Source organism: Hibiscus syriacus, unplaced genomic scaffold, assembly GCF_006381635.1.
Source record: "Hibiscus syriacus cultivar Baekdansim isolate YM2019G1 unplaced genomic scaffold, ASM638163v2 tig00117027_pilon, whole genome shotgun sequence".
Taxonomy (NCBI): domain Eukaryota; kingdom Viridiplantae; phylum Streptophyta; class Magnoliopsida; order Malvales; family Malvaceae; genus Hibiscus; species Hibiscus syriacus.
Genome location: NW_024063530.1, coordinates 228,118 through 338,858, shown reverse-complemented (window position 1 = coordinate 338,858; position 110,741 = coordinate 228,118). Strand labels below are relative to the sequence as shown.

The 110,741-nt window shown below is 33.9% G+C and overlaps 10 protein-coding genes and 4 pseudogenes across 12 annotated transcripts in view; 5 read left to right on the top strand and 9 right to left on the bottom strand.

Moving 5' to 3' along the window:
* The first annotated feature begins 17,458 nt into the window (after nt 1-17,458).
* LOC120196146 (chlorophyll a-b binding protein CP29.3, chloroplastic-like) lies at nt 17,459-18,948 on the top strand. Its single transcript, XM_039198024.1, has 2 exons — nt 17,459-17,991; nt 18,616-18,948. Exons 1-2 carry the CDS (start codon nt 17,473-17,475, stop codon nt 18,931-18,933), a joined length of 837 nt encoding a protein of 278 aa, XP_039053955.1. The 5' UTR covers nt 17,459-17,472; the 3' UTR covers nt 18,934-18,948.
* Nucleotides 18,949-19,820: 872 nt separating this feature from the next.
* Nucleotides 19,821-21,008, bottom strand: LOC120196178. The gene is made up of 2 exons (XM_039198048.1): nt 20,909-21,008; nt 19,821-20,084 (listed from the first exon to the last, which is right to left on the bottom strand). Exons 1-2 carry the CDS (start codon nt 20,992-20,994, stop codon nt 19,850-19,852), a joined length of 321 nt encoding a protein of 106 aa, XP_039053979.1. The 5' UTR covers nt 20,995-21,008; the 3' UTR covers nt 19,821-19,849.
* A 14,382-nt stretch (nt 21,009-35,390) lies between these two features.
* LOC120196170 (LIM domain-containing protein WLIM2b-like) lies at nt 35,391-38,455 on the top strand. 3 transcript variants are annotated; one of them, XM_039198039.1, is made up of 6 exons: nt 35,391-35,603; nt 36,093-36,315; nt 36,994-37,093; nt 37,191-37,225; nt 37,363-37,452; nt 38,004-38,455. In XM_039198039.1, exons 2-6 carry the CDS (start codon nt 36,181-36,183, stop codon nt 38,211-38,213), a joined length of 570 nt encoding a protein of 189 aa, XP_039053970.1. In that variant the 5' UTR covers nt 35,391-35,603; nt 36,093-36,180; the 3' UTR covers nt 38,214-38,455. The 3 variants fall into 3 exon arrangements, with proteins under 3 accessions (XP_039053970.1, XP_039053971.1, XP_039053972.1); XM_039198040.1 differs by having other exon boundaries at nt 36,090-36,315; XM_039198041.1 differs by lacking the exon at nt 35,391-35,603 and having other exon boundaries at nt 35,991-36,315; nt 37,194-37,225.
* A 3,100-nt stretch (nt 38,456-41,555) lies between these two features.
* LOC120196168 (uncharacterized protein At2g39910-like) lies at nt 41,556-45,093 on the top strand. The gene is made up of 8 exons (XM_039198037.1): nt 41,556-41,644; nt 41,756-42,194; nt 42,292-42,378; nt 42,472-42,662; nt 43,697-43,892; nt 43,994-44,058; nt 44,495-44,596; nt 44,683-45,093. Exons 1-8 carry the CDS (start codon nt 41,604-41,606, stop codon nt 44,885-44,887), a joined length of 1,326 nt encoding a protein of 441 aa, XP_039053968.1. The 5' UTR covers nt 41,556-41,603; the 3' UTR covers nt 44,888-45,093.
* A 425-nt stretch (nt 45,094-45,518) lies between these two features.
* On the bottom strand, nt 45,519-48,186 carry LOC120196169 (probable sugar phosphate/phosphate translocator At3g11320). The gene is made up of 4 exons (XM_039198038.1): nt 47,460-48,186; nt 46,501-46,604; nt 46,159-46,387; nt 45,519-45,864 (listed from the first exon to the last, which is right to left on the bottom strand). The coding sequence occupies exons 1-4, from the start codon at nt 47,898-47,900 to the stop codon at nt 45,718-45,720; spliced, it is 921 nt and encodes a 306-aa protein (XP_039053969.1). The 5' UTR covers nt 47,901-48,186; the 3' UTR covers nt 45,519-45,717.
* Nucleotides 48,187-52,582: 4,396 nt separating this feature from the next.
* LOC120196172 (60S ribosomal protein L35a-1-like) lies at nt 52,583-54,858 on the bottom strand. Its single transcript, XM_039198042.1, has 5 exons — nt 54,736-54,858; nt 54,583-54,618; nt 53,434-53,662; nt 53,303-53,345; nt 52,583-52,776 (listed from the first exon to the last, which is right to left on the bottom strand). Exons 1-4 carry the CDS (start codon nt 54,765-54,767, stop codon nt 53,304-53,306), a joined length of 339 nt encoding a protein of 112 aa, XP_039053973.1. The 5' UTR covers nt 54,768-54,858; the 3' UTR covers nt 52,583-52,776; nt 53,303.
* A 515-nt stretch (nt 54,859-55,373) lies between these two features.
* Nucleotides 55,374-58,259, bottom strand: LOC120196147 (proline transporter 1-like). Its single transcript, XM_039198025.1, has 7 exons — nt 58,147-58,259; nt 57,078-57,302; nt 56,904-56,998; nt 56,506-56,695; nt 56,213-56,337; nt 55,851-56,066; nt 55,374-55,751 (listed from the first exon to the last, which is right to left on the bottom strand). Exons 1-7 carry the CDS (start codon nt 58,232-58,234, stop codon nt 55,374-55,376), a joined length of 1,317 nt encoding a protein of 438 aa, XP_039053956.1. The 5' UTR covers nt 58,235-58,259.
* A 656-nt stretch (nt 58,260-58,915) lies between these two features.
* LOC120196142 (cucumisin-like) lies at nt 58,916-69,039 on the bottom strand. Its single transcript, XM_039198019.1, has 12 exons — nt 68,948-69,039; nt 68,765-68,853; nt 68,306-68,394; nt 67,792-68,041; nt 66,732-67,245; nt 66,562-66,665; nt 66,242-66,460; nt 66,052-66,163; nt 65,744-65,957; nt 65,132-65,660; nt 61,113-61,117; nt 58,916-58,926 (listed from the first exon to the last, which is right to left on the bottom strand). The coding sequence occupies exons 1-10, from the start codon at nt 69,026-69,028 to the stop codon at nt 65,137-65,139; spliced, it is 2,196 nt and encodes a 731-aa protein (XP_039053950.1). The 5' UTR covers nt 69,029-69,039; the 3' UTR covers nt 58,916-58,926; nt 61,113-61,117; nt 65,132-65,136.
* Nucleotides 63,236-64,049, top strand: LOC120196153 (annotated as a pseudogene).
* A 1,933-nt stretch (nt 69,040-70,972) lies between the features above and the next one.
* On the bottom strand, nt 70,973-85,130 carry LOC120196151 (annotated as a pseudogene).
* A 1,754-nt stretch (nt 85,131-86,884) lies between these two features.
* LOC120196166 (ras-related protein Rab2BV-like) lies at nt 86,885-87,691 on the top strand. The gene is made up of 2 exons (XM_039198036.1): nt 86,885-87,049; nt 87,126-87,691. Exons 1-2 carry the CDS (start codon nt 86,885-86,887, stop codon nt 87,609-87,611), a joined length of 651 nt encoding a protein of 216 aa, XP_039053967.1. The 3' UTR covers nt 87,612-87,691.
* An 87-nt stretch (nt 87,692-87,778) lies between these two features.
* Nucleotides 87,779-93,683, bottom strand: LOC120196173 (annotated as a pseudogene).
* Nucleotides 93,684-101,218: 7,535 nt separating this feature from the next.
* Nucleotides 101,219-105,237, bottom strand: LOC120196150 (annotated as a pseudogene).
* Nucleotides 105,238-109,788: 4,551 nt separating this feature from the next.
* The window catches only part of LOC120196181 (protein INVOLVED IN DE NOVO 2-like), a 3,554-nt gene continuing 2,601 nt past the window's right edge, over nt 109,789-110,741 (bottom strand). Inside the window, exons 5-6 of the mRNA XM_039198049.1 lie at nt 110,362-110,577; nt 109,789-110,199 (exon numbers count right to left, since the gene is read on the bottom strand). Of these exons, the coding sequence (XP_039053980.1) occupies nt 109,969-110,199; nt 110,362-110,577 (447 nt within the window). The 3' untranslated portion in view covers nt 109,789-109,968. The remainder of the gene's footprint in view (nt 110,200-110,361; nt 110,578-110,741) is intronic.

Sequence of the window (110,741 nt, the reverse complement as noted above, 5' to 3'; positions counted from 1 at the left end):
CAAACTGAATTCCCCCCTCTTTTTTACATGTTGTTTGTAGGTTTTATAATCCGAGTAAAAAAAAAAAAAGCCTCCTCTACATGATTTCTTGCCAGAATTTTATTTTTCCTATGTTACAAATCTTTCCTTAAAAAATGAAAGAGAAGAAAAAAAAGTGCTTTTACATCTCATCAATTTTTCTTGCTTTTTTTCGCATGGATCTGACGAGGAGCGAATTTAGTGCTGATGGGGACGAATTTGGTGCTGTTGGTGGTACGATGCCGCTCACGTGGAGGCCTGGCTCTTGGAAGATGAGGAGTGACCGCGTTGGGGGCACGCGTGGATGTTTCTAGAATGCCTCAGCGGCGACGGTTGATGCATGAATGCTTGATATAGTTAGGGTTTATCAAACCCTAAACTTTCTGGGTTATTATTAGTTATGGCCTTCTTCTCTGGGCTATTACATCTCGATTTTGGGTCTGTTGGGTGTATTTGGGCCTACTTCAGTTATAGTTTGGTTGGACATGGAATTCTGACATGTGAAAATAAATAATAATAATAATAATAATAATATAATTATATCAATAATATTAATAAATAATAATAATAAAATAAAAAGGGTCTTCGGACGAAAACGGGTGCGATAGTTCTATTTCTTGTAAAATTCAATCTAAGCATGTTACATTTTACACTTAAAACTATTTATTTAGTGATTCAAAGAAATATCTAGTTAAGTTGTCTAAAATGTTTATTTGTTCTTAAAATATGTGACTTGCAACAGTTGAAATTGTTTGATATTTGTTCAAAAATTAAGTGATGAAAGTAATGAATGGGTTTTATACAGGTGATCTTGATACATCTGGAACGGAAGTTTTTGTAATTCCATTCATGTTGCATTGCTGCCGTTATTATAGACGTGCATCGTGTCTTTGACAAAATTCTTCTTTATCGAGTCTGATATTATTGAGAAGATTTTGTATATTTTATTCTTTAGGGTGCAGGTGATGATGAGAAAATTACAACAATTCATCCAACTCGTGACATTAGGTCCGAAGTGGAAACACCTGATCATAAGATAATAGCGACCCCTGGCTTCAATGATACCAAAGTTAAGGAGCTTAATTCTTTGAGTTTTGAATGTCAACAGTGGCGGAAGTCAAGAGCAACCTTAGCCCGCCAATTATTTTTTAAGTATTAATTAATATTAAAAATATATATTTTTTAAAAAATAAATAAAGAAAAACTTACCATGTATCCTCAATTAAAAATATGTATCTATGAAAAATATTTTAACCCCACTATAATAAATTTCTAGTTCTGTCTCTGAATATTCTTTGATACTTGTTGCGAGATATAATTTATTATTGTTATCCAAGTAATGAATCCAGCCTCAATGATTTTATTGCTATGTTGCTTCTCTATTTAGCATGTTTGTTTGAGTTGTATTTTGAGTGCATATATGAATACGATCAATGTTCTCCAACACTTTAAAAAAGATGATAAGCTCTGGAATGCATTTTTAGGACATTTTTTAAGATTATATAATTTTTCATATATATATATATATATATATATATATAGATGTTAGGCTCATCACAACAGGCTTTAACAGGGTATGAAAGACGATTTATGAGGATTGATTCCGCTGTACATAACACTTGATGGATGAGAAGGTGGGAGGTTGAAGTTATAGGTAGCATATTGTTGTAATGTGATGTAGTATTAGTTATATACTTAGACAACACTATTGTTTTAATGTGATGTAGTATTGTTTATGTATTAATTAATATAGTGTTATATAAATATTTATTCTAGTCATCGAAGAATCATATATTTACAATCACGTTTTAAGGTGGGCAACAATAGTATTGTTTCAATGTGATGTAGTATTATTTATATATTAATTAATATAGTACTATATCAATATTTGTTCTTGTCATCGAAGAATCATATATTTACAATCAGATTTTAGTGCCTACCCTGAAACGAGAAGAAAAATATATTTTTAAGAGAAAATAACCTCAGTGACCGAAAATACCTTATAATATACGATTTTAACCAATTTTTTTAGGATTTGCGAAAATGACCAACAAATTCGCAACGCGAACTCCAATTTCGCAACCCAGTTTCCAAATTCGCAACGCGAATACCAGAATCGCATTGCGATTTTCTAAATTTGCGTTGCGATTTTCCAAATTCACAACGCGAATATGTTAATCGCAACGCGAATTTGGAAAATCGCAACTCGAATTTAGAAAATCGCAACAAGAAGTCAAATTCGCAACACATAAGTCAAATTCGCAACACTAAATTTCAAATTCGCAACTGAATTTCAAATTCGCAACTCGATTTTCGAATTCGCAACATGAATTTAATTTCGCAACAGGTTTTAGTTTCACAACACAAATCTTTTGGGTATATAACTACGCAGCAGCAACAACTCATAATCTAAATCCCTAAATCGTAACTCATTCCATCTCCATCTATCACTCTCTCCGGCGACATCCGTTCCTATATCCAACGACATCCTTCCCCATCTCTAATTTTTTTTACATAATTTTATTTCTATATAATTTTTCAATGATTTCTCTCCCAAATTATCAACTATCAACTTAATAAAGGTATGCTTTTCTCTAAGTTAGTGATGATATCTAGTTTATAGCTCGTTTGTTTAGTAAATTAATTTACAATTTGTAGAATGAAATCATCTAATGTTGATCATGTTTGGATAGATTTGTATTTTGGAGGGTCATGGGAGAATGGTCATGGTGTTTTACAATATGTGCCTTTACCCATGAATCTTCAACTAAAACTATTATTAAAAAAGTTAACTTATGAAACTCTAATGTTACGTGTTGCAAAGAAATTGAATTTAGAGCCTCTAAGTGGATTTAGGCTATCTTATTAGAGAAGAGGTAAATTTTATTTGTTAACCGACAATGAAGATGTTGAACGATTCATTGCTTACATTAGTGTTTCGCAAGAAGATGATGTTACATTGTATGTTGTTGAACCTAGAAGTAGTGAAGTTGGGTCAGTAGCGGGTAGTAATCAACTAAGTTCTTCAACCCCAGTTTATGGTGCTCACAATGTACAACATTGTTATCAACCTCAAAATTTAATGGTTCCACTACAATTTCACCAAGAAAATTTTGTTTCACCATATTTCCAATATCAAACACAATCTCAAAACCCACAACATTTTCCTAATCCAAATCCCAATCAACTTTCAGCACCAAATTCCGGTTTTTGTATTGACCAGTTAGACGATTATGAGCCAACAGAAAAAATTGTGAGTACTAGTCAGTATTCGGAATTTGATCTTGGTCAATACCCGGACTTGGATCTTGGTAAATACTCGGATTTTGATGATGTTTTAGAAGAAGAAACAGACCCTGCGTGTAATGATTTTGATATTGGTTAATACCCAAATTTTGATGATGAAACAGCCGCTACCGAGGAAGATGTTGATGATAATGAGAAGGAAGTTACGACTGTGAATGAACATGTTGAACATCTATTCTGTAATTCATATAACCCTGAAGAAGAAAAAGAAAAAGAAGAAGTCCACGAAGAAAAGAAAAAGAAGAAAATGTCACGCGAGTATAACTGGAATATGCCAGAATTACTTCAGATACCGGAAGAAGAGTTGGTAAAGATAGCAGTTGATTGTTACACAAAAGTTATTCGTATCAAGAAATATGATTGTTTTGATACAAAGGAAGACTTGAAGATAACTTTGTATACGAAATGTGTGGAAGATGACTATCAACTAAAAATTAACAAATCAAGCAAAGATCGTTTCGAAACAAAGTGTATGATTGACAAAAGCTGTACGTGGCATATGATTGCAAAGAGGATAAAAGATTGCGAAATATTTCAAGTTAGGACTTTTATTGATAAACATACATGTTCAAGAACCCAAGTTTTTCCTCATGATAGACAGACAAACAAAAAGGTGTTGGGTGGTTTTCTGGCTGAGTTAATGTTTTTGAATGACAGAGTATATCGGAGACATGAAATTATGACTGACATGAATGCTCGGTTCAAGATTAGTATCTCATATTCTCAAGCTTGGAGAGCCAAATGTTATGCCTTTGAATTGTTGAGGGGGTCTCCAGAAGCATCGTTTGCCTAACTACCGGCTTATTGTCACAATTTAAAGCTGAAAAATCTTGGGTCGGTAACTCATATCAAAACAGATAGAGATGGACGCTTTGAGTTACTGTTTATCGCCATTGGTGCTGCGGTTAGTAAATCAATATAATTTTGTTGACTTATTTTTGTTAGTTACATGCATTCCACATTTAAATGATTATATGTCTTGTGTATATTATTTTGTAGATTCGTTTGTTTATTACTTGCATGAGCCCAGTTATTATAGTTGACGGAGCATATTTGAAAGGTCGATACCTTGGAGTAAACTTATTAGCAGTAGCCATAGATGCTAACAATGGGATACTTCTAATAGCTTACGAGGTTGGAAAATTTGAAACTTCTGATTCATGGACATGGTTTATGGGGCATCTTAGGGATTGCATAGGTCCTATTAGCAATCTGACAATCATATCCGATAGGGAAAACTCAATTGACAACGCTATTAGAAGGTGTTTCCCATATGCTTTTCATGGACTTTGTGGTGTTCATTTGTACAGAAATCTAAAATCAAAGTCTACTGGTATAAAAAATCACAAATGAACATACTGTAAGGCTGTAAAAGCTTATCGGGAAGTGGATTTTAATAAGCATATAAATTGTTTAAGATGTGTTTTGCCTCAATGTGCTCGAACACTAAAAGATGACGGGTTTGAAAGATGGTCAAGAGTACATCAACTTGGAGCAAGATATGGTTTCATGACGTCTAATAGTGCAGAATCAATCAACGCTCTAAGTCGTCATTCCCGAAAATTACCCATTACTATGTTAATAGAGTTTTTTCGAGCCTCTATTCAACAGTGGTACTACAAGAAAAGAAACCATGCAGGTATTATTTCTTTAAATTCGTAACTTATCATATACTTTACTAAGTATTATTTATTTAAATTTACAGGAACATTGGAACGTCGTGTTACACCATGGACTGAAAAAAAGATAACGAAACGTGTTGTGAAGTCAACGTCATGGAGAGTTGAACCATGTTCAAACACTTTGTTTGAAGTATTGGATAATAACTTAAATGGGCTTGTCGATCTAAATGCAAAGTCGTGTAGTTGTATGAAATGGAAAACATTTAGTTATCCGTGTGGTCATGTTATAAAAGTTGCTCTTCATCTAAACCAAGATAATTCAAGCGCATACGCTATGGATTGCTACACTACAGAAGTATATCGACATACTTATGTCGAGATTGTCTACCCTATTCCACATTCTTCTGAGTGGGACATACCAGATAATTTACAAACAATTTTGCCACCAGTCATGGACAGTAGGCTACCTGGCCGACCAAAAAAGCACGATCGTATACCGTCTAAGGGTGAAGAGAAGAGGATATCGACATGTAGTCGGTGCAAGGAAAGTGGTCATACAAGGTTGACCTGTGGATCACCAGTGCCATCACAATCATCTTTTCCTCTACCAAAATATGGTTCCTCATCAAAATCAAAAGCTCATATGGTCCTAAGAAAAAGGAAATCAAAATCGCAATCAAAATCAAAATCCCAATCACAACCGGCTTCACCTTTTGAGACTTATTAACTTAGGTGATTTTTAAATACAAACGTTGTATTATGTGTATTTTATGTGTGAATGCATACATTTTCAGTTAGACATTCATTAGTAACTTATGTTTGAACATTGCTATGATCTGTTCAGTTGTTATCACTTATCAGATTGTTGTCCGTTATCCTTTTGAAGGTGTTTTCCTTGAATTCGCAACGCGATTATCGCGTTGCGATTGTTACAAAAGTCAAATTCGAAACGCGAAATCGTAAATCGAAAATCGCAACGTGAATTTGACTTTCGCGTTGCGAATTTGACTATCACAACGAAAAAATCGCAATGCAAATTTGACTTTCGCGTTGTGAATTTGACTTTAACGTTGCGCATTTGACTTTAACGTTGCGAATTTGACTATCACATTGCGAATTTGACTATCACAACGAAAAAATCGCAACGCGAATTTAACTTTCGCGTTGCGAAAGTGTACATTCAACAGGTCTTTTTTGCCTTCAACATAATGCAGATTAAATAAACAACAAATCAACTTTTACAAATCAATTAAACAAGCAAAAAATAATTCTTATTTATGCATCAATTAAACAAATCAACTTTTACAAATCAATTAAACAAGCAAAAAATAATTCTAATTTCCTCATCAATTAAACAAATCAACTTTTACAAATCAATGTAAAATTCAATTAAACAAGTAAAAAAATTGTACCCCAGATAATTGTTTATGCACAAATACATCAATTTCACGCAGCTCACTTCAGGATTAACTTGCAGAAACCAAACATTTGCTCAAACAACATTTTCTACACATCTAAAACCAACAAAAAACAAATTATTTAATTCTAGGTACTTAACCAAACATTTTCAAACTAACAAAGAGTATATATGTTAACAACACTTGCTCAAACTTACCAATTGTTTATGCACACTTTCAGTACGTGGATACAGGTAGGCAGCGTCTCGCATATATCGCTCTAGCCATAAAATGCTGAAACCACAAGCCTATTGCACCTCTATCTCTATCTGTGGGAGGTAGAAACTGTTTACTTTCTGTCGTCAAACGTTCCAAGCACATACATACGAGAGGGCCACAATCTCCTCTGGCTCCATCCGTTTGTTGTGGCGCGGTATCGTCTCTGATCATTGTAACTTTGAACTTTTTTGGCTTCTTGTTTCCAAAATTAGTCCAATAATCAATTGCATTCAAGTATTTTGCTAAATGAGCGCTCCATCCCTTACAAATAATATCTCTCAAATCAGACAATGGTATGTAATTTAACATGCTGTCATATACTATTGTCTTCAAGGATGATAGCTGAATCTCGAGGAGAAGCCAATGACGATATTCCAAAACAGGGATAAACACCTGTAATATGCCATCATAAATAATTGCGCTCATCAAATAAAAGACGTTCCAAAACAGGGATAAACACCTTTAAAATATTCAAAAAATAAATACTAACCTTATCGATCTCCCACCACGAAGGATAAAGTTTAGGTTTTCCATTACCCAACATATATGAAGCATCTCTCGGATCCTTTAAGTGAGCTACGTGAAAAGACGTCGGCATAATAGTCCATCGAGTATTTTTTTATTTTATTCAATTTCCTTATTATTAGAAGACGTGACACCCATGCATCAATATGTTGTTTTATAAAAAAATACATATATTAGTGAATTTATTAATAAATTTAAAAAAAAATAATCAAAATGCAATATAAGAAGAATATAAGACTTATCACCCCTTCGAGATAGCCATTATCTTCAACCCCTAATAAAATACCCCACAAAGACTGATCAAGAAACAAATGAATAACAGCGTCGAGTTTGTATATGTCAGAATAACACCTCTTGCTCTGCTCATGTAAATAAAAATCAACTGCGGTCTTAGCCCAAAGGGTATTATCCGTACTTGTGTCCGGTAGTGTTTCCCTCTCCTGCTGAGGAATGGTACTGGCCAGTAACACATACGAAAGCCAACTCGTATCCATCATATTGAGCACGAGAGAGGGTTTATCAATATGTCGATATATGACTCCATGTGAATCGGGCTCTTGAACGGTGGGAGGGACCTCTTGAACGATGACAAGGGCCTCTTGAACGGTGGGATGGGCCTTTTGAACGATGAGAGGGGCCTCTTGAACGATAGGATGCGCCTCTTGAACGATGACAGGTGCATCGGGCTTCTTCTTACGGAGTCTTGGCACTAGTATGGTGAAAGGAGACGTAATGGCACGTGCACGACGTCTGATGCGTGAACTCCGTCGTGCAAGAAAAACCCGACGTAAAGCATATACTTTATTGGATCGCTGAAAATAAATTAATACATAAATAAGTAAATAAATAAATAAATAATGCCAAAAAAAGGTTATTTGCATTTTTAGTATAGTATTAAATTTGATTTACCTCATTGCGTAGAGTATGAACCTCATTCTGCAACGATGAAACAATCTCACGTAGAGCGGCTACCTCATCACATAAAGTAGATACCTCACCACATAGCGCACTATTGTCATCACGAAAAATATCCACCTCACCACGTAAAGACCGTACCTCATCACGTAGCGCATCATTATCTTCACGTAATGTACCGTCCTCATCACGTAACTCCCCTAATTCATCCCGTGGAGGTGGAGAACAGGGAGATAAATGTCGTGGCCTCTTTGTCGGTCGCCTATCATGAGGTGATGGTGGAGAAGAGGCTCGATGATGTGATGGAATAAGTGATGGTGGAGGTGGAGAAGTGGCTCGATCATGTGATGGCTCCGGGTGTCGAGCTGTAGAATCGGCCCGATCAGGTGATGGCTCTCGAAGTAGGGGGTGCTCATCATCCATCCCATCAAAAAACCGCTTTCTAGCTTGCCACCAATCAGTGGCAAGCTTAGCCTCTGTGGGTGTTAGCCTATTTAATGGATAATTGGCCTCCTAACAATATAAAAGTTCAAACAAAGTTAAACGTGTACTAGTAATTACTTGTTTATATATGGTAGTATTTGTGTGTTAACTTACATCATTCATCGTCGTATATGGGAGTAACTCTTTCCAATCCAACAGGCGGATCCTCCTCCAGGTAATAGCCCTGGGAATATCATTTGAATTTTTTATCGCATATGTCCGCATGCTGGGGAAAGCCTCAAATATCCAAATCTACAAACAATATAATACACAAACATCAGTAATTGTTAAATAATTAATTATAAATTTGGAAACATTATATAGAAATTCTTACCTTAAAAGCCCAAATAAAGCCACCAAAGTGTATTTAGAACCGTCGCCCCGCAAACTTTTTCGGTCCTCAAAGGCAGACGACAACTTCTTCCAGGTAATTTTCCATAGATATGAACCTCACGAAAACAAGTTCCATGCATTTAGGTCCTCTACCAATAATATTAGGTCCTCAGAAATAGGTTGTCTGCCCTCTTTACCTAAAAAGTCGGCATGCAAAAGTAATAAATGGCATACTCAGACAACATCAAGATCATCCATCCGAGTAAAACCATCTTTAACAAATAATCTCTTCAAGTCGTCGACGTGTAAACTCGGCTTCAAATTTGCTAGCTCAGGAAAAGCCCGAGATAACCATGATGGGCGGGAGATATGACTAGTGTACCGGGTTACTTCATCGTGTCCGAAGCGTAGACCAGTGATTAAGCAAAACTCCTCCCGCTCAAAACAAGTATACGCCGGAGGAAAATGAAACCATATCTCTTCATCACCACGTTGTATCCTCTCGGGTAGATCGTTAGTCATGGTCTGAAGAAACAAATGTGTCAACATAGCATCTCCACCCGGATGTTGTACTTTCATCCATGGCCCGAAGCAAGTATCATCAAACAATTTTCTTTGTAGAGGTGTAAGCGTCGACGCAATTTTAGTGGCTAGGCATAATTTATTCCTTAAGGTCAATTGAGAATAAATTTTTTTCTACAAAATCAATAAACACACCAAGTTAGATATACCAAAAACTATAAATTATACACTATAAACAAACATGATATTAAACAGTGAAAACAAAGCCAAATATAATTCAAACTAGCACGATATTCACCCAAGTCATTATTCCATCATAGTTCACAAAATGCATCAGATAACATTCCAGAAGTAAACACTTATAAAACATTTAAAAGGACAACATATAGGTTTAGTGCAGGTTCAAGGACAACATAAAGAGTAGTAGTTTATTCTTGAAGCTTAAATTCGCAACATTGTGAAGTTAGTATTTGTCTTTGTTTTTTGGTTGAAGTAATGCAATTCATTCAAGTTTCAATTTGCATAATAAGAGTAGTTTATGGAACTTAAATTCGCAATGCGAAATGAAAATCGCAACGCGAAAATGAAAATCGCAATGCGAAAATGAAAATCGCAACTCGAAAATCGCAACGTGAAACTAAATTTACGTTGCGATTTTCGTGTTGCGCTTTTCATTTTCGTGTTGCGAATTTAAGTTTCAAAAACTATTCTTCTGCAAATTGAAACTTGAATGAATTGCATTACTTCAACCAAAAGACAAATACTAACTTCACCGGGTTAAAGACTAAACAGTTTAGCAGTATTGACAGCAACCGAATGAATTTACTAAGCAATCTAAGTGAAATGGTTTATCTATATATTGAAATTACCAGTTAATTATCATCAATATAAGAAAAATCTAATAATAATACAAAAATTTCAAAATAAAAAAAAGAGATTAATAAAACTAACCCTCGGTGGTAGATTTTTCATTTCTGACCGTGAATGGTTGTGAGGGTTGCTATGAGAGATGGAGATAGACGGATTTCGTCAGAGATGGGGACGGATTTCTTCGTAGAGAGTGAGAGATGGAGATGAGACTGAGTTGTGATTTAGGGTTTTAGGTTATGATTTGCGATAATACTGTTTACATATGTGTTGCGAAATTAATATTGCGAAAATAAACGCGCTTTGACTTCTGTGTTGCGAATTTAACTTTTGTGTTGCGAATTTGATATTCAGTTGCGAATTTGACTTCTTTGTTGCGATTCACGTATTCGCGTTGCGAATTTGGAAACTGGGTTGCGAAATTGGAGTTCACGTTGCGAATTTGAGATCGCGTTGCGAATTTGTTGATCATTTTCGCAAATCCAAAAAAAGTTGGTTAAAATCGTATAGTATAAGGTATTTTCGGTCACTGAGGTTATTTTCTCTATTTTTAATAAATAACTAAGACTATATCATTTGAATCTACCTATAATATTAATTATAAGTTAAAATATAATTTTGAAAATACTAATAAAAAATTATAATGAAAAATTTAAACGTAAAATAATGTATTTACAATCAACATAAATTATTTATATTATCAATAAATTTAATTTGACATGCTTAATTGAAATAAAATATTGTACGTTATATTTAAATTGTTGTAAATATAACTTAATAAAAGTAAAAGATAAAAAATCAAGAAAATGCATGAACTATGTACGTGTTTACTGAAAATTCTGGAAGTTGTTTTTTTTTTTCTTTCTTAAAGTTGTCCGAACAATAATAAATATTTTATACAGTAACATTTAAACAACGAAAAATGTTTTTTAAAATTATTTCTCAAAAATATAATTTATTTTTCAAAAGTTATTTCCTTGAGACAATCATACCTTTATTTGTTTTGTTTCTGAAATTTCAAATTTGAACCAATCAAATGTTATTGCTTAACCTTTTTTCTGAATGCTTCATTGATGATAACGATGATGACCATGATATGATGTTGGTGGCAGTTTGTATTCCACGTTAGCCACTATCTTTCCACCACGTGGCCATCAACCTTTGCTTTCCGACAACATTTTCCGACATCAACACGTATGGAAATCATGGTTGGTCTCTCCCTCACTAATTATAACTTTTAAAAAGTAATATCAAATTAACCTTTAGTCTTTAGTTATCTCGTCTATTTTTTGTACTTGTTTCATTTTAACCCAAATATCGTTCGCCACATATGCTTGTAGTGATTGATAGAAGGGTGATCGGGATCTGTCGTCCTTTTAATAAATTATTATATACTTCAAATATTTTATATTTTCTATTAATAATTTATTTTTATATTTTATATTTTATATTTTAAAAATTTAAAATTTTATTTTATTTTAAAATATTATAAATTTATCTCTTAATATAAAATATTATGTAAATTTTTGTATTTATTTTCCACTGACGCTAGAGTTTATTTAATAGTTGGAGGAACTTGATTTGGAGGCAAATTCTTGATTAGGATTTAGACCAAATAAGCAAATTCTTTATTTATGTTATTGTGAATAATATATATATATAAGTTCAGTTTGCTATAGATTTTGAAAAATGACATTTAAAAGTATAGTAGAAATGAATTTTAAAAGTGTTAAATAAAAGTGTAATTTAAAATTTAATTGTCTGTAATTACTGTTAAAAAGTGAGTTTTAAAAGATAAAATATACATTATACACATTATGTTGTAAAATAAAAAATAACATTTAAATTATATTTACACTTATATATAATAAAATGAAACACATCAATTTAAACTATAACAAAAATATAAAAAATACAAATAAAAATATAATTACAATTATCATAAAAATATATTTTATATAACTCACTATTAATATTTTAATATATAAATAATAAATTTTATTTATTTTTAAATTATTAAAATAAATTATTAAAAGTAATAATTTTTTAAAGGATGTTAGTGTTAAATTATTGGAATAAAAATGTAAATACATAACTGAGTGGAGTCATGCATTAATAAGAGTAAAATTATGATTTGCTTCCAAATGTAAATTCAAAAAAAATATACATAATACCTTTCGCGATTAGTTTGAAACTCATGGTCATATCTGGGCGTGGGCAAGAGGGACAACTACCCAAGGCCTATAATTTTTATTATATATTATACTTGAGAAAAATAATTTTATATTAGTTATAGGGCCCGATTATTTTTAATATTTGTTATTAAAAGTTTAAATTTTTTTAATATTTATTATTGTAGGTTCAATTTTTTTCTAATATTTATTAGGGTAGACTATATTAGTGACAATATAACTATAATCCCTTTTCATTTTGATCACCATTTTTGAATTTTTGTCAATCATATCACCTAACTATTTAAATGCATTCAATTAGGTCACTTGCCAATAACATTTAACCGAAGTGCTGACGCGACAGTTAATAAAATTGGTATAATTACACATTTGGTCATTGTTTCTTATATATTCTATCAATTTGGTCATAAGTTTAATAAATTAAAATAAATTTAATATTCGAATCATATCATGCCACATGTTACTAACGCTAAATATCATGACAATTGTTGCCACCAGATTAGATGATTTAATTTATTTTAATTCAATATATTATGTTTCCACCAATCAAAGGGTGACACGTGTCACACTCGGATGGAAAGAAAATTAAGAATTGTAAAAATGGAGACATGGGATTCAAACTAGCAACAAACATGGGAGAAAGGAGAAGCCCAACCACTGAGCCAAGTTCATATTTTTTGTTTGAATTAGACTCCATATTGTATATATCTTTTTTCTTAGTATAATCTTAAATTCTTAATATTATATTTTTTTATCTTAACTTAAATATTTAAATTTTATTATTATAATATTTTAAAATTAAGATAAAAATATTTTTTATAGTTAAGATAAAAATAAAATATATTTCCCAACTTAAAATAAGAATAAAATATACATTTTTAAACTAAACTAAAAATATATATTTTTAAGTTAAGATAAAAATAAATAATATTTAATAATTTAAGGTAAGAATATAATATATTTAATAATTTAAGTTAAGAATATAATATATGTAACAAGTTAAGATAAAAATAAATATATTTTTAAGTTAAGGTAAGAACAAAATACATTTTATAAGTTAAGATAAGATTAAAATAGTTAACATTCAGAATTTAAGATTATAAGATTAAAATAGTTAACATTCAGAATTTAAGATTATACTAAGAAACAAGATATATACAATATGTAGTCTACTTTAAACAAAAAATGAACTTCACCTAGTGACACATGTCACCCTCTGATTGGTGGAAATTAAATATATTAAATTAAAATAAATTAAATCATCCAATTAGGCACTGACATGTGTCATGATATTTGACATTAGTGACACGTGGCATGATCTGATTCGAAGATTAAATTTATTTTAATTTATTAAAATTAGAACCAATTTGATATAATATATAAGTAACAATAACCAAATGTGTAATTATATCAATTTTATTAACTGTCATATCAGCACTTCCGTTAAATGTTAACGAAAAGTGGCTTGATTGAATGCATTTAAATAGTTGGGTGACCTGATTGACAAGTATTAAAAAATAGTGGTCAAAATGAAAAAAATGCTATAGTTAGATGGTCACTGGTATAATATACCCTATTTATTATTAGGGGCCAACTCTTATAATTTATTTTTTTCTAAAATTTGAACAAGTGTCCAATTTTTTGTCAATATTTTTTTTCTAATATTTGTTATTAAAGGCTCAATTTTTTTAATAATTATTATTATGGGCTAAATTTTTTTCAATATTTGTTATTACAAACATGCTTTTAATATTTAATTTCTTTTCTAATATTTATTTCTTTTTAATATTTTTTATTATGGATTTTTTAAAACTTGTATTATGGAGTTTCCCTTAAATTTTATTTTTTAACACTTATTATTAGAAACAATTACTTAAATAACGGTCTATAACCACAACGTTGATCATTATGTAATGATAACATTATCGTCTTAAACCGCGATATCCACAATCATTATTCACGTTAGCATATGTTATTAAAAATTCATAATCACGATACTTGTAATACTACAATATCAACCGTTATGTTCGTAATAGCGATAAACGCAACGTGATCGATGACATAAATATAAATTGTAACTTAAAATCCTGATCAGAAGCCTAATTTTTTTTGGTTCGCCTGAAGTCCATCAAAATCTCATGAACGAGCTTATTAAAACTATCATTTCTGCCATAATTTTTGATAAAAACAATTTTTTTAACTAAAAATACTTTTAAAAATCTATACAAACGGACTCATAATACACTAATGTTCGTTCATTTGTAGCTTATAGGTCAAATGCACTAAATAGCCGTATTCTAGATGAACTAATGTTCCGACAACTTATTTTAGTTTGGGGGTAAACTTCATCATTATCACTAAACTTTAGATTGTATTTCAATTTTAGTATTTATTTGTAAAACATTTTAATTTTAACATTGAATTTTAATTTACATTTTAATTTCGTTAATTTTCTAAATAAAATTGTCAACTCCTCGATCCCGTTGTCAATCTATCTTCGCCCATCATCGGTTGTCATTTATGACAAAATTGATACCAAAACATTCACATTTTACTCTCATTTCATCTCGTTGGTTTAATTTTTTCATGAATTCCATTCAAAATTGACAAAAAAATTAAATGGTTGACGTTTTATATACTCCGACATCCTTCAACAATTGTCTGATGAGGCTGGTTTCTAATTATGTTGATCGCTTTCTTGAAAGAATACTTCTCACTATTTAGATTTTGAAACAAACGTCTCAACCCCTCAAATCTCATAAAGTTCCCAAGCCCACCAAAATGATATATATATATATATATATATATATATATATATATATTTGTTTAGTTTCATGAGTTTTAAAGAGGTTTTAGAAAAATCAAAACTGATAAAGTAATAGAGGGCGATGAGATGAATTCACTAGTGTTCAGGATAGTCACAAAAGATGTCAAAGAAAGACGATTTATGGCGACAATAAAATGGGTGAAAATTTTTAATTTTGATGAAAATAATGAGATGACATAGAAATTAATTTTATCTTTCACATTCACAAATATCAATTTCACGTCAATACTAATTATCATGTCATATGATTGTTAGTAGTTTAACGATACAAATATTATGACTTAAAGATACCAAATTTATCATCTGACTTTTAATTTCACGTCAATACCAAATTCCCACGTAAAGTTTGAGTTAATTTAAGTCTATAATTTTTACATATAATTAGTTTTTCAGAAAATATTTTACAATCATTTTAGCATTTGATTAGATTAAAATGATTTGATCAACATAAATGATCATACTATCAACCTAGAAGAAGATTTATTTTCTCATAGAATGACTTACATGTATATCAATTTGACTTGTTTGAACTAACTTGATTAAGGTTAGATTAAATATTTTTATTTGATATGTTATATACATAAAATTTTATATTACAAAGAATAAAGATTTAAAATTTTAAGAGATATAAATTTATAAAAATCATAAAAGATACGAAAATAAATTATTAATAATAAATAAGGAAAAATAAAATATGCCATGGTTTGAAAAATCCAAGGGGACGGCCCCTTCGTTCCATCCCAGTATACATATAATTTAATATTGAACACAAAAAGGGGTTTCCCATTACAAAACAATCTAAATTGTTTGGTTGGAATCATTGTTTTGAAAATCGGACCGGATCGGTCGGTTCAACCGAGAATCGTTACCTAGTCCGATTTAATATACACCGGTTGAACCGTTACTGGTGAACCGGCTAGAACCGCTGAACCGTTCGAATCAGACCGGCTGAAAATCGGAAATTTTGTTTTTTTTAAAAATTAAACCAAGTGACGTCGTTTGTTAAACGAGCCAAGTCGAACTCGAGTATTGCTAAGCTCGACTCGAACTTGAAAACTTTAAAAGTAAGCTCAACTCGACTCAAACTCACGAGCTAAAAATTATCAAGTTCAACTCAAACTCGAAAATATAATATTGAAACTTGAACTCAAAAAGGCTTGAACTCAAAAAAAATTTAGAAGCTCGATTGAAGCCTAAAATTCGAGCTTGATTGAAGTGAAAGAATAATTTACTCTTTAGACTTTTGGGATGCTCACCAAAAGGCTCCATGATTTTGAATGTCAAATTACCTCTATTATTTATAGAAGTTAGTTGTTAGTTGTTAGTTGTGATGTTCTTCTATGTTTCTTAGCCATGTGAGATTGTTTTGTTCTCATATTTTTACTCTTTAGACTTTTGGGATGCTCTTCTATGTTTCTTAGTCATATGAGATTGTTTTTTAAAAAAAATTAAACCAAACAAATATCATTTTGTTATGATTTTTTTAGCCTCAATTTTTTTTAATTATAGTTATATAATTATATTTATTATTTAATATGTTTTACCTTAAATATTATGTTGTAGTTAATTTGAATTATTTTGTTTTACTTGATTTTATGATTTTTAATTTATATATGTTATGACTTGCTTTGAATATGACTTGTGATAAAAAAAATATTTTTTATTAAATATTTTTGATATTTTTATTTAATTTTTTAAATAATTATAACGTCGTCTGGTTCTTCCGACCGATCAAACCAGTTCGATCGATTTAACCAATAAACCGATAACATGACAGGTTTGTTAATCGATCCGGTTCTAAAAACCATGGTCGGAATGAATCCTCAAATTTATGACTTGAAAATGACATGGCAGTCCCGAAATACCCCACAAAATAATAAGGCCACCAACCATCCCACCTCACCCACTAAAGGATAAGCACAGATAAGGCCCCTACATCCCCATTGCCATCCATCAATTCGAAAAAAAAATACAACAAAAATTTGAGATTTTTTTAAATAATTAATCGAACAATATATTTTATTTTTTAAAATAAAATTAGTATTTTAATCTTTATTTTCTTTCTTTGGAATCTAAAAACTTGTTTATAATGATCATTTCATAATGTATAATTGCCTACAAGTTATATATATATATACCAATTACACTTTAACTACACCAGGAGCATCACCACCAAGTATTCATCCATGGCCATCACCGTCGCGGCAGCCGCCGTTACATCACACATTTTCGGAACCCGTATCTACAACCCTAATATAATAAGTTCCAGTCAAATCCAAGCTAGGTTTGGGCTTAGCTTTGGCACCAAGAAGGCACCACCACCGCCCAAAAAAGCAGCCCCAAAATCACCGGCCGACCGCCTAGTTTGGTTCCCCAATGCAAACCCACCGGAATGGCTAGACGGGACAATGATCGGAGACAGAGGGTTCGACCCTTTCGGCTTTGCTAAACCGGCCGAATACTTGCAATTCGATTTGGACTCATTGGACCAGAACTTGGCCAAAAATGAGGCCGGTGAGATTATCGGGGTGATTAACGAGGCGGCAGAGCTGAAGCCGACACCGTTTCAGCCGTACACGGAGGTGTTCGGGTTGCAAAGGTTTAGAGAATGTGAGCTGATTCATGGGAGATGGGCAATGTTGGGAACTCTTGGTGCCATTGCTGTTGAGGCAGTCACTGGAGTTGCATGGCAAGACGCAGGGAAGGTATGTCATACAATGTATTTTGTTGCATGAAATAATAATAATAATAATAATAATAATAATTTATATAGTTTTATGAACTCTTAAAAGTGTAGATTTTTAAGCATCCACGCCTCGTAATTTTTGAAAATATAATGTACCATTTTTTAATTTTTAAAGTCGAATAATTTATCTTAAGATTTATATTCGATGCACTAGTAATTAATTATATGATTAATTTTTTAAAATAAATTTAATTGTTATAATATATAAAAATCTGTCACAGATAGATGTTGATGTAATTCTTATATTTAGCTTGATGATTTTTCTTTTAAATTTAAAAAAATTGATTTTGACCTAAATAGTAATTGTTAAATTTAGTTTATATTAAAATTTATTGAGTGATTTCAGTGATGAAAGAGTATGTTGTTTTCTTTATAAATTCTAATTCGAGCAGATGTGTTTGTAGGGTGTGTACCCATAATCAATTAACTAATAAAATTCTGAATAAATAATACTTTATAATTATTCCATACATCATATTATTCAAAAAGTAATTTATATTATTTGATTTAATATTTGATTACTTTTGGATAGGTTCAATTGACATTTTTCTTCAATTTTTCTATTATTATTAATTTTTTGTAGGTTGAATTAGTGGAAGGATCATCTTACTTGGGGCAACCACTTCCATTTTCCTTGACCACATTGATTTGGATAGAGGTATTGGTAATTGGTTACATCGAGTTCCAAAGAAATGGAGTGCTTGACCCTGAGAAAAGACTTTACCCTGGTGGCTATTTTGATCCACTTGGGTTAGCCTCTGACCCTGACAAACTTGATAACCTCAAATTGGCTGAAATCAAGCATTCCAGGCTTGCCATGGTTGCTTTCCTTATTTTTGGTCTCCAAGCTGCGATCACTGGTAAAGGTCCCATCAGCTTCATTGCCAGCTTCAACGCTTGATGGATTTAGACCTCAAAGTTTGAGCATCTCCTTTCTCGATCCATGCATTCTGTGTTTGTTGTTTACAATACTGTGTTATGCAAAGGTGATAGTCGACTGGCCATATTACTCTTCTTCTGCAAAGCTGAATGTTTTTATTATTTTACTAGCATATAATGTCAAATAATTCTCAAAACATCTTATCTAATAGTCATTTTACCTTTTTTTATAATATTTTAATCTTTAACATTTTATTTTTGGGGCAAAAATGAAATTTTATTAGACAGTAACAATTAGTTGACTAACGATCAACTTTTGTTGCAGACATGACAAGTTCTATATGTCCAAATTACTGACATGACGCATACAACATATCTAAAGTGGTGATGTGACAATTATTACATGTTTAAAGTGGTGATGTGACATAATTCATATATCTAAGAAATGACACGACACATGTCCAAAATGATAATGTGATCTATGTTATGTGTAAAAAATGATGGCGTGATGCATACCATATGTCTAAAGTGATGATGTGACATATGTCATATATTCAAGGTGATGATGTTGCATTACCACATATTCATCACATTTTTCACATGATATGTATCATGTCTTCACTTTAAACATATAATATGTTTCATGTCATCATTTGAATATATAAGATTTATCATGTCAGTGACAATCATTGATCGTTAGTCAATTAATAATTTGCTTCCAGTAAATTAATTACATAGGATATATACAATGATGTCAAAATTTCCATGACATCATTGTATAGCCCATTACATATAGAAATATGGTCAGCTAATTTTTTTTATATACAATGATGTCCTTGAAGAGCAACATTGCGGATGAATCGAAACTAGTTTACATAAATGTAGAGTATACATCAATAGGGCCATATGTCCTTTGGTATAGGCCTGATTTAGTAGTACTATTTGGGTGCATCAAATACAAGACAAGTGCCTTCGCCACCAGTGTTCCATAAGAAGTTTGCATATTTGGATGCACGGAAAGGGTTCTTCTCATCAACTTCCAAGACTTGTAAGTATATCTCTTCGGCTTCCCAATGATCATTTCTCACTTGCCATAAGAAATCAGCAAACAGTCCCAATGCCTCCGAATCTTGTGGATCGGCTTCAATAGCACGTTTGTAGTACTCCTCCGCCCTGATATATATATATATATATATATATATATATATATATATATATATATATATATATATATATATATATATAGTTTTCGAATATATTATTGAATCAAAGTAAAAGTTTACTGTACAACTTACTTGGTGAAACAATAAAATTAAAAATAAGAATATGTGATATATGTAAACTCTTGAATCTTGTCACACATTCAATAAGTAGAGACGGAAACACGTTATAGGTGGGAGGGACAATGCCTTCAAACTTTGATGGTCTAATTACATTTAGATCACTGACAATTTTGAAACCATTACAATTAAGCTCTTTCTCCTCTCAACATTTTTGGTCTAATTGTATTTTAGAATAATGTTTGTTTTGAAACTAATGGAATTAAGCTTAAACTCCGAATTTGTCTAATTTAATTATTTTTTAAGATTTTATTTATTTCAAAGTTAAGTAATTTATCCTCATCATAGTTCAATATTGACTTCATTCGTACGCACAAGACTATACTTCTTTTATTAGTGTTTGACTAGAAATAAGAATTTTGTATCAAATAAACTTTTTATAATATGATTTTTCTTTTCCACCGAGTAATTAAATCTCATTAACAGTTTTTTTATAATATGAGTTTTTTCCTTTTTATTTTTAACATAAATTTTGATATATATTTTTTATCTTATTTGTTTTAATTCACATTATCTTATGCTCGTAGTTTTTTCTTTTTTCTTTTTAACATAATTTTTTATATTTTTATCTTATTTGTTTTAATTCACATCCTAGTGGATAAAGAGTGGGAAACCACAAATAAAGCTAAAAAAGAAAGGCATAAACTTAGATTTTACCTGTCGTAGTCTTTGACAACAAGATGAAGGAACCGAGCATAATTAGCGAGCAAAAGTGCATTATCAGGCTCTTCAGCAACACACATTTGATAAACAAGATCTGTCCTGAAATGAACATCATACTTATCTGCTTCAAGCTCCACATGCAATGGATACACCATTTGTTGCCTCATTTGATAATCAAGTGCTCTATAAAACAATTCCCCTTTCATCTTCGTAGGTCGAACGGTCTCGATTTCGGTTATAACATTTACCGGTCCTTGGATTGCATCAAAGGGAGCCTTGTCCGCCATTGATTGAACAGAAAAGTTAGCCAAGAGAAGCATAACGTAAACCATGAGCGTGGGTGTTTTGGAGAACACATGTTGGAACAACCAGACAAATGCCAACGTCATGTCTTGTTGGATTTTGGACATGGCCGCCATCGAATCGTCAGATGAAAGGCCTTCCTTTATCATCAAAGTGAAGCTTTGGATCTCTCTCATGATTAAAACCAATGAAGAAATCGCGTTTTTAACAGAAGAATACGCCAATTCGCTCGCGTGATCAAATAAACTGTTTAATTTCGAGCTTTGTTTTCGTTTTATGAACCTCAACGAATGTGGTATCCCGACGTTGTTCACTTTTTGTTCGATGGGGAGCCGAAGAATCTCTTCTCGTTCCGGCCAATCCGACGGCTCGGGACAGATCCCGAGCGACGTCGGATCGAGGAGTTTGACCTTCAATTTCAAAGGTAAACGATGGTTCGAAGGGTTCGTGTGAGCAGTGTTTTCACGTGGGAAGCCATTGGAGCTGCTGCTTGAGAAACAATGAACCCTAAATTTTGTTGAAATAAAACGAGATGAACGACGAAGCGAACAATAGGCCAATGATCGAGTTCCATTGCGCAATGTTGAAAACGTTTCCATTGTGCAATCTGTTGAAAAAAAAAACTAATCTTCATCAATGCAACGAAGGAAACGATCAAAATTCAAAAACCTCAATATTCTAAGGGATGAAATTAAATAAAAATTTAAAAGAATGATAGAAATTTACCCAGAAAACGAATGATTGCAGAAGAAGTACAATAACTAAATCTGGGTTTTCAAATCAGACAAGCTTATTGTAATGTTTTTTTTTTTCTTGGAGAGCTTTGAAAATGTTAAGAGATATTAAAAAAACATTTTCAGTGGTTATTCATTGAATTGGTTTGTTGAAAGGCCACAATTTCAATGGTTAAAATTAAGCCATGTTTATTTTTTTTAGTAAATATGTTTCTTAGTTTACTGACTTTAGGTAAAAGATGATAAATCATTGTTTAAAAGATAAATTTAGATATTAAATACAGAAAAAAAAACAGCTGCATGAGATGTTTGAATTGAAAATATAGAAAATTTCCATTAAAAAAACTAACATAAATTGTTAACAACATATTGTTGTTTCAACTATACGAGTATTTATAAATAATATAAAAATATTTTTTCTCAACAATGTAAATTTATTAATATAACTCAAATTAAGAGCCTCCTTAAAAACCTCCTGAGTCTAAATACAAGAAAATAATAGTTTAACAAGAAAAGAATACACCATGAATATAAAAAATAATTTTAAAATCGAATTTGATACAGAATTGCATCATGAATATAAAAAATAATTTTAAAAAGAGTCTATAGTGCACGCCGCACTGCAACATACTACTAAGACGATACACCAAAACTTATATAAATCTAGTGTCCATCCCAATCAACCAACAACAACCATTACCCACCGCCGCTGGTCACCGTTTCTCGTAGAAAAATTATTTTCTACAACATTCACGCTGCTGGAGAGTCATATTAAGAGGAAACCGACGGAAACTAATGACTTTACCATTTCATTTATTTACCTCCAATTGACAACACATGATCTTTGTGGTTTAAAGAGACTGTACGAATGAACATTCGATGATAACGAGTTGGATGAACCTTTACCCGCATGTTTGAGTGACTTCTTTTCGAGAAATCTCCTTATCTTACATCAAGTTTCATTCTGCAATACCATCAAGTTTTTGGAGCTTGAGAGATATCTTGGAAGTAGTCTTTTCATCCAACAACTTCAACGGTTCACTACCGTCCGACATCAAAAATTTGAAGGTTGTTAATCGCTTGAATTTGCCGGAAACAGTTTCTCGAGTGATATAGCACCTACTATCGGAAATCTTCATAATGTACAAGCTCCAGTTCTTTCTCATAACAGATTGCATGGTTCTATTCCAGACTAGTTAGACGGCTTGCTGAGTTTGAAACTTTTGGATTTATCCGACAACGATCTCTCCAAAATCATTTTCGAATCTCTCGAAAAAATTTGTGACCTCGAATAGTTTAATGTGTCTGTAAATAGATTGGAAGGTGAGATACCGAGTGAAAGGCCATTTTCATAGTTCACGAAAAACGATGCACAACGTGGTTCACCTAGATTTTAAGTCTCCTTATTTCCATCTACATCTGAGAAAGACTCTTACAAGTTTTGAGATATATTTTGCCAACATTTCCCTCAGTCATCGTACTTGTTGCCTTCATAGTTGTTTGCATACAATTAAACAAGAATAATAGTACGTATTTGGTAATTAGAGAAGATGCAACACCCTAATCTGATACGATCTGTAGATCGATGGAGATGGTGTGTTTTCACGGGACCATCGAGATGACTAATTCAAAATTTTTCTTTAAAACATTTGTAAAACAATAAATGAAAACCATCCATCAAAGTTGTGAAATAAAGACATAATATCCAAGTTTACAAATATGGGTAGCTCCCAAAATACATCTCAAAAGTTACGAACAAAGTATTGCATAATAGAATTATGACTGAATACAAAATGATCTAAGAATAGTACAAGCCCTCTAAAATATGACTCAAGACGTACTTTGAAGTCTTGACGAGTCTAGAATCACTAATGATGATAATACTCCTCGAAGGGTCTCCTAAGAACCAATGCACGGTAGCAAATTCCGAACGATGAGCTTATGATCTCAGTGCCACACTAATAACTGTATTATACTACGTGCATTCACTGCATGAGCATGCTAAGAGGCATAAGTACGAGCATATAAGAATGCTAACAAGCAAAGCTGAGGTAGGCATCATGGTGTGGTCTAAGGGTTTTGCACCTTGAGACGCACACCCCTCTAGCCTGCCTAAGATCCCTTGGATATCTAGGGTGGGATCCAAAACTACATAAAAAACGTACACCCGATTAGCTCACTTATGATAGTCTTGGTTCTTTCTTGAGCATCACATAATGGCTAGTTTTATGTTATCTTAACTGGAATCGTTTCTAGCTATAGTTGTATTCATTATTGTTCTCACTTATAGCCTTATTTAGTGATGCTCTGGATTTTGCCTCTTATCTCTAACCCTTTGATCAGTTGGGTTCCTTGCCCAAATAAGTATGCTGGTATGCTGGTGTTGATATCCAAGGAAATGCACGTTTTAATCACATTGAGAATCACTCTCAAAGTTTCACCATTAGAGGAGTGGAAGAGAGTAGAGAAGAAATTAGTAGCCACTTCAAAAATATCATCAATGTGTTCGACCCAAGCCCCTTCCCTATTCTCAATTCTTTCAATCCAGTTCTTTTTCTACCACTCGCTCGAGCGTGAAAAAACTTAGAATTTTGATCCACATACTTAATCCATGACACCCTCGAACGTTGCATCCAGAAGATATCTTTTTGTTTTGCTTTCAGGGATTATCGGCCATCCTTCTTGCTGAACAACGAAATGGAAATATCAAGGGGATCCGAGCAAGCAGGAACAGTCCAAGAATTAATCACCTTTTTTATGTCGACGACAGTTTACTTTTCATAAAGAATTCATACCACAAAGCAAAACGGCTTAATGAAATGCTCGACATTTATGAAACATCATTTGGCCAAAAAATCAATTACGATAAATCAATGGTGTATTTCAGCACCAATACGAGATAAGAAAACCGTAGACGACTTGTGGCGATGTTAGGCGTGCAAGAAAAAAAGGAACCCGATCATTACCTTGGACTTCCTCTCAGTGGGGAAGAGTAAAATGAGTGCATTCGGTTTCCTTCGTGACAAGATGGTAACAAGGATTAACGGATGGACCAAAAATTTACTCTCCTTTGGAGGAAAAGAAGTTTTCTTGAAAGTCGTCGTCCAAGTTCTTCCTACGTACACAATGTTATGTTATTAGCTTCCGGATAGTGTTATCGAAGCAATCACGTCAAGGATGCGAGTTTTCTAGTGGCCTGGGAAACATGATGCTAGAGGATGGGCTCATATTGCATGAGATAAAGTATGTCGCGTGAAAGTGACGGTGGTATCGGGTTTAGAGACCTCAAGCTTTTCAACTTCGCACTTCTTGGGAAGCAAGTGTGGAGGCTACTTCAAAGTCCCAACTCATTGTTTTTTAGAGTTTTTGCTGCAAAATACTTAGCCAACTCTTCTTTCTTCGAAGCTAAGCTCGGTAGCAGACCTTCATTTGCTTGGAGGTGTATTATCGTTGCTAGAGAATCTCTTAAATTGGAGGTGTATTATTGTTGCTAGAGAATCTCTTAAATTGGAGGTGTATTATCGATGCTAGAGAATCTCTTAAAGATGGTTTCTTCTGCAGAGTTGGTGTGGATAGTACAACCTACATGTTGAAAAAACAAATGCACCGAAAGTGCATTAGATTATTAGGCACTGAAAGTGGTGCAGTTTTTGTTGATTTTTAAGTATGGGTAAAACCTCAAATTTAGTCATTGTAATTTAGGGTATTTACAAATTAGTCCTTAAGCTTCAACTATAAATACCCTAACTCATTTAGCTTCAAAAATCATCCCAAAGCATTCTAGTTTTCTTCCAATACTAGAGAGATTTTAGAGAGTTTCTTGAGAGTTGTTTTCTCCTTTTTATCTAGAGAGAATTATCATTGTTTTCTCCTTGGTAGATCGAGAGAGGTTGTAATTCCTATTTTCTCATAGTGAAATTCTTCTACCGTTGCCCGTGGTTTTTACCCTATATTATTTAGGGGTTTTCCACGTAAAATTTGTGTCTCTTTTATCTTCATTTTTATTTTCTCAAATTATCAGTTGCAATTTTGCTCTATCCGATAGCCGTCTTCCGCAACACTACATGCATGCTTGTCGATAGGGAGGCACAACCCCGGTGGATCTCTGCAACAACTACTTGGACAACTTGGAGCATCCGATTCAATTCAAGGAATTTATGTTACATGGAACCCCAAAGTGGGACGAGTACGTACAAAGTTTTTCAAGTGTTCCCTGAGCATGACACAACAGATTTTAGGCACACTGATCACGCCTCATGTTGGAGATCAACTGATTTGGGAACATCACAGTACATATATTTATTCCTCAAAGTCTGGATACAACTGATTGTTGAATAAAGAGGGGACTGAGAGAGATCCTTCCCCAATCTGGAAAATGATCACGAAGTTCCCTATCTTACCTAAGATCAAAATATTTGCTTGGCGTGTTTGTCATGGAGCTTTACCTACGGGGAATAAACTTGCTGCATCGACGATAGGTACAGGAATCTACTCGTTGTGCAACATCGACGTTGAAACTGCTATCCATGTTGAAATGTGCAGAAAATTGGTTCAAGTTAGGTACCTAATATTGCAATGTCAAAATTAGGTGCAACAATGTCAAAATTAGGTGCAATAATGTTTGAAAATTAATTGGGAAAATTATAAACTTTAGTCACTAAACTTTAGGGTATTTATAAGATTAGTCCTTAAGTTTCAACTACAAATACCCTAGCTCATTTAGCTTCAAAACCATCCCAAAGCATTCTAGCTTTCTTCCAATACTAGAGAGAATTTAGAGAGTTTCTTGAGAGTTGTTTTCTCATTTTTTATCAAGAGAGAATTATCATTATTTTCTCCTTGGTAGATCGAGAGAAGTTGTAATTCCTATTTTCTCATAGTGAAATCCTTCTACCGTTGCCCGTGGTTTTTACCCTATATTATTCAGGGGTTTTCCTCGTAAATTTTGTGTCTCTTTTATCTTCATTTTTATTTTCTCAAATTATCAGTTGCGATTTTGCTCTATCCGATAGCTGTTTTCCGCAACAATTGGTATCAGAGCTAGATTAGAGTGTGTAATATCTGCTTATTGTCTTTGTGGTTGCCACCAAAAGGTGGATCCTCCAAACATAAGAAAATAAAAAGTTATTACTCATTCTTTGAAGGTTCCAGAGAACTATTCACGATAGTGAAATCGTGGGAGCTATCCATAAAAGAAGCTATGGCAACGAAATTTGATATTGAAAAATTTAATGGGAGAAATTTCTCATTGTGGAAATTGAAGATGAAGGTCATCCTAAGGAAAGACGGGTGTCTAGCGGCTATCAATGAAAGGCCGATGGATTTCGTAGATGACATCAAATGGAACGAGATGGACGGGAATGCTATAGCAAACTTTCATCTAGCATTAGCAGATGAAGTATTGTCAAGCATCGAGGAGAAAAAGACAGCTAAGGAGATATGGGATCATCTCATCAAATTGTACGAGGCCACATCGCTGCACAATAAAATTTTCCTTAAGAGAAATTTGTACACTCTCTGTATTCCAGAATCTACTTCAGTGACGGAGCACTTAAATACACTGAACACCTTATTTTCTCAGCTTATATCCTTAAGCTGTAAAATAGGAGAACAAGAACGTGCTGAACTTATACTTCAAAGTCTACCGGATTCGAACTCATCATCAACTTAACAAACAGTAATGTCACAAGTCTAGTCTTCGATGACGTTGCAACTGCTGTTCTACAAGAAGAAAATCGGCGCAAGAACAAGGAAGACAGACAAGTAAATCTGCAACAAGCAGAAGCGTTGACAACGATGAGAGGGAGATCAACAGAACGTGGCCAAAGTAGCAGTCATAAACATGGTAGATCGAAGTTGAGGAGCAAGAAGAATTTAAAGTGTTACCACTGTGGAAAGAAGGGTCACTTGAAGAAGAATTGTTGGAGTCTAAATAAAAACTCCAATCCACAAGGCAATACCGCAAACACTTCAGATGATGGAGATGCTCTATGCTGTGAAGCGTCAACCACCGTGGAAGGCAGAAAAAGATTTGCAGATATATGGCTCATTGATCCGGGAGCGACATATCACATGACCTCAAGAAGAGAATGGTTCCATCATTATGAACCTGTCTCAGGAGGATCTGTGTATAGTTGCAATGATCATGCCTTAGAGATCGTTAGTGTGGGAACCATCAAATTGAAGATGTATTATGGAACAATTAAAGTTGTTCGAGATGTGCGGCACGTGAAAGGTCTGAAGAAAAATTTATTATCCTACGGATTGTTGGATAATAATGCTAGCAAGATTGAAACACGAAAAGGAATCATGAAGGTGTTCCGTGGAGCGCTTGTGGTGCTGAAAGGTGAAAAGATAGCTGCAAACTTTTACATGCTGAAGGGAGAGACATTGCTAGAAGCAGAAGCCTCTGTTGCCTCATGTAGTTCAGATTCTGCAATGCTATGGCATAAGAAACTTAGACACATGTCAGAACAAGGAATGAAAGTCCTTGTGGAGCAAAAGCTACTTTCAGGCTTAACAAAGGTATCACTTACTTTATGTGAGCATTGCATAACAAGTAAGCAACACCGGTTGAAATTCAACACATCAAATTCTAGAGGCAAAAGTGTTCTAGAACTGGTTCACTCTGACGTATGGAAAGCACCAGTTACATCCCTAGGCGGAGTAAAATATTTTGTCTCATTTATTGATGACTACTCCAGGAGATGTTGGGTGTACCCTATTAAGAAGAAGTCCGATGTGTTTTCAACTTTCAAAAACTTCAAAGCGCGGGTGGAACTTGATTCTGGAAATAAAATCAAGTGTTTCAGAACAGATAATGGAGGAGAATACACAAGTGAAGAATTTGATGACTTTTGCAGGAAAGAAGGCATCAAAAGACAGTTTACAATGGCGAACACTCCTCAACAAAATGGAGTGGCAGAGCGGATGAACAGAACCTTGTTAGAAAGAACAAGAGCAATGTTGAGGGATGCAGGCCTAGAAAAATCATTCTGGGCAGAAGCAGTCAATACCGCCTGTTATTTGGTGAATCGAGCTCCATCAACTGCAATAGAGCTGAAGACACCAATGGAGATGTGGACTGGAAAACCAGCTGATTATTCAAACCTCCATATATTTGGAAGTATAGTGTATGTGATGTACAACTCCCAAGAAATTTCAAAGCTGGATCCAAAATCCAGGAAATGCAAATTCTTGGGGTATGCTGATGGAGTAAAGGGGTATCGCTTGTGGGATCCCACTGCCCGCAAAGTGATCATTAGTAGAGATGTTATCTTTGTAGAAGATAAACTATAAAGAAAAGAAGACGATGATAGCGCTGAAAAGTCAGAGACTACTTAGATACATGTGAAAAAGAGTTTGAAGAAGGATATTCTTTTGAAGCAGAACCAACACATGATGAACAAGAACCAGAGAGTTCTGAAGCTCCAACAACACGTCAATCAGATCGTGTGAGAAGACGTCCCAATTGGCACTCAGATTATGTTATAGAAGGTAATATTGCATACTGCCTTTTAACAGAGTACGGTGAGCCATCAACATACCAGGAGGCAATAAACAGCTCAGATGCTTCACTGTGGATGATGGCGATGCAAGAAGAAATCGAAGCCCTTCATAAAAATAATACATGGGACCTTGTGCCACTACTACAAGGAAGGAAGCCAATTGGTAACAAATGGGTCTTCAAAATCAAGCGAAATGGTGACGATCAAGTTGAGAGGTATCGTGCAAGACTGGTGGTCAAAGGATATGCTCAAAAGGAATGTATTGATTTCAATGAAATATTTTCTCCTGTGGTTCGACTAACAACAGTTCGAGTAGTTTTGGCAATGTGTGCTACATTGAACTTACATCTAGAGCAACTAGATGTTAAAACAGCTTTTCTTCATGGAAATCTTGAAGAAGAGATTTATATGCTCCAGCCTGAAGGTTTTAAAGAAGATGAAAAGAAGAACTTGGTTTGCAGGTTGAACAAATCTCTGTACGGTCTAAAGCAGGCGCCGAGGTGTTGGTATAAGAGATTTGATTCCTTCATTATGTGCCTTGGATACAACAGACTTAATGCAGACCCTTGTGCTTATTTCAAGAGGTCTGGTGATAACGATTTTGTTATATTGCTGTTGTATGTGGATGACATGTTGGTTGCAGGACCCAACAAAGATCATATTGAAGAATTGAAGGCACAACTGGCTAGGGAATTTGAAATGAAGGACTTGGGATCAGCAAACAAGATTCTAGGGATGCAAATTCACCGAGACAGAAGTAATAGGAAGATTTGGCTTTCACAAAAGAATTACTTGAAGAAAATTTTGTCACGATTTAGCATGCAAGATTGTAAGCCAATTTCTACCCCTCTTTCTATTAACTTCAAATTATCCTCCAGTATGAGTCCTAGCAGTGAAGAAGAGAGGATGGAGATGTCTCGAGTACCGTATGCATCAGCAGTGGGAAGTTTGATGTTCGCTATGATATGCACAAGACCAGACATTGCACAAGCAGTGGGAGTGGTTAGTCGGTACATGGCGAATCCAGGAAAAGAGCATTGGAATACAGTAAAGAGGATCCTGAGATACATCAAAGGGACCTCAAATGTTGCATTATGTTACGGAGGATCAAACTTACTAATCAATGGGTATGTAGATTCTGACTATGCAGGGGATTTGGATAAAAGCAAATCTACTACAGGATATGTGTTCAAAGTTGCTGGTGGAGCTGTAAGCTGGGTTTCAAAATTGCAGTCAGCTGTGGCTACGTCAACAACAGAATCAGAATATGTAGCAGCTACACAAGCCAATAAAGAAGCAATTTGGTTGAAGATGCTATTGGAAGAGCTTGGGCACAATCAAGAGTATGTCTCTCTATTTTGTGATAGTCAAAGCGCCTTGCATCTAGCAAGGAATCCAGCATTTCATTCAAGGACAAAACACATACGAGTTCAGTATCATTTCATTCGTGAAAAGGTGGAAGAAGGGACAGTAGATATGCAGAAGATCCATATCAAAGACAACATAGCAGATTTCATGACAAAGGCGATCAACGCTGATAAATTTACCTGGTGTCGATCCTCTTGTGGTATGTCAGAGACGTAAGCAACATGATGGTACAAGGTAGAAAGAATGGTGTGAAGATATGATTGTTCCAATCAAATCTTCAAGCAGGAGATTGTTAAAATGTGCAAAAAATTGGTTCAAGTTAGGCACCTAATATTGCAATGTCAAAATTAGGTGCAACAATGTCAAAATTAGGTGCAATAATGTTTGAAAATTAAATGGGTAAATTATAAACTTTAGTCACTAAACTTTAGGGTATTTATAAGATTAGTCCTTAAGTTTCAACTATAAATACCTTAGCTCATTTAGCTTCAAAGTCATCTCAAAGCATTCTAGCTTTCTTCCAATACTAGAGAGAATTTAGAGAGTTTCTTGAGAGTTGTTTTTTCCTTTTTATCAAGAGAGAATTATCATTATTTTCTCCTTGGTAGATCGAGAGAAGTTGTAATTCCTATTTTCTCATAGTGAAATTCTTCTACCGTTGCCCGTGGTTTTTACCCTATATTATTCAGGGGTTTTCCTCGTAAATTTTGTGTCTCTTTTATCTTCATTTTTATTTTCTCAAATTATCAGTTGCGATTTTGCTCTATCCGATAGCCGTCTTCCGCAACAATCCACGCCCTTAAGGATTTCCCAAAAACAAGAAATTTTTTTTTGCTATCATGCTTTAACAGTTTGCGCATCGATGATCAGTTCCTAAACTGCAAACAATGGCTGGTAGCGACTGCTGTCTCTCTTGATCGGGTAAGTCTCTCAAAACTTTTTACTCTTCTTTGTAATACATGGAGTCGACTCAACAGCTGGGTGCATAATGGGGAGATGCAGAAGCCAATTGAGGAAATCAGTTCATCATGGCTTCTGGTGGCTGATTTCATGAAAGCTAATGGGTTGCCACGTGTTGATCAAATGAGAACACAGTGCACATGGGTAAACAGTGGAGAAATCCTTCGCCTGGGAGTATTAAAATTAACGTGGATGGGGCGTTTAACCCCACCACCGGCGCTGCTGCTTTTGGGCTCGTTGCTCGCAACCATCATGGTATGGTTGTAAGGGGTTCTGCTCGAAGGCTGGAAGAGACTCGCCCATCCGAATTGGTCGAGGCTTGTAGTTTTACGGTAAGACTCCAAATGGCCATTGAGAATATGGTTGGGACAAGTCGAGGGGATGCCATGTTTATTGTTAACCGTTTTAATAGCTCGTACGAAGATATCTCGGTGATTGGATTAATGCGGCTTGTACGATGTTGATTAATAACCCGAATCTTAAGTTTATCTATATCAATCGAGAGGCGAATTATGTTGCTCATTCTCTTGCTCAATGGACGTTGTCGACAATCAATTCATTTTATTTCATCTTTGATATTCCTGATTGTATTACTAACGATGTGATTCTCAATACTATTGGTATTTAATCTTATATTTACATTTCTTTAAAAAATGTTTATTTATTAAATTAATTAAATAAATAAATATGAATAAAATTTTTATATTTATTTATTAAATATATGAATATGAATAAATGTGTTTTGATTTATTTATGTTCACAACCAGATTCATATAATTTGTTTATAAACTTATTTATTATATTCTTTCTTTTTTATTTTTATAAAATAATTAGTGAAGATAGATATTAAATTAAATATACATTGAATTTTAGAGTTCATAATGTAATTCTTAAGGAACTTAAAGCCTAATAATATAATTTTATCATTTTTCTTTAACTTATAAATAAAAGAATAAAAAGAGTGTGTTGATTGTAGAGGGGATTTGAAACATATAAACAAGCATATTCATGAGAATTAGATGAATATGTTGATGAACGCTAAAATGATATATTGGTAAATATTAAAACAAATATGTTTATGAACACTAAATAAATATATTCAAAGATATTAAACAAATCGAACATATATTATTTTAAAGATAAATAAACAAATATAATTATAACATTATTTGTTCAAATTCAATTTATTTATATCCCTATTTTTTTGGTTGCCCTCTAGTTCTAAGACTTCACCCTGACTAATCTGGATTGACCCGAGTCGCGTACTTGATTTTGGTGGGTGAGTCTCCTAACGATGATTTTCTGCATACACAAATATTTATTTATATCCCTATTTTTAATAACGTGTTTTTATTGTTTTAATATTTCCACCCACCATTCAAAAATAGAATTATTCATTTCATTTATACAAATAGACAATTAAATAAAAGCTGCTATTTGCAAAATAAAAGGGTTAACTATACGGGTGATTATTTAACTATAGTCTCTTTTCATTTTGACCACAATTTTTGAATTTTTGTCAATTGAGTCACCAAACTATTTAAATGCATTCAATCAAGTCACGTGCTGTTAAAAAACTAACGACGTGTCTAACGTGTATTTTTCATGAATTTTTTCCATGTTGGATATCATAATGCCACCTCACAATGTCACGTAAAAAAGTTTGGGCAAGGTCTCTTATTTAAAGGAACCCTAACTCACATATTCTTACATTTTTCCTTTCTAAACCCTAAAGAAACTGCTGGAAAAGAAAAGAACAGTGAAGGAGCTCGTTCAACAACGTGGATGCAGAAAACGCAAATTGGGTTTGCTTTTGTGGTGCTCGTTCAACAATAACCATCGGATGGACTGACGATATGTTTCGTCTCATTTACAACCTTAATAATAGATTCAGCCCTTATATTTTTCATTCCCTTTATAGTGTTTTAAATTAGCTTTATGTTCCCTCTATTATTTGTATACCTTTAATAGTTAAGGGATCATTTTGTAACTTTTATAGTAGAAGGACTCAATAAAATAATATTCTATAATCAAGGGATCATTTATATACTTTACCCTAATATTAAATATATGTATATACTCGTCCTTAAAAATATTATAATAAGAGTAAATTATAAATTTATTCACTAAATCTAACTCTCTTTTAACAATGTTATGACTTAGTGGAGTTATAAAATATTAGTCATTAAAAGAACCCCACACAGCCGGTAAAAAGCACCCCAAAATCCTGCTTTGACCCTCATTTTACTCTCCTTTGACATATTCATTGCGCAAGTTTGACATCTTGAGAAGAGCCTTGCAAGTATATGCATGTCAACGCAACAAATAAGATCGATATTCAGAATGGAACACTTGAGGAGGAAAAAAAAAAACTTTGAAACTGAACCTATATGCTTCAGTGACCCTATATGCTTTAAGTAAAAGATAACAAGGCTGCACGTTAAACAAGTGGACGGAAAAAAAACGATGAAAGAAACTTCCTCATTGTGTCAACAACATATCAAATCATACATAAATCACAGTGCATTTAATCAATGACATAACATGTAATGTTCAATCTGAGATTTGAGCAACAAACCATAAATCACGGGTTCCAGGTGTTCACAACCTAAGTTCTGCACAATGTAACAAAACCTGCAATGTTTGTACCTGTTTCTTACAAGGATACAGGTTGATTGTTATCCTACTGACAACCAAATCTAGCACAAACATCATTACTGTCACAGACAGATTACATATGCAAATTCAACTAGAATATTGGTTTATTTTGCTGCTCACAGCCGCAGCAGCTCCTCTAGGTTGCATGGTATTAACTTGCCCACTTTCTTTAACCTTACCATTTTCGTTTATCTCTGCATCTACTGTCTTGTCTTTGTCCTCTACATTTAAGCCTTATTGTTTCTCTTTGGCTTCTCCCTCGGATATAGAGATTGATCCATTTGGATTCTCTTTTTCTACTCCCCCCCCCCCGGTTAGCTCCTAGCGTCAGTTTCCTTGTTTTTGGTTGTCTCTCACATGTGCCATTCTCTTTCTTCACCTGAGTTGGTGGCACCTTTCCTTTGGGGGCTTCCTCTTTTTCCATTTCAGTTTGAATCCCATCTTTTATAGGTTTCTCTTGAACCTACATTGGAATATGGGTTTCTTCATCTTCTTTTTGTGTACAGTAGACTGGTGCAACCTTTGCACCAAGGGCTTCAACTGCTACTAAAAATCATGTTGTTCCCGAAATTGCCTTGTACACTGTTTTAAAGTTCAAGGCTAAGTCTCGTTGCTCTTGGGTGGAACCTTATCTTTCAATCTCATATTTCCACCTAACGCGGCGAGCCTCCTCGACTTGTGTTGTTTAATTAGAAGCGGGTCAAAGGAAAAAAAAGAGAGAGAATTAAAAGTGGTTAGTTTTAATATTAAATTAAGCCACGTTATTTGTGAGAAAACGGTCAAGTCCAAAAAATCCAACGTATAAAGTTGGGTAATTAAATTGAAAAGATTGAAAGTATAGTGAGTGAAATGGGGGAGAGACTAAAGTTTAATGAGTAAATCTGTAATTTTCCCTAACAACGAATACCTTACTAATGAAGCACCAAAAAAAATCGATACAATCTCCTCCCTGATTCTCTCTCTTCCTTAATCATTAATATCATCATCCACGTTTTACTCCATCTATTCGCTGCAAAAATCCCAAATCTCCCACTTCTTTTGTATTTCTCTTTCACATCCGGAAGCCCATAAGACCTCTTTTACTCCCTTTCTGTAACTCTCATTTGATTTTGATCTCTTCTTTCCTTCATAGATCCAGCCCTTCTTCTTCTATCAAAGGTACAGTTTTTTCCTTTTTCAAGTTTCAATTTCAAACCATTTTTGCCTTGCTTTATCTCACCATCTTTTCATCATTTTTTGGTTTTTTAGTTTATTTCAAATAAGATCAGCTTACTGGGTTTTGCATTGGATTTTTGTTTTTCCCAGATCGGGGTTTTTTTAGAATGAACCAAAGTTTATTAAGTGTCTGAGACTATGTTTTCTTTATTTTTGCTTTTACTGCTAAAAAAAGAATGTAAAAGGCTTACTTTTGTGGATTCGCACGTATTCATTTGTGTTTCGAATTAATTTTTCATCTATTTAAATACCCATAGATGTGTTGAACACGAGTTCTATAAGCAATGAAGAGTTTAGCTGGGCAATAGTTGCTCTACGTGTTGCCATCAATGAAAAATAAACTTATTCAAAGTTCTAAAATTTGTAGCAAATGTTGAATTTGACATGATCTGATTCTGAAATGTGTGTTTTGCTTCTTCTTTTTTAAAGCAGTTAATATAGCCACATATAAGAGAGGAAATCGAATTAAAGCTGATCCTTGGAATCCGATAAAGAGCAGTACGATTAGATCTAAAGAGCCATGTCGTTTACCGGTACCCAACAGAAATGCAAGGCTTGTGAAAAGACTGTTTATCCGGTGGAACTTTTGTCTGCAGATGGAGTTCCTTACCATAAATCTTGCTTCAAGTGCAGTCATTGCAAAGGGACTCTAAAGGTTTGCTTTTTATTTATCGCCGTCGATAGTTTTCTGATCATTCGTTGATATCGATTAAAAATGAGTTGGCATTGCTTGTTTTGTACACATTGCCAGTTATTACATTTAGTAGCTTTTACTTATGTTACTCGGATTTGGGTGTCATTATGTGGTTTTGCAATTTAGTACCTTTTAATTTTACTTATGTTACTCGGATTTGGGTGTGAGTTTATGGTTCTACAATGCTTTTTGATCATTCGTAGGGTAGATGAAAATACTAGTTGACATGCTTGTTTTGTACGTTGACCTGGTTTAAAGCAAATGAGACACTGTGTATCTGTTTTGCCATTCATTGCATTTAGTAGTAGCTTCTGATTATGTTACCTCGGACTCTAGTGTGAGTATTCGACATAGGTATTTTTTAAGTATGGGTATGTTTTCCTATATATTTGGAGGGGCATAGCTCTATAATAATTGTTCAAATGTGTTGCATATGGTTACTTCAATTAGACATTACTGCTTTCATAACACGGTCCATATGATGGAATTTTCTATCTTAATACATATTAGAGAGAATGTGTTGTTCGAGGCTTGGTGAACGTGGGTTGTTGACATGATAGTTTATGTATCGACTGACTTTATTGATTGGATTGTAATGAAGTTTCTGCTTCTAATTTGGCATATTGTATGCATCTCCAGTTGGCTAATTACTCCTCAATGGAAGGTGTTCTTTATTGCAAGCCTCATTTCGAGCAACTCTTCAAGGAGACGGGTAACTTCAACAAGAATTTCCAGTCACGTATGTAACTTCGATCTTGCCAAATAAAATCATTTGTCTGGTTCCTTAAGAATTTCATTATGTTGGTTTAATATGCCATTAATCTTATTGTCAACAGCTGCAAAGACAGCTGAGAAGTTAACTCCTGACCTGGTAAGTTTCTAATGCAAAAATAGTAAGTTTCTAATGCAAAAATACACATGCTTTTGGTGATTCGATTAGCAAAATTATAGGGTTTGATAGGTTGTTTGATGTTCTTCCTATTTCCTAATAGCTTGTTTTGACTGCAGACGAGATCACCGAGCAAAGCTGCCAGGATGTTTTCTGGGACGGTCGAAAAATGTGCTACTTGTAGCAAAACCGCATATCCACTTGAGAAGGTAGAGTTCCGAGATCATGTGAGAAATGCATCTCTTCTGCAGTTGTGAGACTTGAATTTCTGGCTATTTGTCCTATGTTATTCAAACTTAGGTGTAAGTGCCGGATATGATTATATGTCCGATAATACTGCATTCAATTTTTTCATGCATTTGGAGGGTCATCTCTTCTGAATAAGAGGGTATAATTATATTTCGTGTTGTCCTGGTTCCATATGGTGTAATCAACTTCTCCGATAAGATTAGTAATGTCGTCACGCTCTAAGTGATTCTTTGTTTCTTTACAAATCCGACTAACCTAGTTCTTATCGGCAATTTGATTGGTTTATATCCGTGTCTATGAACACTTGAGCATCACAAAAGTTGAAGGAAGGTGTTATGAAGACGTCACATTGTTGATATTTTCTTAAAACTACTGTCTCATGCATTTTGATCTTTACATCTGTAACTTCATCTGACTCTTGACATAATCGAAATGCGTATTGATGTGCTCGATTCGTCTGTACAACGATCTTCACTTCTGTAACTTTATCTTTGTCCCAATTTTCCGACAGGTAACCGTGGAAGGACAGTCTTACCACAAATCATGTTTCAAGTGCTCTCATGGTGGCTGCTCTTTAAGTCCATCAAATTATGCAGCACTTGAAGGCATCCTGTATTGCAAACATCACTTTTCCCAGCTCTTCAAGGAGAAAGGAAGCTACAACCATCTTATCAAATCCGCATCAATTAAGCGCGCGGCCGCATCCGTTCCCGAGGCTTGAATACCTTCGAATGTTCTCCTTTTTTTCCCGTATTTGCTCGTGTGATTTCTTATTGATCTCTCAGATTTTATGGTCGGGATGGAACCAGGAAAAAAAGAACTCCGGTTCGTCTCCGTTCGCTTACGGACATTAATCTGCATTTAAGCATGGTGTTTGTATGATCTATGTAGAAGTGAATATTGTAAAACAACTCTTTCAAGGTTTTATCAAATTCAGATTGTCTCAGTGCAAATTACTATTTATGTATATATTTTATTTAATTTAAATTATAAAAAATATTTTTTAATGATGAAATGGTCATTCGAGCAGTTTGTATAAATAAATTGAATTCGACAATTTATATAGAATAAATTTTTTTATCAATGATCTATATTTAAGTATTTTAATAGGAGCTATTATATATACATTAAATCTCCCTCGTTTCAATAATTTTAAGTATTTATATACGAAATAGAAGATTTTGAAACATACTCCTCATTTTATGTCAAGATACTATAATCATCAAATCAATAGATCGTTTCTTATAAATTTATCAAATCAACTTTTTTCTTAGATTTTCTTTAACCGATGACGACATTAACTTTGATGTTGGTTGTCGACCGTTGGTTCTCTTTTTCTTTGATTTTCTTTTATTTTTTTTAATAAGAATAATTATGTCTGTGTTGCATGTTTATATATGTTTTTGTGACATGTTTATCTCTGTCTTTATGATATGTTTTTCGCTTTTTTTTTCTCGATTGTTTGTTCGTTCTTTTATTTATATTTGTTTTTCTTTCGATTGAATTTTTAACCTGCCACGAATAATCAAGATGACGCTTATTCGAAATCTTGATGATATTCCCTGTTGTAGACCTTCGGATTGAATTTAGATGCGTGATTTTGCGTTTGTGAATAATTTTTCATGACGCTAAGCTCTGATCTGCAGTTCTTGGTGATCTTTCAATAGCTTAATTCGTTCGTTTACTGATGCAATAAGATTTATTCGTAGTTATTTTTGTTCAAGTCTCTTGGGTGAGTTTTTAACCTTTTACATGTATGGTTCTTATATGATCTAAAGTGACTAGTTTCATTGTTATAGAAAAAGTCCAAATTATTTATTTAGTTTACGATGATAGTTGTAAACTCTTATTATAATTTCGGATATTTTTAATTTTTTAATAATACTAGTTGCTTCTATTAAAAAAATAATAATAAAATAAAGGGTTAATTGTGGTTTTAGTACCTCTAAGATGTGAAAAATTGAGATGTAATCTTTTACATTAATTCCATATTAGTTTGGTCCCTTGAATTATAATTTTATAAGTAGTGAGGTATCTTTTTGATTGTGTAGTTGAAATAAATTTTAGATAAAATTTTTGAAATGTTTTTTTTTATATAAAATGAACATTAAATTTACTTTAAGAGAGAAACTATCTGGATGGAAAGCGCGACACCATTCTTTGGCGGGTTGCCTAACGCTTGTGAAATTAGTGTTATCGGCTATCCCTTCTTATGTGATGCAATCTTGCTATCTTCCACGAGACACCTGTGATGAGATTGAGAAATTAATATGTGGTTTTGTGTAGGGAAGATCTGATCAGAAGAGAGATACACCTTGTGAATTGGGGATGAGGTTTGCACCGATGTGAAACAAGGTGGAATTGGCGTGCGGCGGTTGAAGTACCAAAACGAAGCCCTTATTATGAAATCGGCTTCAGACTTGTTTCTGAACGGGACAGACTATGGGTTCGTATGTTGCGGTCTAAATACAAAGTGTTGGATGTATGTCCAATTTCAATATCCAAATCTGGATGTTCTCGCATTTGGAGGATCCTGGGCTCACTCTGGGAAGATATCCGGGATGGGATACTGTGGAACCTCGGAGATGGCTTAACTGTGGATTTTTGGCGAGACAATTGGTTACTAGGATTGGGTCCGTTAGGCAATATTCTCTTGCCAAATGGACATGTGGCTCCTACTCAATCAAAGATGATCGAATGGGCGATTGGGACTGGACGGCTCTGGAAGTGTTACTACCATCCACGGTGCTGCCTTTTATTGCAGCAGTACCCCCCTTTTTTCGAATGGTGGCATGGATAAGCCTATTTGGAAATGGGAACATAATCGTCGTTTTACGACGAAAAGTGCTTACCAACGGCGTGGTAGCATTTCTTCGGAGCAAGACACGGCTTCGTGGGATTTTATATATAAGCATAAGGGACTCCCTTGGATTAGAATGTTATTACTAATTTGTAAAGGACGGTTGCTTTCGAATGAAGAACGGGTTCGGAGACATCTTACTTCGATGGCTAGTTGCGCGATATGTGGGGCAGTTATTGAGTCGGCATCTCATGTATTAAGAGAGTGTCCTACAGCGAAGTCGACTTGGCAAGCTGTTGTGAGATTGGAGCGATATAGGGCATTTATGAACATGGATTTATTTTCATGGATCAAACGCAATATTACCCAACCCGGTTATTTTCCTTGTAGCGATGAGCATTGGTAGTTGCGGTTCGGCGCCATTGTCTGGAGTCTATGGAAAAGGAGAAACAGTCTGGTTTTCGATGAGGAGTTTGTTGCAGGTGGAAGCATTTTAGAACGTAGTAATCGGCTGGTTAACGAAATGGTGGTTTCTCCTACCTACTTGTGTCCAAGCAGCTGCAGTGTGTTTCGAGTAATCGAAAAGATGGAGCGTGGCAAGTTCCTTCTAGAGGGTGGGTTAAATTAAATTCTGATGGAGCAAGAAACACCAGCTTAGAGACAGCGTCGTGTGGGGGAGCACTTCGAGATGAAGACGGTAAATGGGTCTTGGGTTACGCTAAATTTATTGGAGCTTGTTTGGTGTTAGATGTCGAATTATGGTGTATATTAGAAGGTCTCAAATTGGCCTGGGATATGCAACTTGCAGCTGTTATCGTCGAAACGGATAGTCGCGAAGCGCTTGCGGTATTGGAAGAGAATGGGGATCAATGGGGTGGCTCATTTTTGGTGCCTCACATTTTAGATTTGATAAGGCGGAATTGGAGGGTAACATTCAGGTTTATAAATAGAAGATGCAACACAATCGCAACGGAATGGCTAAGATAGTTCGCTCGACAGATTTCGATGTTCAACTTTTCCAGCAGCCATCAATGGAGGTTTTAAGTTTTTACGGCTTACTACTAGTAGTCCACTGGTTCCTGACAACAATCTGAGTAGTTTAGAATAGCTTAGCTTCTTTTTCATAAAAAAAAATGTTATAAACTAATAATATAAATGATTAATTCTTTTTAAAAAATTAATGATTAAAAGTGAAGACTTGATTTTTAATTTTTTAAATATTAAACATTTAAACCAGAGAACGAAATAAATGATGGTAATACCGCCGAGAGTTGGTACCGATATTGTGCGTGTTTCGCACCGAGTCGAAAAATGACGAACCCACTCCCCGATCTCCATAGCCATCTCTCTCAGTAAGCTTTTTTCCTTCTCTTTTTGCTCTCTCTTTTCATTTAATTTCAATATTTTCATTATTATATATATATATATATATATATATATATATATATATATATATGTTGCAGATTAACGAAGCAAATCCTCAACTTGCTCTTGAAAACGCCATATACTCCTCATGAAACCTCCAGAATCTCAACAAAATCAACGCTCGAATCTCTTCTCTCAACAGAATTATCACTCAAAGACTTCGCTTTAGGTTGCTCATTGCTCTCCGCTTCTCGCTCCTCCACTCACGAGCTTCTCACATGGATCCCAGACCACCTTTCGACCGTCGCAGAGACCGCCTTTTCCGATCTCTCAAAAGCTTACAACGTTCCGGGCGGCGAGAAGCGAAATTTGGCGGCGGAATTAATGCTTGAAATCGTGCCAGTTTTGAAGGACAAGATTAAGGAGAGCTCCATTGACGAGAGTGATGAAGCGGATGAATTTTCCGCCGCGTCGGCTAGGGCTCCCGTAGATTTCGCCATTTTGGCTGCTTATCAATTTAGATGGTTTGTTTCTAAGGTACTTTATAAATTATAAGTTTATTTTCTCAGAAATTATATTTGCTTTTATTTTATTTAAAAAGAAAATAAACATCTATAATCATCTTTTTTTGTAGATTGAGTATCTGGATTTAGATAAAATGGTAAATTTGGTCATTCCTTGTGCACTAACTTGTCTTGATCACTGGTCGCCGGAGGTGAAAGTAAGCAACTTTGTAATTTTAATGTTTAAGTGATTATAGTATTCTTGAGATATAGAATTATGTTCCTTTTTTATTGGCATTGATTATGTTTAGGGGCAGGGGATGATTAGCTTTATACATGTAGCAAAAAATGTGAAAGCAGGGGTTCTTGATTGGTATGGAGACGTGATTCTTGATGCTTGCTGCCAGAACATTGCTTCTGCTGATGAGATATGGCTATACGTTGTAGAGATGTCGGTTTTACTTGTTACTTGCATTGAAAGAGATGATCCCCGTAGTCTGTGGTATACTTGCTTTCTAATTCTCTTTAATGTCTTGATCGTATTTATTAAGTTTAGGATGCTCTTATTAAGCAAGACAATCTTTATCATCCCTTTACTTCGCAGTATTGTCATTTTCTTTGTCCTTTTAGTATCTTGATTGTGTTTATTAACTAAGTTTGGCATGCTCTTATGATGCACGATACATGTAGATCGTGGTATGGTTGTTTCCTTTGTCTCTTAAGTTACTTGATTGTTTTTGTTAAAATAAGTTCAGCATTCTCTCATGATTCATGATAATCCCCATAGGTTGTGATAATACTTGCTTTTTCATCTCTTTAGCAATAATCCCTGTAGCTAATGGTATACTTGTTTTCTTCTTCTCTTAAGCTTCTTGAATGTGATTGATACCTAAATTTAGTATGCTTCGATGATGCATGATAACCCCTGTAGCTTGTAGTATAATTGTTTCTTCATCTCTTTAGCATATGGATTGTGTTTGTTAACTAAATTTAGTATGGTATACCTGTTATTTTCTTCATCTCTTAAGGATTGTGTTTGTTGATTAAGTATGGTATGGTCTTATGATGCAAGATATTCCCCTTATCTCATAGTATACTTGCCTTTGTCTCCTCAACATCTTGATTATGTTCATTGGATAAGTTTAGCAAGTTCTTATTATGTCGTGGTAGGGAAAACTTTGTGCACTATTATGGTGAAGTGAATAAATGTGGACTCAAACGTCTTAATATGGGCATTATGGAGAAAACTTTATGGAGTTTTATCAATTGGCCAATTGGATTGCAAGAAGTGACTTTCAGATTCGGGCATGAGGCTATATGCTTGGTCTTAGTTATGAAGTTTTTCATTTCAGAAGATTAGTTGCTTCTTTTGATCAATTTCTGACTTTTTTCTTAGTCTACTTGTTTTTAATGGTTGTTTCTTTATACTTGTAGCTGGTTTTATTCATATCTCAGGTGTGTACTTCATAGTTTTGTTGTGGTGGAAGTGGACATACTGCTGGCTAGTTCTTTATTTTTCAATTTCCTTTTATCTAGGTTTGAGAAGATCCTGACCGAGATGTTGAGCCATTTGGAGCGACAACCACGGAATAGAGAACGACGTATTGTGTGGCTTAAGTTTATTGAGCCAATCTTCAACTCTATGGGCCTCTTGTTATTAGTCCATATTGGGCGTATTTTCCTACTGCTCTTCCAGTGGCTGCATGTTGATGATGATGAAACAGTTCTACTGGTAAGATTATTGTATCTTCTTGCTCATCAAATTTCAGTTTAATTCCGGGTTCAAAAGTTTAGGAGAACAAATCTTCCCATTAAAGTCTCATTGTTCTGTAGGTTCTCAAACAAATTCATACAATTGTCCGGTTAACATGGATACGGAAGTCACCATACTTTGAAAGGTAAACTAAATACATATACTCTGGGTTTGCATTTGATTTATAGTTAGGTGGTCGACTTGTTCAATGGAAAGGAATTTTGGTTTGTTTAATCATTTTTAATGGCATTTTAAACGGTTTGTAATAACAAAATGCCTAGTGATGATTCAAATGATCATAGAGAAAATGAAATAGAATGTAGATTTTCTTAATTGTGCCTTGTTTTAGGAATTTCAATCATTTGAAGTCTTTCTGTGAATGATAAAAAGTCCTGTAAACCTGCTCTGATTCTTCATCTGAAGTTGTTTCTATCAAAACTTGTTACTGTCATCTTCCTTCTACTCACTGTTCATTGTGAACACCATTTCGAGGATTCTATAAATTAAGCACTCAATCATTGTGAATTGTTCAATAGACTTTACTTTCATGGTTTTCAATTTTTTCATATCCCTTTTTCCAGATTGGTAGATGAGCTTGTTGTATTATACAAAGAAGCGGCACTGAGAAAGGCACGCGAAGACATTCGAACTGGTATTCTTAATCTACTAATCATGCTTCAGCAGTAAGTAACCGTCGAAATCTGAATAATTTTCTAAAATCTTTTTTCCCCATGACCCTAATCCTTTTCTTTATTATCTGTAAGCACAGATGCAAAAGTCTACAGTTTGAAACAGCTTGGAACAAGCACCGCAATGATCCAAACTTGACTGCCCTCGATAGTAATCTATTAGTGAGCAGAGACAGTATCAAGCCTAAAGAGCGGAGTGAACAAAAGGTAGAGACAGAACCGACGCCGGAGAAAATCGAATTGATGATTAACCGAGCCAAAGTCGGAGATGAAGCCAGAGCCTAGCCAAAAGAGGTATAATAGAAATCGACGAAACAAAGCTTCATATTAACTAAGACGTAGACTTGTACATAAACACACTTGTGTAAGCCTCTGGTCAGTGTTTAAGATTTTAGGATGTGAAGATTTTATAGTAAACGGTAGGTTTAATGATGCCATGCTTAATGATATAACATGTTGAGATGAGCAAATACCTACAATGGTTTTTTTTATAGTTTCTGAACGCATGAATGGGAGGGGTATGGAAATTATGAGTTCTTATCATTTTCAAATTGCATTTTCATCATGATGGCATGACCATCACATGTTTAATGATGTCATGCTTAGTGTCAACATGGATACATGCAACCAAACAATAGTTTTTCACGCTTTGTATGTAAAGAATGGTGCAAATCATTGATTCTTATCATCCTCACATTGCATGACCATAATGATGACCATGATCATCATATATGCATAATTCCATGCATACAAAGACTAATTACACACTAGAAAATAGAAGCGTAACTTTGAGTTTTCTTTGCCATTAATTAATAAAATATTTGAAAAGTAAGCAATAGATCAAGTGTATACAGATCAATTCTACAACTTTTTTCCTGAGAATGAAGAACATAAATGGCAATTCCTCTATTTTTTAACTAAAATCCCAAACCTCTTGCCAATACAAAAAAAAAAAAACACTTTCCCAGACTTCCAAGGGAAAAAGAATACCTATGAGGCGGAACTGCAGTGTCATATGCCCTACCATATGACTGAAACTTGGCCTCTAAAAAATTATAGATGTCCTCGCACTGAAGGAAACCACATATATGACAATCTTACACGTAAAAGGTGTCTCATTTGCTTCGTTTCTTGGCTTCGCTGTAGAGTATAACCCCAAAAACTGTGAGTGTATAACCGAGCATTCCGGTAACAGAGACCGGGTTTCTGAAAATTAAAATTGAAACCACCACAGCTACAGCTCCTTTTGCATTTCCTAGAACCTGCAAGAACAAACGTCTCAGTACCGGTACCGTACATCAGTTGTGTTCCTATGATAACTCCATAAAGAAGCAACAAGCATAGGAACTACTTTGGTTAAATAAACAACTTAAAGATGGGTACTATTTGTGATTTTACGAATCCGACGTAATCAAAACCTTCACAATTACTTTCTTGTTTGAATGATTGAACAAAATGCACCTCTGTCCATGTAATTCCATATCGTATAAAAGATTTATAGAAACCACCTTCAAATTTCAAAGAAAAGGTGCATAAAAAGGTGATGCACGACGTACCTGCAAAGTTAGGGCGCTGGTGTGTTTCGTGACCAAGAAGTTGGTCAAATTCACAAAATATGCTAGTGTTGAATTGAATAGTAGATACCAAATGATCTTTACATCATCGCGGGCAAGAGCAAGGGTGATACCGACCACATTCTCCTCCATAATGAGTGTCGCTGGAAGTAGAAAAACGACAGCTATAGGGGCCATGTAGAGGAGGAGGTTCATGGAATTCAGCTTCTCTCTAATATAAAATTACAATAATTTTTCAGGTCCAGTTTCTAGTCTTCGATCTAAAGCAAATATATATTTATATATACCATAGAAGTAGAAGCAAAAAGCATAAAATCTCCTCACCCTTCGGATGAAAGCAAAATTCCTTGTAAAACTGACTTGAGCGCTCGTGCAGCTGTAGCTGAAATGCAGATGATAAACCCAAACATATGGAAACTCGGTTCACCCTATAGCCATTGTACAAATAATGTAAAATAAGAACCGGAAACCGGATTAAGAAAATGAAATGGAACAATGTGAATAATGCATAAGATGATTGAAAATTATAAAAGATAAAGAGGAGCATTGAAGGTTTTCAAATCAAATAAACGGGTAAAATGCAGCTATATTGCGCCGATTCTTCATTTTATAGAAGCACCAATGTCCAACACTCGATCCGCCCAAATACAAGAAAACCATTAAAAAAATGAAAATCCCCTTGTCGTACACAGATGTGTCCAACACATAGACTTGAGACCGAGTACCATCGAATTTCAGACTACACACGTCTTAATGCTATACTCAAAACATATGATATGTGAAATGCATGAGCAAATGAGGAACTAGTAAATACAAAGAACCATTGATGAACCATAAACAAGGTTTCCTAACAGACTTAAAGACTTAATCATCAACAAATCAAGACCATTATGGAAAACATCCAAATTAAGCAAACAAATTAGTCCTTTCACTCTATGTTACTTGGACTCGGGTGTGAGCGGATATAGGAATGTATCCGAACATGGTATGGTTAGCTTTTTTCTAGTTTTTTCATGTATTCGGAACATTGTGGGAGGTCATAGCCACATGTTCATAGAAAAAGTAACCCAGTGTTGAACAAATAAAGCAAAGCCAAATTCCAACCAGATCTTCAAGAAATCCCCTAAAAAAGCTATCATTTACAACAAAAGCATACAAAGCAACAGAAATTCCAACAAAACGAAGCGAAACCAATTCCCAAACTGATTAAATAAAGCTAACCCATTTCAAAAAAGAAAGCAAAAATAATCGATTAAGTGAAAAAATAGAAAAAAAATGCATACCCCACTGGCAATGATAACCCCAGTAACAACAGGAACAAGAGTAATATAAGTAAGCCAAGCTTCCCTCTTCAATGTCATCAGGTAAGCGAAGACCGCCGTGAAAAACGGCGTCGTAGCACCGACGGCCTGATTAAAACTAACTGGCAAGTACCTCAAAGAAATGTTTCCAAACACCACCGACACACAGAACACTGAACTCAAAGCCGAGATCTTAAAGAACTGAGCCCTAGATCGAATCGTTTGCATTGGAACCATCTTCATCCACGCAATCGCTACGTAGCTCAACAAAGAACAAGCAGTCATGTGACACATGGTTAAGAAGATTGGGTATTTGAACCCGTAATTGCTTAGTAAATACTTGTTTAACAACAGTACACCTATGTTTGATGTGTACCAGGCTGATACTAGCCCGATCGTGAACAATTTCGATTGGTTTTTCATGGTTTTTTGTGGGGTTTTGAGAATCTGGGTATCTTAATTTGGGTGTAAAAAGAACTGGGTTTTGAGAGAAACTGGAATCTGGGGGTTATAAAAAGGTGGATCTGAGTGGAGTTTGGGGGATTACGGGTGTTTTTGGAGTGGGAAATTGGGTTTTTAGAGATGATTTGATGGAATTAGCTTCCATGGATCTGATTCAAGTTTCTCATCACAATAGCTATGAATTCCAAAGAGAAGGAAAAATGAGAAGAAAAAATAAATAAATGAAAGGAAGTAAAGCTACAATGCTATGTAAAATGGAAACAACTACGGCTGCCTCTCTGCAAATTTCACTGAGAAAACGATGAGATGCTAATTTTAAAATTGATCAAGTAAAGGCGTTTGGATTATTCACTTCTTTATTTTATTGTTCGTTGATTAGTTAATTTAAATATTTATTTTTATTCCTTATACTATTACTATATTTAATGTCAAATTCATCATTCTACCTTCAACTCTACATATATTGTACATTTAATTTAATCTATGTATTCTAATTTGAACGATTTCAATTCCTATATTTTTAAATTTTAGTTCTTACTTAAACAATGCATGGATTATATGAGTAAATTACAATAACTTAAAATGATTAAATATAAATATATGAACTAAACATACGATTTACGTGTAATACAAAGATCAATCACAATTTTATTTTAATAAATTACATAACTATTGTTTGAGTCAGAATTAAAATTTTAAAATTTAAAATAAAAATATTAAAAATGATCAAATTAGATAATATGGATTAAGTCCACAATTTATGCATTGTATAAAGACTAGTACAAAAATTTGATCTGTATTTAATTCCTATCCTTCGATATAATTATCTTGAATCAAGTGTAATCTAGTCGTATTGTTTCTATGTTATTCGGTTTAGAATTAAGAGCACAAAGACTAAAATTTATCGAATTGAATTTTAGAGACTAAATCTAAATTTTTACAAAATATAAGAACTATGATATAATTTGACCTCTTATTTATTTGGCTCTTGATTAATTAAGGGAGATTAATTTATTCTAGCATTTTATTTTATTTTTTGTTTGGGTTCGATTTACAAGTCACTGTTAATAGTGGGAAATGTATGGTACAAGGGAAGAAGAGTTTGAATTCCCTTCAAAAGTCGGTTCTTTTTTCAATTTTTATGCACTTATTATATTAAATAAATCATAAAATAATATTCCATACGTTGACAATAAAATAACTTTAATTTACAACAATCTACCTTCATACATCTCAATTACTCCTTCATTAAAATAAAATTTTGGCAATGAGTTAAACAGTATTTATTAAAAAAATACGATGTTACTGTTTATATTAATAATTAATTGATATATTTCGTTTGATGATTTTAATGCCTTAGATACAATTTTTTTTGAACAACGATAATTGAGTTTTTCATTAACAAAAACGACGAAATCAAAATTACAATGTATATAAAGAGAAAATTGGAGGTAGTAGTTAAAAAAATTAATATATAAAATTAAAATATTAAACTTAAAGATACGAAGAGAATAAACTTTTCAAACATTAAAATAATCTAATAACATTCATAAAACTCATTGTTTGTGTCGAACAATACGTTTTACGACGTGATAAAGGAGTAGTGAGCCAATCAAATAATTTGGCAGACCGTTTTGCTACACAAACGATCATTTACAAAAGATGAGATATAATAATACGTGACCACCGACAAACCAATCAAAAAATAAATGTCGTGAGGTTCTTTGTTGAAACACTAACACGACCGCATAAGTATGCAAAAAACTTACCAAAAACCATAAGAACAAGCCACAAGAGTAAAAAAAAATATGTCATAAGAACAAAGAAAAACATGTCACAAAGATAGATTCTTATTCAAAAATAAAATAAAATCAAGAAAAAAAAAAGACATAATATAAAAAAATTAAAAAAATAATAATAATCATCAACAGTCAACAACTAATAATAAAATTATTGTCACCGTCAACTAACAAAAACTAAAGGAAGAAAATAAAATGATACAAGAATATTAAAAAGTTAGGTTAAAAAAAGAGATCCTTTACGGATAAATCATAAATAACACATATAACTGATACCTAAATTATGAGAATTGGAGGTGTTGGCCATTAGGGGTGTGCATTATCGGATATCAGATATTATTCGATTCGAATTTTCGGATATTCAAAAATTTCAGATACCTAAAATAATGATCCGTATCCGATTCGAAAAAATCGGATATCCAAAATTTCGGATCAGATATCCAAATATCCTGATCCGAATCCGATTTTATTTTACAAAATAAATCAATAAAAAAATTAACTGCGTGGTTCCATTCTTGTCAATGTTTTTTTGGTTCGATGTCCATTTTGGGAGAAATATTGATTCAGGAGTGGCAGCTTGCTTTGATATGCCCTTTTTCAATAACCTCTCTGATTCTCTCTCATATTTGTTATTTGCTTGCAAATAATTTTTTAAGGTGTTTATTTTTCCGTTTGTTGCCAGATATGTACCATCTGCAAAGGAATGTCCTCTTATTCTCCAGCTAACAAATGGAGAGATTTCTAAGACAAATGGCTTTATATCTCCAGTTAGTTATCTAAACTTCATTATATTCATGCTTTCACTACTAATTATTCTGTGAGGCTGCATTACCTTATTACTTCTCATGAAACCTTTTAGATGTGAGGAGGTGTTATTGTTTGGAATCCCCAAGGCTGTTTAAATGATTCAGAATTTGAGCCCAGTGCCAAGAACATAATTCCAATACAGGTTAGATGATGCACGACTAATTCAACAAAAAATTGTTGCCCTCTCTTCTCTTCTCTTCTGATCTGTCTCTCTCTATCTCTTCCATACACATGGTTCCATTAGTTTTCTCTACTTTGATGCATGAACGTTCTTAAACAGGATCTTGAGAACATGTTTGAAGTATTCATTGGGCAGTTCCGGCAATTCACCTTAATTTTTTTCGGGTTTTCGGATAATCCGAAAATAATTTTTTACCGATCGTATCCGATAACCCGAAAAAAATTTCGGATACCCGATCCAAACTATCCAAAAATTAAAAAACATATCGGATATTTAAATTTTCGAATCGGATCAACGAATTAAATCGGTCATATCATGTTTTTTTGCACACCCCTATTGGCCATGAAGTTGGCTTAAAGAGACCAAGTCTGACATTTATTAATTTACCCAATAATAGAATTACAAAATATCTATCACTCAATTTTTTTTGAAAAATAATTATTAAAGTTATTATACAATAATCATTATAATATTAAAATAATTATTAAAAAGTATTAAATTATTAATTTTTATAATAATTCTATGAAATTTAGTGATTATTTTATAATAATTTTTATAAGTTTAATAACTAAAGAATCACACAAACCAAACAATTTAGATTATGAAAAATTATTATTATTCTTTAAGATCTTAGATTCGAACACTCTGAATACAAAGAATATGAACATCATATTTTAAATGAATGAGAATTATCTCTGAACATATATTACTTATACTAATCCGAAATTAATAAAAAAAAATTAAAAAATTCATTTCTACCTAATATAGTTTACCTTGGGTATAACTTACTCAAAAAGAAAAAACAAATAAAATTACGTGTATAAACTTGAGGATGGCAAGAGCTCGGATTAGATTGAATATTCAATCAATCCGACCATAACAACATATTTCCTCCATCTAAATTCAATTTAAATTTAAAGTTCTATTCAACCCGAGGCCAAACTAAATTTTAAAACAAGAACTTAATTTATTCTATAAAAAAAAGTCTTACTTTCAACCTATAAAATGAAAACCTAATTACAATATTATAATAATCATCTTTTAATATTTATAAAAATTATATTATTATTTTGAATATGGCTAAAGAAAACCCCGATTCAACCTCACTCTTCATAACTCAACCCAAATTAGATTTTTTGAAAAAGAAAAAATAAAACTCAACCTCGTCATAACTCCACTCAAATTAGATTTTTTGAAAAAGAAAAATCTCAACTTCATCAAATTATTCTACGATACGACAACTTAATTTAAAACTAAAAACAATAAGAAATAAACATATCCAAAAATATAATAAAAAATATAACATTTTCAAATAAACACAACAAAAAAATATTAACTTTTTATAATATTTTCAATTATCAATAAAAAATATTACTTTATCAATTCAACCAAAAATGTCAAAAAATAAATTAACATTTTAAATTATTTTAAGTTGTAACGAACCAAAAATGTCAAAAAAAAGAAATTAACATTTTAAATTGTGGCCAACCCAAAAATGTTAAGTTTTTTTTTACCATATTCTCAACTGCATGCCATTTCTTAGCCTTAAAATAAAGTGGGCAATTGTTCCTTAGACTTTCCCCAACCCTATCTGGCACGGTCAAAATCCATAAAATTCAGATCAAATCATCATCTCACAAACACTACATGAGCTGCAAGATTTATGGTTTTCTTTATATATTTTGGAAGCAATAACATGCTTATAAAATCAGACCAAAAATCGAGCCGGTTTTTAATATCTCAATGTTCTCAGATTCATACATACGCCTCAAACAATGGTCAGATTTAGGATTCAACTGGTGCGGTTTTTATTATGCGCAATGCGTGAAGTAATTTAAGATAAAGTTGAAAGAACAGTCGACCAATCATGCTATTCAGCTCCATAAATGATGCCAAAAACTTCAAAGTACAAAGGACAAATTACTGTAAAATCTTGGTAATGAAAAATATGTAAACACTACATTCTCATCCACTATCATCTTGACCAGGTTTACAGAGACAAAAGTGAAAAAGACGGAATCACTCATGTCCTTGATTGAACGCGGTCGGACTGCAAGGAAAGAATTGCAAACTTACGAGAGGATGAACAAACAATATAATTGTATAGCTCGAATAGAATAATGTTCATGAATTGTTCTCTTATGTTTTCACATGATAGACTAGTTTGAAAGAACATCTTAGTATAAGTGCAACAATAATGGGGTAAACAACAATCCAAATAAAATCAGAACTGCATGACGTCAATGTAGGGGTCTCACAAGGAATAATCACACGGAGTTTGTAATCGAAACAAGAAGAACATATGAATCGAACATGGCCACTGGATTAAAAACAGTGACGAAAACTAAAAGTTGTCATAAAGACAGACAGGGATGGAACAATTAATTAATCCATCAATCAAAATGCAAAATCAACTAGTCCATCAAGAAGCTAATCTTCAAATAAAGTTGAATCATTAAACATGATAAAGGTTCCTCAGATATGAATGAACAAACTGGAATCAAACAGATAAAAAGGCAAACTCTCACGAACCCACAGAACAAATAAGAATGATCGCAAACTGGAAGTCACGTTACCTCATATATTGCTGGGGTACATGGAGACACGGACTCTATCTCCCTGCAAAGGAAACAAAAGATATTTTAAGATCAAAAGTACAATGTACAGAAAGTAAGCCATTGAATACGAACACATAAACCAAACTAACCATTGATTTGGGGGGAAGATTAGACTTGAACTTAGCACGAATGACACCGCTATTACCATGAGGTCTAGTAACCTTTCCCCAAATGCAACGATAGTGTGAGCCGTTCTTCTTCACCTTTGCTTTGTAAATATATGCCATCCGCTTGCCGGCATACCAAGATACTTCCTCCTTAGTGTTAACTCCCTCAATCTGGATCAATGAAGTGCTCGGATACTGGTTCGACTTTGACCTGAAAACCACCAAATACAAATTTAAGCAATAATAGAAAACAAAGAAAACCAGCTCCAAAATTCAGTTCCAAGTTTCTACACTCAGTTAAAAAATAAAAGAAAACCCTAACCCTCATTTTAGTTAACAAAAAAAATTACTTTTTGTCCCCTTTGTTTCCCAATCTGTAATTTCAGTTCATAAAAACAAGTTACTAGCATGACTCTATAGCCAACAAAAATCCAACTTCTGCAAATCAGTGCAACTAAATTCTTGTTTCCTTTACTCATTTTCTAAAAATGAATCAATAAATGAGAAGTCCAAAACCTGCCACTTAGCTCTACTGCTCAAGTAATTCACACAACCATCCTTAAAAAATGGCATCCTATGATCCAACAAGCCCAGAATTCGAATCCAGAAAATTACAACCCTTTCCCTATCCCAGGAGAGGACCTCCTTCTTTATATACATTCAATTTCATTTTCCTTAGCACATTAAATGAGCTAAAATAACTCACACATATAACTAAATATTCAAATTACTATAAATTAGCCGAGTTGCAAAGTACTATATATTTAAAAAAGAACAAGAAAAATTAATTCGTTGAATTCATAAATTCCTTCGGAATTTCTAATTCACTACTAAATAAGCATCCAAACAAATTCATGGAATTCAGAAATAATCACGAATATTTCGGAATTTCTAATTCACCACTAAATAAGCATCCAAACAAATTCATGGAATTCAGAAATAATCACGAATATTGAATACTACGTTTTTATGTCATATCACCTAATTTACATTACTTTTTAAACCCAAGCTCCCAAAGACTACCTACAAATTCACTAATTCACCAAAAAAAAAGGGAACAGTTCAAATAAAACAGAACAGTAAATAAAATAAAATAAAATAAATGCAATAAAAAGGTTAAATTCTTATTGCCTCTTGTAACCCAAGATGGTTCCTCTTACATAGAGTCTGCAATTAAAAAGAACAAATGAAAAATGAAAACTATATTCTATATATCAAAACATAAACTAGAAAAAAAATTAGTGTTTTGAAAGAGAAAATGAGGAGATCAAATCAGAAGGGTACCTGACTCGCTCTCCTTGGCGTCCTTTAACCATTTCGGCCGATTCGGAAGCCGAAGCTTGTTCCTTTTGATTCCGACAGTGGCGACTGCAAGTGAGAAAACCCTAATTGGTTAGGGTTTGGGGAATTTGGTAAATATAAGCGTTTAAGGTCCTAGGAAATCACGAGGTTTATTCGGTCTTTGGGCTTTATTCATATCAAAAGGCCCAATGGTAAACAGTAGGGTAAATTACACGTTTAATACCTAATATTTAGTTTAAATTCTAATTTGATATCCGCCATAAAAAAAACCCCTACCTTTTAATTTATTAAAGAGTATTAATATTTTGTTTTGTTGCCAATAAAGATTTGATCATCATCAAGTAAAACTCAAAAAACTTTGAATCGAGGAATCTAAATTAGAATATCTTAATGTTTAACTCAAATAGTTTGTAAGCTTAATCGAGCTTTCTTTATTTTTATTTAATAATGAAAATTTTCAATCTGGACTTGAATTCAAATTCCAGTACAAAAACTCGAGCTTTTTTTTTTTACAATAAAAAAGAACTTAATCAAACCAACTTGAATAGTTCGATCTTCTTCTCCGATTGATCACTCGAACATCCAAACTCGATTCGGCTGGAATTTTTGACCTCCACACATCAAAGATCGGCAAACACACTGAATTTGTTGGAATCCACCATTATGAGCCTTACAGCTGCAACTGTTGCAGCAAGCGACATAAGACTAAAGAAAACAACGTTGAGCTTATGCCATACTTGTTGTAAGCTACTCAGTGAGTCCTTCTTTGCCACGATATACATATGATTCGCGAGGATAAACGTCAACGGGAACGTGCTCAACGCCCCGGTGAGGCTCTGGAAATCGCCGAGGAATGGAAGAAGAGCCGCCACAAGCGAACTGATGGCAAGGTATCCGCCCCTCGCTGCGATCCGGAAAAATAAACTTCTAATCTCGAAGATGCCTCCGTTGACTCCGAATTTCGTGTCCATGTACTCGTATGCCGGACTCGCGAATATCTACGATCATTAACAAAGTTTAATCACGTTGATTCAATCAGACCCGACCTATGAACATTGAACATCAGAAAAATTGAACGACAAGAAAGTGTTGCTTACATGTAAAGAAATGACTGATTGTAGGAAGGCTGAAATGTTGGCGAATGCCTTCAACCATACCGGGCCGCTTACGCTGCTAAGCAAATACGCCGGTGCGGAAGATCCGTAGGCCCAATAGCCGATAAACGTAATGGTGAATATCGGCACGCTTCCGACTGTGAACTGAAAGTACAGAGCTTTCAACATATTCTCCACACATGGCTCCCTCAGCGTTGCCTGATTGGAAAACAATGGTTGAGAAGTATAAAAAGAAATAAAAATTGAATAAACATACTCGAATCGGGCACAAACTAATATCCGACAATCATCCTTTAGTTCGAGTTACGTAGATTTCGAGATTCCATGACTGATTTTAGACTCACCTGTATTTCTGGAACCATTCCTGTATTGAATGCAAAGAGAAGACTCGAAGATGCCCCTATGATTTCAAATATCTTGCTACTTGTTGTCCCGTGTTGACTATAATCCCTTGGTGGTAATTTCATTCCTACAAAGAAAAAAACATGGGAATATCATTATTCAAATTAAAGTATTGAAGTTAAATCATGTATCTAAACGAGTAATTAATCAATATGAAGATTCAGAGCAAGAACCCCATCTTCTTTGTTGTTACCCTTGCATGCTTAAAATCTGCTTACACAATATAAAAACTTACCATCTCGGGCAGCCAGCACGGAAGCCACGATGATGTAAATTAAGCTGAGAAATGTGGAACATCCAAGCCATGCTCTTAGTGACGACAAATTTGGCGTTAAAATGGCAAACAATATACAAGCAAATCCAGCTATGCCCGTGAAGTATGGAAGCTTCATAGTATGGTCATCAGTGAAAAGTACATAACAAGCCTGCATTGCATTAATATTCATTCATTTCATAACTAAAAAATAACCTATTCTACACTTTAATCCGAAATCGAAAAAATCTGACACATCAATGTCAAAGCCGATGATATCTTATAAGTTTAATGTGAGTCTTATCAATATTTAATAGACATCTATTGGTAAGATAGAACAAAAGAAATTTCGACAATACTTGAGGAAGAACTCGAATTACCTTTAAGGAAGCACCTCCCATAATGAGAAACCCTATGTTAATCATGAATAGATTAACATATTGCAATATCCATGTTATAACGTAAGCTTTTTTACCTGTTGAGAAAAATAACAAGATATGAATATTAAACCTGAATAGTTTAAGAAAAATGAAAAGTTAAACGGTAGCTCGTACCGTATATTTCTCCTGCGAGATCTCTATATCGGATACAACGCTCTCCTCTAAAATTATGGAGCTTGGCAACAAGCATGTTTGCATACAATGATGCAATGGCTGCTAAAACTAAACCGACTACACCTCCGACCCAACCAAGCGGGACCATGACGGTCCCGGAATATCCCAACACGAAGACGCTATTGACACCGGTGGTCAGCACAAATGCTGCCTGGAACCAATGATCTATAATCTCACTCAGGTCAGATTAGTTAAACAAGAATATCACATGACCTAAAATTAGACCTATTCATCGGATCATTTCAAGTTAAGGTTTTATGGGTTCGGCTATTCGAGTTATCTTTTATGGTAAATTGAGTTGAATTTATACCCTAATTTTCTCAAAATATTTGTAATTCAACTTTTGTATGTCACGATTTTTAACTATAAGGGATCTAAATATGTAAAGACATAAAAAATATTTAAAAATTCGATTATATGTATATTCAATACTCACACTCGTATTCATAATAACTTTAATATTATAAAATAAAAGTTCCTAATTGGAAGAAGCAACATCACATAACTATGAAAGCTTATAGTTTTAAAAAATTTCATTTCCAATACTATGTGAACATTAAATTAAATTCAAGACTTTAAGTGTATAATATTTTTATTTAAAAGTTTTAAATTATTTAAAAAATATTTATTTTATAATTATATTTATACAACTCACACAAAATTTGAGATATAATGCCCTAAAAAATACTATATAAAATACGCATATTTGACATATCACTTAATCAGCTAAGACAATAAAAATAGTAAACATAAAAGTTTATAACTTAAGACACCGAAATAAAATAAAAAAATTTAAATACTAAAGTAATAAAAACAAACCACTTTATTTATCAAGTACATATTTAACCTGAAAACATTTTATTAGTAAAAGTTTACTAAAAAAAGTTATATCTAATTACAACTAAATATACTATCTTCCGCACACATAAACCCAGAAAATTGTCAAATTCAAAAGGAAAAAAATCAAAAATTTCCCAGAAAATGCAAGCAAAAAGAAGAAGAAACATACCAACACCAATCTCATGAGCCGATTGTGGGCGGGAAACAGCCGATGATTTATCATTTTCTACATCAAATCTGTTGTCTGCTACTACCATGTTTGACCTTTGTTTTTGATATTTCCTTTTTTTTTGTTTTTTTTAATTATCTTTTCCTGTTATTCTTTTGTCTGTCTTTCTTGGATCTATAAAGGTTATATATTTATACACGAAAACTGGGATATATTTGTCTACCTCTTCTTTCCATTTTCAATTTTTTCACATGGCTGAAATTCAATGCGAGAATTTATCACAGCCAAAGGAAACAACTTCACTTTCTATTTATGGAAACTCTGAAATTTTATTTTTTAAAAGTTTTTTAGTTCAAAGAATCAAATCCATGCCCTTACACATGAGAAAAGGTGACATGTTTTCCACGTGTCTTTTTTATATATGTCACCTTTCTTCGATTTGTCTCCCAAATATTAAGCGTTTCGTGACTTTATTGGTGGTTGTGTACTATTAACTCTTAGGGTAAATTTGCATTTAGTACCTAAACTATCATTTCAGTATGTTTTAGTACTTAAACTTTCAATTTTTTCAAAACCATACGTGAAGTTTAGTTTTTGATTCATTTTAGAACATTTCCATTAAGAACTTTAGTTTTTGTTTCATTTTAGTACCCCATTCAAAAATTTAAAGTTCAATTTTGAAAAGATTAAAAGTTTAGGTACTAAAACGGACAAAAAATGATAGTTTATGTACTAAACACATTAAGTTTTTAACGACGAGGTACCGAAATGAAATAAAAACTAAACATTAGATATAGTTTTGAAAAAAATTGAAAATTTAAGTACTAAAACAGACCAATTGATAGTTTAGGTACTAAATGTGCAATTTTCCTTAATTCTTATAGAGTGAATTAAGTATTTAGTCACTCAATTATTCTCGTGGTTCTGATTTGGTCAACTAATTATTTTTCCAAAGTCATACATAAAGTTACTTTTTTTTTAGTTTTAATCATACACCGTTAAAAATAAACATAATTGTTGACCTGACAATTTTTTTTTAATTTTTCCAATTATGACGTGATATTATCTTACGGTGACATGTTAGCATCACTACGAGAATCAAAACGTAACTTTAGATATAATATTAAAAAAAATAATAAATGGATGACGAAAATGGAACCGCCAGAATAACTGAGTGACTAAATACGTTGTTTGGTTATTTTTATATTATTTTATGACTAACTAGATAATAATGTATGCCACTATATCATTACAGGTGATGCGGTGTTAGGGAGATGGATAAAGTTAGGATTAAACTTTATGGACAAATCTAAAGAGAAATAAAATGATGATGAAACTCTAATTGTTAAACAATTAATTTAAACTTGAAATAGAGGGGTTATGATCAATTTGTTTTATTTGGAAAATGAAAAGGAACCAAAGGAATATAAATAAAACATAGTAGAGCAAGGTTTAATTTTCCTAGTTTCTAAGTTAAGTGGAACCTTAAAAAAAGAGGATTAGGATATTTTGAGGCCATATCCGTTAACAATCAAAACTTATCTATTTTTTTTTAACTATATTAGACCCATTTAGCCTTCAAAAATCGGTTAAAATTTAATCAAGATAAAAACAATACCTATATTAAGCTCAAATAAATCTAACTAAAAATTAATTAAAAATTAATTAATTCGATGTGGATACCAGCCGAATTAACCAATTAAACTATATATGAGTGCTCGTATTTAATACGTATGTGCATTCGCATGCACAATGTCCCAGTGGGGAGAGCGTAGATTGACACATTTATCGGCTCCAAACTAGCCCACAACTCACCCACTTTCTTTTCCGTTATTTTGAAGGAAGTTATACAGTGCGACCAAGTTAAAATTTGTTATTAGTTTTGTTATTATTTAAATAATAAAATTAGTAAAAATTATTTAAAATATTATTATTTTTATTTAAAATATTAATATTTTTTAATATTTTCGGTAAAGTGTCTAACAATAACAAAATCGATAGAAAAAATAACAAAAACAGTAGCGCTTTACCAAACCGGTAAAGCATTAAATAATAACAAATCAGTAGAAATAATAATGTTTCGATAAGTTTTTACTGGTTTTGTTATTTAAATAATAATAAAATCGATAGCATCTTTTTTTAGCCGTATATTAATTATGTCGCACGTGCTAATTTCCCTCTCTGTAACTATAAGGTGACGTTTGGTTCGCTGAAATCTCTTAGAATTAGGGGGAATTAGAATACAATTCCACCATTTTCCTATGTTTGGTTCAAGTTTTCAAATAGGGAATTGAAATCTAATTTCATCAAGGGAGGAAAAGTAAATTTCATCCATAACATGATGAAATTGAAATCCTTTGGAGGAGGGAATGTGAAATTTGACCATACTACCCTCATCAATCTTTTGGTATTCGGGTTGGAATTTTAAAAAAATATTTTGGGATCGGGTCGGATTTTTTTAAAAAAATCGGGTCGGATCAGGTTTTTTAAGTTTGATATTCGGGTCAGGTCAGGTTTTTTTAAGTGTGATATTCGGGTCGGGTTCGGGTTTAGGGTGATAAATACTCGACTCGAAAAAAATATATAATTTTACCATATATATATTTAGGAATAATTACAATAATATCCCTCTATATAAAATTTTTTTCAATTAAGTCACTATTTTTATTGAATAAAAATATTTTTTTATTATTTCAGGTCGGGTTGGGTCAGGAGAAACTTTATTTTGGTCGGATCGGGTCTCGGGTAAATCAAAAACCCGACCCGACCATGACCATCCCTAATTAAGATGATTTTAACTTATAACTTTTATTAGTATGATTTTTATAATTTATTAAAATGAATAATCAATCAATAAAATAAAAATTTAATATTTTTTAATTTTTTATAATATATTACTACATGTAAGTTATAAAACAAACTAAAATTAAACAAAAAAAATAAGAAGGACAATTATGTCATTTTACATTACTAAAATCAAATTCATCTTATATGTCTGCGAACTAAACAGAATATGTAATTGAATTTCAATTCAATTTACTGCCAATCAAACATGTATCAAATTCCGATTTCAATTTCTACGAATTTCAATTCCTTCCCAAATTCTAATTCTTCACATTCCAATTTTCCATAAACATTCCAACGATCTAAACTCCACCAAAGATTCAGCCTTTGTGTTATTGTTTTTAAGCTTCTTTCCAAAGACAAGAGGAGGGTAGTTTTTTTAACTAAGCAAAAATCTCAAATATGGAGGCCTCGATGAAGAAGAGATCTCATTGGACATGTTCAGTGTCTGTAAGTGAGTTGAGAAGCTTCAATGGCGGTGAGTCAAAATTTATTACTTCTCTTTGTAACTCAAAGATTTAACTTTCTTTTGTATGTTTTTTTCAAAGATAAAGAGAAGGGTAGATTTTCAAGTTAGCTAAATTTCCAAATATGAAGGCTTTGATGAAGAAAAAAGATTATTGGACCGAGTCAGTGTCTGTAAGTGAGTCGAGTAGCTTTAATGGTTGTGGTGATTCAAAAGAGAGCAGTTCCAGTGACTCCGAGTCCGGGTCAGCTTCTTCTCTTTTGGGTTGGCCTATAAGGAGAGCCACTACCACTGCTGCTGGTTCACTGTCAAAGAACTCAGCTGGCAAAATTAAAAAACCGGGTTCAAAGAATAACGGTGAGTAATGTTGTTTTTAAGTTTAAATTCGGATAAATTCGTGTTCGAATACGAGCAATATATTAACAATTTAGACCAAAGTTTGAATCTTTTACAGTCTAATTGGTTTTATTTTTGCTTTGGAAATTTAAGTAGAGATTGATATGATGAAGTAGAGATTTGCAAAATTGTTGCTTGGTGAAGACATGTCAGGTTCAGGCAAAGCGGTTTGAACAGCTCTGGCTATTTCAAATGCCATTACCAATCTCTGCGGTATAACTCTCTTTCCCCTTCAGAAATTTATAAATTTCGAGTTTTGGGATTTAAATTACGATCACGGAAATGATTCCGGTGTTTATCGCAACTTCATGGTAGGTTGCGATAAAGATCGATCTAAAACATCGAAATTATGATCATACATGTAGCTACTGTATTTGGGCAAATATGGAGATTAGAGCCTATTCCTGAGGAGAAGAAATCAATGTGGAAAAGAGAGATGGAATGGCTTGTTTGTGTTAGTCACCAAATTGTTCACACCTTCTTGGCAAAATTTGCCGGATGGAAGTAAGCTCGAGGTATTGCTCCGACTTTTCATTTTTCTCTTCGAAATATCGTTTTAGATATCGGTGTTTGATGTATCCCTGACGTTAATATAGGGATATGACACCGGAGTCGAAGTTTTTCGACTTTTTAACTGTTTATTTTGTGCTTTACACAGGTCATGACTTTCAGGCCTAGATCGGATATTTTCGTAAATCTCCCGGCCCTACGTAAACTCGATAACATGCTGATGGATATATTAGATAGTTTTACCAACACAGTTTTGGTATGTTGATCAAGGGATTGTAGCACCGGTTGCCGATGGATCTGCCTCTTTCCGGGAAACACTGCATCAACGGTATGAGAAGTGGTGGCTACTAGTGCCCCGTGTGCCTGCTGGCGGCCTCGGTGAAGATTCGAGAAAGCATTTGAATCACACTCGCGAGTGCACGAACCAAATATTGAAGGCTGCAATGTCAATCAACACATTTCTATATCCGGAATGGACGTTCTGGACTTGTATTTAGACACACTCCCGAAGGTCAGAAAACCCGACGAGCGTTGCTGTCTCCGTGTATCGTTTTGTTAATCTTTTCCGGATTACATTTAGGTCGACGGACAACGCCACAAGTCCCTATCTGATGTCTTAAGTGTTACTAACTGTTATCAAATATGCCATAAGTTACATATGGAAGAGCTTGTCTAGGAGATTTGATCTATAGGTATATAACTTTGAGTCAATTCTCAGCGGAGTGCTTGCTCGATTTCCTTGACCTACCATCGGAACATGTTGCTCTCGACATTGCAAATCGTGTCGAAGCCTCAATATATGTGTAGCGTCGAAGGTCTTACTCGAAGCCTCCAGTCAATACGAACCGATCCACCACAAAATCATCATGGGAAATGGTAAAAGATATGATGGTTGATGGAGATAAGAGAGAATATCTTGCAGAAAGAGCTGAAACTCTCCTGCTTTGCCTGAAGCAACGATTCCAGTGTTTGACTCAAACTGCATTGGATACGAGCAAAATCCAGTGCAACAAGGTTTGAACTTCAAACCCTTTTTCCGAAAACAGCCGGTTTCACCGAAAGCTACTTTGTTATGGTTCGAATGTTGTACAGACCATACCTCATTTTAAACTACCAGGATGTTGGGAAGTCCATCCTTGAAGTTCTGGAAAGCCTGGCATGTAACATCGTGGCACGGATAGACGATTTGCTTTACGTAGACGACCGAACAAAGCATTCCGAAAGGGTGTCGTCGGATCCAACTACAGTTAGTGTAAGCACACATAAAAAGGTCCCGTTCTTGTATTCAGTGCCCGTCTCGAGCACTCCCTACAAAACAGCCATCACCACACCAAGCTTTTCACAGCCTGCACTACGGATCACCCCTCAAGGGGAGAAAGAACTCCTTTTCTGAAGGAGAACAACAACAGCAAGCCTCATCGTCATGGCCTCGGTGTGAAGAGGGTTTTGACTAATTATCTCAGAGTCGATCCAAAAGCGAAGATATGGTGTAGTCCAACGGACAATGTTTCATCAACAGTGAACTCCAAGGCTACAGATATCCTAGGGAATCAACAGGATCAAACTACATCGAAACAATCATCGGCGCAGAAGAATGGGATGGGAACGCGATGAAATCCTCTGCAATATACCACCGGTTTAGAAGTTTTCGAAGATGAAAAAAGTAAAGAGATGTGGTAAATAGAATAGTGATTGGCAACACAAAACTTGTTTGTTGTAATAAAACAGTGATCTGTATGAGTTAGAAAATGTTAAACACATTCTTGTAGTTAATTTGAAGCACCTTTTCTATCAGAAGAGCCTATCCTTTGTGTTAATGAGAATACAAGTGAAATTTGGACGATCCGAGAATTGAACTCGGCACGTCTCACACCTAAGCGAGAATCATACAACCAGAGCAAATGCCCTTGTTATTTACCTAACGGTAAGTTTGTAAAACTTAGTTTTATGAAACAGTCTTAAATGATAACATCTGATGAGATGTCGAAAAGAAAAAGGATGAAGTACTAATAATTACTAAATTATATTAAAAATACTTTTAGTCACTTAAATTTACGAGACACTAAATTCTTTATGCAAGGTCAGAGGTTCGAATTCTGACGTTTGTGTATGGAGTAAACTGTGTTGGAAGGGTGGCCCCTATAACGGGCCTCTGCAAAATCTGATCTGAATTAATCGATCAATTGATCGGATATCAATGATTAATTCAATTTTTTTATATAAAATTATTAAATAATTATTATACTTAGTTTTAGTATGAAATGGACATTGTATTAGTAAGTGTCGTCAATTATTGTTAAGGAAGAGGATGTGATATATTAAGTTAATGGATAATATTTATTTGATCATTCAATTATAAATAAAATTTTATTCAAAACTTTTTTAAGATTTTTAAATGATAACTCCAAAAATAAATAATTTTCTTAAACTTATTTTTTAAAATTATGATTTCAAGATTTTTTTTGCACTTCATAAGATTCTTTTTCCTTGAACTTATTTTTATTAGTTTATTTATTTTTCTAACTAACATTCTATAATATAACATTCAAAAATTTAAAAATTAATTTTAAATAAAAATTTTATTTTTTTAATTAATAAATATTATAATTTAAATACGTATAACATAATCATATCAAAAATTTATTTCCTCATAAAGTTGAAACATCAACAACATACAAGCCAACAAGGAATTAAGATTCCATTTTACAAACATTTTAAAGGGTACATAATAATAATAATAATAATAATAATAATAATAATAAAAGCTTTGAAAATTAAATAAATACTACAATGGGACTCCTCACTTGGTGTTCACCATCATCCCACACTAAAGACCCAGAAACCAACGATCCATCCATCGTCCCTTCAATTACAACCTCAAAAGGCAGCTTTTGTCCCAAAGATGTGAACACCAAAACATCGGGATTAATTCGGACTTTGAGTCCACCGGTTGGGAAATTCAGGTTCGCCCTATAAATCGCCAACGGAAACCCTACATTCGTGACGGTCCTTTTGAAGGAACGGCTAAAGGTTTTCGACGGCGAAGTCGAAAGACCAAATGAAGGGTAGTTTAGATCGGACACTGTTCCATTGGTGGATTCAAGACATGTTGTCGAGTTGTCTTTCGTTAGTAATTGTAAGAATCGAGTGGCGTATCCTTGCCGGCATAGGAAGGTTATGTAATCGGATTTGTCGGCATCGTATAACAGACCCGGATCGGACGCTTTTAAAGGATTCAAATGGCCTGAACCGTATGCGAATTCGGCTTCTAAGTTTATCCTGGAGCTCATAAGGGAGGCTGCAAATAACATTGCGGTTGGTACGATTAGCTTCATGACATATTGACGGTCCACATTAACATGTGTTTGAAGAATGATTTACCTGTGGTCATAAGGGCAGATTGAATGGCAGCCGGAGACCATGTCGGATGAAACGATTTAACGTAGGCAGCCGCACCGGAAACATGAGGACAAGACATGGAAGTTCCCGAGATTATGTTGTATGTCCTCAATCTGTCGTCGCCTTCGATCGAAGAAATGGGAGAAAGTTGAGACCATGCTGCTAGAATGTAAACCCCAGGTGCAGATATATCTGGCTGCAACCAACAATTTAATGCAAAAAATCACCAATCATGCACAAATTCATATAAAAAAATTTAAAAATGAAAAATCAGAACGACATCGAATTACCTTGATGATGTCCGGTGTTATCGGATTCGGACCTCTCGACGAGAACGAGACCACATAAGGAGCCAATGAATCAATAACCTCAGTACTCTTGAATATTGTTGCGGTCGGGGTACTATAATTTGTATAGGTAAGTGTTAGATGAAACTCAGTTATGCAATTCGTTTATGTATTCGTATTATAATAATCGTACCTCGTTAGATTTATGTATCGATAAATCGTGTTACCATCAACCAAATTAAAGCAAGATGTAGGCAAAGGGAATAAGTCGGTAAAGTCTGTCTGATCTTGGTCTCGAGTCACAGTCCCGGCAGCTCCGGCCGAAAAGGGTCCTCTCCCGGTGCCTATCCTGTCACAAAGAACAATTTTACCCTTCACCAGATCCCGATCTAAAGAACTTAGAGAGCAGAACCTGTAATTCAAGAATCAGTCCTATTATCAGATACCATAGATTATGTTTTTCGATTTTTCGTATAACACTCTTAAGAAAAACTGATTCAGTTTCGACGTTACCGGGACGAACTACTAGTATATCCTGCAGTAGTGTTGGGTGCATCTCCCCCGTAAATCATAGGGTACGTTTTATTCTTGAGATCAAATGTATTTATTGAAAGTCCCTACACATAAGACATATAAGAATACATTCATATGTACATACGTACCAATAATCAGGAGGAAATTACCTCGTGAGTCGTGTTATCGCCCAGCTGAACCTTGGTGGAAAACTTGCGGTCGATGGTGCTAGCGGCCACGGAAATCGACCACGGTGAGAAATTAGAGACCGTCGAACGTCCCGGGCCGTCATTTCCGGCTGAACTTACCGTCAATATTCCATTTTTCATGGCGTGAAAGGCCGCGATCGAGATTGCATCTTCGAAATAGTCGTTGATCACTCCTCCGCCGACTGAAATCGATATAATGTCAACTCCATCGGAGATGGCATCGTCGAATGCCGCGAGAATGTCGGCATCATAACAACCGTCGACCCAACAGATTTTGTACACTGCAATACGTGCCGATGGAACCCCTCCTCGAGCTGTACCCGAACCAAAGTCGTAGAGGCCTGCACCTTTGACTAACCTCCCGGCCGCCGTCGATGCGGTATGAGTCCCATGACCGTCGGAGTCTCTTGGAGATTTGATGTCAGGTGAAAAAATCATTCCATCGCTACGGTAATATTTTGCACCTATGATCTTACTGCATTTAAACATATGACAATATTATAATTATATATTGGAATAATATCAAAATTAGTCCCAATGTTTGTTAAAATGGTTATTTTTATTCTTGTTCTTCTTTTTAGAACATTTTAGTTTTAAAATCTCAATTTTTAATTATAATACTCCTTGATGCATGAAAATCGTTAATTGACTAACAATTAACATATGTTACTGACATGAAATTTCCACAAATACTAAATTATTTAAGTGATTAAAGTGATGGCATGGTATATGCCATGCTTTCAAAGGTGTACCATGTCACTCAAGGTGCTAAATAAAATGCAACCCGTCAATAATTAAGCATATGTGAAAATATTGCATCAATAAAATGTGTTGCTCGTTAGTTAACAGTTCTCATCCATCATGAGTCGTTTTGATCAAAAACTAAAACATCGAAAGTTAAATTGTTCTAAAAATATAATAAAGATTAAAGTAACCATTTTAATAGATATTTTGACCGATCTAGATCCCAGTTGACATTGTAACAACAAAATCCGATCAAAACCCAAGTTTTAAATATTACTTGTTGCAAGTGAAATTGGTTGATGGATCAACTTGGCAGCTGCCTTTCCATTTGGTAGGAGGTGGACCAATTCCTTTGTCATCAAAGCTTTGAGATTCAGGCCAAATTCCGGTGTCGAAAACTCCGATGATAACATCACTTTCCATGGCTGCCCTTTCAACTTGCTGAGGAAATCCCAAGAAATCCCATGACTTTGTTGTGTGGAGTTTTCTCTTCCCATTTGGAAACACAGATATTACACCATCCATTCCTAAAATATCCAATACAACTTATAAGATATTATCTGATCTGGTCGATTTTAGATCCGATCGATTAAAATTTTAATGTTTTTTGATTGTTTGTTTCAAGTCAGATCACATTTAGATCAATTCATATTCAAATCAACTGACAAAATTAAGTAAAAAAAATTTGAGTTTTGACCACTTTAGATCGATGATATTTCATGTTACTTGTTCGGATCACTTTACAATTGAGTCGTTTTAAATTCGAATTCAAGTTGGAGTGATGGACTTACCGGCCATTTTTTGTGCTTCTTCCTCGTTTAGGTCTACCACGAACCCATTAAAGCTCTTTTGGTAGCTACACAGCACTGACTTCGACTCACTGCATTCATTCCATTTGCATACAATCACATAGTGACAATACAAAACGGTCAAAACTTTTCATTAGTCCTTACTCTATGTCTAAACTACAGATTTAGCCTTTACATTGTAATTTGATCAATTTCATCCATGTACTTATTGAATTGTAAGTACTAGTTAACAACGATAAAATTGAAAAACAATGACTAAATCTATAATTTATGCATAACATTAAGAGTAATAGCACAAGAATGACTGAAAATGACCAAATCATAGCATAGAGACCAAATTTACAACTTACACATAATACAAAGATATGGTATTGACTTTATACATCTGATGCAAATAATGTGGCGAATACGGGTGTTTTATAAAGGAAATAATTTTCGGACCTGCGGAAGGCATCTTGTAGCATGGTGGTATGAAGTAAAGATGGGGAGACACCGTCGTGGAGCCGGTCGCCCATATAAACAATATAGCTCTGAAAGTTGGCAAAATAAATTTAAAAAAAAAAAAACGAAATTGAAGTTTACCAGCAATGGAAAATAAATAAGTAAATAAAAGTCGGTTATTACCTTTCGATTGGCATTGGCATTGGCATCGGCAGCAAGCAAAGCTAGGAGAAAGAGAGGAAGAAGATATTTTCCTCCCTTCATTTGCTACAATGGCCTCGCACAAAAGCAACTTTTCCAATGCCTATATATGTGGGGAAATATGTTTGTCCAAGTCTTCGTCTTCGTCAATGCTATCAAAACATCACACTTCTGTTCTCTATTTAATCTTCAAGTCAATTATAATTTTTTATGTACAAATATTTAAAAGTTCGTGGAAAAACATTTAGTCATTAGTAAATAAATAATTAGGAGAAAAAAAAATGAAGATCTATAGTGGATGAGAAGGTTCTTGGGCTAATAGACTATAGAGTTTTATTTAACTAAAGATTATTGTGTTCGTACTAAATATTCATATAAACATTTTATAACTTATCAAGTATAATAAATTTTTTCTCTTCTACTCTTGATATTTTTCCTTTTAGAATTTCTTTTACATAAATTTTGTATTTTTATATTTCTTTTTTATTATTTTTAATTATCAATATCTATGTAACAAAAGTTTAAATAAGAGCAAGATGGAATTATATTAACTTTTATAGATATATACATATTAAATCATGTTTTTCATTTTAATCCTCAAATGCTTAGTTAATTATACACAAGGAAGACATTGTACATCTAACTGCATTTATTCGTACCTTCCAAAATTCTTTTGATTGTAATAATATCGAGTGTAATGATAACATATATTAAATTAGTTAAAATAAATTAAAATATAAAAAATCAATTGGTTGTATTATTAAATGAAAGCGATTTCTCGATATTTAAATTTTTGTGGATATGAGTATATTCAGTCCAACAACTTTTTTTTTTAAGGTACCGAACGTGTAATAAATCAGCTTTGCTTGATTTGTCTATTTTATCAATTAATTGCGGCACCAATTGGCGTTACTTGTAAGTTGTAAAGCATGGACCTACACTTTTTCATCAATTAATTGCGGTACCAATGGCTAAGCATTGACCTAAGACTTGTGAAATAACAAATTTAGTTTTTTATTCTTATTTCTTTTATCTAACGATTATTATTCAAAATTTATTTTGATTTGATTTCAAAAAAAAATCTAATTTGTTTGTTAAAAATGTATACATCTTATAATATTTTTTTTAATATTTTTCATCTTAAATAGTAAGTTTTGTTCTTTTTATTCGTGATTTTCACATAAAATTTGTGTTTATTTTTTTCTTTCACAATAGACAACATGTCATTATTGGTAATCGTATCAATTTGATTTGATTCTAAAACGTTTAATTAATCATAGGGACGGAACCACGATTTTAATACAAGGGACAAAGTATAATTAACAATAAAAGATGAAAGAGGTAAAATAAAAATAAATCAAAACTTGAAAGTTTAAATAGGTATTTATCCATATATATTTTTTAATAATAGAAAAATTGGGGGCAGTGACCCTCTCGAACTATATGTAGTTTCGTCCCTATTTAACCATCAACACTTAAATCTATATATATAATTTTCAATATTTATATATTATGTCAAATTATTTTTACTTTTTTAATAATAATACAAATTTTAATTGTTAAAATTAACTAATAACTGAAATATAATTGAATCTAAATTAAAATAAATCCTAAATAATAAAAATAATGATAAAACTTGTTGGGGGAATAAAAGGGTTTTGTCGATGTATAGAGAATTACAATTGGCGATAGGATGTTCATTAACCAATGTTGTTATGTTGCAAAAGATTGATTATAAAGAGAAGATGAAAAAAAAGAATATGATTATAAAAGGTATCAATGGTCTCTTCAACTATCTAAAAATATATTTATAACGATCTTTAGTATATATATCATTCGTAGAATTATTATGTTTATTTATAGTTCAATAAATTTAAGAGATTTATTTGATTAAACATTAAATTTTTTATTTTAATAAATCACGTGGACGTATCAAAAATTTATTTATCAAGATTTTATTTATGCATTCAAATTTCGGATAAGTTCACAAGAACAATAATCCACCACTCAAGTTGATATTGAAACAAATGCAATTATCGGACTCCTCACTCGATGTTCACCATCACCCCACACCAAAGAACCAGACACCATAGATTCATCCGTTGTTCCTTCAACTATTATTTCAAAAGACAGTTTTTCTTCGACCGATGTGAACGACATAACTTCAGGGTTAACTCGGATTTTCAACGTACCGGTCGGAAAACTCACGTTTGCTCTATAAACTGCCGTCGGAAATCCCACATTGGTAACAGTTCTATTGAAAACGTGGCTAACGGAAGAAGAAGTGAAAACGGCGAACGAAGGGTAGTTTAGATCTGAAACCGTTCCGTTTGTTGCTTCAGGGCACGATGTTTTGTCCCCGGTAACTTGTTGAAGAAACCGAGTTCCGTAGCCTTGTCGTCATAAGAAATTTATGTAATCAAGTTCGTCGGAATAGTAGAGTAAGTCTGGATTTATAGCTTTGATTGGATTTAAATGTCCTGATCCGTATGCGAACTCATCATCCGAGTTAATACCTGGACTCATTGGAGAGGCTGCAATGGAAATTTCCAATGAGATGTAATTTAGGAAATAAAATACACTCAATTTTACTAACTAAAATATTGTTACAAATAAGTAAATAGCAAATAAATATAAAATGGAATAATGATATTAGCTAATATAAAATAATTTTATTTTTTAAAATTTATTCATATTACTAATTTAATTTTAATTCGAAATAGATCGATAAATTTAACTCTTCATATATATATATATATATATATATATATATATATATATATATATATATATATAAACTCAAAAGTTTTATATTATTTTCATGTTATTTTTCTAGTTTAATAAATAGTTTATATAATATGGTGTTTTATGACAAAATACAATTATCTAATTGTTATTTTAACTCAATCAATTCATTTGAATTAATAATATTACAAAAAATTGATGAAAATTTTAAAATATAAAGAGTTAAATTTATTAATAGTTTGAGTTCAAATTAAATTGATAGAATATATAAAGTTTAAAGACTAAAATAATATTAGATCTCAGTATCATATTTACAATAATATTTTAGTTAAGTTATAATTTTTAGAGAAAATATATATAATATATATATAAATTGAAAGCAACGTAGATTACCGATGTTATGAGAGCAGATTTGAGAGTAGGAGGAGACAAGGTGGGATGTAAATTATAATTTTTTATATATAATAATATTTTAGTTAAATTATAATTTTTAGAGAATAATATATATAATTAAATAATTTGATGTAAGTTTTTTATATATAAATAAATTGAAAGAAACAAACGTAGATTACCGGTGGTCATAAAAGCAGAATTGAGAGAAGAAGACCAGGTGGGATGAAAAGATTTAATATAGGCAGCTGCGGCAGATACGTGGGGACAAGCCACTGAAGTTCCCGAGACAATGTTAAATGGAACCAGTCTATTGTCCCCAGTCCCCATAACTTCACTTACCGATGAACCCCCAGATCAAGCAGCTACAACAGTGCTGATGTAAGCAGTTAGTTGTGTAGTTAGGAAGCTGTTAGTTGTGTAGTTAGGAAGCTGTTAGGAGCAGTTATTAGCTGTTGATTGTTAGCTGATTGAGTGGTTATGAATGCTGTAATATCTTGTATATAAGCAGTAGTATAGTTCAATGAAAGTCATGGATCTTGATTTGCGTTCTTCAATATTGTTACTTCCTCACACAGTGGACTCAATAAAGTAGTTTTTTAAACTGAAAGGATCATTTTATAATTTTTAATAATTGAGAGACCCAACAAAGTAGCATCCTATAGACGATGGAGCATTTGTGTACTTTACCCGGTCATATATTGACAACAATCAAATGCAATCAGTAACAAGAAGATTCAAATCCTATCATATTGGGCTTAAGAAAACACGACACAGTAACCATAATATTCCCCAGAAATGAACTAAATGGAAATGTTTGCATTACTGTAATTGATATTGTCAAATGATTTTTATTCCGGAGAAAATTAAATTTTTACGAAAAAAATGAAACCTAAATTACTAATTACCTTGTCGAGTTTTGATATACGAAAATCCGGCTGCCGTCGACCATATCGACATGTGAAGCAGGCAAAGGAAACGAGTATGCAACATCTTTGGGTTCATTGTCACCAAACAGTTCTTAAATGATAAATATGTGTTGCAGTCCCCTTAAATATAATTTTAAATTGATATTAAAGGTTTAATTTTAGAAAGAATTTCTATATATTTAAAGATCATACACCATACTTATCACAGAATATTTATTATAAATTATTCGAGAAAAATAAAATATCGAAATAACATAATTGATATTACCTTGATGAAGCTGGTGCAGAATTTCTGTTGGGTGCATTTCGACCAAAAATTATATGGTACATTTCATTCTTGAGATCAAATGTATTATTAGATACACCCTATATACAGGTAAGAAACAAATATTTGAGATCGAAGGCATTGTAAGAGCACAAATAACTAAATTCCCTGATTATATTCAACATATTCGAGTTTAAATATTAACAACCGTTTCTAGTGATATTACCTCGTAAATCATGCCATTTCCAAGCTTAACTTGAGTGAGAAACTTTCCATCGATGGTCCATGGTGAGAAATTCGTGGTGGTTGCTCGTCCGGGACCTTGATTACCTGCGGAGGTCACTGTCAAAATACGATTTCTCATTGCATGAAAAGCTCCGATCGCAATTGAGTCTCTGAAATTATCGTTCGCATCCAGTGATCCGACTGATAAAGATATGCTGTCGACCCCGTCGGCAACCGCATCGTCAAATGCCGTTGGAATGTCATCGTCATAACAACCGTCGGACCAGCAAATTTTGTACACCGCAATGCGCGCTGATGGAACTCCTTCACGAGCTGATGCCGAACAGGTTTGCTCGATTAACTAACCTTCCAGCAGCGGTCGATGCAGTGAAGTAAAACAAACATTTATCATAATTGTCCGGTTTTTAGGAAATTCGTAAATTATTTATCTTTTTTTATTAATTTAAATAAGTACAAAGCATTATCTGTTTAAATATTTATGTTATTAACAAGCATACTTATTGCAAGTGAAGTTGGTGGTTGTTTGGCAACTGCCTTTCCATTTATCAGGAGGCGGACGAGTCCTTGGTCGTTAAAACTTTTGGATTCGGGCCAAATTCCAGTGTCTAGAACTCTGATGATAACATCGCTTTCCGAAGTTTGTCTTTGGACTTGTTCGGAGAAGCCCACGAAGTCCCATGATCTTGTTCGCTGTAATATTCTCTTTTCATTTGGAAACACTGATACCACACCACTCATTCCTAAACGATCAAAAGTTAGTGTCGCAACCGTCTTTCGGTTGTGCCCGGGATTGGACTTCGACTTAGAAAAATGTGGATTGGAGTCGCCACCGATCATTTATTTAAAAATAAATGGGTTGATCGGATATCTTATTTCTTACCTGATCTGCGTCTTACCAGAAATATGTCGGGCTCGGGAGTCGGTTACGGTCAAGGAAGGATTAGCACCCTTAAACCGCCCTTTCGGTACTACGTAATTTCCAGTTGTCTTAATTACGAAAAATAACAAGTTAAATTAAAATGTAAAGTTTCGATCCTAATTACTTACCCTTGATTGATTTGAAAATATCCTTTAAAAAAATCGAGAAATGTGTTTGATAAACAAGGAAAAAAAAACAAATAAGATACAAGGGAAAAAATAAAATAAATAAAATAAATAAGTAAGATAAGAAAAAAAATAGTAAAGTAATAATTATATATAGTAATATTAGATTTATAAGTAAAATATTAAAGAAATATATATATATAATAATAATAATAAAATATAGTAAAAAAATAAATGAAAATAATTTAATATATATATATATATACATATAATAATAATAACATGAATAATAAAAATAAATGAATAAAATATCCATATAATAAATAAAGGGACTAATATAGATTTTTAAAAAGCTCTTCCCCTCCTTTAACCAAAAATCAAACCGGTTTTTAAAAATAAGCTTAGGGGTAGATCTAGGTTCGAAACTTCGAAACCCCACCCATTTTGGTCATTGGCGCAACCCACGTTTTGGGTTATTCGAACCAAATCTCAAGAAAAATAACGTGCACATGCAAAAGAAAAAAAAAGAAAATGCTACATTTTATTTCCTTTTCGAATCCTTTACAATAGTTTTGCCTTTGTATCTTCCCGTGCTTTCCTCTATGTTTTGTGTGTAAATCGTGTGTTACAATGGTGAGTTACAATGGCTATTTATAGTGCTTGTGGATCCTATCTTTAGGAATTTAAATCTTAGTAGAACTCTATCCTATTTTTAGGAGTTTGAATCCTAGCAAAATTTTATCATATTTTTAGGAGTTTGAATCCTAGTAGGATGAAAATGTGTGTTGACAGCTGCCCCTCTTTGCCCATAGTCGTGTAACGGGGATAGGGCAAAGATTAAAAGACACATTTTTCGTTCAGTGGAGTTGAAAATTAACTCTGATGTTTCAATAACTCCCTGTCGAATTGAGTTACGGATGACTCCTCCATCGTGAAGTCGAGTTCATCTTGAAATGATATGAAATTGAAGCCGTAGTTCGGAATTTGAATCAGCACGTGGCTTCCCGTTACCCTTCGGTCTTCTTCTCGGTTTAAAGACCTTGGATCAGAATCGAACTCAGAAATCTTCATTGACAGATAGCTTTTTCTTGACTTAAGCTATGTTGTTTGAAAATGGTTGCTTGTCACTAAGGCACGGCTAACCCAGGTCATCTTCTCGACTTGAAAACCTCGACTGCAACCGGAAAGTAGTGCGATTGATGTGTCATCGAGCTGAATGGAGTCGAACTCGACAATTTTGATGGCAGATAATCCTTCTTTGAGTTGGATATCCTTCGTCGTGAAGTTGAAATCCAAGTAAGTAGCATTGTTCCGAGTCCAATATCCTCCGTCGTGAAGTTGAAATTGACTCTGGAACCGGGAAATTGTTTGTTGACAACCAGCCGTCCTTTCGTTGTGAAGTTGAACTTGTGTTGTCTCGAGTCCAATATCCTTCGCTGTGAAGTTGAAATTGACTCTGAATGAAATTTTGTTGACAAGCAGCGATCCCTTCGTCGTGGAGTTGAACTTGCGTTGTCTGGAGTCCAATATCCTTCGTTGTGAAGTTGAAATTGGCTCTGAGATTGGGAAGTTGTTGTTGACAAGCAGCGGTCCCTTCGTCGTGAAGTTGAACTTGCGTTGTCTGGAGTCCAATATCCTTCGTTGTGAAGTTGAAATTGGCTCTGAGATTGGGAAGTTGTTGTTGACAAGCAGCGGTCCCTTCGTCGTGAAGTTGAACTTGCGTTGTCTGAAGTCCAATATCCTTCGTTGTGAAGTTGAAATTGGCTCTGAAATTGAGAAGTTGTTGTTGACAAGCAGCGGTCCCTTCGTCGTGAAGTTGAACTTGCGTTGTCTGGAGTCCAATATCCTTCGTTGTGAAGTTGAAATTGGCTCTGAAATTGAGAAGTTGTTTGTTGACAACCAGCCGTCCCTTCGTTGTGAAGTTGAACTTGTGTTGTCTCGAGTGTCACGATATCCTCCGTCGTGGAGTTGAAATCGCGGATGTTTGGCTTCGAGCTAGACATCCTTCGTCGTGAAGTTGAAATATATTCTCGAGCAAATTGTGTCGTTTCAAGAGAAACTGTCTCAAGGGAGACAAAATTTGTTTGAAGGAAAACATATTCAAAGATTTCGTTAAATTGTTTTCAAAGTTTATGTTTGGAGAGAAACTGTCTCAAGGGAGACAAAATTCGTTTCAAGGGAAACTATCTCAAGCGAGATAAAATTCATTTCAAGGGAAATGTTTTCAATGTTTATGTTTCAAGAGAAACTGTCTCAAGGGAGATAAAATTTTCTGTTTCGAGGGAAACTATCTCAAGAGAGAGAAAAAAAATCATTTCAAGGGAAATGTTTTCAATGTTTATGTTTTAAGAGAAACTGTCTCAAGGGAGACAAAATTTTCTGTTTCGAGGGAAACTATCTCAGGAGAGAAAAAATTAATTTCAAGGGAAATGTTTTCAAGAGAAACTGTCTCAAGGGAGACAAAATTTTCTGTTTTGAGGGAAACTATCTCAAGCAAGATAAAATCTTCTTTAAAAAAAACAGCCTTGAGTGAAATGAAATGCCTTCTTTCGAGTGAAAACGGTCTCAAGCGAGACAAATCTTGTTTTAAGAAAAACGATCTTGAGTGAAATAAATCTTCTTTTGAGAAAAACAGTCTCAAGTGAGACAAAGTATATTTTAAGAAAAACAAATTTGAGTGAGATAATCATCTGCATTAAATGAGACTGTCTTAAGTGAGACAGTTTATATTGGAAATGTTGAATCTGGAGATGAATGTCGATCTTTCAATCTGTCGAGTTGGCTTTTAATCTCATCTTCTCCTGAAAGATCTGTAAAATGTATATTGATGTAACTATCCTGATGATGTATGCTTGATGTATGCCCAAATGAAATTTATTTGCTGTTGAATTTGCCCTCAAGGGATGAAAAATCAAGGTTTTTATTGCTCATGATGATGAATTCAAAGATGCGAATTTCATGCGTCATGTATGTACGTATTGATGTATATGTTGAGATGTGAGGGGAATGGCTGCGTGTGCAGTCTTCATTCTGACTTAATTTGTCTTCATTTCCACCAGGGTGTACTCTTGCAGACCTCAAGACAATTTTTCCTTCCCTTATCAAATTTTGCCCCAAAGATGGTTTCCTTTGCCTCTGTTTCGATCTTGAGCTTCGGAGCGATATTTGTTGAATTCCAATATATGCTTCCAGAGAACTTATCTTGTTTGAAAATGCTTTTCTTCTTTCAAATTTTCAAAATTTTGAAAAATATCAAAAAAGAACTTTTGAAAAAGTTACCTCTTTCTAGGTTTCACAATTGAAGCAAATCATAAAACATGAGTTCATTGGATATCAAAAGAATCAAACACTCTTTTAATCTTTGATAGCTGCAAATATTTGACAAATATCAAGATCGAAAAGTTGGTCTAGAGGTGGGTTTGTTTCATCGATTTGGTTATCGTGAAGATCATGGCATGCCCTTCTTTCTTGATTTGGTATTTTGATCAGAGGCGAACAAAATGACACAACTAGCATAATCAATGACTAGACCTTTCAGAACACTTCTGTTTCAGTTCTCTGAAATCTTCCATTTGTTCAAGTTTCGTAAGCTCTTCTAACAAAGGTAGTGCATAAATATCGATATAAAAAATGAAATTCTTGAGTGCTCATGTGAATTTGACTATAACAGGTGTTTCTCAACTCCCTTAGTCTATTATTACCAAAAATTTCTTTTTAGATGAATTTGATTTGTTTTGCCATTGTCTGGCTAGCCGAATCTATAAAGTCGGGGCGTTCAACCAATTGCTTTATAGGGACAGCTTATAATCACTTTTATCAGGTTTAACTGAAGGGTTCATCTTATCACAAAGTCTTTGACCTGACAAAAGCAGTGGAGCAAACACCGAATTGCCAAGTGTCCGAGCAATGTCATGATTTGAATGTAATCTATTCATAAAGCCAGGGCTTTCGAGTTTCCTCTATAACCAATTGCCTTAGTGGAATAGCTCATCTTTAGAGGGACAAATCACTGAAGGGTTCGTCTCATCACAAAGTCTTTGGCCTGACAAAAGCAGTGGAGCAAACACCGAATTGGCAAGTATCCGAGCAGTGTCATAGTTTGAACATAATCTATTCATAAAGACAGGGCTTTCGAGTTTCCTCTATAACCAATTGCCTTAGTGGAATAGCTCAGCTTTAGAGGGACAAATCACTGAAGGGTTCATCTCATCACAAAGTCTTTGGCCTGACAAAAGCAGTGGAGCAAACACCGAATTGCCAAGTGTCCGAGAAGTGTCATAGTTTGAACATAATCTATTCATAAAGCCAGGGCTTTCGAGTTTCTTCTATAACCAATTGCCTTAATGGAATAGCTCAGTTTTACGGATTTAATTTCGTAAGATTGTCAAGAAGAACCTGTTATAGTCTAGGTGTTTTTGAAAGTCAAGGGATCTCATCTTTAGAGTTCAATTTCCAAACAACTGACCTAAACTAGATTTGCTTACTCGACTATTCCATCTGTGGAGATCATTATCATCCCTGAACATCATAAACAAGGGTATAAACCAATTAGTTTTGCAATCTCATGTGCTAGTTGCCCTATTCTATTCGCTCTTAATACGTGTCTGAATACCAAACCTTAGATGGACTCTTCATGAGAAGAGAAAACTTAGCTCGGTAAGAGAAAAATATGTAGTCTGATGTATCTTTTAAATTAGGACCAAGGGGTCTTTGTTTTGCAGGGTTCAATCTTGTCATTTGTCAAAGATTTACAACCTCAATTATTAAACAGTTTTTAATTGAGGTGATATTCAAGGAATTCAAGATTAAAATTTGCTCATCTCCTAAGAAGGAAGCATTTTATTTAAAATGTTTAAACGTCAAGTGACTTAAAAATGTTCACGCATAAGAAGTACGAAAGAAAAACAAGTTCAAACAAGATGATATACTTGATAATGCAAAAAAATTCCTAATGGATGCCCCATATGACTCTCGATCAGAATGCCCCATTACATATTGAAAGTGAATGCCCCTGAATCGATCAGATCTTGGACCTTACGTTTCAATGCCCCACAATTCTCAGTGGTGTGCCTTGAGCTCCCAATATGATAGATGCATACGACGTTAATATCATGACCTTCAGGATATGGGGCCTCTCTAGGTTTGGATTGAACTAGAGTCACAAGATTTTTCTCAACTAGCGTTGGGAGTAACTCCTCATATGTCATTGGGATTGGACTGATGCAAATCTTTTTTTTCCTTGGTCCTCTCTGAGTTTGTTTAGAAGTACTAGAAGGTACAACTGCAACAGTTTTTGGACTTGAGACCGTTACACCTTTGTTGGCGTTGTAGGTACTGACATTGTTGATATCTCCCTCAATTTTTCCTTATTTTATAGCTGGCTCGATCATCTTACCAGCCATAACTAGATCTGAGAAAGTTCCCGATGTAATTGCCACCAGGCGCCCGAAATAAGGTGCCTTCAGGGTCTGTAAAAACAGCTTTTTAATTTCATTTTCATCCAATGGTGGATGAACTTGGACAGGAAAATCCCTCCAACGCTGTGCGTATTGTTGGAAACTTTCATTGTGCTTTTTCTTCAAGCTTTGTAGCATAACTCGGTCTGGTCTCATATCGTTGATATGCTTGTATTGTTCCAAGAAAGACTTGGCTAAGTCTTTCCATGTCTTGATATGAGTTCGACTGAGCTGGTTGTACCACCGGATAGCTGAACCGGACATGTTCTCTTGGAGGAGTGGATCAGGAGTTGGTCATTCCCTACATATCATGTCATCTTCCGACAGAACATAGTGATATGGGCTGAAGGGCAGCTGTTCCCGTCGAACTTCTCAAACTCAGGAACTTTAAACTTTGGTGGAAGCACCAAATCTGGAACCAGGCTCAGCTCCATTGTATCCACTCCATAATCATCATGGTCCCCTTGGACCATCTTCATTTGATCTTCTAACATCTTGATCTTCTTTTCCATATTCTTTTCCTTATCCTCCTCGTCAAAATCCGGGACATGATAGCCTTTCGGATGAGTGTTGGTCGCGGAAGCTTGTATATTTGCACCAGATATAGCTTTCCCCTTGATAGCATATGAGTCCTCATGTAATCCAGGTAAGATTTCAGGTGAGACAACCCCTTGTGGGGTAGGTGGTATAGTTATCCCTTCCGGTAAACCTGCCCCAAGCGCACTGGTCTGTTGTAAGCCAACTAACTTGGCAACGATCTGATCAACCAAATATTCTTGGTTCTTCATGATTTTATTCAGAGTACTCAGACTAATCTGGTTTATCTTATCTTCAAGTTCTTTCTGCAATTTTGTCATGTTCTCCTCGATTTGAGCCATTCTGGCCTCCATTTGTTTTTTTCTTTTTCAAGTGGGTGTTATGCGGATGATGTATATTTAATGTCTATAGTGGTAGACTTGGTGTTTTCTCTTTCGCTTTCTGAGACATGTTCTGTTTGTTAATACGAATGTAAAAACATGGAAAATATAGAAATAAACATGAGATATAGAATGCAAAATATGCAATGCATGATGTATGTAGCTTAGAGGCACTGATCCAGAAAAAGTGTTCATTATTATAAATAATCTTTATTCAGACAAAAATATCTTATCTTGTAAGAGACATAAAAACAATCAAAGGTACACTCGGATTAAATCATCTAAACCCTGAATAGCTTCTAGTAGATTGACAAGTCTTCTGCCTTCATCCGTTACTGGTTGAATACCTTGTCGAACCACTCCGGCTTCCCTTGCCAAGCCATGAAGATGATGGGCTGCCTTCTGTACTTGATCTAGGAAATCTCGGATGGTTGCGTCTCTGGCCAGTGTACTCTTGAAAGGCTGACTTTTGGTGTGCTTAACGTAGACTCGCCCTAGTTTGATGTTTTCATAGTGTAGCAGTGTTGTGTATTCTTCGATAGTAGGTACCATGTCCTCCCAGTTAAAAGTGAAACAACTGTATCCCGGGTTCCAGAATTGGACCATGGCTCTAATCAAGGGCTCATCAATCCTAACGTGAAGTAAAAGTGCAATGTCACCGTACCGTTGGCTTAACTTCTGTTTCCGATCATTCTTCCAACTGTCCTAGATATCTCGAAGCTCCTGCACATTGTTCTGTTTTAGGCTGATAGATGCGTACCTAACCAACTCTGACACATAGTTTTCTTGAAGGTTGCCTCCCTTTTCTTTCTGAGTCTTCTCGGACTATAGTCGTACCTCGGGGTTCTTAGTCTCTTGTATTACAACACCTTTGTCCATTAATTCAGATTATTTTGTGTAACAAACACATTTTTGGTAGATCAACACCTCTTTTAAATGATGCAGGTGATGAAAACAAAATAAAAGAGAACAAAAACAAAAAGAGTTAGTGAGGTAAATCAAAATAATAAAAATGAAAAATCCTACCTCACATGATATCTATCCCTCATGCTTATTATTCCTACCCGGACATGATCTCTATCCCGTAAGTTGGTTTTGAACAAGTCCTAACCGCATAAATTTCTAGTTCACATGCTTTGAACAGAAAGTAAAGCAGGAAATAATTCTGGTATCCTAGGGTTTGAAATGAGGTCTTGGGGTGGGCCCTAACTCCTTATAGTCTTCGGGTTTAGGTTCTAAAAAAAGGTACCCGAGTTCTCCTTGCTGGTGCCCCCTTGGGCTTACCAGCCCTTTAGTCCTAAACCCATCACAAGCTTGTGTGAACTAAGTTAAACTCGAGAGGACACATTCCCTTATGCTCATACGGAGAATAAATTCACACGAAGGCATAAAGTATATGAATCCCGAAGGTTACTTGCTAGGCCCATACGATGAATAAATTCACACGAATGCGTCGCTTTCACCCCACTTAAAACGGGTTCGGAGCTCGGGTATAGAGCCTTTAGATGAAAAAAAGAAAACTTTGAAGGCTGAAATCATGAAAAAATGATTAGTCCAACTATTTACTCGAAAATAATCAAAAGTAAGTAAAAATGATCGAAATATTACCTTAAAATTTAAACTTACCCTTTTCGTTAAAAAGACAATTGTAAATTACCTTAGCCTGACTCACTTATCGTCCCCAGCAAAGTCGCCAAGCTGTCGCAACCGTCTTTCGGTTGTGCCCGGGATTGGGCTTCGACTTAGAAAAATGTGGATTGGAGTCGCCACCGATCATTTATTTAAAAATAAATGGGTTGATCGAATACCCTATTTCTTACCTGATCTGCGTCTTACCAGAAATATGTCGGGCTCGGGAGTCGGTTACGGTCAAGGAAAGATTAGCACCCTTGAGCCGCCCTTTCGGTACTACGTAATTTCCAATTGTCTTAATTAAGAAAAATAACAAGTTAAATTAAAAGGTAAAGTTTCGATCCTAATTACTTACCCTTGATTGATTTGAAAATATCCTTTAAAAAATCGAGAAATGTGTTAGATAAACAAGGTAACGAAAACAAATAAGATACAAGGGAAAAAATAAAATAAATAAAATAAATAAGTAAGATAAGAAAAAAAATAGTAAAGTAATAATTATATATAGTAATATTAGATTTATAAGTAAAATATTAAAGAAATATATATATATAATAATAATAATAAAATATAGTAAAAAATAAATGAAAATAATTTAATATATATATATATATATAATAATAACATGAATAATAAAAATAAATGAATAAAATATCCATATAATAAATAAAGGAACTAATATAAATTTTTAAAAAGCACTTCCCCTCCTTTAACCGAAAATCAAATCGGTTTTTAAAAATAAGTCTCGGGGTAGATCTAGGTTCGAAACTTCGAAACCCCACCCATTTTGGTCATCGGCGCAACCCACGTTTTGGGTTATTCGAACCAAATCTCAAGAAAAATAACGTGCACATGCAAAAGAAAAAAAAAGAAAATGCTACCTTTTATTTCATTTTCGAATCATTTACAATAGTTTTGCATTTGTATCTTCCCGTACTTTCCTCTATGTTTTGTGTGTAAATCGTGTGTTACAATGGTGAGTTACAATGGCTATTTATAGTGCTTGTGGATCCTATCTTTAGAAATTTAAATCTTAGTAGAATTCTATCCTATTTCTAAGAGTTTGAATCCTAGTAGGAAAAAAATGTGTGTTGAAAGTTAGAAAACATTTTCAAAAAAAGAAAAAGATGAAGATCCGTACTCAATCCACGATCATAAGCTATTATCCATTTTCCGTGAAATTCACCTTGCCCAAAATATAGATTTAAATCTTTACAAGGTGAGTTGATGGTATTAAAGAAATCATGCTCACTCACCGGCGATTTTCCGTGCTTCGTCCTCCGTTAACTCCACCACAAACCCGTTAAAGCTTCTCTTGTAGTTACGGAGCACCGATATCGTAATGGAATTACTGATTCCATTACATTATACAAATGGTTCACAAAGGTTTTAATTTCATCCTTGTTGGACTCCAAGTCTTATATTATCTTGAATGATCCAACAAGTCTTATATTATCTGAACTCAAAGATTTGAAATAAAAATATATTCTTATTTTATAAAAAAATATATTTAAGAAAAATATTGAATTTGAATAACATGGCTTATTGATTAATTTACTATTAATTTATGTACCTGCCAAAGAGATCTTGTAGCATGCTGTTATGAAGTGAGGCTGTTAAACTCCCAACTTTAGGCAAATTGCCCATGTATACAACATAGCTCTGCAAATTTTGAGGTTTAATATTCATGTTTGACACATTTTTTAATACGAACAAACAAGGTAAGGATAAGGATGGATGCACGGTTTTCTATTAGACTGTACGAGTTAAAGGACTTTATTAAAATTTTAGAAATGTAAAATTAGATTACCAATATAAAAAAAATATCAAAATTATATGACAAGAAATTTTGAACATATCTACCTACGAAACTCACATCTGAATTTGAGTAGTAAAAGAAGCTTTGAATGATAAAAGGCGAAGCGAATAAAAAAATAGGGGGAATTACTGAATTATAAGGTCTTTAGGTAGCTAATTGTTTCCTTGCATTATATTAACGTGTATCTTTATAATATTTTAAGGATCATACTACATTTTTGTAAATTTAGGGGGACCTAGATGAAATTTACCTTTATACTAAATTGTATCTTAAAAAGCTTTTAAGGAACCAAACAACAATTTTCTCATTTAAGGAGAAATTTCTTGACTTTACCCTATTAGATGAGTGGAAATAGACAATTAACCAAATAAAATGAGAATATATTTACCGGGAAAAAGATAATGAGTTAATCTCAGCCTTATATTTTCACTCATCCAACAGTCTTAAATCTGTGTAAAAAAAAATCACGGTATAAATAGATCCCAACATATTTTCGTAGTGACATTCAGATTTAAGTTTATATAAAAATAACTTAAAACAAATTCAAACATGAAAACTTAAAAAACAAAATTAAATACATCTATATTAAACATATTTCTATTGAATCCGAGTAAAATATATAGCTTTGAATCGGATTGAGACGCACCGGTGGTCGCAAGAAGAGCCGAGATAAGGCCATGAAAGACCAGACAATGAAGAAGATATCATCTTTGGCCTTCCATTGAAACAAACATGAATACAATATATACACACACAAAAGAACGGTAACACTCGTATAAAGAAGTTTTCAACTGTCAAAACTAAAAGCAATCTAATCTTTGAATAATATGCCATTTGGCTTTAATCCATTGCGAAATTAGAAATAATCAGCGTGTAATTCTTATTTTTTATACATTTATTTGAAGATGGAAAGTGATGTTTTCATTAATTATTATGTATGTTTACAATACGAAATTTTTTAGAATAATTAGAATTTAAATTTTATTAATCGAACATGCCAATTCAAATAAGAATAACAATGGCATCTTAACTCTCAAAGTTGCGGTCAAATAGTGCAGGAGACACGATCTTTGCTGGCTTTACCCAAAGCATGGGTCAACTTATGCCATTAGTCCTTATTCAGTGTAGGTTATGGATTTAGTCTTTATTTTCTAGTTTGATCATTTTAATATTTGTACTCTTTGAATTATAAACTTTTATTTATGATCCGAAATGGTATTACAGATAATATGATTCAATTATAGAGAAAAAAAACGATTATATTAGAGAATATGAATTAAATTTATAATTTACACATAATACCCAAACTAATAGTATTTAGCGGATACTGTATGAGCCGGGATCAAATTTTCAAAGTTGAAAAGTACATGAACTAAAAATGACTAAATAAAAATTGTTTGTCACCCTCAACCTGTCTCCCTCTTTGAAACGCGGGACAGAGGGACAGACGCATTTAGCTCTAGGGTGATTAATTTAGGATAATTACAAATAATAGTATTTATTTTAAATATTTTTAATTATTTAACAATGAACATTAAAATAATTTATGGTTACTAATGCTCGTATTTGAAACTTTTAAAAATAACAACCAACATTTAACCGCTATGATCAATTGATTTATGCGACACACTTATTGTTTTAGATGGATAATTAAATATAGATCAATATATTAAAATAAATAGAAAAAAATGTATACCTTTTTGTTGAAAAAAGAGTATTAAATTCTTTTGGAGATCAAAATTTATAATTTTGGACCGCCACAAATAGGGCAAGATATTCTTCACTATAGCATCTTATGATGTGTTCGTTGTCATAAATACGCATCCATAATTGATCTATTTTGACTACCACGCTTACTGTAATCTCAAAATTAAATCAGATAGTTAAAAAATTACTCTGAATATTACTTGTTACAAAATCATTGTTCTTTCTTAAAAAAAACATGTATAACAAAATGTGCAGCGTACTGCTTTCAAACTTTAGAATCTCTTTTTTGTTTTAATGTAAAATTAACGCACTATATTACACTCATGTAGGTGCATTGGTCATAAAAATAGATAATTCCAGTTTAATATCGTAAAATTTGTGAAATTTTAATTTAGCCCCAAAAATTAATAATACAATTTTGACACCCTCTAAATACAAGTTCTGCCTGCACCCCTAACTCCTAGTTAAGGACCGGTATATGTGCATTGCCACTCGTTTCTTTTTTCTGTTTTTGGCTATGGAGAACAAAAAATTTCACACAAAACAATCACCAAAAACCTGGAAATTCACTAATCACATTTTTACCAATAATCGAATATTAATAATCTCTTTATGGTTAATCTCTCTCCTACCTTCGCACTTCATCTTATGAATTTTCATTTTTAACTTCTTAGAGGATTTCGGATTATTATCGCTTTTAGAATTGTTCGAGAGTGTTTATTCGTTTTCTTTCATCTAGCAGGTTTGAGATTCGATAAAAGAAAAATAAATGGCACATAGAGTAAACCACGAATACGATTATTTATTCAAGATTGTACTGATCGGAGATTCGGGTGTCGGAAAATCCAACATCCTTTCAAGATATACAAGAAATGAGTTTTGCTTGGATTCCAAGTCTACTATCGGTGTTGAATTTGCAACAAGAACGCTTCAGGTTTGATTTTGTACACAACCATAAATGTATCGACTAACGCCATTTAAATCCAAGTTGTCTCGCCTTACTTGTTCAGGTAGAAGGGAAGACGGTGAAAGCACAGATATGGGACACGGCCGGTCAGGAACGATACCGAGCAATCACAAGTGCTTACTATAGGGGTGCTGTCGGGGCACTTCTCGTTTACGACATAACCAAGAGTCAAACCTTTAACAACACCCTGCAATGGCTCAAAGAACTGCGAGACCATGCCGGTTCAAACATCGTCGTAATCATGATGGCTGGCAACAAATCGGATCTCAACCATCTCCGAGCAGTGTCGAAGGAAGACGCTGAGAGCTTTGCCGACAAAGAAGGTCTGTCGTTCCTGGAGACATCGGCACTCGATGCTACCAATATCGAGAAAGCCTTTCAAAAGATGTTGCTCGATATTTATCAAATACTGAGCAGAAGATCTTTGGCAGGGCAAGAAACTTCAGCTACGAGCCTTCCTCGAGGAACCAATATCGATGTCTCTAAGAAGAACAAAAATAGAAATAAAATCGCTTGTTGTTCTTCGTAGAGTGAAGCGATCTTTTTAGGTACACATGAAAATATTTTGATTGTTTTTGCATAATCATTAATATCCGATTCATTGGTCGATTCATCTGAATTGAATATTATAAAAGCCTATGATCGAGACGATTCTCTCAGCCCCTACTTCATTTGTTAATTTGTCCATCTAAATGAATTGCAATGTTTTGTTGGATTTCTCTCATTATGTTTCAAAACAATCATTCCTTTGCTCATCAAAGTTATGCCGATTTAGGATCTCACATACGCAAGTGTTTACAAGAAACCCTCGAAAAATCGGCTGCTCGGAAGCCATTAACAAGCAGTCAAGGATCGTCGATAAGTGGCCTCTCTCAGCAAAGAAAGTGAATCAATGCTGTCTATGTTAAGTGAATGATGTCGGAAGAACAAGGAGCACATAGGGAGAGATTCGGCCTCATTTCTTGATTAATCTCAAGGCATCGCCGACGAGATGCACGGAACCGGTGACAAGGACCTAATCAACCAGAAAAAGGGAATTAGAAACCCCAAGAGAAACACAAGAAGCGAGTCGTAAGCATTAAAGAAAATGTTGCAACCGAACCACGACCTCTATACTTGGTCGATAAGATCTGCTAAAAATGAGTATAAATGGAGTATGACTACAAAAAACATATAAAGCATTTATACTTGTAGAACACACATTGAAATATACACCAAGTTCAACATTCATCGATCAGGTACTGTTCGATTAAAAAACCTAATCTTTTGGAGGAACAAAGAGTCGCTCATTACTCGATACATGCATAGCTCTTCGTGTTCTAAAAATCTACAAGGTTTTACGAGCTACACTTTCAACAACTAAAAAATCAGTTAAAATCCGTAATGTACTCTAAAGTAACATAGCCATGAACTCGATCTGAAGTACTCCAGCCTTGTCATATACAGAAGGCATGCAAATATTGGGAACGGCGAGCTTAAAATCTCAAGCATTACCTGAAATTGAACAAATCGATCCTTCTGGGCGGTATCCCTGAGCCACTTTATAGAGGATGATAGAGAAGAAAAGACCAAACTGTTTTTACAACACCCGGCGCTCATTGTATTGTCTCTCACTTCTTCACAAACTTGATGCGTGTTACTGGCCTCCTCTCCTAGTACATGAAGGAAACAATCATCATAAATTGAACCGAACATTAGAAATAAAAATATAGAGAAAGAATAAAACTTTTTACGTCAAAAGGATTGCGGTCTTCATTAGTTTGAAATTACAAATTCAACAGAATTCAGAAACTATGAATTTCGAAAAATAAGATGCCATGTATTAGACCAAATTGCCACACTCTTTGAAGACCAAATTGCCATGACAAATCGACTTGAGGATCGACTGTAGGTAATTTATGGGATCCAACCTTGTGATACACTGATATGTTTGGAACGAAGAGAGCCTTGTCGAAACGGACACCTGAAATAATGATCAACAGATTGTAAGAAAAATAGGATATAAATTTCTGTCCAGGAAAGCTTCCTGATATGAAGTTTCTTCTTGTCAAGATGAATCTTACCTTTTATTCAATCCAATGAACAAAGAAGAATATAATTTTTTTCTTAAAGTAACCCATGTCGGACATCCATGTCGAACATATATCCAGACATGAGTATGAAGATATAACCCTCCAAGAACCATCCAAATATATGGAAAAACTTTAGAAGAAAAAAATGGAACATATCTGTTTAGACTAAATAAGGGCAACATAGGATTAAAGCAGTTGAACATAATCATTCCCCATAAATACCGGTTTTTCATGAACTTCAAATGCATCTATGATGCTTTCCATCACAAGTATATAAAATCCTATACAAGAATACACATCTAAACAGGCCTCTAACTGGCGTAATTACCATGGCTAGCACATGTCCTCATCAAGCGTGGCAGAAGCAACTGTGGATCTCGTACCGACATACAATTGAACAGCAGAATCTTCAAATAGATCTCAAAAACTTTAGTCCACCATCAGCAAGATGCAGCCTGAATCTAGTTTACACTTCACAGCTTGAAGATCAGAAATTCATCATAAAACAAAGCACAAAAAATATAAATCAGATGTACACGCATATATATTAGAAAAATGTGAATAGTTTACAGTTCAAGGAATATTCAAAATATGTTTTATTCTCGCCTCAAGAGTTTTATAAACTCAATTGTTAAAATTCGGAGTTCTAAAGCTTTCTGAAAACCCGAAACCCTCCTAGGTTTAGATTATCCTTAATACTATAAACTCATAAGCAAATACAAGCCAGCACCAAAATAAAATAGAAAAGCTTAAATATTGGAAATAATGAGACCAAATACACAAGTTATGAGAATATCATCGACAACACAATGACCATAAGGATAAATACTCTCTTTTACGTATAAATTTTAAAAACTGTGGAAATTTATTGTGGAACAAAGCAGGTTTTTCTACCTGCGCAGTATCCTCAGATCATTCGAACGTCTGCTGCTGTGCCTCAAAATTCAGGTTTGTTTGGTGATTGTCATCCTTAGTGAAAAGAGAAAACCACCTCGCACAAACTTCCATACTTTCAGCACTGTGAGCTCCATCCAAATAAAAAACTAGATCTCCGACACTTTCAATATCGGTTAACTGATCACGGGCAATCTGAGCCCGCCCTTGCAAACTTGCTGTCGTTAGGCCCTTAATAAATGGTTCAGGTAATGGACCCTATTCCAACCGAGGAAACAAATCACATTTAAGCAAACAGTAGCTGGAATGCAAAGAAAGTGTAATAATAGAACCCACTGTTTGAATGAAATTGCTGATAGGATGACCAATCCTCTGAAGCCAAGCAGTACACAGTGCGACGGCAAGACCGGCATTTAAATATTGATGTTCGCAATCAAGTGAAAGCTTCAGATCATTGAGCGAACTTGCATCTATTGGATGCGCCACTTGAAGTTTTACCTGTGAAGAACATGTCTTCAGACTAGCATAGCTTATGTCTTCTCGAACAACGCAAAATCCAGAATTTGAATACAAATTGAGTCGTGAATATCTTTTTAAGGGAACTCAGAAATGAAAGAGTTATGCAACTTACATTCAACTTTGAAGCTTTCTCTTCAAGAACCTGTATTGCCTCATCAGGTTGAGGTACGGTAAAGGCTGGTATCTCATGCTGCATTTGAAAAGGTACAAACAAAAACTGGAGATAGATTTAAATTATGTTACAACACGGAGACAGACTCTTATCATATGCTTTAAATCAATATAGTTCTTAAAGTAAAAACACCTTAAATATATCAGCCTTTGCCGCAGCAATTCCCCCCAGAGTATTTCCTGTTTATGGCCATCCAGAAAATAAAAGAAAGCAAAATCTTTAGCATTAACTTGAATTATTCTGAAAGCAGTAGCTGACATATACGGATACATCAAATGACAAAAATTCACAACTATTTCTCGGAGCTCAGAAAGTTGGTATAGGGACACTAAGCAGATTTCATAGTCTAAATCAAGGAAGCAGATAGACAACCAAAAATTTACCCGTACAGAACTTAAACTACATGGCACCAGTTTAAGACTAGTACAGCCGATATCGGTACGGTATTTTGACTACCATATAGACAACACTAAAAAAGGTCTAACTCTACTATCACCTAATTCTGCATAATTTAGATTTTCTCTATTTAAGATTAAAACTTCAAGTGCTCCGGATAATGAAACCTCAAAGATGTAATGAAAATATAGTTTCCAACATGAGGTCCAAGAAAATCATTGATGTTATGAATTTACTGCATGGTTTTAAAAATAATGCAATACAAATTAAAATTCTTCTTTGTCTCTCAAAGATCTTATTCAACAATTTTAAAAAACTATACGTCATTTATATTAACTATGATACATTTATGAGCCATATTTTTGTAGACCATTATTTAATAGCAATTAACTGAGGTAATATATATAACACTAACCAAAAATCTCCATATGATCATACCCGAGGGAAGATACACCACACACAATAGGTGCTTGAACCTGAAAAAAATAACACATGCTGACAAAAATTGGAAAAAGATAAGCACTGGCATTATATTTCAGCACCTCGGTGACCACAAATGACATGCTTTGCTTGGCAGACTATTTGTGAACTAAATTAGGAAACATACCACGATAGTTGCATCGGCCCTTCCACCCAAGCCAACCTCCAGAATAGCAACATCGACCTGCATAGACAATTTAAAGGTAATATTTATTTTTGCTTCACTAGCAGAGGGTGCTTGTGAAATGGAAGAAGCAACACGGGAAAATGGCTTTGTATAGAAGGATGTAACACACATCAAACCTTCTCTGCTGAAAATATCTTAAAGGCGAGCAAGGCCAGGAACTGAAAGAACGTAGGCATTGGTACATCATCACTGGTTTTTTCCTGCAAATCAATGAACAAAAGGTCAACAGGATTAAACACATTGTTCGAGGGAAAAACCAAAATGAAAGACAACACTTTTTGTTCAATGATAAATAGTACTGGTCAACAAAACCCGGTAAATAATGTAAAAGAAGGCCATGTATAATTGCAGAAGACCCGAACAGAAGTTCATAGAAAATCAGTGTGAAACACTACTGCAGACATACCTTCGGCTTATCATAGCACCACCAGAAATATTCCATAAATTTCTCCTCACGTATTTCCACACTGAAGCAGCCAGGAAAGAAAAGAAAGTTACAGAACTATTTATACCTAAAATTATAAATACTAGATAGCATAGGTTCGCCAGATTCTAGAAAATGCAAACTGCCAAGCTAAAAAAAACAATAATAATAACTTAACTACCAACGTACAATGAATCAAACAGACATACTAGCAAATTTGAACACTAACCCATCCAATCGAAACCTTTCACGAACATCTATAAGGTGTGGAGACATGAAAAGTTCGGTTCGAAACCCACAATTACGTAATATAGATTCTGCAAACATGCATGTTGATCCCTTTTCAATTTAACAAATGAAGAAAGAATGCGTACAACAATTCATATGCAGTTTACAAACAAGATAGAAGAAATATGTTTCACCGAAGGCAGCTAGACAAAAATAACACTAATGCCTAAGCAGTGCAGTAAAGGGCCCAGGACCCCTTATGCAAGTCTCGGTTTCAAGTTTAATGCATAAAATAGGTGTTGGGAGTAGGGATTTAAATGCCGTTATATAGCTGTAAAGGTTCCATCTGAAACCATTATTGCACAACTGTGATACTAGCAATGACCCCGCAATAGCACCTGATATTGCTGCAATCACGAGAACCGCAACATAACTGCAAACGCGACCACAACCGCAATTTAAATCTCTGGTTGGAAACATTTTCCCACTTCAGAGGGTCAACCTAACTCGACTCCAAAATAGTTGGAGCCCAATGTGACCAAAAAAGAATGTAAGCTACCCGAAAATTAGCCAAAATTATAGACAAATGCAGCATACAGAGAAAAGCAACAGGAAAAGATTATTAAAGTTTCTATTTTATTTTATTTTTAAAAAAAAGAGATATCCAGGGAAAGAAAATTTCCAATACCTTTCCCTTAGTGCCAGCAACATGGATGATTTTCAACTCTGAAATCGCATCTTCCAATTCCAAAATCTAAAACCCAATAAACAAAAACAGCTTAATTCCAAGCTCGTAAAAACAAAATTTCTGAAAAACAACTCAATCAAAAACAGAACAAAAAAATTACTTTCAAGTAATCAAAAAGCAAGTAGAAGCTATCCCCTTTATTGCTCTTATCGGCAAGACTTCTTTTCGTTATCAACGACAACAACACATCCAACGTTGACTCGTATCGATTGGCCACAGACTCCATCGATCCTCCTGCAACATAACAAAACTAAAAATCATAAAATAAATATATATGTATTGGATTTTTATGCAAAAAAATAAAAATTACCTTTGGCCATTTAGATTTGAATGAATGAAAGGATTGGGAAAGTGAAATGAAGGGTTGAGAAGTGAAGATGGAGTGATGAGATTGAGATTGAGATTGGAGAGCTGAGAAAATATACGGCGAGCAATTCATACACTCAACTGACATTTTTCTTGGTTGTTCCGCGGACAGAGATTGCCCACTTTCTTTATTTTATTTTATTGTGTTATATAGGCTTAAATGCTTTTGTACCGAGTTGCCTTAAAGTATTTTTCGGAAGTTTTGCTTCCTAAAGTATAAATTGTTATTCTATTTGTCTCATTCTGTTAACTACGTTAAAATAAATTTCACTGACCAATTAGAACATGCACATCACCCCTTAATGCAGCTCGCGCCACGAATCAGTTGCTTTATTTTTGATACCAACAATTAAGAATTATTTTCCTTACTTGCTGCATCAAAAAGTAAATCACAAACTTATGATGAAAAACGAACAGTTCTAGTCATATTTGTAATATGAATACTCTTACGTTTTACAGAGATATATGATTGTTTGTCCCATTCTGTCAATTCCGTTAAAAATAAATCTCACTTATCAATTAGAACACGCACATCAACCCTTAATATTTAATTTTTATCTGAATAAATAAAAATGAAAAATGCCCCTCCCCTCCCCACACCTCCACCGTAAACCAAGCTGGAAAATGGCTGTTTTCTAAGCTACTTACTAGCCACCTATAAACGATAGAAACATAGAACAAGCATTACAAATGCTGCAACCATTTGGGACGGGGGCAAGGATTCACACTCACAAGGCTGGAACCCTAGACTCGATACTGACCGACTTGAAATTCACAGGAAGTCTTGCCAGGGAAGCAGTAGCTTGTTGGCAACAAGCCATCACATTTAACAATCGAAGAATCGAAACTTGTATAGATGATTTTTCTTCCCTCACAGTCTTACTCTTGGTATCATGCATGACACTGGCTGAATAGTGATCAGTTCCCATAACATACTAAATCTAGAACTCTTTCACTGTCTATGAATCAAGCTAAAATAGGAATAAATACCAAAACTTCTTCCAATGAAGCAAAACCCTTTGTTTCCCTACTATTATATATATAAACAAAATTTAAACATAACTAATTCAAATCCACATCACAAGCTATAAAAAAAATAGTAAGATTTCTTCTTCTTCAATTAAAAAGGGGTATCTGCTCAAATGGAATGAAACCCGGAGGGGGAAACCCGCCATACTAAATAAGAAGTAAAAATAGCACAGTGAAGCAGCAGCAGGCAGCAAACTTGAATGAAAAATCGCCTAATTTAGAGACCCGTCTCCCAAAACAAAGAATCTAAAGATGCAAGTGATGCTGACAAGGAAGGTGCTTGCAAGATTCAAACAAAAACTAGAGAAAAAAGTTAAAAGGATGATGATGTTAATGATAGAGCAAATAAATAACTGGAGAAAAGAAAAAGGAACTCTGGGAGTAAAGGATAAAGAAGTCAAACGTGTCAACACAAAGAAAGGAAAGTGAAATTCTTTCACACACTCACAGTTCTCCTCACTGCCCTCTTCTGGATCCAATACCAACCTCCCCTCACACCCGCCAGGGGCGGATGCATATGGCCACAATGGGGCTAAATGCACACCCATTATTTTAGATTAAATATTCAATATAATTCAATATATTAAATGTTTAAGAAAAAAAAAGAAACTCATTATATTGAAAAGAAGAGTATTAAAATTTTTAGACCCTTATTTTTTAATTTTTGGATCCGGCCACTGACACCCACTACTCACTCTTCTTCTGTCCCCAAATATTTTACCTCACCCCTTCTCTTTCATTGCCGCCGATGCTCTATCCATTGCCGCCGATCTTGGTTTCTGTCTCCCTTCTCTTTCAGCAAAAAATGGAGAGTTTTTTTTTTTTTGGCGGGGGTTGGTTTACGGTGGAGGTGATGGGGGCATTTTGGGTATAATATAAGTTTTATTTTATTTAATATATTTTTATTTATTTAGATAAAATAAATATTAAGGGGGTGGTGTTGCATGTTCTAATTGGTCAGTTATATTTATTTTTAACAATTTGATGGAATAGAACAAACGAGATAATAATTTATAGTTGAAGGGATAAAACGTCTCGAAAATTATTTTAAGAATAATTAGATATAAATGGTATAATTCAGGGGCAATTGGGCATTTAAGCCTGTTATATATTTTAAAACATTTCGGTGTAATTAATTAAGACACCCCTAACCTTTACTATGTTATCTTTATTTACAAATAAGTACTTGTACTTTTTCTTTACACCTTAATAAAAGGGATAATTTCAACACGTCTTCCAAATCATAATATAAATTTTAAAATATTTTGACTGTCCTCAAGCATATTGATTCGTATAGTCATTTCATCAGATCAGTAAAGTCATTTCAAGATTATTATTTATGTAATAATATATTACTTTTATTTATTACAATAAAAGGCACATACATATTAATTGGGAACATAAGATATTACTTAATTTTAGATGTTATATTTTTTATACCATTAAATTTTTAATTTTATTAATTATAGTATTAAATTTTGATTTTCATTCTAATTATACTATTTGACTGTTAAAATTTAAACAATGTGATGACATAGACAAAAAGATATCATTTATGTACAACTATTAATACTTAATATGAAGATCTCTCACGGAAGTTATTCTCAACCTACTATCCTACATCCCCTTATCCTATGATGCCATTTTAGGTATTGAGTTTTTTAGGAGTATTGATTTTGTGACTAAACTTTTAAACATATCTATTTGCATTGTACTTTGCTAGTCGTCGTAGGTAGCCAATCAACACCCATCATCGGTCGTCTTTCTCAACAAGATTAATATTAGAACATTTGTATTTCACTTTATTTCTTCAGAGCATTTGTATTTCACTTTATTTTTTCTCTTAAAATTGATTTTTCATGAAACTCACTTAACATCAACGAAATAAAAAAATACCACTTTTAAGAGTATTTAAGCTTTCTTTGATTTACAAAATTTGAGGTGTTTGTCCAAAAATTCGAACGATGAGAAATATTATTCTAATAATACAAAAAAAATCTCAAAATTGGTCTCATGAGACTATGATTGAATAGATCAAAGTAATAATATTTTAAATTTTTAATTAGATTTTCGTCCATTTTAAATGAGTTTCGTGAAAACTAATCTAATTAGAAGAAAAATGAATAAAATAAGAATGTTTAATATCAATATAACTGCAAAATGACGACAAGTGACGGGAGACGATTGACTGCCAACGACGTCTGAAAAGTACAATGCGAGAAAGTAAATTATTTAAAAGTTTAGTGACAAAATTGATACACCTCTAAATTTCAGTGTCTAAAATGATTTTGTTTTGAGTGTCAATAATCGTCATCAATATAATATTATTTTGTCTATGTCATCATGGTGAAAAAAATAATATACGTCCATATCAATGTACGATTGACCTAACTTTTAAAACTTACAATAAGCCATCGAATTTTTAGTTCCTTTTCATTTTGATCTTTATCGTTACCTCCCGTTAATTTTTACTGACGTGATACTTAACCCTGTTAACTTTCTGACGTAGTAAGCTGGCAGCTTCTTCTTCTTCTTCCTTCTTTCTTCTTCTTCTCACACACTCTCAATGAAATCTCAAATCCAAAATCCTGCCATTTCTTGAATTATTTTTCACTCTCTATTTTCTCAAAAACATTTAGATGCTCTCTCTACTTTCTTGGGGAAATTGTTTTACCCTATTTTTCCTGGAAATATTGTCCACAAGATTAATTAGCTTGATATCGCCATTAAACAGCACCTACATTCCAGCATGGGATGCTAAATACCATCATCTTTAATCAAAGCACATCTTCAATACAAAAGGTACCCATGCATAAAATCACAAGTTTGTTCCACCATGTTGAATGAAGAAGCTGCTAGCCTGCCAAGTCAGAAAGTTAACAGGGTTAAATGCCACGTTAGTAAAAACCAACGGGAGGTAACGGTAGGAACTAAAATAAAAAAGAACTAAAAGTTTGATGGTTGTATTATAAGTTTAAAATGTTGAGTGACCAAATGCAATATCTCTAAAAGTTTGGAGACTATTTATATACTTTACCCTAATATTTTTTCATATTGTGTTATTCAAACGGTACCGTTTTACACGAACATCGAACGACACAAGACTATAAAACCGAAGCCTTTTCTACACTTCTCTACTTCGTCTCTCCTCGAAACATCCAGTTCTCAAACATGACGTTCGACAGAACCGAGCAAGCTCCGATGGGGAGAGCTTGAAGAAGACGACGATCTGGATTTTCTGTTACCGCCGAAGGAAGTAATCGGACCCGATGAAAACGGGATAAAAAAAGTGATCGAATACAAGTTTAACGATGAAGGCAATAAGGTGAAAATAACGACGACGACCCGAGTCCGGAAACTGGCGAAGGCTCGCTTTAATAAACGGGCGTTGGAGAGAAGGAATTGGGAGAAATTCGGCGACGCGGTGCGTGAAGATGTTGGGAGTCGGCTCACCATGGTTTCCACTGAAAAAATCATCCTCGAACGTTCTAGACCTCCTGGTTCGATTCTCATTCTTTTCCTTTTTTATTATACTGCTGAATTGGATATTTGTTTATATTTAATAGATTTATTTTTATTTGAATAATATCTAGATTTCAATATTTTAATTACTATCGACAATGTATTTATCTGAATTCTGATTCAAATCTTCATTATCCGACTTCGATAGTGGATTCTGGAATCTGATTTCTTGAACTTTTCTATTACTAAATTAATATATTTATAGGATTTCGAGTATCTGGCAAATAATTTCTTTAATTTGGATTCAAATTTACATAGTAATACTCAATTTAATGTGGATAATAAGCTAATTTAGATCTAAAGTAGTTGATTCGGTTCGGTAGTCCTGCTCTAAGGTTAATAGTAAAGTGTTATCATGTCTACTCTAAAAAGTTACACAATTAGTAATACTTTCAGTTACAACTAAAAATGTTACATGAGTTTTTTTATGGTAACTTTTTAGCAAACTTTTTAGGTTGCAGCCATAATAGTTATGCAATTTACATGATCGGTTACGGATAATATAATATTTTCGGTTTCAACTTAAAATGATTCTCAGTTTATTTTAAAAAGTTTTTCAATTATAACCAATTGCATCCTTCTTACATCAGTTGGTTGTATTTTAGACTCCCGATCTGGATTATATATCTAGTGAAAATGAATATATCAAAGTTTGGAATGTTGGGTTTGGGATGATTGGTAGTTATATTTCTTTTGTTTCGTTTTGTTTATTGTTAAATTTCTATAGGGTATAAAATTGTAATCTACTAAATTGAAATTTTTATTGGATAAGAAATTTGTGATTTGAATCTTTATCATGAACAATTTTGATAGAGATGATGTTTGAGATTGAGCAGATAGTATTGTTGGGGAATTAAAAGGTAGAATTGTGATTTTATTGAATAATGAATAGTATGCATGTTTTCATTTGTATATGGAATTGTGAATGTGGGACACCAGTATGTATCTTTTCTTCAAAAGGTCATGTCCGCTTCCGAATATAAATGGGAAGTTTATACTTTTAAGAAAAAAACAAAGAATCCAGATAACATAAGAACGGAGCTTTGTTGGATTCATGTGGTTGTGATGGTCAGTTAGCGCCGTTTTGGCTGACGGTACCAATATTAGTTGTTACTGGCTTTTTATCACCGTCGAATGCATTCTCAATCTGACGACATAAGCTTTCAAACTTGTTGTCATCCAAACATCTTGTCTGTCATGTGGTTTTCTGTCTTCGTATGTTCAATCTTGATTTCTTCATGCAAAACTTTTTCTCGTAATGCATTGAATTCTCTCCTAAGCATATGACTGACAAGTTTAACACAATATTGGTGGTAAGCTTCTGCCCGTAGGTTCGGATACGAGTTTGCACGAGTACGACTGAAAGAAATGGAGACAAGGGGTAATTTTTTTGTGAATTTTGTCCCAAAATGGAAATTCGTGTATGAAACGGCAGCAATAACTGACATGAAATGAAATTTTTTCTAAAATTTTCCTAAGGGTAAATTACATGCTTACTCATTCAACTTTACTCATTCTTTTATTTCACTTACCATATTTTAAATTTTATTCTCTCTTTTATTTCATTAATTATACTTTCAACTTTTTCATTTTGCTCATTGAAGTTTAGACATTGAATTTTTTTTATCACTCAATCGTTAATTTTCTAACGGGGTTATGATGTGACAGTTAAATCATTTTGGATATTATAAAAAATCAAATTTATACCAAAACAACGTAGTTTTGGTCTAAAAAATATATTATTTTTCTTTTTATATTTTGCTCTTTCCTTCTTTCTTTTCCCTCCCTTCTCCCTGTTTCGGATGCTTGACTCGGTACGGTGGATGAAGGCTGAGGACAGAACTGCCGACCTCATTGCTTGCATTCAAATCCGATGCACCCTCTGAAGGTCGCCGTAATGCCGTCACAGATTATGTGTAGGGCCTCATCGTCAAATGCTTCCCTTGTCGGGTCCAATCAAAATCCATTTCATTTATAATTTTGGTCTTTGCGATGGTAGATACGAAGGAATAGAAAGAAGCTGATGATATTTAAAGGCAATGAGCCTTCAAACTTATAAATGTTTAAAGGCGATGAGGCAAGAATAGCTTCTTGAGTGTTCAAACTTATAAATGCTTTCCGGATGCTCTGCTTCGGTTTAATCGACAACGACAACATCGTCTTCTTCCCAGAATTCTGATGTTTCCGAAGAACACAAACATCGCCATGGCAGATATATTTGGATTCTGAGGATTCTGTGAAACAGCCAAAGATGTTTTGCAGCAAAGCCATGAGAGCTCAAAGTTCATGCTCCAAGGAAGAAGATATTATTATCCCTGTTTTTAATTTATCTACAAATTTATAAATCTCTCTCTCTCTTTCATTTACGTTTAAAAATCTGAAAGAAAAATTCACCGAAATCACCATAATTACAGAACAACTTCAATAGAATCATTGTACCTACATAAAAAGTTCAGGGTACAACTGTTTACACGACGACACCGTACCTATAACCTACAAATGATACATGTCTTGAAGTTCGATTTGATTATTAATGTTATAATAATTAATACTCAATCCATCTTATTAAAAATATCTATTATTTATTTAGTTAGTTAATTTTAAATTTTGTCCCATTATTATTTAATTTTATTATGAATAAAAATATGAAAAATATAGTTTAAAAACCTTTAATCAAGTAGTTTCAAATATATATGGTATAAAATTTAATTGTTTAAAATATTTAAAATTATCATAATCAAAGTTTTAAAAATTTTGATTTTAAGAAGTCAATAAGAAACTATGTTAATGGGACAGAGAGAGTTTTATTTTAAAATTTATGTTTATGTAAATACATAATTATAATTTACACAATCAAACATGATAAAATAGAGTTACCTGTCAAATTAACTTCATATTTATTTATTTTGAATTCAACCTAAATCGCTTGAAATGCCTCAATTTTCTTTGGATTAGATTTTATTCAGTTGCCCCAGAAGCCAGGAGAAAATACATTTCAACCTCAAGAAAACATAGTTTCATTTGTACACACAACCAAAACTCCATTCAAAGTTATAACTAATATGTCAACCATGTAGGTAGATACAGTTTCGATTCTATGTTCCGGAAACACTAAAAAATACACTTACCTTCGCGGTCAATGTCTCCGAACGCGCCTGCCATTAGGATTCACGGATTCTACCGCAGGACCTTCCGCTGCAAGATCCATCCCGTAGACACTGCTGGCACTCCTCTTCCGACTTGACAGCAGGCTTGAGCTCTCCTCACTGGATGCGAAGGCCTTCAACAGCTCTGACAACAAAGATGGGCAAGATTCCTCCAAGTGCCTGAAGCCTTCCGATTGCATTACCGCTGCAAAACATTGGGAATGTACATTAGTTTATGTGCCAGTAATTGCTTTTCATTGACCCCGGAACAAACACATGCACAGGTTGTCAACAATTGATAGGCCAAGCCTAACTAAAACATGTACTTACAAAAGAATCGACTTCAGGAGGCACTAATCTGTTTCTCAGCATTTCGCATAACAGTTTTACCTACAAATTTCGAGTACCAAACCTGCTTGAGGGTCAAGGGTGCAATGCTGCATCAACCTTCAAGACGGTTTGGTACTTGAAAACTGAAATATACGCATCCATCTAGAGTCACATATCGGGAAAGCATGAAAAGGCTTCTGAAGTGCAAACAATACAAAAACCAAGTAACCTGGGATTTGCACTGATAGTATCTACGAACACGCACCTCCCAAGTTAGCTGGAGTTGCCACAAATTTCAAACATATGACCTTCAGTTATGCACAGTGGTGCTGCTCAGCAAGTGCAAGGGTTGTTGCCACCGTGTCAGCATTAAGTTCTTCGCACAATTTTGCCTCACACAACACTTTGAGTCTATCTAAATTATACAGATCAGCAGCAGCCAAAAGATGTTGCGCCATGTTGGTAGATGCACACATAGATGTTGAGTCTGTAATTTCTCGTACATCAGGAAGCTTGTCCGTATAAATAAATAGGAGCATTGCCTGGAAGAATAGAAAAGGGTAAGGATGAATTCTCATTCACTTTGATTGGCCAATAAATGAAAAAACACAACCAGATAACAAAAATCTGTACTTGGGCAATCGTTTAAAAAACAGACTGTAGGACAAACCAGTAAGAACCCCAGTTACCAGTCCAAAAGGTAAGACCCGTTTAAAATACAGGTTGCATTTAAAAAGAAATTTAAAATATTAAAAATGATATTATATAAGTATCAAGTATAACAAGTATTTAATACTAAAGGATACAGGTTTCAGTATAAATTCTAGTTAAATGTTCAAATTTCATTATCTATAATCTTTTTCATTAAAAAAATAGTTCAAACCCATTTTTCACAGGCTTTCCCTTTTTCCAGCTCGAAAGACTTAGTTATATGTACACGGGAGGACAGGCTACCAATTCCTGATTCAACCATTTCAACCAACCAATCTGGTCAGTTTACTTAAGGATCTTAACATCCAGGAAAATAAAAGAACCATAATTTGTTGACTAATTTTTAATTCAACAAATTATGAAGTAAATTTATTCCAGGGCTTGCTTATGCAACATACTCAATTGTAGATTCATTCCTCAATGTCCAAAAGGAAGTCAAAGGAAGCATCACCTTGAAGATAGAAGGCTCGAAATCCTTCACTTGCATTTTATCCAAGTTAGGATCCCCAACAAGACCAAAAAACTGTGCTTTAAAAACATGCGAGCGTGCAGCAAGGATCAACTTATGCGCTTTAAATGTCTCGTCTCCAACTTGAAAAATTATATCACAACCATTTTCAGACTCTATCAAAGCTCTAAGATTCTAACCCATATCTGATGGTGGTACAGGAATAGAAGAAAGTTTTGACCCTCAAGGCGAGTTCTAACTACTCCAACGGTGCAGTTCATGATTAGGCAATCATCCTTTATGTAGTCAGAACTTTCTAAAGTTGTTCTTCTAAAGAATAACTTGTAGCCCCTGATGAATGTGTGGGATAAAGAAGGTAAAAATCATTGCCTTATCAAAATATGACCAGGGAATGTACAAGTTATGTGATTGTAAAAATTGAACATCCCATGGAAAGAATATTACCCTAAAATGGAGAGAAATTAGATGCTTGTCGATATAATATGTGCATGTTTCGACAACACAATGAACATATAACATTTAAAGTGAAATTACATGGAAATCACAACCACGCATTCCTTCATTTCCTTGTTTCATTCATTGCCTCATCGGTTCTTGTCCCAGGTTCGCTTCTGTTTTACTAACAGCTTCTATGTGGTTTTTAACTTATATATGTTCATAATTCTCATACACGTTAAATAAACTTCAGTGTAATGCTTAGATCCTCAAAGTTATATAAAAGGATTTTCCGTAAATGTAACCTATCAATGCTTCCCAATTCCCATGTCCTAAAAGAGCACCCACATTTCATATCCCCTATTGAACAGGCCTTACGGGAAAAAAGAGCTACAACGTAACTCAAATGTGCAAATGTCTAAAATCTATACAATACAATTATTATCCTATCAAGTATCAACACATACCTTAAACACGATCATGAATTCAACAGTGATAAACAAATTTCTGAACCCCTATTTTCTATCAGAATTCAGCAGCGCATATACCACGTTAAAATCACAATATAACTAAAACAACGGGTACCAAATAAATTATCAGATTCATTCTCCCTACACATATATAACTAGAGTATGGGTAAATTACATCATTCCTCACTGAACTATATTTTGATTACTGTGCTTTTAATTTACTCACTGAACTTTTGAATTAAAAGTGATCAAAACATGAGCAATTCAAAAGTCTGAATTCGACCTTCATTTTTGTCGGAACTTGCTTCAAAGTCTATGAATTAGAGATTGAAAGTGATGAAGTAGAAACGTTTTAGTCGAGATTCACGAGTTTTGGGACATTGCTGATGAAATAACCGTCATATTCGAACTCAGGGAATCGTATCGAATCGATTCATATTATCGACTTCGGTGTTCTTTATGGCTTCCAATGGCCTTGCCTCATACAGTGTCTATCATCTAGATTTGGGGCCCTGCCTAAACAAAAGATTACAGGGATTGATCTTCCAAAACCAGGTTTTCGACCAGCAGAAAGGGTTGAGGAGACGGGGCGCCGTCTTGCGAACTATGCAAAGACTTTCAAAGTTCCATTCAAGTTCAAAGCTTTGTCTATGGTGCTTTCCTTTAATGCAAGCCTCGCATAATTGATTTGGAGGGTTTATCTCTGGTAGTCCTTTCACCATACTTGTTTTTTATAACAACTTCAAACCAGAAAATCCAAGATGTCCATATCTTAGATGCCATAACCATGAATCATCTTTGATCGTGGTCTTCATGCACTTGACTTCTCCCGACTTGATATCAAATTTAAAAAGACGGTTTTGAGTCATATCAACTTGGGCTATCAATTCTCCTTCTTTATTTTTGATGGCAAGCGAGCGATTCTTCATCTGTCTTTCATATCTTTTTTTTAGGAGTTGACCAAGACTGATGATATTGCTTTTCAAAGCAGGTACATAATAAACATCTGAAATGTATTTCTTTTCTCCATTTCTCTGAGTAATCATGACTTCGCCTTTTCCTTTTAGTTCTGCGTGCGAGTCTTCTCCGAAAGTTACTCGCCCATGGATTGTTTCAACTAATTTCACAAACAGTTCCTTTTGACCACACATATGGTTGCTGGCATAATTATCAAGATACCAAATATTTTTCTTGAATTCTTCATTTCCTTTATAAGTGAGGAATACATGAGATTTTTCAATTTTTCTTCTTCAGCTACTGCTACGTCATTTATTCTTCTTGTTTAGGAGCATATCTACACCCATAACTACAATGACCATACTTATTGCAATTATAACATTGTACTTTAGATTTATTTTCTTGTAGATATGTCTCTACCTCGACTTCTGAATCCTCGTCCACGGCCTAATGTTGGATTGTTTTCACTTATTTGATCGGTGTCATATGATCGACCACCACATCCACGAGTTCCTTATCCTCCTCTGTATCTTCCACGATAACCACCACGATTTCATTGACCTTGTGTGTAGATGTTGCTAGCTTTTCCTTCGTTGACATTCATTTTCCTTTGTAAAGCTTGCTCCAAATTTTCAAAATCTTCATTTTATTTCATTTTCTGCTCATAGGCTTGAAGTGAACCCACAAGCTCATCGATCGATATTTGGGATAAATCTTTCGATTCTTCGATTGTCACAACCACATAATCGATTTTTTTGTCAATAACCACAATTTTTTTCCATCACTCTAACCTCGTCGAGTGATTCACCATTTCTTTTCATTTCATTCACTACCACTTTTACACGACTAATATAATCATCGATGCTTTCCGTATTTTTCATTTTTAACATCTCAAACTCAGCTCTAAGAGTTTGTAAACGTACCTTCTTTTCTTTTTCAGCACCTTGGAGAGATTTTTGCAAAATCTCTCATGCTTGTTTTTCGGTCTTCGCATCAGAAATTTTTTCAAAGGTAGATTCGTCTATTCCTTGAAAAATAAAGAACAACGCTCTTTTATTTTTTTTTCTTGGATTCCTTCAATACCTTCTTTTCTTCATTGGCCAGGGCTACTTTTGTTGCTGCATTTTCAGGCTCGATGTAACCATCCTCGATGATATCCCAACAATTTTGGGAGCCTAGTAATGCCATCATTTGAATGCTCCAATTGCCATAATTCGTCTTTGTCAATCTCGGGATTTGTGGTTGAATCATGTTGGTCATATTCTCCACCACGTTAAACTCAAACCTGGCTCTGATACCACTTGTTGGAAGCGTAGATGGGCTATCGGTAATTTATAACTCAAACTATATTGATACGAGATAAAATACGTTACAACGACACTACCTTAATACTACAACACTACAACACTAACTGCGACTTGTTTACAAACATAGCCTCGCTATTCTAAGCTTTGCTAAGTTTTACTCAATTCTCTCTAATAGCTTTGCAAAGTTATCTCTCATTCTTGATTTTCTAATCTTTTTCTCATATTCGTTCTCATTTTCTTTTTCTTGTTTTTTTCATATACCTTTCAAACATCACATATATAATAGTGTTTAATCGACTAAGTTGTCGTCTCAAACTTCCTTCACAACTAAGCATTTCATTTGTTTCTTTCACCTTTCTTATCCACGTATACTTTGCTTCCTTCATGCAAATTAATTTGTGCTGCTTTAATTATACTCGTACACGTCTAATATCCGTACTTAATTCTTAAGTAATTCAAGAAACTTCCTTAATTGATTGTCATGATAAAACTTTGCTTGATGCCTCATTTTCTACAATATTCTTCAATTTTCCACAACCGTAATTTTTGACTTTGTTGCCTCCTCACTTAAGCTTAATAATTAAGCATTTACTTTGCTGACAATCTAGTTTGACTTTCAACACGAGGAACAAAGTTTTGAACTTGGTCAAGAAGTTGAATCCTGATGTTTTCATATTAGGGGTTGTGAATGGTTCTTACATTGCCTCATTCTTTACTACCAGATTAAGGGAGGCTCTCTTCCGCTATTCCACTTTAATCTATATGCTTGAGACTAATGTGCCCCGTGAAATTCCTGAACGGAGGCTGATTGAGAGCGAGATATTCGGGTGGGAGGCAATGAATGTCATCGCATGTGAGGGTGCTAAAAGAATCGAGAGGCCCGAGACATACAAGCAGTGGCAGGTTCGGAATACAGGGGCTGGCTTCAGACAGTTGCCACTGAACAAGACGATCATGAAGACGGCGAAGGAGATAGTCAAAACATGCTACCACAAGGACTTTGTGATCAACGAGGATAACGGTCAGTTGCTTTAGGGGTGGAAGGGACGGATCGTTTATGCACACTCGTCTTGGGTGCCTGCCTCATAAGTGCATACTTTTTGCGACTCTTGGAAGGCAAAGTCTTCCAAAATCAACTGCGGGGACGGATTTCCACATATACGAAGAAACGGTGCCGAACTTCCGACGCTTACAGATAAAATCTCTCCCCTTCGCTCCGCCTCTTTACACAGCACACACAAGTTAGACACGAACACCATAACTTCTTGATATTGATGATTATTTATCATATATTTCGAACTAGTTACTTAGGCAAAATCTTGGCTGGTTTTATTCACATGCTGTTGAAGGCTGAAATGCAACATGTACCATTTTGTTTCGGCATCGATGTTCATAATGCATAAAATGTAAATGAACTCAAGGATGTTTTGTGTCTTTCATGCATTAAATATGCTTATTGTCTGTTTGAATCTCACATTTTTTTTAACCAATAAGCTTTCTGTCTGGGGATGTAAGTTTTATCTGCTGATATTAAGTTACTCCGATACATGTAGGTTTTTTATATGGATATTTTTGTTTTATTTCGATACGGATATATTTCGAAGATCTTTGTAAGATACTTGCATCGAATATTTATACTCCGAGAAAAATGAAAGAGTCGGAGTTATAGTGTAACCAAATGAGCAACTCTAAGCCAATAATATTGAGAAGTCGTGTATTTTTTTTTTTGGCTATATAATATGATGCAGTTAGTGGTATTGATGCATGCTTGTTGACATTATCTCAATGATTTGTGATATTCAAATGCAACAATCAAGTATTGAACTTTATGAATTGTTTTATATTGTTAATGGTAACTAAGATTTCATTGGTTACTCTTTATTTATTCAAATGTTTGAGTGTGATGATATAGTCCTCCTAGTTTTATATTAATATTGGTATCTCACATGTATTTGAATATATTTAAATGCCTAGACGGATACACTATGTTAAGGATTGTTTAATTATTTTGAATTTTAGTGTTTAAGAAATTGTTATCTCTTAAAGTTTTGAGTTCGAATACCTAGTTGTAGGAGTATGATCATGGAATTTTAAATAAAAGTATGGGTAAATTACATCATTCCTCATTAAACTATATTTTTTATCCTATTTTGCTTATAGTGCTTCTAATTTACTCACTGAACTTTTGAATTGGTCATATTTTGATCACTCTAAATTATTTTATTATTATTTTCGTATGATGTGGCATATTATTTTATTATTAATATAGAATAATTTGAAATATAAAATAAAAATAGAAGGTGGCCAGACACTACCGTCGACCGTCGTAGATGGTGGTTGTTTGGTCCCAAATTTCATGGGTCACTTCGCCTCGATACCGTGAGTTTGGATTCGACCTTCATTTTGTCAGAACTTGCTTCGAAGTCCATGAATTAGAGATTAAAAGTGAGGAAGAAGAAACGTTTTAGTCGAGATTCACAAGTTTTGGGATATTTCTGGTGAAATAATCATCATATTCGGACTCAGGGGATCGTCTCGAATCGATCCATGAAATTTGGGACCGAACGACCACCATCTACGGCGGTCGACGGTAGCCGGTGGTGGCATTCGGTCACTTTATGTTTTTATTTTATATTAAATAATAATAATAAAATGTCACATCATACGAAAATAATAATAAAATAATTCGGAATGATCAAAATAGGGTTATTTAAAAGTTCAGTGAGTAAATTAGAAAAATTAAAAGTACGATGAACAAAATAAGAGAGAGTATAGTTCAGTGAAAAATTGTGTAATTTACTCTAAAAGTATTTAATTTTAATATTTTATAAATATTTTTAATTTTTCTTTATTTTTTATATTTTATATTTTCTAGACATGCTTTTAATTTTAATAATTTTTATATTTTCTTTAAAATATTAAATAAGTTTTTATTTTTAAAGAAAAATTAATTAAATCCTTAAAAGTGTCTAAAAGAATTAATTAAATCCATCTATTGATCTTTCATATAAAGATTATCACGTCGATACCGTAGATTAACAAATAAACATTATTAATAACTACATCATATCTAACAATTAATGAGAGTTCGAGGTTACGTTGTAGTTTAATTATTTTTTCGGTAATTCTATGATGAAGATGATACCTTTTTGATAAAGGCACACTACGATAGAAGCGCCTTTCAAAAGGTACACCTTAGTCGATTGACATGTTTTAAAAAATAAGGTGCACGTTACGTGTCAAAGTCACTTAATTGAATAAGCACGGGTCGAATAAAAGTCGGTAACGGTGAACTGCTTATATTGATCTTGTCTTTAATCACTCAATGAATGTATATTTAGAAAAATTATATTTAAAAAAGCTCATATATAAAAATAATATAGGATTTGAAAATATTATAATAAAACTAATTAATTTTGAGATGTCAAAACATAGAATGAACTTATAACTTTATAAATTTGAGTACATTAATCATATAATAAAACACACCTTTCGCAGGAAATGATGTCGTGTTTGGTAATACAGCATGGAAACACAATATTTTAATGTTAAAGCCATTATATGAACTCAAATGCTATAAATATAAAATATTTTAAGTGTGGTTCGATCCATTCCAATTAATACAGACATAAACCAAAACTTGCAAGATTTTAATATTTTTTTTGCATAAATATATATTTTTTTTTAAATTATGTTCAATCAAAATATACCCTTCTGGTACCCATGTTGAGCACAGATGTGAAGAAAAATAAAAGCAAAAGGACATTCCGAATAACATTAGAACCATATATTACACATTGCCCATGTGTTCATGGACCCGAACAAGTTCTCCAAAGGTTTCAGCATTATGATGATTACGACATTCACGAGGTTGAATTCAACATGTTAAAATGAATGCAGTTTCTTCCCAGTAACATCTATTGTGAGCTGAAAATTATTTAACATGGAATTCAATAAAACACCGCCTACACACAGATTAAAACGCTGCCGCCGAAGACACGTTCTTCTTCGTCTCTCGGAGTGCTTAGCGGCGTCTGCGTTTAGCCGTTTCCCACATCTCCAGTAAATACTCGACACCCTCTTTCAGGCTTGCCTTTCTTCCTTCTCCATAGTTCCACAACTCCGAAATTATGTACCTTCCGCTCGGATTGTATTCGTTTATTTCTTTTATAGACGAAGTCACCGAGTTATACACTTCATTCCCCATTTCATCCTTCAAATCCCTCAACTTTTCATCTTCATCATTAATCACTTCCTGAATCAGCATTATCAAACTTTGAGCAAACCAGCAGGAAAGGAACAGAACAAGGAACAATATATATATATATGACATCTTAGTAGTGACAGTGCCAAGGTTGAGAAAGAGGAAGAAAGCGGGATTGCAGCTCAAGTTCAATGGGAGTCATGAAATAAAGACCTCATATGCTTCTTTTCCCTCGAGTTTAATTCGTTTGAATGGATGCCAGTCCGGATCCTTCAGATATTCCTCCCACAATGAGCACATCTCCGAAGCTCTCTCCTCAGCTTGTTCCTCATTATATTTTCGCTTCAGAGCTTCAAGGAACGGTTTACCGTCAAGTTCCCCCATTCTCTTAACGCCGATATTTCCACGACTTGATATTTCTTTTAATCCCTGCAAAGTGAATGCATTACTACTTCCTGACTAGAAAGTGTGTCGAGCCATAAAGGGTTAGATGCAGACTTTTAAGAACTACACGACAAGCACCACAAAATAGTTTGCATATCAAGTCGACTTATAGTTCTTAGTGAAAAATGTTTGCAAAGCCTTAACACGTG

Excerpts from the sequence above, each read along its gene's own strand:
- LOC120196168 (XM_039198037.1), top strand. The coding sequence starts at position 41,604 with ATGACGAACCCACTCCCCGATCTCCATAGCCATCTCTCTCA. Across the intron at positions 42,195-42,291 it reads TTAGATGGTTTGTTTCTAAG|ATTGAGTATCTGGATTTAGA; the intron begins GTACTTTATAAA and ends CTTTTTTTGTAG. Across the intron at positions 44,059-44,494 it reads AAGTCACCATACTTTGAAAG|ATTGGTAGATGAGCTTGTTG; the intron begins GTAAACTAAATA and ends CCCTTTTTCCAG.
- LOC120196146 (XM_039198024.1), top strand. The coding sequence starts at position 17,473 with ATGGCCATCACCGTCGCGGCAGCCGCCGTTACATCACACATTTTCGGA. Across the intron at positions 17,992-18,615 it reads CATGGCAAGACGCAGGGAAG|GTTGAATTAGTGGAAGGATC; the intron begins GTATGTCATACA and ends AATTTTTTGTAG.
- LOC120196178 (XM_039198048.1), bottom strand. The coding sequence starts at position 20,994 with ATGTGTGTTGCTGAAGAGCCTGATAATGCACTTTTGCTCGCTAATTAT. Across the intron at positions 20,085-20,908 it reads GTTGTCAAAGACTACGACAG|GGCGGAGGAGTACTACAAAC; the intron begins GTAAAATCTAAG and ends TATATATATCAG.
- LOC120196172 (XM_039198042.1), bottom strand. The coding sequence starts at position 54,767 with ATGGTTAAAGGACGCCAAGGAGAGCGAGTCAG. Across the intron at positions 54,619-54,735 it reads CGCCAAGGAGAGCGAGTCAG|ACTCTATGTAAGAGGAACCA; the intron begins GTACCCTTCTGA and ends TTTTAATTGCAG. Across the intron at positions 53,663-54,582 it reads ACCATCTTGGGTTACAAGAG|GTCAAAGTCGAACCAGTATC; the intron begins GCAATAAGAATT and ends GGTGGTTTTCAG.
- LOC120196147 (XM_039198025.1), bottom strand. The coding sequence starts at position 58,234 with ATGGTAGTAGCAGACAACAGATTTGATGTAGAAAATGATAAATCATCG. Across the intron at positions 57,303-58,146 it reads GGCTCATGAGATTGGTGTTG|ATCATTGGTTCCAGGCAGCA; the intron begins GTATGTTTCTTC and ends GTGAGATTATAG. Across the intron at positions 56,338-56,505 it reads CGTGCTGGCTGCCCGAGATG|GAATGAAATTACCACCAAGG; the intron begins GTAAGTTTTTAT and ends TTTTCTTTGTAG.
- LOC120196170 (XM_039198039.1), top strand. The coding sequence starts at position 36,181 with ATGTCGTTTACCGGTACCCAACAGAAATGCAAGGCTTGTGAAAAGACT. Across the intron at positions 36,316-36,993 it reads ATTGCAAAGGGACTCTAAAG|TTGGCTAATTACTCCTCAAT; the intron begins GTTTGCTTTTTA and ends ATGCATCTCCAG. Across the intron at positions 37,453-38,003 it reads CCGCATATCCACTTGAGAAG|GTAACCGTGGAAGGACAGTC; the intron begins GTAGAGTTCCGA and ends ATTTTCCGACAG.
- LOC120196169 (XM_039198038.1), bottom strand. The coding sequence starts at position 47,900 with ATGAAAAACCAATCGAAATTGTTCACGATCGGGCTAGTATCAGCCTGG. Across the intron at positions 46,388-46,500 it reads ATTTTGCTTTCATCCGAAGG|AGAGAAGCTGAATTCCATGA; the intron begins GTGAGGAGATTT and ends ATTTTATATTAG. Across the intron at positions 45,865-46,158 it reads CCAGCGCCCTAACTTTGCAG|GTTCTAGGAAATGCAAAAGG; the intron begins GTACGTCGTGCA and ends TTGTTCTTGCAG.
- LOC120196166 (XM_039198036.1), top strand. The coding sequence starts at position 86,885 with ATGGCACATAGAGTAAACCACGAATACGATTATTTATTCAAGATTGTA. Across the intron at positions 87,050-87,125 it reads TTGCAACAAGAACGCTTCAG|GTAGAAGGGAAGACGGTGAA; the intron begins GTTTGATTTTGT and ends TTACTTGTTCAG.
- LOC120196142 (XM_039198019.1), bottom strand. The coding sequence starts at position 69,028 with ATGAAGGGAGGAAAATATCTTCTTCCTCTCTTTCTCCTAGCTTTGCTT. Across the intron at positions 66,666-66,731 it reads GCGATAACACGACTCACGAG|GGACTTTCAATAAATACATT; the intron begins GTAATTTCCTCC and ends TCTTATGTGTAG. Across the intron at positions 65,958-66,051 it reads TAACACCGGACATCATCAAG|CCAGATATATCTGCACCTGG; the intron begins GTAATTCGATGT and ends TGTTGGTTGCAG.